This window comes from Coregonus lavaretus, assembly GCF_964263955.1.
Source record: "Coregonus lavaretus genome assembly, chromosome: 20".
Lineage (NCBI taxonomy): Eukaryota > Metazoa > Chordata > Actinopteri > Salmoniformes > Salmonidae > Coregonus > Coregonus lavaretus.
This window is the reverse complement of record NC_140007.1, coordinates 1,322,264-1,466,442: the sequence shown is the minus strand read 5'-3', so window position 1 is coordinate 1,466,442 and position 144,179 is coordinate 1,322,264. Positions and strand designations below refer to the sequence as shown.

The 144,179-nt window shown below is 42.7% G+C and overlaps 1 protein-coding gene and 1 pseudogene across 4 annotated transcripts in view; both read right to left on the bottom strand.

Annotated features, from left to right (window-relative positions):
• Positions 1 to 24,447: 24,447 nt before the first annotated feature.
• LOC311147906 (OTU domain-containing protein 5-A) lies at positions 24,448 to 140,609 on the bottom strand. 3 transcript variants are annotated; one of them, XM_084184743.1, is made up of 9 exons: positions 139,809 to 140,609; positions 111,349 to 111,442; positions 71,284 to 71,348; positions 71,044 to 71,200; positions 70,729 to 70,877; positions 26,635 to 26,823; positions 26,262 to 26,469; positions 26,046 to 26,162; positions 24,448 to 25,286 (listed from the first exon to the last, which is right to left on the bottom strand). In XM_084184743.1, the coding sequence occupies exons 1-9, from the start codon at positions 140,361 to 140,363 to the stop codon at positions 25,168 to 25,170; spliced, it is 1,653 nt and encodes a 550-aa protein (XP_084040869.1). In that variant the 5' UTR covers positions 140,364 to 140,609; the 3' UTR covers positions 24,448 to 25,167. The 3 variants fall into 3 exon arrangements, with proteins under 3 accessions (XP_084040869.1, XP_084040870.1, XP_084040871.1); XM_084184744.1 differs by having other exon boundaries at positions 26,635 to 26,820; XM_084184745.1 differs by having other exon boundaries at positions 111,349 to 111,439; positions 139,809 to 140,601.
• Positions 140,610 to 143,935: 3,326 nt separating this feature from the next.
• The window catches only part of LOC311147576 (leucine-rich repeat neuronal protein 1-like), a 4,089-nt pseudogene continuing 3,845 nt past the window's right edge, over positions 143,936 to 144,179 (bottom strand). The window contains exon 3 of the transcript in view: positions 143,936 to 144,013. The product of the transcript in view is annotated as a leucine-rich repeat neuronal protein 1-like (transcript). The remainder of the gene's footprint in view (positions 144,014 to 144,179) is intronic.

Genomic DNA, 144,179 nt, shown 5'->3' with positions numbered 1-144,179 from the left:
ATCCGAGTATCTCAAGTACACCGGTAAAACACTGGAGTTGCAGTAATGAACATTTACCAACAGATGGCATCATTGTGCCATCTTCCACCCATAACACCCCCCGCCCCCCCTAGCGCCACGGCTACTTCTATGAGCACAAGCACTGTTCATGACAAACTGTTCACACCCCTCTTTTTGGTGGAGAGAAAATGTTGCAGGTTTAAAGCTTATTTCCTGCAATTCTATACATTTTGCCATGCCTAATGTCTATTCGTGTCATATGAGTGACTCAAACATTACAACAAAATCTAGGGCTAAAAAACCTAGCTTAAAAACGTTAGCTGACATGGGCTAGTTGATCTGGACATTTCTGACCAGTTATAAATAGACTTCTCAAAGGAGAATAAACCCTCCTTCTCAAAGCCGCCCATGTCCCTTAATGTTGATGATGTGGTTTTTACTGACAAAGAACACATGGCTGAGATCTTTAATCACCACTTCATTAAGTCAGGATTCCTATTTGACTCAGCCATGCCTCCTTGCCCGTCCAACATTTCCTCATCTCCCAGTCCTTCTAATGCGACTAGCCCCGATGCTCCTCCCATTGCTTGGAAGGCAGCCACAGTGTGTCCTTTATTTAAAGGGGGAGATCAAGCTGATCCTAACTGTTATAGGCCAATTTCTATTTTGCCCTGTTTATCAAAAACGTGTCAATATTCAGCTGACTGGCTTTCTTGATGTCTATAGTATTCTCTCTGGTATGCAATCTGGTTTCTGCTCAGGTTATGGATGTGTCACTGTAACCTTAAAGGTCCTAAATGATGTCACCATTGCCCTTGATTCTAAGCAATGTTGTGCTGCTATTTCTATTGACTTGGCCAAAGCTTTTGATACAGTAGACTATTCCATCCTTGTCGGCCAGCTAAGGAGTATTGGTGTGTCTGAGGGGTCTTTGGCCTGGTTTGCTAACTACCTCTCTCAAAGAGTGCAGTGTATAAAGTCAGAACATCTGCTATCTCAGCCACTGCCTGTCACCAAGGGAGTACCCAAAGGCTCGATCCTAGGCCCCACGCTCTTCTCAATTTACATCAACAATATAGCTCAGGCAGTAGGACGCTTTCTCATCCATTTATATGTAGATGATACAGTCTTATACTCAGCTGGCCCCTCCCCGGATTTTGTGTTAAAGGCTCTACAACAAAGATTTCTTAGTGTCCAACAAGCTTTCTCTGCCCTTAACCTTGTTCTGAACACCTCCAAAACAAAGGTAATGTGGTTTGGTAAGAAGAATGCCCCTCTCCCCACCGGTGTGATTACTACCTCTGAGGGTTTAGAGCTTGATGTAGTCACCTCATACAAGTACTTGGGAGTATGGCTAGATGGTACACTGTCCTTCTCTCAGCATATATCAAAGCTGCAGGCTAAGGTTAAATCTAGACTTGGTTTCCTCTGTCGTAATCGCTCCTCTTTCACACCAGCTGACAAACTAACCCTGATTCAGATTATTCAGATAACCATCCGACCCATGCTATTTAGATTACAGAGATTACGGAGACGTAATTTATAGATTGGCAGGTAAGGGTGCTCTCGAGCAACTAATGTTCTTTACCATTCGGCCATCAGATTTGCCACCAATGCTCCTTATAGGACACATCACTGCACTCTATACTGCTCTGTAAACTGGTCATCTCTGTATACCTGTTGCAAGACCCACTCGTTGATGCTTATATACAAAACCCTCTAAGGCCTCACTCCCCCCTATCTGAGATACCTACTGCAGCCCTCATCCTCCACATACACCCGTTCTGCCAGGCACATTCTGTTAAAGGTCCCCAAAGCACACACATCCCTGGGTCGCTCCTCTTTCCAGATCGCTGAAACGAGCTGCAAAAAACACTAAAACTGGACAGTCTTATCTCCATCTCCTCATTCAAAGACTATCATGGACACTCTTACAGACAGTTGTGGCTGCTTAGCGTGATGTATTGTTGTCTCTACCTTCTTGCCCTTTGTGCTGTTGTCTGTGCCCTATAATGTTTGTACCATGTCTTGTGCTGCTACCATGTTGTGCTGCTGCCATGTTGTGTTGCTACCATGTTGTTTTCATGTTGGGGTTGCTACCTTGCTGTGTTGTCGTTTGTTGCTGCCATGCTATGTTGTTGTCTTAGGTCTCTCTTTATGTAGTGTTGTCTCTCTTGTTGTGATGTGTGTTTGGTCCTTTATTTACACACACACACACACACACACACACACACACATATATATATATATATACACACACATATATATATACATATACATATACATATATATATATATATATATATATATATATACACATATATACACATACATATATATATACACATACACATTATATATATACACACATATACACATACATATACATACATACACACATATATATATATATATATATATATATATCCCTCAACTTCTTGGCGCTGACGGAAACATGGATTACCACATGGACATTCTCTCTTTTTCCCCTGACCCATCTGTCTATCTCCTCATTTGAATTCCATGCTGTCACAGTCACTAGCCCATTCAAGCTTAACATCCTTGTCATTTATCGCCCTCCAGGTTCCCTTGGAGAGTTCATCAATGAGCTTGACACCTTGATACGTTCCTTTCCTGAGGATGGCTCACCACTCACAGTTCTGGGTGACTTTAACCTCCCTACGTCTGCCTTTGACTCATTTCTCTCTGCCTCCTTCTTTCCACTCCTTTCCTCTTTTGACCTCACCCTCTCACCGTCCCCCCCTACTCACAAGGCAGGCAATACATTTTTACATTTACATTTTAGTCATTTAGCAGACGCTCTTATCCAGAGCGACTTACAGGAGCATTTAGGGTTAAGTGCCTTGCTTAAGGGCACATCGACAGATTTTTCACCTAGTCGGCTCGGGGATTAGAACCAGCGACCTTTCGGTTACTGGCACAACGCTCTTACCCACTAAGCTACCTGCCGCCCAATACGCTTGACCTCATCTTTACTAGATGCTGTTCTTCTACTAATCTCACTGCAACTCCCCTCCAAGTCTCCGACCACTACTTTGTATCCTTTTCTCTCTCGCTCTCCTCCAACACTACTCACTCTGCCCCTACTCAGATGGTAATGTGCCGTCGCAACCTTCGCTCTCTCTCTCCCGCTACTCTCTCCTCTTCCATCCTATCATCTCTTCCCTCTGCTAAATCCTTCTCCCTCCGATCTCCTGATTCTGCCTCCTCAACCCTCCTCTCCTCCCTTTCTGCATCTTTTGACTCTCTATGTCCCCTAGCCTCCCGGCCGGCTCGGTCCTCCCCTCCTGCTCCGTGGCTTGACGACTCATTGCGAGCTCACAGAAGAGGGCTCCGGGCAGCCGAGCGGAAATGGAGGAAAAAAAAGACTCCCTGCGGACCTGTCATCTTTTCACTCCCTCCTCTCTACATTCTCTTCCTCTGTTTCCGCTGCTAAAGCCACTTTCTACCTTTCTACCACTCTAAATTTCAAGCCTCTGCCTCTAACCCTAAGAAGCTCTTTGCCACCTCCTCCCTGCTGAATCCTCCTCCTCCTCCTCCTCCCCCTCCCTCCTCCCTCTCTGTGGATGACTTCATCAACCATTTTGAAAAGAAGGTTGATGACATCCGATCATCATTTATTAAGTCAAATGACACCGCTGGTCCTGCTCACACTGCCCTACCCTATGCTTTGACTTCTTTTTCCCCTCTCTCTCCAGATTAAATATTGCAACTTGTGACGGCCGGCCGCCCAACAACCTGCCCGCTTGACCCTATACCCTCCTCTCTTCTCCAGACCATTTCCGGAGACCTTCTCCCTTACCTCACCTCGCTCATCAACTCATCCTTGACCGCTCGCCATGTCCCTTCCGTCTTCAAGAGAGCGAAAGTTGCACCCCTCCTCAAAAAACCTACACTCGATCCCTCCAATGTCAACAACTACAGACCAGTATCCCTTCTTTCTTTTCTCTCCAAAACTCTTGAACGTGCCGTCTCTAGCCAACTCTGCTGTTATCTCTCTCAGAATGATCTTCTTGATCCAAACCAGTCAGGTTTCAAGACTGGTCATTCAACTGAGACTGCTCTTCTCTGTGTCACGGAGGCTCTCCGCACTGCTAAAGCTAACTCTCTGTCCTCTGCTCTTATCCTTCTAGACCTATCCGCTGCCTTTGATACTGTGAACCATCAGATCCTCCTCTTCACCCTCTCCGAGTTGGGCATCTCCGACGCTGCTCACTCTTGGATTGTGTCCTACCTGACAGGTCGCTCCTACCAGGTGGCGTGGCGAGAATCTGTCTCTGCATCACGTAGTCTCACCCCTGGTGTCCCCCAGGGCTCAGTTCTATGCCCTCTTCTATTCTCTCTATACACCAAGTCACTTGGCTCTGTCATATCCTCACATGGTCTCTCCTATCATTGCTACGCAGATGACACACAATTAATTTGAATCGCATCTCTGCATGTCTGGCAGACATATCAGTGTGGATGTCGGATCACCACCTCAAGCTGAACCTCGGCAGTTGGAGCTGCTCTTCCTCCTGGGGAAGGACTGCCCGCTCCATGATCTCGCCATCACGGTTGACAGCTCCATTGTGTCCTCCTCCCAGAGTGCAAAGAACCTTGGCGTGATCCTGGACAACACCCTGTCGTTCTCCGCTAACATCAAAGCGGTGACCCGATCCTGCAGGTTCATGCTTTACAACATTCGCAGAGTACGACCCTACCTTACACAGAAAGCGGCACAGGTCCTAATCCAGGCACTTGTCATCTCCCGTCTGGATTACTGCAACTCGCTGTTGGCTGGGCTCCCTGCCTGTGCCATTAAACCCCTACAACTTAACCAGAATGCCGCAGCCCGTCTGGTGTTCAACCTTCCCAAGTTCTCTCATGTCACCCCGCTCCTCCGCACACTCCACTGGCTTCAAGTTGAGGCTCAGATCTACTACAAGACCATGGTGCTTGCCTACGGAGCTGTGAGGGGAACGGCACCTCCTTACCTTTAGGCTCTGATCAGACCCTACACCCATACGAGGGCACTACGTTCATCCACCTCTGGCCTGCTAGCTCCCCTACCTCTAGAGTTCCCGCTCAGCCCAGTCAAAGCTATTTGCTGCTCTGGCACTCCAATGGTTGAACAAGCTCCCCCACGACGCCAGGACAGCGGAGTCACTGACCACCTTCAAGAGACACTTGAAACCCTACCTCTTTAAGGAATACCTGGAATAGTATAAAGTAATCCTTCTACCCCCCCTACCCCACCCCCGCCATAAAAAGAAAAGTGGTTGTCCCACTGGCTATCATAAGTTGAATGTATCAATTTGTAAGTCGCTCTGGATTAGAGCGTCTGCTAAATGATGTAAACATAAATGTAAATATATACCTATACATATACATATATATACACATATATACATATATATACACAAACATACATATATATACACATACATACATATATACACATACATATATACACACACATGCATACATACAGTGGGGGAAAAAAGTATTTAGTCAGCCACCAATTGTGCAAGTTCTCCCACTTCAAAAGATGAGAGAGGCCTGTAATTTTCATCATAGGTACACGTCAACTACGACAGACAAAATGAGAAAAAAATATCCAGAAAATCACATTGTAGGATTTTTAATGAATTTATTTGCAAATTATGGTGGAAAATAAGTATTTGGTCACCTACAAAAGTTTCTCAATACTTTGTTATATACCCTTTGTTGGCAATGACACAGGTCAAACGTTTTCTGTAAGTCTTCACAAGGTTTTCACACACTGTTGCTGGTATTTTGGCCCATTCCTCCATGCAGATCTCCTCTAGAGCAGTGATGTTTTGGGGCTGTCGCTGGGCAATACAGACTTTCAACTCCCTCCAAAGATTTTCTATGGGGTTGAGATCTGGAGACTGGCTAGGCCACTCCAGGACCTTGAAATGCTTCTTACGAAGCCACTCCTTCGTTGCCCGGGTGGTGTGTTTGGGATCATTGTCATGCTGAAAGACCCAGCCACGTTTCATCTTCAATGCCCTTGCTGATGGAAGGAGGTTTTCACTCAAAATCTCACGATACATGGCCCCATTCATTCTTTCCTTTACATGGATCAGTCGTCCTGGTCCCTTTGCAGAAAAACAGCCCCAAAGCATGATGTTTCCACCCCCATGCTTCACAGTAGGTATGGTGTTCTTTGGATGCAACTCAGCATTCTTTGTCCTCCAAACACGACGAGTTGAGTTTTTACCAAAAAGTTCTATTTTGGTTTCATCTGACCATATGACATTCTCCCAATCCTCTTCTGGATCATCCAAATGCACTCTAGCAAACTTCAGACGGGCCTGGACATGTACTGGCTTAAGCAGCGGGACACGTTTGGCACTGCAGGATTTGAGTCCCTGGCGGCGTAGTGTGTTACTGATGGTAGGCTTTGTTACTTTGGTCCCAGCTCTCTGCAGGTCATTCACTAGGTCCCCCCGTGTGGTTCTGGGATTTTTGCTCACCGTTCTTGTGATCATTTTGACCCCACGGGGTGAGATCTTGCGTGGAGCCCCAGATCGAGGGAGATTATCAGTGGTCTTGTATGTCTTCCATTTCCTAATAATTGCTCCCACAGTTGATTTCTTCAAACCAAGCTGCTTACCTATTGCAGATTCAGTCTTCCCAGCCTGGTGCAGGTCTACAATTTTGTTTCTGGTGTCCTTTGACAGCTCTTTGGTCTTGGCCATAGTGGAGTTTGGAGTGTGACTGTTTGAGGTTGTGGACAGGTGTCCTTTATACTGATAACAAGTTCAAACAGGTGCCATTAATACAGGTAACGAGTGGAGGACAGAGGAGCCTCTTAAAGAAGAAGTTACAGGTCTGTGAGAGCCAGAAATCTTGCTTGTTTGTAGGTGACCAAATACTTATTTTCCACCATAATTTGCAAAAAAATTCATTAAAAATCCTACAATGTGATTTTCTGGAATTTTTTTCTCTCAATTTGTCTGTCATAGTTGACGTGTACCTATGATGAAAATTACAGGCCTCTCTCATCTTTTTAAGTGGGAGAACTTGCACAATTGGTGGCTGACTAAATACTTTTTTTCCCCACTGTACATACATACATACATATCAGTGTGGCTTCTTATATGGTGTTGAGTAAAGCTTAAACCATGTATTTAGATTGTAGGTAGGTATTGTAGTTAGGTATTGTAGGTAGTCTACTTAGGTAGTTATTGTAGGTTATTGTAGGTAATTATTGTAGGTAAGTATTGTATTCGGCGAAGCACGAGGCTAGCTAACCCACTACCTGGACCAACAAAGCTAGCTAGCTAGCGGGTAGCTACTGGTAACTTTTAGCAACTGTGGATAGTTGTTTCCAATGTTATTTCACGCTTAAGAGTACCTGTAATTAAGCCAGCTAGCTACCTACCATTCAGCTGTTTTTCTAACCTCATTATCCGAGGCATTAACGTTAGGTGGTTGGTGGCTGCTATACTTAATTACAGCTACTGATTGCAGGCTGCCACCCAGACAGCTGGCGTCGGGTAAGTTTGGCTTTATACATAGCTTGGGCTTTGTCGAGTAAGGCTTAAACTATGTATTTAGATTGTAGTTAGGTATTATAGGTAGGCATTGTGGGCTGTATATTATTAGGTATTATAGGTTGGCATCGCGGGCTGTTGTGGGTAGTTATTGTAGGTTAGCATTGTATTCGGCGGTGCCGGGTGTAGCACGAAGCTAGCTAGCTAGCTAACTCACCTCCTGGACTAGCTGGCGAGTAGCTATTAGCAACGGTAGCAACTAAATACAATATCCTTTAAGCCAGCTACATTTGTTCGCAGCGCCGCCGTTACTCAAACAAAGTCAACACAGCAGCCATTGCTAGCTAGCCAACACGACAAGCTAGCTGTACTGTAGCAGCTAAATACAATATATTTGTGCTAGCTAGCCAACATTTAATTATTGCTGCGTTATGAAAGGAACTAGACACGGACACGAATTATCTGTTTAGTGTGTTAACACACTATTGGTAGTTTGTTGTAACCAAGTATTGGTGCTAAACTGTGTGTTATTGGATGCTAGCATGCTAGTTAGCTATAGCGTCATAGTTAGCTAGCTGAATAAAGTAAGTTGAGTCTATTCCTTGAAACATTGAACCGCTGTAGTTCACAACAATTCTAATTTCTAAAGTGGAAGTTGGGAGAGTTTTATTCGGGTGGTTCAGTGAAACAATTATAGTTTCTGAGGTGAAGTTGGGAGAGTTATATTTTGGGAGTTTTGGTTTTTACTCTCTCCTTTCCCAGATGTTTAGTTCATTTCATTCCGATCTCCTCTGCATTATTGTAGCCATTTGCTACAGCCTGTCAACTATGCCTCTGCCTATCCCTGTTCTCTCCTCTCCGCACAGGCTACACAAACGCCTCACACCGCGTGGCTGCTGCCTCTCTAACCTGGTGGTCCCTGCACGCACCCCACACCTGGAGGTCCAGGTCTCAGGCAGCCTCTGGAACTGCCGTTCTGCTGCCAATGCTGACTTCATCCCAGCCTATGCTACCCTCCAGTCCCTCGACTTCCTGGCGCTGACGGAAACATGGATTACCACTGAAAACACTGCTACTCCTACTGCTCTCTCCTCGTCTGACCATGTGTTCTCGCATACCCCGAGAGCATCTGGTCAGAGGGGTGGTGGCACAGGAATCCTCATCTCTCCCAAGTGGACATTCTCAATTTTTCCCCTAACCCATCTGTCCATCTCCTCATTTGAATTCCATGCTGTCACAGTCACTAGCCCATTTAAGCTTAATATCCTTGTCATCTATCGCCCTCCAGGTTCCCTTGGAGAGTTCATCAATGAGCTTGACGCCTTGATAAATTCCTTTCCTGAGGATGGCTCACCCCTCACAGTTTTGGGGGATTTCAACCTCCCTACGTCTACATTTGACTCATTTCTCTCTGCCTCCTTCTTTCCACTCCTCTCCTCTTTTGACCTCACCCTCTCACCGCTCCCCCCTACTCACAAGGCAGGCAATACGCTTGACCTCATCTTTACTAGATGCTGCTCTTCTACTAATCTCACTGCAACTCCCCTCCATGTCTCCGACCACTACTTTGTATCCTTTTCTCTCTCGCTCTCCTCCAACACTACTCACTCTGCCCCTACACAGATGGTAATGCGCCGCCGCAACCTTCGCTCTCTCTCTCCCACTACTCTCTCCTCTTCCATCCTATCATCTCTTCCCTCTGCTCAATCCTTCTCCCTCCAATCTCCTGATTCTGCCTCCTCAACCCTCCTCTCCTCCCTTTCTGCATCCTTTGACTCTCTGTGTCCCCTATCCTCCCGGCCGGCTCGGTCCTCCCCTCCAGCTCCGTGGCTTGATGACTCATTGCGAGCTCACAGAACAGAGCTCCGGGCAGCGGAGCGGAAATGGAAGAAAACTAAACTCCCTGCCGACCTGGCATCTTTTCACTCCCTCCTCTCTACATTTTCTTCATCTGTTTCTGCTGCTAAGGCCACTTTCTACCACTCTAAATTCCAAGCATCTGCCTCTAACCCTAGGAAGCTCTTTGCCACATTCTCCTCCCTGCTGAATCCCCCCCCCCCCCCTCCTCTCTCTCTGTGGATGACTTCGTCAACCACTTTGAAAAGAAGGTTGACAACATCCGATCCTCGTTTGTTAAGTCTAATGACAATGCTGGTCCTGCTCACACTGCCCTACCCTATGCTTTGACTTCTTTCTCCCCTCTCTCTCCAGATAAAATCTTGCGACTTGTGACTGCAGGCCGCCCAACAACTTGCCCGCTTGACCCCATCCCCTCCTCTCTTCTCCAGACCATCTCCGGTGACCTTCTCCCCTACCTCACCTCGCTGATCAACTCATCCTTGACCGCTGGCTATGTCCCTTCCGTCTTCAAGAGAGCGAGAGTTGCACCCCTTCTCAAAAAACCAACACTCGATCCCACTGATGTCAACAACTACAGACCAGTATCCCTTCTTTATTTTCTTTCCAAAACTATTGAGCGTGCCGTCTTTAGCCAACTCTCTTGCTATCTCTCTCAGAATGACCTTCTTGATCCAAACAAGTCAGGTTTCAGGACTGGTCATTCAACTGAGACTGCTCTTCTCTGTGTCACGGAGGCTCTCCGCACTGCTAAAGCTAACTCTCTCTCCTCTGCTCTTGTCCTTCTAGACCTGTCTGCTGCCTTTGATACTGTGAACCATCAGATCCTCCTCTCCACCCTCTCCGAGCTGGGCATCTCCGGCGCGGCTCACTCCTGGATCGCGTCCTAACTGACCGGTCGCTCCTACCAAGTGGCGTGGCGAGAAGCTGTCTCTGCACCACGTGCTCTCACCACTGGTGTCCCCCAGGGCTCAGTTCTAGGCCCTCTCCTATTCTCCCTATACACCAAGTCACTTGGCTCTGTCATATCCTCACATGGCCTCTCCTATCATTGCTACGCTGACGATACACAACTAATCTTCTCCTTTCCCCCTTCTGATAACCAGGTGGCGAATCGCATCTCTGCATGTCTGGCAGACATATCAGTATGGATGACGGATCACCACCTCAAGCTGAACCTTGGCAAGACGGAGCTGCTCTTCCTCCCGGGGAAGGACTGCCCGCTCCATGATCTCGCCATCACGGTTGACAACTCCATTGTGCCCTCCTCCCAGAGTGCAAAGAACCTTGGCGTGATCCTGGACAACACCCTGTCATTCTCCGCTAACATCAAAGCGGTGACCCGATCCTGCAGGTTCATGCTCTACAACATTCGCAGAGTACGACCCTACCTTACACAGAAAGCAGCACAGGTCCTAATCCAGGCACTTGTCATCTCCCGTCTGGATTACTGCAACTCGCTGTTGGCTGGGCTCCCTGCCTGTGCCATTAAACCCCTACAACTTATCCAGAACGCCGCAGCCCGTCTGGTGTTCAACCTTCCCAAGTTCTCTCATGTCACCCCGCTCCTCCGCACACTCCACTGGCTTCCAGTTGAGGCTCGCATCTACTACAAGACCATGGTGCTTGCCTACGGAGCTGTGAGGGGAACGGCACCTCCTTACCTTTAGGCTCTGATCAGACCCTACACCCAAACGAGGGCACTACGTTCATCCACCTCTGGCCTGCTAGCGCCCCTACCTCTAGAGTTCCCGCTCAGCCCAGTCAAAGCTATTTGCTGCTCTGGCACCCTAATGGTGGAACAAGCTCCCCCACGACGCCAGGACAGCGGAGTCACTGACCACCTTCAAGAGACACTTGAAACCCTACCTCTTTAAGGAATACCTGGAATAGTATAAAGTAATCCTTCTACCCCCCCCCTACCCCACCCCACCCCCATAAAAAATAAAAAGTGGTTGTCCCGCTGGCTATCATAAAGTTGAATGTACCAATTTGTAAGTCGCTCTGGATAAGAGCGTCTGCTAAATGATGTAAACATAAATGTAAATATATACCTATACATATACATACATATATATACATATACACATATATACATATATACACATACATACATATATACACATACATATATACATACATTTATACATACATACATATACAGTGAGGAAAAAAGAATTTGATCCATGCTGATTTTGTACGTTTGCCCACTGACAAAGAAATGATCAGTCTATAATTTTAATGGTAGGTTTATTTGAACAGTGAGAGACAGAATAACAACAAAAAAATCCAGAAAAACGCATGTCAAAAATGTTATAAATTGATTTGCATTTTAATGAGGGAAATAAGTATTTGACCCCCTCTCAATCAAAAAGATTTCTGGCTCCCAGGAGTCTTTTATACAGGTAACGAGCTGAGATTAGGAGCACACTCTTAAAGGGAGTGCTCCTAATCTCTGCTTGTTACCTGTATAAAAGACACCTGTCCACAGAAGCAATCAATCAATCAGATTCCAAACTCTCCACCATGGCCAAGACCAAAGAGCTCTCCAAGGATGTCAGGGACAAGATTGTAGACCTACACAAGGCTGGAATGGGCTACAAGACCATCGCCAAGCAGCTTGGTGAGAAGGTGACAACAGATGGTGCGATTATTCGCAAATGGAAGAAACACATAATAACTGTCAATCTCCCTCGGCCTGGGGCTCCTTGCAAGATCTCACCTCGTGGACTTGCAATGATCATGAGAACGGTGAGGAATCAGCCCAGAACTACACGGGAGGATCTTGTCAATGATCTCAAGGCAGCTGGGACCATAGTCACCAAGAAAACAACTGGTAACACACTGCGCCGTGAATGACTGAAATCCTGCAGCGCCCACAAGGTCCCCCTGCTCAAGAAAGCACATATACAGGCCCGTCTAAAGTTTGCCAATGAACATCTGAATGATTCAGAGGAGAACTGGGTGGCAGCTCTGTATGTGCTGCCACTACATAAGGGAGGTGATTGTTGTGATCTGGATATCTATTGTCCCATATCAAGGCTTTCTTGTCTAGCTAAGATTATTGAAACCTTGGTGAATGTGCAACTTTGTTCTTTTTTATCTGTTAACTGTATTTAGAATTTTTTTATTTCCCCTCAGGAGACTGAAAGGGTTTGGCATGGGTCCTCAGATCCTCAAAACGTTCTACAGCTGCACCATCGAGAGCATCCTGACTGGTTGCATCACTGCCTGGTATGGCGACCGCAAGGCACTACAGAGGGTAGTGCGTACGGCCCAGTACATCACTGGGGCCAAGATTCCTGCCATCCAGGACCTCTATACCAGGCACTAAAAATGGTCAAAGACTCCTGCCACCCTAGTCATAGATTGTTCTCTCTGCTAACGCACGGCAAGCGGTACCGGAGTGCCAAGTCTAGGTCCAAAAGGTTTCTTAACAGCTTCTACCCCCAACCATAAGATTCCTGAACAGCTAATCAAATGGCTACCCAGACTATTTGCGATGTCCCCCCCCCCCCACCCCCTATTTTACGCTGCTGCTACTTTCTGTTTATTATCACTTTAACTCTACCTACATCTACATATGACATAAAATTACCTCGACTAACCTGTGCCACAGCACATTGACTCTGTACCGGTACCCCTGTATATAGCCTCGCTACTGTTATTTTACTGCTGCTCTTAAATTATTTTTTTATTTTATGTATTACTTATCTATTTATTACTTAAAACGTATTTTTCTTAAACTGCATTGTTGGTTAAGGGTTTTGTTTCTGGCCATTTTGAGCCTGTAATTGAACAAGCTTGAGATGTTGCTTCAATATATCCACATAATTTTCCTTCCTCATGATGCCATCTATTTTGTGAGGTGCACCAGTCCCTCCTGCAGCAAAGCACCCCCACAGCATGATGCTGCCACCCCCGTGGTTCACGGTTGGGATGGTGTTCTTCGGCTTGCAAGCAACCCCCTTTTCCCCAAACATAATGATGGTCATTATGGGCAAACAGTCCTATCTTTGTTTCATCAGAGGACATTTCTCCAAAAAGTAAAATATTTGTCCCCATGTGCAGTTGCAAACTTTAGCCTGGCTTTTTTATGGCGGTTTTGGAGCAGTGGCTTCTTCTTGCTGAGCGACCTTTCAAGTTATGTCGATATAGGACTTGTTTTACTTTGGATATAGATACTTTTGTACCTGTTTCCTCCAGCATCTTCACAAGGTCATTTGCTGTTGTTCTGGGATTGATTTGCACTTTTCGCACCCAAGTACGTTCATCTCTAGGAGACAGAACGCGTCTCCTTCCTGAGCGGGATGATGGCTGCGTGGTCCCATGGTGTTTATACTTGCGTACTATTGCTTGTACAGATGAACATGCTGGACTGTTCCTTTACACGGTACCCTGTCCTGTTTATTCTGTTTAGCCTCAGCCCAAACTTTATCGCTATTACCAGTTGTTGTCTTAGCTCTCTCTAATAACACCTGTGATTGCTTTATGCCTCTCTCCCTTGTCAATATGCCTTGCCTATTGCTGTTTGGGTTAGTTCTTATTATACAATTTCACTGTAGAACCCCTAGTCCCTCTCAAACTGCCTCAAATAGTTCCTTTGTTCCACCCCCCATACACGCCGAGACCGGCTCAATCGGTGCCTCCAGTGATGCTATCTCTTTCATTGTTACCCAACGCTTAGGTTTACCTCAACTGTACTCATATCCTTCCATATCCTTTTCTGTACATAATGCCCTCAATCTTTTCTACAACGCCCGGAGAACTGCCCCCTTTATTCTATGTACCCAACGCACTAGAAGACCAGTTCTTAAAGCCTTTAGTCATATCCTTATTCTAGTCCTCCTCTGTTCCTCTGGTGATGTAGAGGCTAACCCAGGCCCTGCAGCCCCCAGTATCACTCCTACTCCCCAGGAGCTATCATTTGTTGACTTCTGTAACCGTAAAAGCCTTGGTTTTCTGCACGTAAATATCAGAAGCCTCCTTCCTAAGTTTGAGTTATTCACTGCGTTAGCACACTCCGCCAACCCTGATGTTCTAGCAGTGTCTGAATCCTGGCTTAGGAAGGCCACCAAAAATTCTGAAATTTCCATCCCCAACTATAACATTTTCCGTCTAGATAGAACTGCCAAAGGGGGTGGAGTTGCAATCTACTGTAGAGATAGCCTGCAGAGCTCTATCATACTATCCAGGTCTGTGCCCAAACAGTTTGAGCTTCTACTTCTAAAAATCCACCTTTCCAGAAATAAATCTCTCACTGTTGCCGCTTGCTACAGACCCCCCTCAGCCCCCAGCTGTGCCCTGGACACCATATGTGAATTGATTGCCCCCCATCTATCCTCAGAGTTCGTACTGCTTGGTGACCTAAATTGGGATATGCTTAACACCCCGGCCATCCTACAATCTAAACTAGATGCCCTCAATCTCACACAAATTATCAACGAACCTACCAGGTACAACCCTAAATCCGTAAACATGGGTACCCTCATAGATATCATCCTGACTAACTTACCCTCTAAATACACCTCCGCTGTCTTCAACCAGGATCTCAGAGATCACTGCCTTATTGCCTGCGTCCGTAACGGGTCCGCGGTCAAACGACCACCCCTCATCACTGTCAAACGCTCCCAAAAACACTTCAGCGAGCAGGCTTTCCTAATTGACCTGGCCCAGGTATCCTGGATGGATATAGATCTCATTCCGTCAGTAAAGGATGCCTGGTTGTTCTTTAAAAGTAATTTCCTCTCAATCTTAAATAAACATGCCCAATTCAAAAAATACAGAACTAAGAACAGATATAGCCCCTGGTTCTCCTCAGACTTGACTGCCCTTGACCAGCACAAAAACATCCTGTGGCGTACTGCATTAGCATCAAATAGCCCCCGCGATATGCAACTTTTCAGGGAAGTTAGGAACCAATATACACAAGCAGTTAGGAAAGCAAAGGCTAACTTTTTCAAACAGAAATTTGCATCCTGTAGCACTAACTCCAAAAAGTTTTGGGACACTGTAAAGTCCATGGAGAATAAGAGCACTTCCTCCCAGCTGCCCACTGCACTGAGGCTAGGAAACACTATCACCACCGATAAATCTACAATAATCGAGAATTTCAACAAGCATTTTGCTACGGCTGGCCATGCTTTCCACCTGGCTACCACTACCCCGGCCACCAGCTCTGCACCCTCCGCTGCAACTTGCCCATGCCCCCCCCGCTTCTCCTTCACACAAATCCAGACAGCTGATGTTCTGAAAGAGCTGCAAAATCTGGACCCCTACAAATCATCTGGGCTAGACAATCTGGACCCTTTCTTTCTAAAACTAGCCGCCGAAATTGTCGCAACCCCTATTACTAGCCTGTTCAACCTCTCTTTCGTAACGTCTGAGATCCCCAGAGATTGGAAAGCTGCCGCGGTCATCCCCCTCTTCAAAGGGGGTGACACTCTAGATCCAAACTGTTACAGACCCATATCCATCCTGCCTTGCCTTTCAAAAGTTTTTGAAAGCCAAGTTAACAAACAGATCACCGACCATTTCGAATCCCACCATACCTTCTCCGCTATGCAATCCGGTTTCAGAGCTGGTCATGGGTGCACTTCAGCCACGCTCAAGGTCCTAAACGATATTATAACCGCGATCGATAATAGACAGTACTGTGCAGCCGTTTTTATTGACCTGGCCAAGGCTTTCGACTGTCAACCACCGCATTCTTATTGGCAGACTAAATAGCCTTGGTTTCTCAAATGACTGCCTCGCCTGGTTCACCAACTACTTCTCAGATAGAGTTCAATGTGTCAAATCGGAGGGCCTGTTGTCTGGACCTATGGCAGTCTCTATGGGGGTGCCACAGGGTTCAATTCTTGGGCCGACTCTTTTCTCTGTGTATATCAATGATGTCGCTCTTGCTGCTGGTGACTCTCAGATCCACCTCTACGCAGACGACACCATTTTGTATACATCTGGCCCTTCATTGGACACTGTGTTAACAAACCTCCAAACGAGCTTCAATGCCATACAACACTCCTTCAGTAGCCTCCAACTGCTCTTAAACACTAGTAAAACTAAATGCATGCTCTTCAACCGAACGCTGCTTGCACCCGCCCACCCGACTAGAATCACTACTCTCGACGGGTCTGACCTAGAGTATGTGGACAACTACAAATACCTAGGTGTCTGGTTAGACTGTAAACTCTCCTTCCAGACTCACATTAAGAATCTCCAATCCAAAGTTAAATCTAGAATCAGTGTCCTATTTCGCAACAAAGCCTCCTTCACTCATGCTGCCAAACATGCCCTCGTAAAACTGACTATCCTACCGATCCTTGACTTCGGCGATGTCATTTACAAAATAGCCTCCAACACTCTACTCAGCAAATTGGATGTAGTCTATCACAGTGCCATCCGTTTTGTCTCCAAAGCCCCATATACTACCCACCACTGTGACCTGTACGCTCTTGTTGGCTGGTCCTCACTACATATTCGTCGCCAAACCCACTGGCTCCAGGCCATCTATAAATCACTGCTAGGCAAATCCCCGCCTTATCTTAGCTCATTGGTCACCATAGCAACACCCACCCGTAGTATGCGCTCCAGCAGGTATATCTCACTGGTCATCCCTAAAGCCAACACCTCCTTTGGCCGCCATTCTTTCCAGTTCTCTGCTGCCAATGACTGGAACAAATTGCAAAAATCTCTGAAGCTGGAGACACTTATCTCCCTCACTAACTTTAAGCATCAGTTGTCAGAGCACCTTACCGATCACTGCACCTGTACACAGCCCATCTGAAATTAGCCCGCCCAACTACTTCATCCCTATATTGTTATTTATTTTGCTCATTTGTACCCCAGTATCTCTATTTGCACATCATCTCTTGCACATCTAGCATTCCAGTGTTAATACTAATTGTAATTATTTTGCACTATAGCCTATTTATTGCCTTACCTCCATAACTTGCTACATTTGCACACACTGTATATATATTTTTTCTGTTGTATTTTTGACTTTGTTTTGTTTTACCCCATATGTAACTCTGTGTTGTTGTTTTTATCGCACTGCTTTGCTTTATCTTGGCCAGGTCGCAGTTGTAAATGAGAACTTGTTCTCAACTGGCTTACCTGGTTAAATAAAGGTGAAATAAAAAAATTTAAAAACAAAATATACCTTCAGGCGTTTGGAAATTGCTCCCAAGGATGAACCAGAGTTGTGGATGTCCCAAAAAAAAAAACCGGAGGTTTTGGCTGATTTCTTTGGATTTTCCCATGATGTCAAGCAAATAGGCACTGAGTTTGAAGGTAGGCCTTGAAATACATCCACAGGTACACCTCCAATTGATGCAAATTATGTCAATTAGCCTATCAGAAGCTTCTAAAGCCATGACATCATTTTCTGGAATTTTCCAAGCTGTTTAAAGGCACAGTCAACTTAGTGTATGTAAACGTCTGACCCACTGGAATTGTGATACAGTGAATTATAAGTGAATTCATCTGTCTGTAAACAATGGTTGGAAAAATTACTTGTGTCATGCACAAAGTAGTTGTCCTAACTGATTTGCCAAAACTATAGTTTGTTAAAAATACATTTGTGCAGTGGTTGAAAAACAAGTTTTAATGACTACAACCTAAGTGTACAGTGGGGAAAAAAGTATTTAGTCAGCCACCAATTGTGCAAGTTCTCCCACTTAAAAAGATGAGAGAGGCCTGTAATTTTCATCATAGGTACACGTCAACTATGACAGACAAAATGAGATTTTTATTTCTGAAAATCACATTGTAGGATTTTTTATGAATTTATTTGCAAATTATTTTTAAGTCATTCATTTGCATTTTATTGCATGACATAAGTATTTGATCACCTACTAAACAGTAAGAATTCCAGCTCTCACAGACCTGTTAGTTTTTCTTTAAGAAGCCCTCCTGTTCTCCACTCATTACCTGTATTAACTGCACCTGTTTGAACTCGTTACCTGTATAAAAGACACCTGTCCACACACTCAATCAAACAGACTCCAACCTCTCCACAATGGCCAAGAACAGAGAGCTGTGTAAGGACATCAGGGATAAAATTGTAGACCTGCACAAGGCTGGGATGGGCTACAGGACAATAGGCAAGCAGCTTGGTGAGAAGGCAACAACTGTTGGCGCAATTATTAGAAAATGGAAGAAGTTCAAGATGACGGTCAATCACCCTCGGTCTGGGGCTCCATGCAAGATCTCACCTCGTGGGGCATCAATGATCATGAGGAAGGTGAGGAATCAGCCCAGAACTACACGACAGGACCTGGTCAATGACCTGAAGAGAGTTGGGACCACAGTCTCAAAGAAAACCATTAGTAACACACTACGCCGTCATGGATTAAAAATCCTGCAGTGCACCCAAGGTCCCCCTGCTCAAGCCAGTGCATGTCCAGGCCCGTCTGAAGTTTGCCAATGACCATCTGGATGATCCAGAGGAGGAATGGGAGAAGGTCATGTGGTCTAATGAGACAAAAATAGAGCTTTTTGGTCTAAACTCCACTCACCGTGTTTGGAGGAAGAAGAAGGATGAGTACAACCCCAAGAACACCATCCCAAACATGAAGCATGGAGGTGGAAACATCATTCTTTGGGGATGCTTTTCTGCGAAGGGGACAGGACGACTGCACTAATTGAGGGGAGGATGGATGGGGCCATGTATCACGAGATCTTGGCCAACAATCTCCTTCCCTCAGTAAGAGCATTGAAGATGGGTCGTGGCTGGGTCTTCCAGCATGACAACGACCAGAAACACACAGCCAGGCAACTAAGGAATGGCTCCGTAAGTAGCATCTCAAGGTCCTGGAGTGGCATAGCCAATCTCCAGACCTGAACCCAATAGAAAATCTTTGGAGGGAGCTGAAAGTCCGTATTGCCCAGCGACAGCCCCGAAACCTGAAGGATCTGGAGAAGGTCTGTATGGAGGAGTGGGCCAAAATCTCTGCTGCAATGTGTGCAAACCTGGTCAAGACCTACAGGAAACATATGATCTCTGTAATTGCAAACAAAGGTTTCTGTACCAAATATTAAGTTCTGCTTTTCTGATGTATCAAATACTTATGTCATGCAATAAAATGCAAATTAATTACTGAAAAATCATACAATGTGATTTTCTGGATTTTTTTAGATTCCGTCTCTCACAGTTGAAGTGTACCTATGATAAAAAATTACAGACCTCTACATGCTTTGTAAGTAGGAAAACCTGCAAAATCGGCAGTGTATCAAATACTTGTTCTCCCCACTGTATATATTTTTGTGTTATTGCTTACATTATTAGCCCATAACGTTTTTTTTGTTATTATATACAGCCGGGAATAACTTTTGGATATCAGAGCGGCGGTAACTCACCAGCATTCCGACCAGAAATACAACTTTCCCGAATTGGATCCTTTGTTCGTACCCCCCAAGGCATTTGAACTTATCCCAGAGGCTGCTCCAAGACATCGCCGGTGGAGAAGAGGTATTCGGAGTGGACTTCTAGTCCGACTCAGGAGACGTGCACACCATCCACTGCTTCCGAGTATATTACTCGCAAATGTTCAGTCCTTGGGCAATAAAGTAGATGAGCTCAGGGCGAGGATCTCCTTCCAGAGAGACATCAGGGACTATAACATATTCTGTTTCACAGAATCATGGCTCTCTCCGGATATACTGTCCCCGTCCATAAAGATAGCTGGGTTCTCAGTACATCGCGTAGAGAGGAATAAAGAACTCTCTGGGAAGAAGAAAGGCAATTGTGTATGTTTCATGATTAACTACTCATGGTGTGATTGTGGTAACGTACAGGAACTCAAGTATTTCTGTTCACCTGACTTAGAATACCTCACAAACAAATGCTGACCCAAGATAATTATCTTCGGTTATAGTCACAGCCGTGTATATTCCCCCTCAAGCCGATATCACGATGGCCCTCAAGGAAGTACACTGGACTTTGAGCAAACTGGAAACCACATATCCTGATGCCACATTTATTTTAGCCGGGGACTTTAACTAGGCAAATATGAGGAAAACATTAACGAAATTCTATCAAAACATTGCCTGTAGTACTCGCGCTTCAAAAACTCTGGACCACTATTACTCTCCTTTCCGGGATGGCTACAAGGCCCTCCTCCGCCCTCTCTTCGGCAAATCAGATCACAACTCCATTCTGCTCCTCCCTTCCTATAGGCAGAAAGTCAAATATGAATTACCCTCGTTAAGGTCTATTCAACGCTGGTCTGACCAATCGGAATCCATGCTTCAAGATTGTTTTGATCACGCGGATTGGGATACAGTGGGGAAAAAAAGTATTTAGTCAGCCACCAATTGTGCAAGTTCTCCCACTTAAAAAGATGAGAGAGGCCTGTAATTTTCATCATAGGTACACGTCAACTATGACAGACAAATTGAGAAGAAAAAAATCCAGAAAATCACATTGTAGGATTTTTAATGAATTTATTTGCAAATTATGGTGGAAAATAAGTATTTGGTCACCTACAAACAAGCAAGATTTCTGGCTCTCACAGACCTGTAACTTCTTCTTTAAGAGGCTCCTCTGTCCTCCACTCGTTACCTGTATTAATGGCACCTGTTTGAACTTGTTATCAGTATAAAAGACACCTGTCCACAACCTCAAACAGTCACACTCCAAACTCCACTATGGCCAAGACCAAAGAGCTGTCAAAGGACACCAGAAACAAAATTGTAGACATGCACCAGGCTGGGAAGACTGAATCTGCAATAGGTAAGCAGCTTGGTTTGAAGAAATCAACTGTGGGAGCAATTATTAGGAAATGGAAGACATACAAGACCACTGATTATCTCCCTCGATCTGGGGCTCCACGCAAGATCTCACCCCGTGGGGTCAAAATGATCACAAGAACGGTGAGCAAAAATCCCAGAACCACACGTGCGGACCTAGTGAATGACCTGCAGAGAGCTGGGACCAAAGTAACAAAGCCTACCATCAGTAACACACTACGCCGCCAGGGACCCAAATCCTGCAGTGCCAGACGTGTCCCCCTGCTTAAGCCAGTACATGTCCAGGCCCGTCTGAAGTTTGCTAGAGTGCATTTGGATGATCCAGAAGAGGATTGGGAGAATGTCATATGGTCAGATGAAACCAAAATAGAACTTTTTGGTAAAAACTCAACTCGTCGTGTTTGGAGGACAAAGAATGCTGAGTTGCATCCAAAGAACACCATACCTACTGTGAAGCATGGGGGTGGAAACATCATGCTTTGGGGCTGTTTTTCTGTAAAGGGACCAGGACGACTGATCCGTGTAAAGGAAAGAATGAATGGGGCCACGTATCGTGAGATTTTGAGTGAAAACCTCCTTCCATCAGCAAGGGCATTGAAGATGAAACGTGGCTGGGTCTTTCAGCATGACAATGATCCCAAACACACCGCCCGGGCAACGAAGGAGTGGCTTCGTAAGAAGCATTTCAAGGTCCTGGAGTGGCCTAGCCAGTCTCCAGATCTCAACCCCATAGAAAATCTTTGGAGGGAGTTGAAAGTCCGTGTTGCCCAGCGACAGCCCCAAAACATCACTGCTCTAGAGGAGATCTGCATGGAGGAATGGGCCAATATACCATCAAAAGTGTGTGAAAACCTTGTGAAGACTTACAGAAAACGTTTGACCTGTGTCATTGCCAACAAAGGGTATATAACAAAGTATTGAGAAACTTTTGTTATTGACCACATACTTATTTTCCACCATAATTTGCAAATAAATTCATAAAAAATCCTACAATGTGATTTTCTAGAATTTTTCTTCTCATTTTGTCTGTCATAGTTGACGTGTACCTATGATGAAAATTACAGGCCTCTCATCTTTTTAAGTGGGAGAACTTGCACAATTGGTGGCTGACTAAATACTTTTTTTCCCCACTGTATGTTCCGGGTTGCCTCTGAGAACAACATTGACGTATACACTGACATGTTGACTGAGTTCATCAGGAAGTGTATAGGGGATGTTGTTCAACGGCTCAGACACGAGATGTATGTGGCAGGGACTCCAGACAATCACAGATTACAAAAGGAAAACCAGCCACGTCGTGGACACCGACGTCTTGCTCCCGGACAAGCTAAACACCTTCTTTGCCCACTTTGAGGATAACACACAGTGCCACCGACATGGCCCGCTCCCGAGGATTGTGGGCTCTCGTTCTCCGTGGCCGACGTGAGTAAGACATTTAAGAGTGTCAACCCTCGCAAGGCTGCCGGCCCAGACGGCATCCCTAGTTGCGTCTTCTGAGCATGCGCAGACCAGCTGGCTGGAGTGTTAAAGGACATATTCAACTCTCCCTATCCCAGTCTGCTGTCCCCACTTGCTTCAAGATGTCCACCATTGTTCCTGTACCCAAGAAAGCAAAGGTAACTGAACTAAATGACCATCGCCCCATAGCACTCACTTCTGCCATCATTAAGTGCTTTGAGAGGCTAGTTAAGGATCATATCACCTCCACCTTACCGGCCACCCTAGACCCACTTCAATTTGCATACCGCCCCAGATGATGCAAACGCCATCGCACTGCCTTATCCTATCCGGACAAGAGGAATACCTATGTAAGAATGCTGTTCATTGACTACAGCTCAGCCTTCAACAACATAGTACACTCCAAGCTCGGGGCTCTGGGTCTGAACTCCACCCTGTGCAACTGGGTCCTGGACTTCCTGATGGGCCACCCGCAGGTGATGAAGATATGAAACATCTCCACCACGCTGATCCTCAACACAGGGGCCCCACAAGGGTATGTGCTCAGTCCCCTCCTGTACTCCCTGTTCATCCATGACTGCGTGGCCACACACGCTTCCAACTCAATCATCAAGTTTGCAGACGACACAACAGGAGTAGGCCTGATTACCAACAATGACGAGACAGCTTACAGGGAGGCGGTGAGGGCCCTGGCAGAGTGGTGCCAGGAGAATAACCTCTCCCTCAACATCAACAAAACGAGGGAGCACGCCCCCATCCACATCAAAGGGACCGGAGTGGAGAAGGTGAAAAGCTTCAAGTTCCACGGCGTACACAACATCGACAATCTGAAATGGTCCACCCACACAGCCAATGTGGTGAAGAAGGCGCAACAGCGCCTCTTCAACCTCAGAAGGCTGATGAAAGTTGGCATGGCCTCTAAGACCCTCACAAACTTTTACAGATGTACCATTGAGAGCATCCTGTCGGGCTGTATCACCGCCTGGTACGGCAACTGCACCGTCCGCAACCGCAGGGCTCTCCAGAGGGTGGTGCGGTCTGCCCAACGCATCACCGGTGGCACACTGCCTGCCCTCCAGGACACCTACAGCACCCGATGTCACAGGAAGGCCAAAAAGATCATAAAGGACATCAACCACCCGAGCCACGGCCTGTTCACCCTGCTATCATCCAGAAGGCGAGGTCAGTACAGATGCATCAAAGCTAGGACCGAGAGACTGAAAAACAGCTTCTATCTCAAGGCCATCAGACTGTTAAATAGCCATCGCTAGCCGGCCTCCACCCAGTACCCTGCCCTGAACTTAGTCACTGTCAGTAGCCGGCTACCACCTGGTTACTCAACCCTGCACCTTAGAGGCTGCTGCCATATGTACATACACATGGAACACTGGTCACCATAATAATGTTTACATACTGTATTCTACTGTATTCTAGTCAATGCCACTCCTAAATTGCTCGTCCTAATATTTATATATTTCTTAAATCCATTATTTTACTTTGAGATGTGTGTATTGTTGTGAATTGTTAGATACTACTGCACTGTTGGAGCTAGGAACACAAGCATTTCGCTACGCCTGCAATAACATCTGCTAAATATCTGTACGCGACCAATACAATTAGATTTGATTTTGAGTAAAAGACCATCCCCACAAGTGAAGTAAACAGTGAAGGGTGGTTGCTGGTGGGTGGCAATAACAGAGAGAGCAAAAAACTCCTCACGTAAATGGGAATTCCAAGCATTCAGGTAAAACGCAATTAAATATTTAGAACTGTGTTCCATATGAATGGGTGCAGAAGAGTACACAACATGCAATGAAGTACAGTTATAGCAAAAATAAACAAAAGTGCTGTTTTTCAGAAATATTTCCTCTTTTATTCCAAGAAAAAAGGTATTTCCATCCCAAACAATAAAATAAAACAAACATTTGAATCAATCATTAAGAGGATAAGTAAAACTATTTTTTTAAATTGTTGTTTTGTTTCTATGACGATATTGGTTGTGTTCAATTAAACATGCACTTTAAAAGGGACATTTAAAAAAAATTCAACTTCATATTGATAATCTCCAACACCACCCCAACATCAACATATGTGAAAATAGCAAGTTTCTATGTTTTGTAGTCAAAAAGATATAGGAATATAAGTGTTTCCAATGACATCATTAACCAAATAGTAGGCAATTAGTAGGCAATGCCCACTCATAATTGGTTAAAATCACATGATGCGCATCAATGATGTCATTGGAAACATTTATCTTCCTCTATCTTTATTCCCAAAAAAACATAGAAACATGCCACTTTCACATATGTTGATGTTGGGGTGTTGCTGGAGAACATGAATATGAATTTCATAAACTGTGAAATTTCCCTTTAATAAGTCCAATGATGGTATCAATGGTATTAGAAAGGTAGGGGGTGGAGTCTTATTATGCTGGATCTTTATTGGTAGGTGTGGAAAGGCAGAGATGGAGGGAGAGGGAGAACAGAAGACTGGATGGTTGCATGATGACGTTTGGATTTCTCTCTGTTCTGTCCCCTTCCTTTCAGGGGAAGTTGTGTGTGCTTGATCCCCTTTATCAACTGCTGTCCGGAGAAGGTTCTCTATGCATAGAGTTCTTCATGCTGTCGAGGTACTCTTGTTGTGAAACAGCCAAGACTGAGGCCAGAATCTCATCATCCTCCCAGTCTGTTAAACCTACACCATAAAGAGAGAGAAAATACATTCAAAGGCAACACCTACACTTGTAGTTATTTTAAATTGAAAGGGGTACTGGAATTACTAGTTTATAACATATCTTTAGTTGCTGTATACATTCTGCACATTAAAGTGACAGTGGATAACAAAGGTTTTGTTTGGTTTTTGGGATGATAAAGCTTATTCCCAAATAAAAATGTGTCGGTTATGCACCAAATCACGACCCAGCAATTTGAGAGGGAGGTCATTTCAGGTTAGGTGCATCTGCTCTCTACTATTCTATGTTTATTTTTTGCTTTCTGATACAGTGTAGCTAAGCAATCAAACAATCCATAATGGGAAATGATCACAAAAAATATATGTCCGACCTAGGGTGACCCAAATACTTTGCAAAGCAAAAAAGACTCTCACTCATCTCTACTAGCTGTGTTGTTATTCAAGTGTCTTCACTCTAGCAGCAGCTAAAGAGCCATGCTTTCACAGCAGAGGTGTAATAATATCGGTCTATAACACCGTGATTGATATGATTTATGTTAAGGATTGTAACTAGTGTTGACAACTATCCCCTCTGAAGTATTACATTTCAATCGGACAATACTGCCTATTCTATGCCTTATTTAAAAATTCTGAAATAAAATAACATATATCAGCAACAGTAGTAATTGCCTAAAGGGGACTAATAAAGTTTGAATTTAATTGAATGCATTCATTTGAATACGTTTTTAAGTAAATAAAGAGCTATGGAAGTGATTATTTTACCAAAGGCGGTGGGTGACATTTCTTGCATGATAGCACGGTACTCCAATGCAGGGTACAGAGACTTTAGAGTTGAAGAGGTGGGTCTATCAGGCCTAACACAAGCCTGGTTGCTGGGACCTAGAGTAGGGGGCAGAGAAAGGAAATCCACAATTAATTTGATATGCCACCCTCTAAGTTGATTCAGGACACTTCTTAAGGTTTGTCACAGTGACTTACCTGGGGCACAAGGTGAAGGGGGCTTGGACATGATGAGGGTCGCTCCAGCAGGGGAGGGGGGCTTGGTGCTTGTGTCTGAGTGGGAGGGGTCAGTGTTCTCTGGTGAGGGAGCTGAGCTGCGCTGCCGGGGCGAGCGGGCACTCCACTCTTCTAGACCACTGGACGCTGCTGCAGTTGCCGAGCTGCAGGTGGCACTAGCCTTACGTGGCTGGGAGGAGAGGGAGACAACGACCTCATTAAAACACCAGCTTGTGCAACATTTCAATACCTGATACTAGATTCATTTGAACCAAATGTGGTAGTATTGTTTTTCTAAGAATGATGTCACTGGAATGATCTTCAATCTACCATTTACTTGCATGCTCTCTCTCACCTGCCGCGCCTGCTTTTCCTGGTCCTGGAGCCACTGCAGGTAGGACTCCCTGGCCACCTGCTCCTCGATGGCCTCGTTGGTAGCCTCCCAGTCTGTGGCTCTCTTCTTGTCTTCCAGCATCTGCTGCTCGATCCAGGACTCCTCTGAGGTTTTAATGGCGTTCTTCATAAGTGACTGGTCTGCATACTGCTGGGAGGGAGAGGCAGAGGTCACTAACTGGACATAAAACCAGACATAGCAATCACAAAACAGTGAGATGGATATACAGTTGAAGTCAGAAGTTTACACACACTTAGGTTGGAGTCATAAAAACTCGTTTTTCAACCACTCCACACATTTCTTGTTAACAAACTATAGTTTTGGCATGTCGGTTAGGACATCTACTTTGTGCATGACACAAGTAATTTTTCCAACAATTGTTTACAGACATTATTTCACTTATAATTCACTGTATCACAATTCCAGTGGGTCAGAAGTTTGCATACACTAAGTTGTCTGTGACTTTCAACAGCTTGGAAAATTCCAGAAAATGATGTCATGGCTTTAGAAGCTTCTGATAGGCTAATTGACATCATTTGAGTCAATTGAGGTGTACCTGTGGATGTATTTCAAGGCCTACCTTCAAACTCAGTGCCTCTTTGCTTGAAATCATGGGAAAATCAAAAGAAATCAGCCAAGACCTCAGAAAAAAAATGGTAGACCTCCACATGTCTGGCCGCTCAGCAAGGAAGAAGCCACTGCTCCAAAACCGCCATAAAAAAGCCAGACTACGGTTTGCAACTGCACATGGGGACAAAGACTGTACTTTTTGGAGAAATGTCCTCTGGTCTGATGAAACAAAAATAGGACTGTTTGGCCATAATGACCATCGTTATGTTTGAAGGGAAAAGGGGGTGGCTTGCAAGCCAAAGAACACCATCCCAACCGTGAAGCACGGGGGTGGCAGCATCATTCTGTGGGGGTGCTTTGCTGCAGGAGGGACTGGTGCACTTCACAAAATAAATGGCATCATGAGGAAGGAAAATTATGTGGATATATTGAAGCAACATCTCAAGACATCAGTCAGGAAGTTAAAGCTTGGTCGCAAACGGGTCTCCCAAATGGACAATGACCCCAAGCATACTTCCAAGGATGTGGCAAAATGGCTTAAGGACAACAAAGTCAAGGTATTGGAGTGGCCATCACAAAGCCCTGACCTCAATTCTATAGAACATTTGTGGTTAGAACTGAAAAAGCGTGTGCGAGCAAGGAGGCCTACAAACCTGACTCAGTTAAACCAGCTCTGTCAGGAGGAATGGGCCAAAATTCACCCAACTTATTGTGGGAAGCTTGTGGAAGGCTACCTGAAACGTTTGACCCAAGTTAAACAATTTAAAGGCAATGTTACCAAATACTAATTGAGTGTATGTAAACTTCTGACCCACTGGGAATGTGATGAAAGAAATAAAAGCTGAAATAAATCATTCTCTCTACTATTATTCTGACATTTCACATTCTTAAAATACAGTGGTGATTCTAACTGACCTAAGACAGGGACTTTTTACTAGGATTAAATGTCAGGAATTGTGAAATACTGTTCCATTATTTTACTTTTAGATTTGTATGTATTGTTGTGAATTGTTAGATACTACTGCATTGTTGGAGATAGAAACACAAGATTTTCGCTACACCTGCAATAACTTCTGCTAAATATGTGTATGTGACCAATAAAATGTGTTTTGATAAATCGTACAAGTGACAATTCGTGATGCTAGAAAAAATATGTTTTTTTAAGCACAAAATTATATATTCAGTTGAGGTGAGTTAAGGCGAGTCCGTTAAGGTGGGTTTCGGAGTTCTACATGATTTCTGTGATTTTCTGTATTAAGTTTGTCCATCTGCAATAGCTTAGGTGCATTGTCATATTGGAAATGGACAGTATCCATTGGCAATATATTTAAACAGGGAGTTACCATCACGAAATGGACTGGCTGAAATTAACACTGCGTGAACAGCAAACAAATGGCATCACTATTGTCTCTAGGCTGTTCTGAGTTCAATGAGGTGCCCCACATGACGGTAGCACACTCGGTCTGCCCGCAGTGACCGTGCAAAAAAGTAGTCCCGGAATGAAGCCTGACTAGTATTGATTTCAACATGCTTTTGACATGTTGCGGCCTCTGGATCATGCAGAGACACAACGTTTTCGACAGGGGTCATCGGGGGGAGGGTGGGGTGGACCAGCCACAGAATTAATGTAGTTTGACACATCCAAGTTTCTCCCATAGGATAACATTGGTTTACAGGTTATGCTCTAACTCTGCTTCCGTGTATGCGATTTGAAAAGTTCCTTTTGCCACATGTTTAGGGCCACCGGTACCCCTCCAGATATCGATATGATGAGTATGCGGTCCCCTTGATATCCTAAAAGGGAAGTATGAACTTGCAATACATCATATGGCCAATGCCATTGTACAATATTGCAATTGGACAGCCATCAAGTCAGCCATCTCATGCTCCAAATCATCATAAACAGTCAAAGGACAGCACAATTGAATTGTATTTGCACTTTAACCGCGTGTCCAATTTGTGATGGTGATTGCCTATTGTAATATATTGCAAATGGACAATGATATATTGCAGGTGCCAACATTTCATATTGCAATTGGACAGACTCACACAGCCCCCTGTACAGACAGCACCCATAGAGACCTGCTCTAGCCTGACAAGTGCTCACAATGCCCATCACACCTCCAAGAACCACTCACACACACACAGCCAAGATGGAGTGACACAATGTGGGGCTTACAGACGCACAGAGCCTGCTATAGTTCCCGGCGCTCGAACCATCAAATAACTGTCAGACCTCAAACTTTGCACACCTGTTCTAGAGCTCAAGTCGGTACTGCACCGTGAGTTATGTGACTCTAGAAGGTTCTCAGGCCGAGAAACAGCCTCGTCCAGTTGCAATATATTCAATTCATTTGTAACATCACGAAAAGGACGACATTTAGGAGTCCCAGAAACACAAGACTAGGTGCATTGAAACCGCCTCGGCCCTTAGAAACCAACCCTACAAGTTTCTGGCCGATGGCTCTTTCAGTGACCCCTGATTTTTTTTTTCTCCAGTACTAATTAAGGCCGCTGTTCGGGCTCTGAATGACCTATCAAGCCGAAACTCGGGATTTGGGGTTGCCTCAACTAGGCCTACAAATAATGTCAGAACCCGCAGCTCAAATGTAACTACATGTTTTAAGGTTTTTTAAGGTTTAAACAGAAGGCGCTATGAATTTCGGCCTGGAATTCCGGCCTCTAAACGAGTTAGATGAAGTCAGCTTGGTGTCAGTATGTATCAGTTTGGTGGCAGTATGATATCCTATTGACTGATGGCTGACTTGATGGCTGTCCAATTGCAGTATGATAAATTGGCATAGTCCATATGTTATATTGCGGATGGACAGCGTACATTTGACATATTTTATATTGCCAGTGCCAATATTTGCAGTATGAAATGTTGGCACTGGCAATATATCATATGTCTAATGTACACAGTCAATTTCCAATATATTTAAGCAGGGATTTAACATCACCAAATGGCCAGGCTGAAATCAACACCTACGCTAGGGAGAGGAACAACTAACTCTGCTAGGCCGTTCTGAGTTCAAAGAGCCTGACAATTGGGCATTTCAGCTATTTACTTGCATGTCCAATTTGTGATGGTAAATGCCCATTGTACTATATTGCTAATGGACAGCGTCCATTACATATATATTATATTGTCAGTGTAAAGATGTTATACTAAAATTGGAGCGTGTCCATTACCAATATATATTAATTAAGATTTGCCATCACGAAATGAACATGCTGAAATTAACACCTAAGAGTGAGGGATGGGATAAACTATGACTAAATGCCCATTGCCAATATATTGCTAATGGAAGTTTCCATTACACATATAATATATTGCTAGTGTCAACATGTTATACTGCAATTGGACAGTGTCCATTGCCAATATATTTGAATAGGGATTTACCATCACGAAAAGGACAGGTTGAAACATCCTGAATTGCTAAAAAACAAATACTTACTTACATAAGGATTCAGACCCTTTGCTATGAGACTCGACATTGAGCTCAGGTGCATCCTGTTTCCATTGTTCATCCTTTAGATGTTTCTACAACTTGATTGGAGTCCACCTGTGGTAAATTCAATTGATTGAAGGTCCCCAAGTACACAGTGGCCTCCATCATTCTTAAATGGAAGAAGTTTGTAACCACCAAGACTCTTCCTAGATCTGGCCGCCCGGCCAAACTGAGCAATCGGGGGAGAAGGGCCTTGGTCAGGGAGGTGACCAAGAACCCGATGGTCACTCTGACAGAGCTCCAGAGTTCCTCTGTGGAGATGGGAGAACCTTCCAGAAGGACAACCATCTCTGCAACACTCTAAGCTAAGCTTTATTGTTTTAAGAAGGTCATACGAAGGATAATTTTGCTATTTGATTTGGAATTTTAAGACCCCTAGAAGTATATATAAAAAAATAATAATAATGTGATGAAAATTTGTATTTGGCCTTACTGCTATTAGCCCATACAAACGCATTGAATAACAGATTCACTACATGGAACAATAGATAGTCCCAAGTGTCTATCCTATACTGAAAAAATATATAAACGCAACATTCAACAATTTAAACTATTTTACTGAGTAACAGTTCATATAAAACAAATCAGTCAATTGAAATAAATGAATTAGGCCCTAATCTATGGATTTCACATGACTGGGCAGGGGCGCAGCCATGGGTGGGCCTAGAAGGTTATAGGCCCACCCACTTGGGAGCCAGGCCTAGCCAATCAGAATGAGTTTATCCCAACAAAAGGGCTTTATTACAGACATAAATGTTCCTCCGTTTCATCAGCTGTCCGGTTAGCTGGTCTCAGAAAATCCCTCGGGTGAAGGAGCCAGATGTGGAGGCCCTGGGCTGGCGTGGTTACACGTGGTCTGCGGTTGTGAAGCCGGTTGGACGTAATGCCAATTTCTCTAAAAACTACGTTATGGTATAGAAATTAACATTACATTCTCTGGCAACAGCTTTGGTGGACAGTCCTGCAGTCAGCATGCCAAATGCACGCTCCTTTCAAACTTGAGACATCTGTGGCATTGTGTTGTGTGACAAAACTGCACATTTTAGAGTGACCTTTTATTGTCGCCAGCACAAGGTGCACCTGCTGTTTAATCAGCTTCTTAAAATATGCCACATCTGTCAGGTGGATGGATTATCTTGGCAAAGGAGAAATGCTCACGAGCAGGGATGTAAACAAATTTGTGCACAAAGTTGAAGAGAATTAAGCTTTTTGTGCATATGAAAAATTTCTGGCTCCTTTAATTTCAGCTCATGAAACATGGGACCAACACTTTCCATGTTGTGTTTATGTTTTTGTTCAGTATATATCTGAGAGATATAAGAAAGATCAGGAAACATTTATTTTTTACATGTATTTAACCACTTGTTTTTGTCACTAAACAGTCTCCATATAGAGTACACTTCCATTCATTTTTTCGACTGGTACCGGGGGATCTACAGAAGAGTCTTGTGAGGCCTGTGGGCATCCTAGAGCAAATCTGCTGTGCCGACTTCAGACGAGTCCCAAGACACTTGTGGGGGTCGTAGAGCAAAACGAGAGTCTCATCTTTCCATAGAGGGGTCACAATAGTTTGTAGGCCAAACCGTTCAGACGCTACAGACGGTTTGTGAGTAGACCGATTTTCGGGATCTCATGGTCTGACAAACACCGCTCTAGCTCTGTCACCTTCACCGCAGATGCGGAAGTGTTACAAAGGCGGATGTGGTGGATTGAGACGCATCCAATGCAAAAAAACAGATATCGCTAGCTTAAACTGGCAGATTTGTATGAGGAATTTTTTTAAGTAAAATAGAATATTCCTGCTTCAGTTTAGACATTTTATTTTCTCCTTTACCTATTAATGATTTTTTATGGGCTTTTTCTAAGATAGTGATTTATTTTTCTTTTATTTCTAAATCAGATGTAACGTTTGCAGAGTATAATTATCATTCCACTAACGTACGCCTTAAAGGCATCCCAAATTATATCGGGGGTCGGCTTTTCTCTGTCCTCTGTCTATATTTGTAAAGGTTTAAATTTTTTCGTTTACGTATTTGATAAATTTCGGGTCCAAATTCTGTCGCTAAATGTATTTTCTATTGGTGTAATTAAGCATGATACCAGAGAATCTAGTCCATTGTTGGCCATAAAAATGAGGTAAATTCTTGAAAAGCTTTTCTTACTTTGGGAAAAAAGGAATAGTGTTTTGTAGTTGGGAATAGTAATCTCCAGGTATGCTGTATATTATTTGTAGAGATTAACATTTTCAGCCTATTTGGAGGCTCCCTAAATTTGCCATTTTTATTACTACGTATTATCGAATGTATGATTTAAGTCACCTGCTAAAATAATTCCTGTCGGGATTTGATTTACTATAGCATGAATTCTATCTAAAAACACTAGATTTGCCCCTGGTGGGATATAAATTACAATGAAATCAATGTGTATTTCCTATAGGCAGAAACTCAAACAGTAAGCACCCGTGCTAAGGTCTGTTCAACGCTGGACTGACCAATCGGAATCCATGCTTCAAGATTGTTTTGATCACGCGGACTGGGATATGTTCCAGGTTGCCTCTGAGAATAACATTGACGTTTACACGGACACGGTGACTGAGTTCATCAGGAAGTGTACAGGGGATGTTGTTCCCACACTGTGATTATTAAAACCTACCCAAACCAAAAACCGTGGATAGATGGCAGAATTCATGCAAAACTGAAAGCGCGAATCACCACATTATTCACCTTCACGGCAAGGTGAAGGAGAATATGGTTGAATATAAATAATGCAGTTATGCTCTCTGTAAGGCAATCAAACAGGCAAAACTTCAGTACAGAGAAAGAGTGGAGTCGCAATTCAACGGCTCAGACACAAGACATGTGGCAGGGACTTCAGGAGCAACAACGGCTCAGCCGCGAAGTGGTACCCACACAAATAAAATACAATTAAATGTTATTGGTCGCATACACATATTTAGCAGATGTTACGGGTGTGGCGAAATGCTTGTGTTCGTAGCTCCAACAGTGCAGTAATTTCCAACAATTTACAACAACACACACATCTTCTAAAAGTACAAGAATGGAATTATGAAATACAGTATATAATACGTGACCGACCGGCTCGATTCGGTCTTATGTAGCAGAATTTGAAATTGTGTTTTTTTAAATTGGATAAAAGTAGAGACAGAGCTAGAAAATGGTACAGTGGGGAAAAAAAGTATTTAGTCAGCCACCAATTGTGCAAGGTCTCCCACTTAAAAAGATGAGAGAGGCCTGTAATTTTCATCATAGGTACACGTCAACTATGACAGACAAAATGAGGAAAAAAAATCCAGAAAATCACATTGTCGGATTTTTTATGAATTTATTTGCAAATTATGGTGGAAAATAAGTATTTGGTCAATAACAAAAGTTTCTCAATACTTTGTTATATACCCTTTGTTGGCAATGACACAGGTCAAACGTTTTCTGTAAGTCTTCACAAGGTTTTCACACACTGTTGCTGGTATTTTGGCCCATTCCTCCATGCAGATCTCCTCTAGAGCAGTGATGTTTTGGGGCTGTCGCTGGGCAACACGGACTTTGAACTCCCTCCAAAGATGTTCTATGGTGTTGAGATCACTCCAGGACCTTGAAATGCTTCTTACGAAGCCACTCCTTCGTTGCCCGGGCGGTGTGTTTGGGATCATTGTCATGCTGAAAGACCCAGCCACATTTCATCTTCAATGCCCTTGCTGATGGAAGGAGGTTTTCACTCAAAATCTCACGATACATGGCCCCATTCATTCTTTCCTTTACACGGATCAGTCATCCGGGTCCCTTGGCAGAAAAACAGCCCCAAAGCATGATGTTTCCACCCCCATGCTTCACAGTAGGTATGGTGTTCTTTGGATGCAACTCAGCATTCTTTGTCCTCCAAACACGACGAGTTGAGTTTTTACCAAAAAGTTATATTTTGGTTTCATCTGACCATATGACATTCTCCAAATCCTCTTCTGGATCATCCAAATGCACTCTAGCAAACTTCAGACGGGCCTGGACATGTACTGGCTTAAGCAGGGGGACGCGTCTGGCACTGCAGGATTTGAGTCCCTGGCGGCGTAGTGTGTTACTGATAGTAGGCTTTGTTACTTTGGTCCCAGCTCTCTGCAGGTCATTCACTAGGTCCCCCCGTGTGGTTCTGGGATTTTTGCTCACCGTTCTTGAGATCATTTTGACCCCACGGGGTGAGATCTTGCATGGAGCCCCAGATCGAGGGAGATTATCAGTTGTCTTGTATGTCTTCCATTTCCTAATAATTGCTCCCACAGTTGATTTCTTCAAACCAAGCTGCTTACCTATTGCAGATTCAGTCTTCCCAGTCTGGTGCAGGTCTACAATTTTGTTTCTGGTGTCCTTTGGCAGCTCTTTGGTCTTGGCCATAGTGGAGTTTGGAATGTGACTGTTTGAGGTTGTGGACAGGTGTCTTTTATACTGATAACAAGTTCAAACAGGTGCCATTAATACAGGTAACGAGTGGAGGACAGAGGAGCCTCTTAAAGAAGAAGTTACAGGTCTGTGAGAGCCAGAAATCTTGCTTGTTTGCAGGTGACCAAATACTTATTTTCCACCATAATTTGCAAATAAATTCATTAAAAATCCAAAAATGTGATTTTCTGGAAAAAAAATGCTCAATTTGTCTGTCATAGTTGACGTGTACCTATGATGAAAATTACAGGCCTCTCTCATCTTTTTAAGTGGGAGAACTTGCACAATTGTTGGCTGACTAAATACTTTTTCCCCCCACTGTATATCATACACTACAGTTGAGGAACAATGGCAAAGTAATTGTGCTTTGAAAGTTGATCAACTCATAACCCCACTTTAGAGAAAATGGCCCTTCAATGTTTTGGTACACCTACTGGAGAGCTCTTCTCTGTCTACACCCATTCAGCATCTTTCACACCCTCTTAAGCCTTAGCCCCACCCATCTCTTTAAGGATTCATATGAGAGGCCAGGTGCTAAACAGTGAGGACGGTCATGTACTAAACAATCAAAGATTTCAAGACTAAAGGCTGGTTAATACTACCTCTATCGACATGTCTATATACATTTGTCATTAATAATTACAGGAAAATAAACTCACAACAAGATAATTATTTACAAGCTAATGGCGAGCTTATTACAGAAAATAGCTTACAGTTGTGAGTGTGACAAAATAAAAGCATGGAATTCTACCGGAGAATTTTAAAACTTGGACACTGTCTCATTGGCCTAACGTTACATCCTCATTTGACTTTGGTGCAGTTTATGTTATTCTTCACATTACCGTCTCTGTTAAACACACAATATATTAAATAAAATCAAAGTTTATTTGTCACATGCACAGGACACAGAAGATGTAAACGGTACAGTGAAATGGTTACTTGCATAGTGGAGTCTTTTGTTTAGACATGTAGCTAGCTAGCTAGCTAAACAATGAACCATAATCCTACTCATAATGTTACTACCCTGCATGAATCTACAGGTAGCTAAAGCTAACCAACTAGCTAGGTTCAATGTTAGCTAGCTAGCTAACATTAAGCTAGAACTAGCAATGCAAATGGCTCTGAGATACGAATAATATTACTACACAGATCATACACGTAACGTTAGCTAGTAAGCAAGCCAGCCAACCAACGTTAGCTAGCTAGCTAACAGTACGCTTTAACTTGCAATGAAAACGACTTTGACAAAAGTAATAACTTATAATATCTGAAAGCGTAGCTAGCTAGACACTCTTACACGTATACATTGATGAACGCTTCTCCCTCTCTGTCACGGATGCCAGGGTTGCCCTTAGTTTGAAGACGTACTCCTTCTGTGTTCTCTTTTCGACTCCCTCCGGATTTGCAATCAAACGCCTGAATTTTCCCCATCTCCTTAGCTATCATACTCTGCTTCCACCGGGCATTCCAATGATTTCAAAACTCAGTCCTCCAGAAAGTGGAGAGCTATCTTTAAAAAAATCTGCGTTAAAAAGGATTACCTACACATACTGAGCTGCTCATTATAGACAGAAGCGTGCTACATGGCAGACCAAACTGAACTCAACAATGTATGCACGCATGACTGTAAATTGCTTTGGATAAAAGCGTCTGCTAAATGGCATATTATTATATTATCTATCGGCATGTCCAGCCCATCCATTATCTCAGCCAATTATTGCTAGCGGGAATGCTCCTGTCTTTTTACGTGGCTAAACCTACTAGGCTCGTAATTTAACAATTGTATTCGTATTTAGAGATGACATACAAGTTTGTTACTAAGGGACATGAAAGTTTACATGTTCTAGAAAGCATTTCTGGCAAAAAACGCATTTAGATTTTTTAAAAAAAGTTGACGTTCAAATGCCTCTAATGTGAAGTAGTGTCACGCGACATACGCCTAGTTTCCTGAAACGAGTCAAATATTAGGATGAGCAATGTCGGAGTATACAGTGAGGGAAAAAAGTATTTGATCCCCTGCTGATTTTGTACGTTTGCAAACTGACAAAGAAATGATCAGTCTATAATTTTAATGGTAGGTTTACTTGAACAGTGAGAGATAGAATAACAACAAAAAAATCCTGAAAAACGCATGTCAAAAAAGTTATAAATTGATTAGCATTTTAATGAGGGAAATAAGTATTTGACCCCCTCTCAATCAGAAAGATTTCTGGATCCCAGGTGTCTTTTATAAGGTAACGAGCTGAGATTAGGAACACACTCTTAAAGGGAGTGCTCCTAATCTCAGCTTGTTACCTGTATAAAAGACACTTGTCAACAGAAGCAATCAATCAATCAGATTCCAAACTCTCCACCATGGCCATGACCAAAGAGCTCTCCAAGGATGTCAGGGACAAGATTGTAGACCTACACAAGGCTGGAATGGGCTAAAAGACCATCGCCAAGCAGCTTGGTGAGGTGACAACAGTTGGTGCGATTATTCGCAAATGGAAGAAACACAAAAGAACTGTCAATCTCCCTCGGCCTGGGGCTCCATGCAAGATCTCACCTCGTGGAGTTGCAATGATCATGAGAACGGTGAGGAATCAGCCCAGAACTACACGGGAGGATCTTGTCAATGATCTCAAGGCAGCTGGGAACATAGTCACCAAGAAAACAATTGGTAACACACTACGCCGTGAAGGACTGAAATCCTGCAGCGCCCGCAAGGTCCCCCTGCCCAAGAAAGCACATATACAGGCCCGTATGAAGTTTGCCAATGAACATCTGAATGATTCAGAGGAGAACTGGGTGAAAGTGTTGTGGTCAGATGAGACCAAAATCGAGATCTTTGTGGATGGGTATTCCAGCATGACAATGACCCAAAACACACGGCCAAGGCAACAAAGGCGTGGCTCAAGAAGAAGCACATTAAGGTCCTGGAGTGGCCTAGCCAGTCTCAAGACCTTAATCCCATAGAAAATCTGTAGAGGGAGCTGAAGGTTCGAGTTGCCAAACGTCTGCCTCGAAACCTTAATGACTTGGAGAAGATCTGCAAAGAGGAGTGGGACAAAATCCCTCCTGAGATGTGTGCAAACCTGGTGGCCAACTACAAGAAACGTCTGACCTCTGTGATTGCCAACAAGGGTTTTTCCCTCATTAAAATGCAAATCAATTTATAACATTTTTGACGTGTTTTTCTGGATTTTTTTGTAGACTGAACATGTCTTTGTCAGTGGGCAAACGTAAAAAATCAGCAGGGGATCAAATACATTTTTCCCCTCACTGTAAATACTAAAGCCACTCCTCAGTAAAAGACAAATGACAGCTTGCTTGGAATTGCCAAAAGGCACCTAAAGGACTCTCAGACCATGAGAAACAATATTCTCTGGTCTGATGAAGCCAAGATGTAACTCATTGGCCCAAATGCCAAGCGTCACGTCTGGAGGAAACCCGGCACCATCCCTACGGTGAAGCATGGTGGTGGCAGCATCATGCTGTGGGGATGTTTTTCAGCGGCAGGGACTGGAGACTAGTCAGGATCGAGGGAAAGATGAACGGAGCAAAGTACAGAGAGACAATTGATGAAACATGCTCAGGACCTCAGACTGGGGCGAAGGTTCACCTTCCAACAGGACAACGACCCTAAGCACACAGCCAAGACAACGCAGGAGTGGCTTCGGGACAAGTCTCTGAATGTCCTTGATTGGCCCAGCCAGAGCCAACACTTGAACCCGATCGACATCTCTGGAGGGACCTGAAAATAGCTGTGCAGTGACGCTCCCCATCCAACCTGACAGAGCTTGAGAGGATCTGCAGAGAAAAATGGGTGAAACTCCCCAAATGCAGGTGTGCCAAGTTCGTAGTGTCATACCCAAGAACACTCAACGCTGTAATCGCTGCCAAAGGTGCTTCAACAAAGTACTGAGTAAAGAGTCTGAATACTTATGCAAATGTGATATTTTCTTTTTTTATTATGGGGCAGTGTGTAGATGGATGAGGGGAAAAAACTGTTTAATCCATTTTACAATAAGGCTGAAACGTAACGAAATGTGGAAAAAGTCAAGGGCTCTGAATGCACTCTACATAGGGCAGCATCCTCTAAGGTGCATCGTAGAGTAACCAGGTGGTAGTCGGCTACTGACAGTGACTAAGTTCAGGGTAGGGTACTGGGTGGAGGGCGGCTAGTGATGGCTATTTAACAGTCTGATGGTCTTGAGATAGATGCTGTTTTCAGTCACTCGGTCACAGCTTTGATGCTCCTGTACTGACCTCGCCTTCTGGATGATAGCGGGGTGAACAGGCCGTGGCTCGGGTGGTTGACGTCCTTGATGATCTTTTTGGCCTTCCTGTGAAATCGGGTGCTGTTGGTGTCCTGGAGGGCAGGCAGTGTGCCACCGGTGATACGTTGGGCAGACCGCACCACCATCTGGAGAGCCCTGCGGTTGCGGACGGTGCAGTTGCCATACCAGGCGTAGATACAGCCTGACAGGATGCTCTCCATTGGTGCATCTGTAAAAGTTTGTGAGGGTTATAGGGGCCAAGCTGAATTTCCTCAACCTCCTGAGGTTGATAAGGCACTGTTGCACCTTCTTCACAACACTGTCTGTGTGGGTGGACCATTTCAGATTGTCGATGTTGTGTACGCCGAGGAACTTGAAGCTTTTTACCTTCTCCACTGCAGCCCCGTCAATGTGGATGGGGGCGTGCTCCCTCTGCTGTCTCCTGAAGTCGATGATCAGCTCCTTCATTTGCCATTGAGGGAGAGGTTATTTTCCTGGCACCACTCTGCCAGGGCCCTCCCCTCCTCCCTGTAGGCTGTCTCGTCATTGTTGGTAATCAGGCCTACTACTGTTGTGTTGTCTACAAACTTGATGATCGAGTTGGAGGCGTGCATGGCCATGCAGTCATGGGTAAACAGAGTACAGGAGGGGCCCATGTGTTGAGGATCAGCGAAGTGGAGGTGTTGTTTCCTACCTTCACCACCTGGGGGCGGCCCGTCAGGAAGTCCAGGACCCAGTTGACCAGGGCGAGGTTCAGACCCAGGAACCAAGCTTAATGATGAGCTTGGAGGGTACTATGATTTTGAAGGCTGAGCTGCAGTCAATGAACAGCATTCTTACATAGGTATTCCTCTTGTTCAGATGGCATAGGGCAGAGTGGAGTGCAATGGCGATTGCATCGTCTGTGAATCTATTGGGGCGGTATGCAATTTGCAGAGGGTCTCGGGTGTCAGGTACGGTGGAGGTGATATGATCCTTAACTAGCCTCTCAAAGCACTTCATGATGACAAAGGTGAGTGCTATGAGGCGAAAGTAATTTAATTTCGTTACATTTGCTTTCTTGGGTACAGGAACAATGGTGGACATCTTGAAGAAAGTGGGGACAGCAGACTGGAATAGGGAGATTGAATATGTCCTTAAACACTCCAGCCAGCTGGTCTGCGCATTCCATGAGGACGCGACCCTGGGATGCCGTCTGGGCCTGCAGCTGTGCGAGGGTTAACACGCTTAAATGTCTATCTCCCGTTAGCCACGGAGAACGAGAGCACACAATCCTCGGGAGCGGCCTGCGTCGGTGGCAAAGCGGGCGAAGAAGGTGTTTAGCTTGTCCAGGAGCAAGACGTCGGTGTCCACGACGTGGCTGGTTTTCCCTTGGTAATCCATGATTGTCTGGAGTCCCTGCCAGATACGTCTCGTGTCTGAGCTGTTGAATTGCGACTCCACGTTGTCTCTGTACTGACGTTTTGCCTGTTTGATTGCCTTATGGTGGGCATAACTGCACTATTTGTATTCAACCATATTTATAGTCACCTTGCCATTGTTAAATGCGGTGGTTCGCGCTTTCAGTTTTGCGTGAATGCTGCCATCTATCCAAATTTTTTGGTTTGGGTAGGTTTTAATACTCACAGTGGGAACAATATCTCCGATACACTTCCTGATGAACTCAGTCACTGTTTCACTGTATAACGTCAATGTTATTCTCATTGGCAACCCGGAACATATCCCAGTCCGTTTGATCAAAACAATCTTGAAGCATGGATTTCCGATTGGTCAGACCAGCATGTAATAGACCTTAGCACTGGTACTTCCTGTTTGAGTTTCTGCCTATAGGAAGGGAGGAGCAGAATGGAGTTGTGATCTGATTTGCCGAAGAGAGGGTGTGGGAGGGCCTTATAGCCATCCCAGAAGGGAGAGTAAGAATGGTCCAGAGTTTTTGAAGCGCGAGTACTACAGGGAATGTGTTGATACAACTTCGGTAGCATTCTCCTCAGATTTGCTTTGTTAAAATCCCCTGCTACAATAAATGCGGCCTCAGGAAAGTTCCTTGAGGGTCATCGTGGTATCGGCTTGAGGGGGAATATAAACGGCTGTGATTAAGGTTGGGAGGTAAAGCGGTCGGCATTTGATTGTGAGATATTCTAGGTCGGGTGAACAAAAAGACTTGAGTTCCTGTACGTTACCACAATCACACCATGAGTAGTTAATCATGAAACATACACCTCTGCCTTTCTTCTTCGCGGAGAGTTCTTTATTCCTATCTGCATGACGTACTGAGAACCGGAGCCATGATTCCGTGAAACAGAGTATGTTACAGTCCCTGATGTCTCTCTGGAAGGATATCCTCACCCTGAGCTCGTCTACTTTATTGTCCAGGGACTGAACATTAGTGAGTAATCTACTCGGAAGCTGCTGATGGTGTGCACGCATCCTGAGTCGGACTAGAAGTCCACTCCGAATAACTCTTCTCCGCCGGCGGGGTCTTGGAGCAGCCTCAGGGATAAGTTCAAAATTGCCTTGGGGGGTACAAACAAAGGATCCAATTTGGGAAAGTTGTATTTCTGGTCGAAATGCTGGTGCGTTACCGCCGCTCTGATATCCCAAAATTATTTCCGGCTGTATGTGAAAACACAAAAAACATTCTGGGCTAATAATTTGAGAAATAACACCTTTAAAAATATATATATACTGCAAAGTTACTTATGAGCTAGAAACAGAGCTGCCATGTCTATCAGTGCCTAATTATGTATTTCGTTTTGCCCGTATTAAGCACAAGTTTTAAATCAGCAAGGGATTCCTGCATAGCTATAAAATCTGACTGTAGTTTTGACACAGCCAGATCAACAGTCGCCGGGGCAATAGCATACATATTAGTATCATCCGCATATAGATGAAGCTTACAATTTTGAACAGATTGACCAATGGTGTTTATATAAATAGCGATGAGACAGTTATAATGTGGATTTTGCTGTAACATAAAAATATGGATTTTATCATGGTCACGTTTGCACTCCCCAGACTACGTACTTCATCCTAGAGATTGTTTTCTTATTCAAAACACCTCTTTATATTATTTGAAAGACTTATGAGTAAGTTTCATGTTTATATCATATTTCTATGCTGAATCCTTACAATCAACAGGGATGTCCCAATGACGCCGGCCATTAGAACCCGCCTTCTGTGAGTCTCCCTTAGGGTTGACCCCATTTCTTCGATTCTTTGGTCGATAGGCTGTTGGTCGACCAAGATCATATTATTGGAGCAGTCACAAATAGAAAGAAATGGCAAGGCACATGAGACACCTGTCTGATTCATGCCTGTCTCAGTGGACTAATTGAAGAGGCTGCAGGGATGCCACCGTCCAAGAAGAAGGGGAGTGTATCTAAGATGCACAAGGAATGCGCTCTCTCCCGCCATTTACGGTAACTTCTGTTAATGCATTCAATATATTATTATCACAGTCGTGTACCGTTCTCATTGTCGGAATGGACATGTTGTTTGCAGAGCTCACAACCTATGCTACAGTTGTGAGAAACAAATTTAGGTTTATTTCATTCCATTTATGAGTTTTTTCAATTTATTCATTGTCTTTTGTTTGAAGCGCATCTGTCAATGTTGAGTACCTGATTATGCATATAAAAGTAGGCCTAGGCTACCTGGCCTATGCGCAAATGTAGGCCTATAAATGTGCCCATTTGGGGATGTCTGGTAGAATTTCTGATTGTCTTAACTCACCACCGCTGTGGAGCTTCTCAAATAAAATGTTCACCTCAAACAGCAAGTAAACAAAGTCTGTTTTTTGTATATATTGAGAATGACAATAGTTACTTATTGTATTTGACAAATATTTCCAGCCCTCTCCCTTTCGATAACCACTCGGTATGAAAGGTAAAAATGTAACGCTCTGATCCAGTGGAAACATCATAAAATACCTGATTACTTCTTATCCTTTGCACAAATAGCCTAAAGCTGTGTCAGTCCCGAGCTCACTGGCGCGGGAAACTCTGAGGGCCCAGAATATTTTATACAATGTTGCACGTTTGCTAGCGCGAGCTTCGGGCCATACAGTTGATACAATCTTTCAAGTTGGATGAAGACTTATAGGATATCAATTTTTAAATCAGGATATTTTCTATCTGCAGGCTGCAATGTTTTGGCTTATGTAGGCTATTTTTTTAGTTGGCAATGGCAATAGAAGTTACTTTAAAATGTGTATCATTTTAATTTAGAATGACCACATTACAGTGATTATTATGACAAAGACTATTATAAATGAAATGAAACTGTTCCACAGAAATGTGCATATGAAAATCATAACTGGTACGCAGATCGGTAGAAATGGTAAGATAAAAAAGAAGGTGTAGATAAGGTGTAGATAGTAAGTATAGGCTGGAAGTAGAGGCCTGGGCATTGTTGTTCACTAATTTACCCCAAGTAGGGAAAGGATGGCGGGGTTGAAAAGGAATAAAGGGGAGTATATATATATAAAAAACATGGGGGATTGGATGTGATGCAGACAATTACATTGATGGAAGTTACAATCAGCAATATTAAGCTGATCTACCCCCCCCCCCCCCCCCCCTCAAAAAAAATTAAAGATAAATTGGCACTCCAAATGGAAAAGGTTGCCGACCACTGGAGTAGCCTATTACTGGCAACTTCAGGAGCGTAATGGCAGAATTGGCGAAAGCTGATAGCCTAAACACTGGCGACTCCTGGTGGATGAACCTATAATTTCACGTTTGTGCAGTTTTGGTGGAGCCTCATATTTTCCCTCTCAGTTGATAAGACCATCTCATCATCAAAAGTCTGGTGAATGCAAGTTCAAGTACGGAAGTTCATGTATGTTCACCTGTGGAGACTCTCACCTCAATAACTGTGTTGTATTCCGTTAGCATATACCCTGCCTTACTCCGTTAACTACCTCATTTTCCAACTTACTTAGTCTAGTAAATAAAACCTTAAAGATTTATTATCTGTGGCCTTCAGTTAATTTACAAGTTATTGGGACCTTAAAGATTCCAAGCTCGACAACTTTCATAATGAGAATATAGTAACTAACTGTTGATTGACAAATGACGGAGTCACCTTTAATTCAACAAACGATACTTTGAACGAGGAAGCAAGGTACTTTAAGCATATGTTTTCGTTTCAGTCTCCTCCATCTCCACTGACCAAAGTTAATTGTATGGATTTTTTTTCTATTAATAATGTTAATAAATTAACAGCTGTACAGAAAGACTCATGTGCAGGCCAAATTACAGAGGAGGAACTTCTTGATGCAATTAAAGCATTTAAGTCCGGGAAAACTCCTGGGCTGGATGGCATACCAGTGGAGGTACACTAAACCTTTTTTGATGTACTCAGAGGACCGTTATTAGCATGTTTCAACCACTCCTATAAAAATAGTAGATTATCAGATACTCAACAAGGTCTGATATAATTATTTTTGAAACAGGATCCAAGTGGTAAATATAAAGATCCAGTCCATTAAAGAAATTGGAGCCCCTTACACTTCAGTGTTGTGATGCAAATATTATAGCAAAATGCATAGCGCATGGAATTAAAAAGTTATTGTCGGATATTATTCATCCTAATCAGACAGGTTGTTTAATATAGACGATACATTGGAGATAATATAAGACAAGTACCCAAACAATAGAACACTATGAGAACTCTGGGAAACCAGGCCTGGTATTCACAGCTGACTTTGAAAAGGCTTTTGATAAAGTGCGACAGGGATTTATACAGTGGGGAGAACAAGTATTTGATACACTGTCGATTTTGCAGGTTTTCCTACTTACAAAGCATGTAGAGGTCTGTAATTCAGAAAATCACATTGTATGATTTTTAAGAAATTAATTTGCATTTTATTGCATGACATAAGTATTTGATCACCTACGAACCAGTAAGAATTGTCTCTCACAGACCTGTTAGTTTTTCTTTAAGAAGCCCTCCTGTTATCCACTCATTACCTGTATTAACTGCACCTGTTTGAACTTGTTACCTGTATAAAAGACACCTGTCCACACACTCAATCAAACAGACTCCAACCTCTCCACAATGGCCAAGACCAGAGAGCTGTGTAAGGACATCAGGGATAAAATTGTAGACCTGCACAAGGCTGGGATGGGCTACAGGACAACAGGCAAGCAGCTTGGTGAGAAGGCAACAACTGTTGGCGCAATTATTAGAAAATTGAAGAAGTTCAAGATGACGGTCAATCACTCTCTGTCTGGGGCTCCATGCAAGATCTCACCTTGTGGGGCATCAATGATCATGAGGAAGGTGAGGGATCAGCCCAGAACTACACGGCAGGACCTGGTCAATGACCTGAAGAGAGCTGGGACCACAGTCTCAAAGAAAACCATTAGTAACACACTACGCCGTCATGGATTAAAATCCTGCAGCGCACGCAAGGTCCCCCTGCTCAAGCCAGCGCATGTCCAGGCCCGTCTGAAGTTTGCCAATGACCATCTGGATGATCCAGAGGAGGAATGGGAGAAGGTCATGTGGTCTGATGAGACAAAAATAGAGCTTTTTGGTCTAAACTCCACTCGCCGTGTTTGGAGGAAGAAGAAGGATGAGTACAACCCCAAGAACACCATCCCAACCGTGAAGCATAGAGGTGGAAACATCATTCTTTGGGGATGCTTTTCTGCAAAGGGGACAGGACGACTGCACCGTATTGAGGGGAGGATGGATGGGGCCATGTATCGCGAGATCTTGGCCAACAACCTCCTTCCCTCAGTAAGAGCATTGAAGATGGGTCGTGGCTGGGTCTTCCAGCATGACAACGACCCGAAACACACAGCCAGGGCAACTAAGGAGTGGCTCCGTAAGAAGCATCTCAAGGTCCTGGAGTGGCCTAGCCAGTCTCCAGACCTGAACCCAATAGAAAATCTTTGGAGGGAGCTGAAAGTCCGTATTGCCCAGCGACAGCCCCGAAACCTGAAGGATCTGGTGAAGGTCTGTATGGAGGAGTGGGCCAAAATCCCTGGTGCAGTGTGTGCAAACCTGGTCAAGACCTACAGGAAACGTATGATCTCTGTAATTGCAAACAGGTTTCTGTATCAAATATTAAGTTCTGCTTTTCTGATGTATCAAATACTTATGTCATGCAATAAAATGCAAATTAATTACTTAAAAATCATACAATGTGATTTTCTGGATTTTTGTTTTAGATTCCGTCTCTCACAGTTTAAGTGTACCTATGATAAAAAATTACAGACCTCTACATGCTTTGTAAGTAGGAAAACCTGCAAAATCGGCAGTGTATCAAATACTTGTTCTCCTCACTGTATATAAATACCTGGAATATTTCAATTTTGGAGAAACTTTTATAAAAATGGGTTAAAGTTATGTATAGTAACCCTAGGTGTAAAATAGTAAATAATGGCTACTTTTCAGAAAGTATTAAACTGTCAAGAGGATTAAAACAAGGTTGTCCACTATCAGCATATCTAATGATTATTATTATTATTATTATTATTATTATTATTATTATTATTATTATGTTAGCTATTAAAATCAGATCCAACAATAATATCAAGGGGTTAGAAATACAGGGCTTAAAAACAAAGGTGTCATTGTACACTGATGATTCATGGTTTCTTTAAATCTACAATTTGGATCCCTCCAAAGCCTTATAGAGGATCTAGATAATTTTTCTAACCTCTATGGATTACAACCAAATTATGATAAGTGTACTATATTAAGCATTGAATCACTAAAAAATTCAACTTTTACATTACTGTGTAGTTTACCAATAAAATGGTATGACGGTGATCTGGACATACTCGGCATACAGTATTATAGCTTGTTTATGGTCGCAGGTTCAGGAAGAGCTGAAGATTTGCAACATTAACCTGGAGCTAACTCTGCAAATAGTGCTGCTGGGTGATTTTAAAAGTTACAGCCAATCGACCAATAATATAATAATACTCTTAGCAAAACATTATTTGTATTAAATTTACAATATATACAGTGGGGAAAAAAAGTATTTAGTCAGCCACCAATTGTGCAAGTTCTCCCACTTAAAAAGATGAGAGGTCTGTAATTTTCATCATAGGTACACGTCAACTATGACAGACAAATTGAGAAAAAATAAATCCAGAAAATCACATTGAAGGATTTTTTATGAATTTATTTGCAAATTATGGTGGAAAATAAGTATTTGGTCATCTACAAACAAGCAAGATTTCTGGCTCTCACAGACCTGTAACTTCTTCTTTAAGAGGCTCCTCTGTCCCCCACTCGTTACCTGTATTAATGGTACCTGTTTGAACTTGTTATCAGTATAAAAGACACCTGTCCACAACCTCAAACAGTCACACTCCAAACTCCACTATGGCCAAGACCAAAGAGCTGTCAAAGGACACCAGAAACAAAATTGTAGACCTGCACCAGGCTGGGAAGACTGAATCTGCAATAGGTAAGCAGCTTGGTTTGAAGAAATCAACTGTGGGATCAATTATTAGGAAATGGAAGACATACAAGACCACTGATAATCTCCCTCGATCTGGGGCTCCACGCAAGATCTCACCCCGTGGGGTCAAAATGATCACAAGAATGGTGAGCAAAAATCCCAGAACCACACAGGGGGACCTAGTGAATGACCTGCAGAGAGCTGGGACCAAAGTAACAAAGCCTACCATCAGTAACACACTACGCCGCCAGGGACTCAAATCCTGCAGTGCCAGACGTGTCCCCCTGCTTAAGCCAGTACATGTCCAGGCCCGTCTGAAGTTTGCTAGAGTGCATTTGGATGATCCAGAAGAGGATTGGGAGAATGTCAGATGAAACCAAAATATAACTTTTTGGTAAAAACTCAACTCGTCGTGTTTGGAGGACAAAGAATGCTGAGTTGCATTCAAAGAACACCATACCTACTGTGAAGCATGGTGGTGGAAACATCATGCTTTGGGGCTGTTTTTCTGCAAAGGGACCAGGACGACTGATCCGTGTAAAGGAAAGAATGAATGGGGCCATGTATCGTGAGATTTTGAGTGAAAACCTCCTTCCATCAGCAAGGGCTTTGAAGATGAAACGTGGCTGGGTCTTTCAGCATGACAATGATCCCAAACACACCGCCCGGGCAACGAAGGAGTGGCTTCGTAAGAAGCATTTCAAGGTCCTGGAGTGGCCTAGCCAGTCTCCAGATCTCAACCCCATAGAAAATCTTTGGAGGGAGTTGAAAGTCCGTGTTGCCCAGCGACAGCCCCAAAACATCACTGCTCTAGAGGAGATCTGCATGGAGGAATGGGCCAAAATACCAGCAACAGTGTACAGAAAACATTTGACCTGTGTCATTGCCAACAAAGGGTATATAACAAAGTATTGAGAAACTTTTGTTATTGACCAAATACTTATTTTCCAACATAATTTGCAAATAAATTCATATAAAATCCTACAATGTGATTTTCTGGATTTTATTTCTCATTTTGTCTGTCATAGTTGACGTGTACCTATGATGAAAATTACAGGCCTCTCTCATCTTTTTAAGTGGGAGAACTTGCACAATTGGTGGCTGACTAAATATTTTTTTTCCCCACTGTAGAATCTATGAGAATAGAAAGGTTCAGAACTTTTGTGAAACATCACAGCACAGTTGAAAAATACATGGCAAATAGAAATCAAAACTGGATGGTGTTCAGAGATAGATGGGAGGGGTTGAGTGGAGATGAAGGATGGGACTAAAAACAAACAAAAGATAACTATTGTAAAATATACTGTGTCCATAAAATGTATATAATATGTATATGCTGGAAGTAGAAGCCTAAGTGTTGTTGTCCATTAGTTTACTCGAATTAGGGGAGGGATGGTAGGGTTAGGGGAAAAGAATAAAGGAACATTAAACAATTTAAAAAAGTAGAATTTATATATTCACAACCAAAATATGGGGGATTAGAAATGATGCAGACATTTACATTGATGGAAACGACAATCTACAGTGAGGGAATAAAGTATTTGAGCCCCTGCTGATTTTGTAAGTTTGCCCACTGACAAAGACATGATCAGTCTATAATTTTAATGGTAGGTTTATTTGAACAGTGAGAGACAGAATAACAGCAACAAAAAATCTAGAAAAACGCATGTAAAAAATGTTAGAAATTGATTTGCATTTTAATGAGGGAAATAAGTATTTGACCCCTCTGCAAAACATGACTTAGTACTTGGTGGCAAAACCCTTGTTGGCAATCACAGAGGTCAGACGTTTCTTGTAGTTGGCCACCAGGTTTGCACACATCTCAGAAGGGATTTTGTTCCACCCCTCTTTGCAGATCTTCTCAAAGTCATTAAGGTTTTGAGGCAGACGTTTGGCAACTCGAACCTTCAGCTCCCTCCACATATTTTCTATGGGATTAAGGTCTGGAGACTGGCTAGGCCACTCCAGGATATTAATGTGCTTCTTCTTGAGCCACTCCTTTGTTGCCTTGGCCGTGTGTTTTGGGTCATTGTCATGCTGGAATACCCATCACTGACCCATTATCAATGCCCGGGCTGAGGGTAGGAGGTTCTCACTCAAGATTTGACGGTACATGGCCCCGTCCATTGTCCATTTGATGAAGTGAAGTTGTCCTGTCCCCTTAGAAGAAAAACACCCCCAAAGCATAGTGTTTCCACCTCCATGTTTGAAGGTGGGGATGGTGTTCTTGGGGTCATAGGCAGCATTCCTCCTCCTCCAAACACGGCGAGTTGAGTTGATGCCAAAAAGCTCGATTTTGGTCTCATCTGACCATAACACTTTCACCCAGTTCTCCTCTGAATCATTCAGATGTTCATTGGCAAACTTCAGACAGCCCTGTATATGTGCTTTCTTGAACAGGGGGATCTTGCGGGCGCTGCAGGATTTCAGTCCTTCACGGTGTAGTGTGTTTCCAATTGTTTTCTTGGTGACTATGGTCCCAGCTGCATTGAGATCATTGATCATCCTCCTGTGTAGTTCTGGGCTGATTCCTCACCGTTCTCATGATCATTGCAACTCCACGAGGTGAGATCTTGCATGGAGCCCCAGGCCGAGGGAGATTGACAGTTCTTTTGTGTTTCTTCCATTTGCGAATAATTGCACCAACTATTGTCACCTTCTCACCAAGCTGCTTGGCGATGGTTTTGTAGCCCATTCCAGCCTTGTGTAGGTCTACAATCTTGTCCCTGACATCCTTGGAGAGCTCTTTGGTCTTGGCCATGGTGGAATGTTTGAAATCTGATGGTTTGCTTCTGTGGACAGGTGTCTTTTATACAGGTAACAAGCTGAGATTAGGAGCACTCCCTTTAAGAGTGTGCTCCTAATCTCAGCTCGTTACCTGAATAAAAGACACCTGGGAGCCAGAAATCTTTCTGATTGAGAGGGGGTCAAATACCTATTTCCCTCATTAAAATGCAAATCAATTTATAACATTATTGACATGTGTTTTTCTGGATTTTTTTATGTTGTTCTGTCTCTCACTGTTTAAATAAACCTACCATTAAAATGATAGACTGATCATTTCTTTGTCAGTGTGCAAACGTTCAAAATCAGCAGGGGATCAAATACTTTTTTCACTCATTGTATCTGCAATATTAAAGCTGATCTACCCCCTAGAAACATTACTGCTGTTGTTGTTTACGCAATCCAAATACAGTCCATTATAAATCACAATCTAGGTCTGATGGGCATAATTTGAAAGATTGTTTTATTGCCACCATGACTAGCTAAATAATAAAATAAGATCTTACAGTGTTAGCCTTTCGTAATTTTGGTGCCATAGAATGGAGTTATAAATACAATCAGATGTGTGGTCCCCAGAAATGTTTCTTCACAAATCAAATGAAATCAAATCCAATCAAATTTTATTTGTCAAATGCGCTGAATACAACAGGACCGTGAAATGCTAACTTACAAGCCGTTAACCAACAATGCAGTTCAAGAAATAGAGTTTAGAAAATATTAACTAAATAAACTAAAGTTACAAATAAATAAAAAAGTAACACAACAAAATAACAATACCGATGCTATATACAGGGGATACCGGTACAAAGTCAACGTGCAGGAGTACAGGTTAGTCGAGGTAATTTGTACATGTAGGCAGTGGTGTAAAGTACTTAAGTACAAATACTTTAAAGTACTACTTAAGTAGTTTTTGTGGGTATCTGTACTTTACTTTACTATTTATATTTTTGACAACTTTTACTTCACTACATTCCTAAAGAAAATAATGTAATTTCTACTCCATACATTTTCCCTGACACGGAAAAGTACTCTTTACATTTTGAATGCTTAGCACGACAGGAAAATGGTCCAATTCACACACTTATCAAGACAACATACCTGGTCATCTACTGCCTTTGATCTGGCGGACACACTAAAGACAATGCTTAGTTTGTAAATTATGTCTGGGTGTTGGAGTGTGCCCCTGGCTATCCGTAAATTAAAAATTCAAGAAAATGGTGCCGTCTGATTTGCTTAAAATAAGGAATTAAAATTATTTGCACTTTTACTTTTGATACTTAAGTATATTTTAGCAACTACATTTACTTTTGATACTTAAGTATATTTAAAACCAAATACTTTTAGACTGTTACTCAAGTAGTTACTCAGTCACTTTTCACATTTTCTATTAAGGAAAAGTAAGAGATTTGAGTACTTGTTCCACCACTGCATGTAGGTAGGGGTAAAGTGACTATGCATAGATAATAAACAGCAAGTAGCAGCAGTGTCAAATCAAGGGGGGGGTGGGGGGTGGGGGTCAAAGTAAATAGTTCAGCAGTCTTATGGCTAGGGGGTAGAAGATGTTAAGGAGCCTTTTGGACCTAGACTTGGCACTCCGGTACCGCTTGCCATGTGGTAGCAGAGAGTAGAGTCTATGACTTCGGTGACTGGAGTCTTTGACAATTTTTTGGGCCTTCCTCTGACACCGCCTAGTATATAGGTCCTGGATAGCAGGATGCTTGGCCACAGTGATGTACTGGGCCGTACGCACTACGCTCTGTAGCGCCTTATGGTCGGATGCCGAGCAGTTGCCATACCAGGCGGTGCTGCAACCGGTCAGAACTTTTTGAGGATCTGGGGACCCCATGCCAAATCTTTTCAGTCTCCTGAGGGAGAAAAGGTGTTGTTGTGCCCTCTTCACGACTGTCTTGGTCTGTTTGGACCATGATAGTTTGTTGGTGATGTGGACACCAAGGAACTTGAAACTCTCAACCCACTACAGCCCCGTTGATGTGAATGGAGGCATGTCGGCCCTCCTTTTCCTGTAGTCCACGATCATCTCATTTGTCTTACTCACGTTGAGGGAGAGGTTGTGGTCCTGGCACCACACTGCAAGCTGTCTGACCTCCTCCCTATAGGCTGTCTCATTGTTGTCTGTGATCAGGCCTACCACTGTTGTGTCGTCAGCAAACTTAATGATGGTGTTGGAGTAGTGCTTGGCTACACAGTCGTGGGTGAACAGGGAGTACAGGAGGGGACTAAACACTTACACCTGAGGGACCCCCGTGTTGAGGATCAGCGTGGCAGATGTGCTGTTGCCTACCCTTACCACCGGGGGTGGCGCATCAAGAAGTCCAGGATCCAGTTGCAGACGGAGGTGTTTAGTCCAAGGGTCCTTAGCCTAGTGATGAGCTTTGTGGGCACTATGGTGTTGAACGCTGAGCTGAAGTCAATGAACAGCATTCTCATATAGGTGTTCCTTTTGTCCAGACGGGAAAGAGCAGTGTGGAGTGCGATTGAGATTGCGTCACTGTGGATCTGTTGGGGCGGTATGCGAATTGGAGTGGGTCTACGGTTTCCGGGATGATGGTGTTGATGTGAGCCATGACCAGATATTCAAAGCACTCCACGTGAGTGCTACGGGGCGGTTTAGGCCGGTTACATTCGCTTTCTTGGGCACAGGGTGGTCTGCATGAAACGTAGGTATTACAGACTCGGTCAGGGAGAAGTTGAAAATGTCAGTGAAGACACTTGCCAGTTGGTCCGCGCATGCTCTGAGTAAACGTCCTGGTAATCCGTCTGGCCCCGCGGCCTTTTGAATGTTGACCTGTTTAAAGGTCTTGCTCACATCGGTTAAGGAGAGCGTGATCACAGTAATCCGGAACAGCTGGTGCTCTCATGCATGCTTCAGTGTTGCTTGCCTCGAAGTGAGCATTAAATGCATTTAACTTGTCTGGTAGGCTCGCGTCACTGGGCAGCTCGCGGCTGGGTTTCCCTTTGTAGTCCGTAATAGTTTGCAAGCCCTGCCACATCCTGCCACGTCAGAGCCGGTGTGGTAGGATTCAATCTTAGTCCTGTATTGACGCTTTGCCTGTTTGATGGTTCGTCTGAGGGCATAGCGGGATTTCTTATAAGAGTCCGGATTAGTGTCCCGCTCCTTGAAAGCGGCTGCTCTTTATTTCGGTGTGGATGTTGCCTGTAATCCATGGTTGGGATATGTATATACGGTCACTGTGGGGACGACATCGTTGATGCACTTATTGATGAAGCCGGTGACAGGTGGTATACTCGTCAATGCCATTGGATGAATCCTGGAACATATTCCAGTCTGTGCTAGCAAAACAGTCCTGTAGCGTAGCATCCGCGTTATCTGACCACTACCGTATTGAGTGAGTCACTGGTACTTCCTGCTTTAGTTTTTGCTTGTAAGCAGGAATCAGGAGGATAGCAGTATATCATTCGCGTCTGACTCAAAAAATAAAACATCTTTGTCCAGTACAAGCTGTAATCACTGTTCTGATACCCAGAAGCTATTTTCGGTCATAAGAGACGGTAGCAGCAACATTATCTACAAAAGAAGTTACAAACAATGCGAAAAAACACACAAAATAGCAGTTGGTTAGGAGCCAGTAAAACGGCAGCCATCCCCTCCGGCTCCATTATCTAGTTCTACAACAAACATTGGCTCATTCTGTTCAGGACAACCCAGGTTATAATGCCATGTCATCTTGTAAGTGTACATCAAACATAGTGATCATAAACATTCACACTGTATATTACATTCGTTTTATGATATGGAAATATGAAGTGCACATTTGGACTCATGGGTGTTTGCCCAATTAGCGGGAGGGATGGAGGCAACTTCTTGTCACACGCGGTCCTCAACTTCAGAAAGGCTATCAGTCAAAACCCAGACAGAGCTGTGAAGCGCAGACCCTGAGCTCTGACGTCATGTATAGCATGTTACTGTACAGCCACTCTGTTCCAATTCAAGCGCTTATCAGTGTCCAAATCTGCCATTTTCAACCCGTATGTAAAGGGCTATCAATCGGGCTGTTACGGTGACCGTAGTCATGAAGGCAGTCAAATTACATGTGACCGTTTAGTCACGGTAATTAGTCTTCTCCAAGCTCTGAGGATGCTGATGGTCATTTGTATTTTACCAAACTTGCTAACTGCCTGGTAGTCAGCACTCTATTGTCCGTCCCTCTAATCACTCTGACATCAATGCAAATGTAATCAAAAATCAAACACTTCATGAGAGCCCATGAGCTCATGTTGTGCAACATTTCTATAGGCTATGCAATTGCATGAGAAAACAGAGTGGTGGCCTCTATTAAAAAGAGGAGGATCCCATCAGCTTTCTATAGGCTAGGCCTACTACTTTCCTGATATTAAGCACATTGCTTCTCTTTACAACAGGAGAATAGCCTACCTGTCTGGTATTAAAAAATGAACCACAGGAAAAGCATCCTCCATTCCGCTATTTAAGTGTATAGATTACATGCATTTTTTCCCCTGCTTCGAGAGAGGTGCATGATAATGGTCCATTCTAAATTAAAACAAATTTCAAACATATATTATTTAGTATATGTAAAGATAACATTTAATCAAGAATAGTCTGATGGGTGACAATATTAGCCTATCATTTGTTAATTATATATTATCACTTGTGAATAATGCCCAGCATTAGGCAATACATTATTTTATTTTTTTGACTTCTTCTAATCATAGTCACACACCTCATGGCCCATAGGCCTATATGTTTTGATAAGGTTTGTATCACAACTAAAGTGGCCAAATAACTTCTTAAAATTAAGCACATGAATCAGCTTAACAAGTGGTGTAGAGCCTAACATACAGTGGGGGAAAAAATTATTTAGTCAGCCACCAATTGTGCAAGTTCTCCCACTTAAAAAGATGAGAGAGGCCTGTAATTTTCATCATAGGTGCACGTCAACTATGACAGACAAAATGAGGAAAAAATTAGCAGAAAATCACATTGTAGGATTTTTAATGAATTTATTTGCAAATTATGGTGGAAAATAAGTCTTGGTCAATAACAAAAGTTTCTCAATACTTTGTTATATACCCTTTGTTGGCAATGACACAGGTCAAACGTTTTCTGTAACTCTTCACAAGGTTTTCACACACTGTTGCTGGTATTTTGGCCCATTCCTCCATGCAGATCTCCTCTAGAGCAGTGATGTTTTGGGGCTGTCGCTGGGCAACACGGACTTTCAACTCCCTCCAAAGATTTTCTATGGGGTTGAGATCTGGAGACTGCCTAGGCCACTCCAGGACCTTGAAATGCTTCTTACGAAGCCACTCCTTCGTTGCCCGGGCGGTGTGTTTGGGATCATTGTCATGCTGAAAGACCCAGCCACGTTTCATCTTCAATGCCCTTGCTGATGGAAGGAGGTTTTCACTCAAAATCTCACGATACATGGCCCCATTCATTCTTTCCTTTACACGGATCAGTCGTCCTGGTCCCTTTGCAGAAAAACAGCCCCAAAGCATGATGTTTCCACCCCCATGCTTCACAGTAGGTATAGTGTTCTTTGGATGCAACTCAGCATTCTTTGTCCTCCAAACACGACGAGTTGAGTTTTTACCAAAAAGTTATATTTTGGTTTCATCTGACCATATGACATTCTCCCAATCCTCTTCTGGATCATCCAAATGCACTCTAGCAAACTTCAGACGGGCCTGGACATGTACTGGCTTAAGCAGGGGGACACGTCTGGCACTGCAGGATTTGAGTCCCTGGCGGCGTAGTGTGTTACTGATGGTAGGCTTTGTTACTTTGGTCCCAGCTCTCTGCAGGTCATTCACTAGGTCCCCCCGTGTGGTTCTGGGATTTTTGCTCACCGTTCTTGTGATCATTTTGACCCCACGGGGTTAGATCTTGCGTGGAGCCCCAGATCGAGGGAGATTATCAGTGGTCTTGTATGTCTTCCATTTCCTAATAATTGCTCCCACAGTTGATTTCTTCAAACCAAGCTGCTTACCTATTGCAGATTCAGTCTTCCCAGCCTGGTGCAGGTCTACAATTTTGTTTCTGGTGTCCTTTCACAGCTCTTTGGTCTTGGCCATAGTGGAGTTTGGAGTGTGACTGTTTGAGGTTGTGGACAGGTGTCTTTTATACTGATAACAAGTTCAAACAGGTGCCATTAATACAGGTAACGAGTGGAGGACAGAGGAGCCTCTTAAAGAAGAAGTTACAGGTCTGTGAGAGCCAGAAATCTTGCTTGTTTGTAGGTGACCAAATACTTATTTTCCACCATAATTGGCAAATAAATTCATAAAAAATCCTACAATGTGATTTTCTGGAAAGAAAATTCTCAATTTGTCTGTCATAGTTGACGTGTACCTATGATGAAAATGACAGGCCTCTCTCATCTTTTTAAGTGGGAGAACATGCACAATTGGTGGCTGACTAAATACTTTTTTCCCCCACTGTACATAAGCAGCGTGTGAGTTTCAAGTTTGGGGAAGATAATTTTCACCTTTATAATAAAAGCATCACATGAATAATCACTTTTGCGGTCACTTTTGATAATGGTGTTTTCCTGCCAATGGAACATTCACGCTTATAACCTACTGCCGTGTGCGCATTGCTGCGCTAATAACGTGAAGAAATAGCCTAATAGTTTATAAACATTTTAAGCTAAATGTTCTGATCTGTTGCTCAGTTGGTAGAGCATGGCGCTTGCAACGCTAGGGTTGTGGGTTCGATTCCCACGGGGGGGCCAGTATGAAAAAAAAATATGTATGCACTCACTAACTGTAAGTCGCTCTGGATAAGAGCGTCTGCTAAATGACTAAAATGTAAATATAAAATGTCAACCTCATTGCGTAAAACATATTTTTTGATCTAGTGGTTGTATTAATTTGGGATCTATCGCATCCCACAACTGACTATGTTTTGAATATTTATGTCTCGCACAGAATAGGTCAACTTTTGAACTATGGGGGATAGTAGATTGACATAGGATAGTGCTTTTTCTGTTCGTTAGGCCTACTCATCTTGTTGGCTATCGAAAAGTAAATGTGGACAGTTCTTCCAATATCTTCAATATGCACCTTGGAATTGGATAAGGACGCACTCAGTGTCGTCCCCGATGTGTCTGTCTTCACTTGAAGCCTGTGAGAAAGACCTGATCACGTGATGGAGAGCCATGAGAGGTGCTTCGGAGCAAGCAGCACCCAGGGAGAATGGAATTATCATGATTATATTCAGCCCAAGGGCCAATATCACATTTACATAAGTATTCAGACCCTTTACTCAATACTTTGTTGAAGCACCTTTGGCAGCGATTACAGCCTTGAGTCTTCTTGAGTATGACGCTAAAAGCTTGGCACACATGTTTATGAGGAGCTTCTCCCATTATTCTCTGCAGATCCTCTCAAGTTCTGTCAGATTGGATGGGGAGCGTCGCTGCACAGCTATTTTTAGGTCTCTCCAGATATGATAGATCGGGTTGAAGTCAGGGCTCTGGCTGGGCCACTCAAGGACATTCAGAGACTGGTCCCGAAGCCACTCTTGCGTTGTCTTGGCTGTGTTCTTGGGGTAATTGTCCTGTTGGAAGGTGAACCTTTGCCCCAGTCTGAGGTCCTGAGCGCTCTGGAGCAGGTTTTCATCAAGGATCTCTCTGTACTTTGCTCTGTTCATCTTTCCCTCGATCCTGACTAGTCTCCTTGCTCTGAAAAACATCCCCACAGCATGATGCTGACACCACCATGCTTCACCGTAGGGATGGTGGCAGGCTACCTCCAGGCCAAATAGTTCAATCTTGGTTTCATCAGACCAGAGAATGTTGTTTCTCATGGTCTGAGAGTCCTTTAGGTGCCTTTTGGCAAACTCTAAGCAGGCTGTTATGTGCATTTTACTGAGGAGTGGCTTCCGGCTGGCCACTCTACCATAAAGGCCTGATTGGTGGAGTGCTGCAGAGATGATTGTCCTTCTGGAAGGTTCTCCCATCTCCACAGAGGAACTCTGGAGCTCTGTCAGAGTGACCATCGGGTTCTTGGTCACCTCCCTGACCAAGGCCCTTCTCCCCCATTGCTCAGTTTGGCTGGGCGGCCAGCTCTAGGAAGAGTATTGGTGGTTCCAAACTTCTTCCATTTAAGAATGATGGAGGACACTGTCTTCTTGGGGACCTTCAACGCCGCAGAAATGTTTTGGTACCCTTCCCCAGATCTTTGCCTTGACACAATCCTCTCTTGGAGCTCTATGGACAATTCCTTCGACCTCATTACATTTACATTTTAGTCATTTAGCAGACACTCTTATACAGAGTGACTTACAGTTAAGTGAGTGCATACATTTTCATACTGGCCCTCCGTGGGAAATGAACCCACAACCCTGGCGTTGCAAGCGCCATGCTCTACCAACTGAGCTACAGGCTTGGTTTTTGCTCTGACATGCACTGTCAACTGTGGGACCTTATATAGACAGGTGTGCGCCTTTCCAAATCATGTCCAATCAAGTTGTAGAAACATCAAGGATGATCAATGGAAATAGTATGCACCTGAGCTCAATTTCAAGTCTCATAGCAAAGGGTCTGAAACTTACGTAAATAAGGTATTTCTGGTTATGGGGTATTGTGTGTAGATTGATGACGAAATAGAATAAGACTAATGTAACAAAATGTGGAAAAAGTCAAGGGGTCTGAATACTTTCCGAATGCACTGTAGGAGTATCTATTTATTTGTTAACCGCTCAACACAGAATAGCCACGTGTGCCCATTTCCTCAAATCGTTTGGAGAAAATATCCTTTGTATTTTGTTCAATTGTATTCTTCATACTATAAAATAATATAAAATAATGCCACGGTGTTCTAAGCAAATCTTGTCTGCTAAATGAACTAGTGTAGCCCACAGCCATATGGCATAGCCAGATGAGGACCTAACATAACTCAGAGTATGCTATTCTGTTCTTCTGAAATAGACAACATTTTCTTCATATCATGTTTCTTTAGACCTGTCTAAAATAAATAATGGATTTATTGTGAAGGTGTAGGCAATATTACATGGATTTATTAGACTTTTTTAAATGTAGATGTTCGAAAGGTCTGCATCAGTGGCTTGTAGGCTATGTGTGGAAGGCAGGAGCTGCTAAATGTGTTTATGTTAATTAACTGTCAATTACCGTGAGACCGGCAGTTATTTGCTTAACAATCACCGGCTGATGAAATTTCGTGACCGCCACAGCCCTAGCTACCACCATGTGTTTTCCCTTACAAATGAGAAAGTTCAAGAAAAATGAAGCAGATAACAAATTACCCATCCACATTTATGTCTTGTAATCAAAATCAATGCTGCTTCTGACTGGCTTAAACTGGCACTGATATCTGCCAACACCTGACATCTTGCCAACATTCAACCAATAACAATTCCAAATCTAAATCAGGAATCTCCAATACATACAATATATCAACAAACACTTATGCTGATGAGTGCTACAGTTGTTTTCGTGGCCAAGGAGCCCAGGCTAGTCTTTTCTAATGAATGTGGGTTAATTCACCATGGATGCTGTGCTGCTTGTTGACCATGGTAGTATTATCATTAGGCATCTCAACTAGGGCTGTGGCGGTCATAAAATTTTATCAGCCGGTGATTGTGAAGCAAATAACTGCCGGTCTCACAGTAATTGACCGTTAATTAACAAACACATTTAGCATCTTCTGGCTTCCACGCATAACCTACCAGCAACTGATGCAGACCTTTGGAACAACTACATTTTAGTCTAATAAATCCATCTAATATAGCCTACACCATCATAATAAATCCAATATTTATTTTGGACAGGTCTAAAGAAACATGATATGAAGAAAATGTAGTCTAGAAGAACAGAATAGCATACTCTGAGTTGTCCTTATGTTAGGCCCTGATCTGGCTACACCATATGGCTGGGCAACACTAGTTAATTTAGCAGACAAGATTTGCTTAGAATTCCATGGGATTATTTTATAATATTTTATAGTATGAAGAATACAATTGAACATAGCTGAATAAAATAGAATATATATTTTCTCGAAAGGAATTGAGGGAGTGTCCACATTTCGACTATTCTGTGTTGAGCGGTTAACAAAGAAACAGGTACTCCAAACTTTAGTTGTGATACAAATGTGGGCTATATGTTTTAATTTTTAATACATTCTAAGGCTGCATGATGCGACTAATGATGATTTGAAAAAAGTTGCATTTGTATTGATCCCCATTAGCTAATGCCAAGGCAGCAGCTACTCTTCCTGGGGTCCAGCAAAATTAAGGCAGTTCATACAATTTTAAAAACATTACAATACATTCACAGATTTCACAACACACTGTGTGCCCTCAGGCCCCTACTCCACCACTACCACATATCTACAGTACAAAATCCATGTGTACGTGTGTGTACAGTGTGTATGTTATCTTGTGTGTGTGTATGCATGTGTCTGTGCCTATGTTTGTGTTGCTTCACAGTCCCCACTCTTCCATAAAGTGTTTTTTTAATCTGTTTTTTTAAATCTAATTTTACTGCTTGCATCAGTTACTTGATGTGGAATAGAGTTCCATGTAGTCATTGCTCTATGTAGCACTGTGCGCCTCCCATAGTCTGTTCTGGACTTGGGGACTGTGAAGAGACCTCTTGTGGCATATCTTGTGGGGTATGCATGGGTGTCCGAGCTGTGCGCCAGTAGTTCAAACAGACAGCTCGGTGCATTCAACATGTCAATACCTCTCATAAATACAAGTAGTGATGAAGTCAATCTCTCCTCCACTTTGAGCCAGGAGAGATTGACATGCATATTATGAATATTAGATCTCTGTGTACATCCAAGGGCCAGCCGTGCTGCCCTGTTCTGAGCCAATTGCAATTTTCCTAAGTACTTTTTTGTGGCACCTGACCACACGACTGAACAGTAGTCCAGGTGCGACAAAACTAGGCCCTGTAGGACCTGCCTTGTTGATAGTGCTGTTAAGAAGGTAGAGCAGCGCTTTATTATGGACATACTCCTCTCCATCTAAGCTACTGTTGTATCAATATGTTTTGACCATGACAGTTTACAATCCAGGGTTACTCCAAGCAGTTTTAGTCACCTCAACTTGCTCAATTTACACATTATTATTACAAGATTTAGTTGAGGTTTAGGGTTTAGTGAATGATTTGTCCCAAATACAATGCTTTTAGTTTTAGAAATATTTAGGACTAACTTATTCCTTGCCACCCACTCTGAAACTAACACTTTGTTAAGTTTGGCAGTCATTTCAGTCGCCATAGTAGCTGACATGTATATTGTTGAGTCATCCGCATACATAGAGTTGTAGCATGGCTACACAAGGAGATTGGGTAGTTAAACCTACGCCCCAGTTTGTTATTATTTAAAGGAACAAACATAACATGGTGTCAGATTGGTAGTCACTATGACGAGACAGAGAAAAGAAAGGAGTAACTCTGCAAATTTCCGCAACGAAAATTGAACATTCTACCACAAGTCAAGTAACGTGAGTAGTCGAAGATGCTAGCTTGTAAGAGCGATGCCAACGAGCCGCAGCAGCGAGAGTGACAGCAGCGAGAGCGAGGCTGCATTGGAATTTGTTGACGAGCAAGTTGATGAGCAACCTACCGAAGTAAGAGAAATTGAAACTGTACCTGTTTCCTGAGTGTTTCCCGTCATTGATAGGCTTAGTCCTCCTACTCCCATGCAGTTAACAGGCAATTTAGCTGACAATTGGAAACATTTCAAGCAGATATCTACCTAGCAGCCAGTGGAGCAGGGGGAGATGACAAATTGAAAGCTTCCATTTTTCAGCATTTTATTGGAGAGGATGCATTGGACATTTACAATAGCTTTCAGCTAGACGAGGCAAACTTGACATTGACTGTGCTCATGGTTAAATTTGAGGAGTACTTTGTACCAAGCCAGAACGTCACATTTGAGAGATACAAGTTTTTCTCTCATGATCAGAAACAGGGAGTCAGTTTTAACCAGTACTTGGCTGAGCTGAACACACTGAGCAAAACGTGTGAATTTGAAAATCTGAAAGACTCACTAGTGAAAGACAGGATAGTCTGTGGCATACTTGATAATGGACTCAAGGAGAGATTGCTGCGTGAGCAAGATTTAACTTTAGATAAAGTAGTGAATATGTGTCGAGCAGCTGAAACCACCAGAGCACAAGCTAAAGAGCTGGGCTGGGATGAGACGTCAGTGCATGCAATAAAAATAAAGGAGCAACACACACAACGCTTTACAAAACAAAAACAAGCAAAATAAAAAAATCTAAACACTACATGTGGATAATGTGGAGTTATCCACAAGCCAAAAAATGGCCCTGCATATGGCAAATCGTGTAACAACTGTGGGAAAAATAATAATTTCTTAAAATGCTGCAAAGCTGAGGCTACAAAGAAAAAGGTTCACACAGTCAAAGAGGAGACTGAAGAATTCTCTGTTGATTCTGTGGAAATATGCAATGCAGTAAAAGCTGAATGGATTGTGCCATTGACTGTGAATGAAACTATAATACCATTCAAGTTTGATACTGGAGCTCAGGTAAACCTGTTGTCGCTGGATGACTACAAAACACTGAAAGTGAAGAGCAGAATACACCCTGTGAAAATCAAGGTTACTGGTTATACTGGGGAGAACGTACCAGTTAAAGGAAGCTGCATAGTAACTTTACAGCACAAAGGAAAACAGTTCAAAGCTGATCGTGGAAAAGAGTATACAGCCTATTCTCGGAATCAGTGCATGTGAAAAGCTCAATTTGGTGAAAAGAGTGTATGTAGTGACATCACAGACTGACCAAGAATCGCTACTGGCTGAGTATGAGGACGTGTTTGAGGGTCTTGGATGTTTACCTGGAGAACACAAAATATGTACGGATGACAAAATTACTCCAGTTGTGCATGCGTGCAGAAAAGTTCCATTTGCACTGAGGAAAAAGCTCAAGGAGGAACTCGGACACATGGAAAAGATGGACGTGATCACAAAAATGGATGAACCTACAGATTGGGTAAACTCACTGGTTATTGTGGTGAAAAAGAACGGTGATCTCAGGATATGTCTAGACCCGAGAGATCTCAACAAAGCTATCAAGCGAGAGCATTTTAAGTTGCCAACCAAAGAAGAGATAATGTTGCAGTTTTCTGGAGCAAAGTGGTTCAGTAAGCTTGATGTCTAATCAGGATTCTGGAAAATGAAGCTAGATGATGCAAGCTCAAGGCTATGCACATTCAACACACCTGAGGGCAGGTACAGATTTGTCTACCATATGGGATTCTCTCAGCACCACAAGACAATTCACATGATCGTCGAGCACATTCCAGGAGTAGAGACCATGATGGACGACATCATCGTCTGGGGGTCCACAAAAGAAGAACACGACGTGCGAGTGAGACAAGTGCTGGACCTGACACGGAAAGTCAACCTGAAGCTAAACAAGGACAAATGCAAGTTTGGTGTGAAAACACTTACCTTCGTGGGAGATGTACTTTCAGAGGATGGAGTCAAACCAGACCTGAGGAAAACATCAGCTATCAACAACATGGAGCGCCCGAAGAACAAGGACGACGTGAGACGCTTCATGGGCATGATCACCTACCTTGCAAAGTTCATACCTCAACTGTCAGCACATTCTGCTTCACTCAGATGTCTTCTGGAACAGAAAAACGAATGGGAATGGTCCCATGAGCAGGAAAACTGCTTCAAAAACCTAAAGGTGGCAATCACGGAAGAGTCAGTGCTCAGGTTCTATGATCCAGAGAAAAGCACAAGGATTTCTGCAGATGCGTCACAGTTTGGCCTGGGAGCAGTTCTTCTGCAACAGAATGCAAAAGACGAGCACGAGAAGTAATGTACTGGCCAAGAATGAACCAGGAAATCAGCCAGACCACAGCTTCATGTGAACTGTGTTTGACCTACAGGCCAAAGCAGCAAGCAGAACCGCTAATGCCTCATCCAGTACCCAACCGACCCTACTACAAAGTTGGAGTTGACCTTTTTGACTGCAATGGCAAAAGTCACATTGTTGTTTCCGACTACTACTCAAACTACCCTGAAGTAGCAACACACCAACTACCTCCAATACTGCCAACTACCTGAAATCAGTCTTCGCAAGACATGGGGTTGCGTCTGAAGTGTACACGGACAATGGCCCGCAGTTCTCAAGTTCTGAATTCCGATCGTTTGCTAACGACTGGGGATTCCGACACAACACTTCCAGCCCCAACTACCCAAGGTCCAACGGCTTAGCAGAAAATTCAGTCAAAATTGTCAAAGGTCTGATGAAAAAGGCACATGATGGAAAGGAGGACTTCCTAAAAAGTCTGATGATCTACCGCAGCACACCACTGCAGAATGGACTTTCACCTGCACAAATGTGGATGGGACGTCGCATCAGAACCAACCTACCCATCCATGAGGACATGCTAACACCCAGAGGTGCTCACAACGTCAAACTCGCAAAGGAAAAACAGAAAGACAAACAAAAACAGCGACACGACAAAAGTGCAAGACACTTACCTGAACTGAAACCTGGAGATCATGTACGACTCCGAGACATCACTACAGGAACCTGGATGCAGCAAGGGTGCGTGCAGAGAGAAGTTGCACCGCGATCCTATGAGATCCAAACGGAGCATGGATCACAACTGAGACGAAACAGAGTGGATCTAAGGCTTCAGCCATTTACTCAAGGGACTGAGGATCATCAAGAGGATACTGCTGATGTGTCAAATGCCTTTACCAATGGACAATTCAGTCAGAACACCCTGACTGACAATGAACGCTGCCCAAATGCTTCAGGAAGCACTTCAGCAGAACAACCAAAAAGGACTGTCAGAGCCCCTGAAAGGCTTGAGAATTGCTAATATATATATATATATATATATATATATATATATATATATATATATATATATATATATATATAGTGGGGAGAACACGTATTTGATACACTGCCGATTTTGCAGGTTTTCCTACTTTCAAAGCATGTAGAGGTCTGTAATTTTTATCATAGGTACACTTCAACTGTGAGAGACATAATCTAAAACAAAAATCCAGAAAATCACATTGTATGATTTTTAAGTAATTAATTTACATTTTATTGCATGACATAAGTATTTGATCACCTACCAACCAGTAAGAATTCCGGCTCTCACAGACCTGTTAGTTTTTCTTTAAGAAGCCCTCCTGTTCTCCACTCATTACCTGTATTAACTGCACCTGTTTGAACTTGTTACCTGTATAAAAGACACCTGTCCACACACTCAATCAAACAGACTCCAACCTCTCCACAATGGCCAAGACCAGAGAGCTGTGTAAGGACATCAGGGATAAAATTGTAGACCTGCACAAGGCTGGGATGGGCTACAGGACAATGGGCAAGCAGCTTGGTGAGAAGGCAACAACTGTTGGCGCTATTATTAGAAAATGGATGAAGTTCAAGATGACGGTCTTTCACAGTTGAAGTGTACCTATGATAAAAATGACAGACCTCTACATGCTTTGTAAGTAGGAAAACCTGCAAAATCCGCAGTGTATCAAATACTTGTTCTCCCCACTGTGTGTGTATATATATATATAAAAAACGGGCACCTGGATTGGATGTTTTTGTTTCTGTGAAAAGAAATAGAGCCACAATAGAGTATTGTTGGACAGAGACTGCATCTGGTTGAGAAAAAAAAAGGGGAAAGTAATGTGTGTTATTGAAAATTGCATGTTATGCAGGTTGTGTAAACAAATGTGATGTGACATGTTTAGTTACAAAGAAAAAGTAGTTTTCTTTTAAAGGAAGGAAGATGTGTTATGTGTTAATAACATGAAGACTACGTTACCCAGCAGGCTATGCGAGGGGGGGAAGTTGAAGTATGCCTTGCATGGCTACAAAAGGAGATTGCTAGCTAAAGTATCAGTTTATTAAAAGTAGTTCAACCTACGCCCCCGGTTTGTCATTATTTAAAGGAACAAACATAACATCTGGGACAGTTGTGGGATGTGATCGATCCCAAATTGATACAACCACTAGCATCAAAAAACCTGTTTTAAGCAATGAGCCTGACACAACAGATGAGAATGTTTAGCTTAAAATGTGGATAAACTATTAGGCTATTTCTTCACATTATAAGCGCAGCAATGCGCACACGGCAGTAGGCTAAACGCGTGAATGTACCATTAGCATGAAAACACAATTCTCAAAAGTGACCAGAAATGAGATTATACATGTAATGCTTTGATTATAACGGCGAATTCTTATGGTGAAATTTATCTTCCCCAAACTTGAAACTCACGCGCTGCATATGTATGCCAGTTAGGCTCTACCCCTGTTGTAAAGCGGATTAATGTGCTTCATTTTAAGAAGTTATTTGGCCACTTTAGTTGTGATACAAACCTTATCAAAACTGGGCTAGGCTATATGAGGTGTGCAACAATGATTTGGAAAAAGTAGTTTAAAAAAGCATGCGCAACAGCTGGGCATAATTCACAAGTGGTAGGCTAATATTGTCACCCATCACACTATTATTGATTTAATCTTGTCTTTACATATACTAAATAATATGTGTGAAATTAGTTTTGATTTAGAATGGACCATTATTATGCACCTGTCTCGAAACAGGGGCAGCGGGAAAAAATACATGTAATCTATAAACTTAAATATCGGAATGGAAGATGCTTTTCCTGTGGTTCAGATTCATGCCAGCCAGGTAAGCTATACTCCTGTTGTAAAGAGAAGCAATGCGCTTAATATTACGAAAGTTGAGATTTTTAAGATTGAGATATAGCATACATTGGACCTATATGAATTCTAGCTGAAGCTCAACTCCTGAAAAAGTGCTCCATTTTCCTTCATTTTTGTGCCACCAAATGTTTGCATACTACTGGTAAAGTTACCACAAAGATTATGATAACTTTAATCTGTGGTTACCAGGTTGTTAGCTAGCTAGCTAATGCTGTAACATGACTGAACAAGGTTAGCGGCTCGTGAGTAGTTTTAGAACGGCCCACAAGATGGTTTGTGAATGTAAAATTCGGTCGTGCCAATACGCTAGAAAGAAACAAACGGTGCGCCGGTAATATAGGTCAAAACATTTGAACAGTTTGGGCTAGAAACAAGCTGTTTTCACTGTAGTAATGGTGCAAGCATAGTCACGAATCTAAGTATATTCTCTATGGCACTCAGAGGTTGCGGTAAAGCTAAGTAATCATTACAACAATTATTCTCTGGGTGATTGTTTTTCCCCCAAAAAAAATCCAGGTAGCCCAGCAAAATATTTAGGAGCATATGCTACCTACATGGTAGCACTGTAGAGCCCTGTGTGTGTGTGTTCTGGAAATGGGTCATTTCAGGCCACACCCTCTGTCTCACTGGGATCTTAAAACCTGTTAAACTCTGAGAGGTTGTTTTGGGCCCTGTACGGTGGGGGGGGTTCTCCTCAGAAGGTATTCAGACAACCTAGACTTTTTCCACATTTTGTTACATTACAGCCTTATTCTAAAATGGATTACATAAAAAACACACAATACCCCATAATGACAAAGAGAAAAACAGGTTTTTATACATTTTTGCAAATGTATTACAAATAAGTAACAGAAATAACTTATATACATAAGTATTCAGACCCTTTGCTGAGACTCAAAATTGAGCTCAGGTGCATCCTGTTTCCATTGATCATCCTTGAGATGTTTCTACAACTTGATTGGAATCCACCAGTGGTAAATTCAATTGATTGGACATGATTTGGAAAGGCACACACCTGTCTATATAAGGTCCCACAGTTGACAGTGCATGTCAGAGCAAAAACCAAGCCATGAGGTTGAAGAAATTGTCCGTAGAGCTCCGAGACAGGATTGTGTCGAGGCACAGATCTGTGGGGAAGGGTACCAAAACATTTCTGCAGCATTGAAGGTCCCCAAGAACACAGTGACCTCCATCATTCTTAAATGGAAGAAGTTTGGAACCACCAAGACTCTTCCTACAGCTGGCCGTCCAGGCCAAACTGAGCAATCGAGGGAGAAGGGCCTTGGTCAGGGAGGTGACCAAGAACCCGATGGTCACTCTTACAGAGCTCCAGAGTTCCTCTTCCAGAAAGACAACCATCTCTGTAGCACTCCACCAATCAGGCCTTTATGGTAGAGAGAACAGACGGAAGCCACTCCTCAGTAAAAGGCACATGACAGCCCGCTTGGAGTTTGCCAAAAGGCACCGAAAGGACTCAGACCATGAGAAACAATATTCTCCGGTCTGATGAAACCAAGATTGAACTCTTTGGCCTGAATGTCAAGTGTCACGTCTGGAGGAAACCAGGCACCGCTCATCACCTGGCCAATACCATCCCTACGGTGAAGCATAGTCGTGGCAGCATCATGCTGTGGGGATATTTTTCAGCGGCAGGGAGACTAGTAAGGATTGAAAGAAAGATCCTTGACGCTCAGGACCTCAGACTGGGGTGAAGGTTCACCTTCCAACAGGACAACGACCTTAAGCACACAGCCAAGACAACACAGGAGTGGCTTCGGGACAATTCTCGGAATGTTCTTGAGTGGCCCAGCCAGAGCCCGGACTTGAACCCGATCTAACAACTCTGGAGAGACATGAAAATAGCTGTGCAGCGACGCTCCCCATCCAACCTGACAGAGCTTGAGAGGATCTGCAGAGAAGAATGGGAGAAACTCCCCAAATACAGGTGTGCCAAGCTTGTAGCGTCATACCCAAGAAGACTCAAGGCTGTTATCACTAGCAAAGGTGCTTCAACAAAGTCCTGAGTAAAGGGTCTGAATACTTATGTAAATGTGATATTTCAGTTTTTATTTTTAATACATCTGCAAACATTTCTAAAAACCAGTTTTTGCTTTGTCATTATTGGGTATTGTGTGTAGATTGATGAGGGAAAAAAACTATGTAATCAATTTTAGAATAAGGCTGTAACGTAACAAAATGTGGAAAAAGGGAAGGGGTCTGAATACTTTCCAAATGCACTGCATATCATTCCTGTAAGACGATAAAGGCATGGCATGCTGCACAAGCCCTGCGCTTTTAAAATGGCTGTGTTCCAAAGGGAATTTGTGCATGTTTAGAGCGCCAATTCGGTAAAAGATTAGACCAATTATTTTTTCCCCCAAAAAAAGAAAAACATTTTGGAACAGTAATTGGCAACATACTTTATTTAAACCTAGTCTTTTAAATGTCTTATTCCCAACATGGGGACAAATTGAGGTGCCCCCCCAAAGAAAAAAAAACTAACAAAAAATGGTACATTTCAGGGGGTTTTGGCCTGTAGTAGTCACGTTGTTTCATAGTTTTTACCTTTCTAACAGTACTAAGCATGTGTTTGTAGGACATAGTTTTGAATCCTAAATGTACTTTATGAGGGTAGTACACAATTTTATGCATTATTTAGAAGATGCCACCAGAGGGCACCAGCGTTTAAGAGGTTATTAAGCCATGATAACACAATGACTGTCACCTTTATAACACTTTCCCACTCCGACCCATGGACATCATCCATTTCGTCCAGACCTCAGAATGATTTGGTTATTAAAGACTTCAATTGCACTATTACACAACCAATCCAGCATCCAAAAAGTCTGTATAACTTCATGCAGCTAATCAACTCAGTAAGATTTGATGTAATCTTCAAGACAGGAGAAGACAATGGAAGTGATGACAACGCTAACAACAACGCTAGCTAACTGCTAATGTTTCTGAAATGACACAGCAATGCAAGATGCGTCTGTGCCTCAGTGGCAACACAGGCTGCAAAGCGTAACATGTCAATGTACTGAAAGCCAACAATTTAGGCAACAGCGCTTAGAGAGAGAGGGGTCAACTGAGTCACACAGAGGAAGAAGAGAGCCATACCGTCATAAACAGGGTCATTATCACTACCAACATTGGAAGAGAATAAAGGTGAACCTAATGACTCTCTCCAGCAGGCACATAACTCTTATGCTACCATTTGTCAATCACTTTGTCACCAAAATAAATAAAAAAAATATGTATTTTCTAATAATATAACAGCTAAATTGATATATTGCTCAACTTAAGTGTTAGTGTTAGGTCCTACAGATAAAATGTAGGTACCCACCCCTGGTTTGAAAGCAGGAAGTCCAAGACCTACTCCAATTGTGGCTTTGTTGGGGTTTACCACAGAGTTGTAGTGAATGTTACGATGGTAGCTGACTCTGATTGGTTCGTCATTGTTTTGATGAATACCATGGAACGTGTTGATTGGTTCTGGAAGAGGAGGGGAAAAAAAGAGTTCACAGAACTACTTGATCAATGTAGTGCACTACTGTGTCCACACATTCAGAAGTCAAAGGTCAAGAATTACAAACTGTGCAAAGTACCAGGCAGCTCTGCTGATCATGCAACTGGCATGGCCCACTACTGAAAAACACACCTGTGCCCTCCTGGTAAACTTCCACTGGCCGATTGTACATCTCCGCCATAGCCTGCATCTCAATGTGGTTCCCGTGGCAGTTGTTTTTCCTCTTCCTGTTGATGTATGTGTTGAAGTCTTCTGTCACGTAGTTCGAGAAGTAGTCTGCATTTTTCATCTGAAATTAGAGTACATATTTTCATTAACAAAAAGCCCAACAGGTGAAATCTGACTGGAAACCAAAGAAAGAAAACAACTTACCAAGTAGTCCATACAGTGTTTACGAACAACTTCATGCATATCTTGGTCTCCATATACTTGATCAGCTGCAAACAAGAGGGAATCAGGTGTTACAACATAACAACATGCATACCAGTTCAACAACATTCTTATCTATTCAGTCTAATTTTCCATAGTGTTTCTGATGAAGCCTAGATTAAATTAATAAGTATGAAGTAGCCTATGATTGACCAAGTATGATTAATGCAATTGTGTGTAGTTTAATCAATATGGATCTATAGGACCATTTTATTTTAAGCAGGTGCAATGCCGCACGTTTGAATGCTTATATGGTAGATTTAATCTAAACAGGGATTTTGATGGGCTTTATCTTTGGTTGCATCCTCAGCTATATGTGTAGATCTGAGAAGAGTCACTGATATGATCAATAGATCATGTAGGACAGCCCCAGAAGTAACTCTTCTTCTCAACTGTATGCAATAATTTGCTATGTGTTGTCTAAGAAATTCAACATTCTCTGTATTGGTCTTGCCAACCCCCATTGTCACACCTTTGAGAAACAGAGGTTACATCATGCAAGTCTAATATCTGATTAGAGGTTAACTTTACAGTAATACTATTGGTCAACAACTCAGGTTTTGAAACCAAACAACTCAGATGCTTATAAAAGGGTCAAAGATGAATTGTTCTTTCTCTTATTTGTTCCTGACCTGCTGTGGTGAGATACTCTTTCTTTCCTTCTCTCTCCACCCCATGAACTTTTGGGGCATTGCCTTTGAGGCTATGATTTCTCTCTCTCTCTGACCATGCTTAGAAATATACCTTGTAATGCTTGCTAATGCCTTGTAACTTAAGCTTTATGCCTTGTATGTGAATACATTAGTTTTACAAAGTATTTAGAATTCTATTCTCAGACATTTCTTCATTGCCTATTACTGTAACCATCTCCTTGCATATTCCTATTTATCCTATGGAGTCAGATAAAGACAACTAATTTAACGGGCTAATTGCTTAGTCTTATTAGGTGTCACGTGAGGTATTTATAATATCATACATTATAAATATTATGCCCACTACAAACAAAGCTAAAAGGGTTTCTCTCCACAGCCTCCAAATAGCCCCCTTTTTCCTCTATGAGCACTGAATATGCAAATGAGCATCAGCTTCATTCCGCCAAGTCACATGCTAAAGCCGCAAAGACTGAGAAATTCTTGATCAATTTACTCTTGGTCAGTCTCAACCTAATCTAGAAGGGTGGGGACAGACATTTGTGAAATTTGTTTGTCAATTATTCATTATTTTTGAACAACTCTTTTTACTGACTAGAGTCATGAGTTGTTTTTCTGAGTGACTCGTTTATTTTATACATTGGTTTGACTTGCTGGCTGCAATGAGTCCTACAGCAAGTTTGATATACGCTCCTCGGGCTCAGCGGCTCCAGAGACATGCTCCGACCAACAACTGTCTGTCATGCAGGTACTGTACAGGAGTATGTGCGCAGGAAAACAGATCATGCTGCAGGCAGCATAGAGAAGAAAAATACATGTTTAGAACTGATAATTGATCGCATGGTGCAAGAATGAATGCAATTAATTGATTATTGAATGTTATGGACACAGCTTTGTAGAACCAAACATACTGTCACGTCTCCTCCTGTTGCTCCCCTCCAGTGCTCTGATTCACCGGTCTCCTGAGCCACCGGTCTGAGCGCACCACCTCGGCAACACCGGAATGGAAACGAGTCGGACGCAAAGGATTTACTCCAGATACCGGACCAGGCCCAAATCCCCGTCATTCGCATGAAGAGAAGAGGCCGATACAGGGGACGTAGGTCTGGGTGCCTTGTGAGAATTAGTCGGAGAGTGGGTAACCCGCTTCTACCATCCGTCCTATTGGCCAACGTGAAATCATTGGAGAATAAACTGGATGAGCTCCGTTCAAGACTATCCTACCAACGGGACATTAACAAATAATATCTTATGCCTCCGGTAAGACAATAACAGCTGGTACACAAAATCAAATATTAAAGAAGTCTTGAGGTTTTGCTCGCCCGAGGTAGAGTATCTCATGATAAGCCATAGACCACACTATTTACCAAGAGAGTTTTCATCTATATTTTTCGTAGCTGTCTATTTACCACCACAAACCGATGCTAGCACTAAGACCACACTCAACAAGCTGTATAATGCCATAAGCAAACAAGAAAATGCTCATCCAGTGGCGGCGCTCCTAGTGGCCGGGTACTTAAATGCAGGGAAACTTAAATCAGTTTTACCTCATTTCTACCAGCATGTTATATGTGCAACAAGAGGGGGGAAAAAAACTCTAGACCACCTTTACTCCACACAGAGATGCGTACAAAGCTCTCCCTCGCCCTCCATTTAGCAAATCTGACCATAATTCTATCCTCCTGATTCCTGCTTACAAGCAAAAACTAAAGCTGGAAGTACCAGTGAATATGTTCGGGGACTCATCCGATGGCATTGTGGAGTATACCACATCAGTCACCGGCTTCATCAATAAGTGCATCGATGACGTTGTCCCCACAGTGACAGTACGTACCCCAACCAGAAGTAGGATTAAGATTGAATCCTACTACATCGGCTCCGACGCTTGTTGGATGTTGCAGGGCTTGCAAACTATTACGGACAACAAAAGGGAAGCCCAGCCGCGAGCTGCCCAGTGACACAAGCCTACCAGATGATCTAAATTACTTCTATATACACTTTGAGGCAAGCAACACTGAAGCATGCATGAGAGCACCAGCTGTTCCGGACGACTGTGTGATCACGCTCGCTAGAGGCGAAGTGAGTAAAATAACTATTATTTTTTAGTTTTTTTGGAGGGGGGTAAATCAGCTTAATATTGCAGATAGATTGTAACTTCTATCAGTGTAATTGTCTGCATCACTACCAATCCCCCATGTTTAAAAAAAATATATATATACAGTGGGGAGAACAAGTATTTGATACACTGCCGATTTTGCAGGTTTTCCTACTTACAAAGCATGTAGAGGTCTGTAATTTTTATCATAGGTACACTTCAACTGTGAGAGACTCCCTTTAAGAGTGTGCTCCTAATCTCAGCTTGTTACCTGTATAAAAGACACCTGGGAGCCAGAAATCTTTCTGATTGAGAGGGGGTCAAATACTTATTTCCCTCATTAAAATGCAAATCAATTTATAACATTTTGACATTGGATTTTTGTTGCTGTTATTCTGTCTCTCACTGTTCAAATAAACCTACCATTAAAAGTATAGACTGATCATTTCTTTGTCAGTGGGCAAACGTACAAAATCAGCAGGGGATCAAATACTTTTTTCTCTCACTGTATGTATTTATGTATGTATGTATGTACGTACAGTGGGGAGAACAAGTATTTGATACACTGCCGATTTTGCAGGTTTTCCTACTTACAAAGCATGTAGAGGTCTGTAGTTTTTATCATAGGTACACTTCAACTGTGAGAGACGGAATCTAAAAAATCCAGAAAATAAAATCCAGAAAATCACATTGTATGATTTTTAAGTAATTAATTAGCATTTTATTGCATGACTTAAGTATTTGATACATTAGAAAAGCAGAACTTAATATTTGGTACAGAAACCTTTGTTTGCAATTACAGAGATCATACGTTTCCTGTAGGTCTTGACCAGGTTTGCACACACTGCAGCAGGGATTTTGGCCCAATCCTCCATACAGACCTTCTCCAGATCCTTCAGGTTTCGGGGCTGTCGCTGGGTAATACGGACTTTCAACTCCCTCCAATGATTTTCTATTGGGTTCAGGTCTGGAGACTGGCTAGGCCACTCCAGGACCTTGAGATGCTTCTTACGGAGCCACTCCTTAGTTGCCCTGGCTGTGTGTTTCGGGTCGTTGTCATACTGGAAGACCCAGCCACGACCCATCTTCAATGCTCTTACTGAGGGAAGGAAGTTGTTGGCCAAGATCTCGCGATACATGGCCCCATCCATTCTCCCCTCAATACGGTGCAGTCGTCCTGTCCCCTTTGCAGAAAAGCATCCCAAAAGAATGATGTTTCCACCTCCATGCTTCACAGTTGGGATGGTGTTCTTGGGGTTGTACTCATCCTTCTTCTTCCTCCAAACATGGCGAATGGAGTTTAGACCAAAAAGCTCTATTTTTGTCTCATCAGACCACATGACCTTCTCCCATTCCTCCTCTGGATCCTCCAGATGGTCATTGGCAAACTTCAGACGGGCCTGGACATGCGCTGGCTTGAGCAGGGGGACCTTGCGTGCGCTGCAGGATTTTAATCCATGACGGCGTAGTGTGTTACTAATGGTTTTCTTTGAGACTGTGGTCCCAGCTCTCTTCAGGTCATTGACCAGGTCCTGCCGTGTAATTCTGGGCTGATCCCTCACCTTCCTCATGATCATTGATGCCCCACGAGGTGAGATCTTGCATGGAGCCCCAGACCGAGGGTGATTGACCGTCATCTTGAACTTCTTCCATTTTCTAATAATAGCGCCAACAGTTGTTGCCTTCTCACCAAGCTGCTTGCCCATTGTCCTGTAGCCCATCCCAGCCTTGTGCAGGACTACAATTTTATCCCTGATGTCCTTACACAGCTCTCTGGTCTTGGCCATTGTGGAGAGGTTGGAGTCTGTTTGATTGAGTGTGTGGACAGGTGTATTTTATACAGGTAACGAGTTCAAACAGGTGCAGTTAATACAGGTATAGAGTGGAGAACAGGAGGGCTTCTTAAAGAAAAACTAACAGGTATGTGAGAGCCGGAATACTTACTGGTTGGTAGGTGATCAAATACTTATGTCATGCAATAAAATGCAAATTAATTACTTTAAAATGATACAATGTGATTTTCTGGATTTTTGTTTTAGATTCCGTCTCTCACAGTTTAAGTGTACCTATGATAAAAATTACAGACCTCTACATGCTTTGTAAGTAGGAAAACCTGCAAAATCGGCAGTGTATCAAATACTTGTTCTCCCCACTGTACGTACATACATACATACATACATACATACATACATACATACATACATACATACATACATACATACATACATACATACATACATACATACATACAGTGAGAGAAAAAAGTATTTGATCCCCTGCTGATTTTGTACGTTTGCCCACTGACAAAGAAATTATTAGTCTATACTTTTAATGGTAGGTTTATTTGAACAGTGAGAGACAGAATAACAACAACAAAAATCCAATGTCAAAATGTTATAAATTGATTTGCATTTTAATGAGGGAAATAAGTATTTGACCCCCTCTCAATCAGAAAGATTTTTCTGGCTCCCAGGTGTCTTTTATTCAGGTAACAAGATGAGATTAGGAGCACACTCTTAAAGGGAGTGCTCCTAATCTCAGCTTTTTACCTGTATAAAAGACACCTGTCCACAGAAGCAATAAATCAATCAGATTCCAAACTCTCCACCATCGCCAAGACCAAAGAGCTCTCCAAGAATGTCAGGGACAAGATTGTAGACCTACACAAGGCTGGAATGGGCTACAAGACCATCGCCAAGCAGCTTGGTGAGAAGGTGACAACAGTTGGTGTGATTATTCGCAAATGGAAGAAACAAAATAACTGTCAATCTCCCTCGGCCTGGGGCTCCATGCAAGATCTCACCTCGTGGAGTTGCAATGATCATGAGAACGGTGAGGAATCAGCCCAGAACTACATGGGAGGATCTTATCAATGATCTCAAGGCAGCTGGGACCATAGTCACCAAGAAAACAATTGGTAACACACTACGCCGTGAAGGACTGAAATCCTGCAGCGCCCGCAAGGTCCCCCTGCTCAAGAAAGCACATATACAGGGCCGTCTGAAGTTTGCCAATGAACATCTGAATGATTCAGAGGAGAACTGGGTGAAAGTGTTGTGGTCAAATGAGACCAAAATCGAGCTCTTTGGCATCAACTCAACTCGCCATGTTTGGAGGAGGAGGAATGCTGCTTATGACCCCAAGAACACCATCCCCACCGTCAAACATGGAGGTGGAAACATTATGCTTTGGGGGTGTTTTTCTGCTAAGGGGACAGGACAACTTCTCTGCATCAAAGGGACGATGGATGGGGCCATGTACCATCAAATCTTGGGTGAGAACCTCCTTCCCTCAGCCAGGGCATTGAAAATGGGTCGTGGATGGGTATTCCAGCATGACAATGACCCAAAACACACGGTCAAGGCAACAAAGGAGTGGCTCAAGAAGAAGCACATTAAGGTCCTGGAGTTGCCTAGCCAGTCTCCAGACCTTAATCCCATAGAAAATCTGTGGAGGGAGCTGAAGGTTCGAGTTGCCAAACGTCAGCCTCGAAACCTTAATGACTTGGAGAAGATCTGCAAAGAGGAGTAGGACAAAATCCCTCCTGAGATGTGTGCAAACCTGGTGGCCAACTCCAAGAAACGTCTGACCTTTGAGATTGCCAACAAGGGTTTTGCCACCAAGTACTAAGTCATGTTTTGCAGAGGGGTCAAATACTTATTTCCCTCATTAAAATCCAAATCAATTTGTAACATTTTTGACATGCGTGTTTCTGGATTTTTTTGTTATTATTCTGTCTCTCACTGTTCACATAAACCTACCATTAAAATTATAGACTGATCATTTCTTTGTCAGTAGGCAAATGTACAAAATCAGCAGGGGATCAAATACTTTTTTCCCCTCACTGTATGCCATCCAACCCTGGAGTTTTCCCAGACTTAAAGTCTTTAATTGCATCCAGAAGTTCCTCCTCTGTAATTTCACCTTCACATGAGTCTTTCTGTTTGGCTGTTAATTTTACAATATAAAAGCGTCTGCTAAATGGCATATTATTATTATATTATTAATATCAATAGAAAAAAAAATCTCTACAATTAGCTTCAGTTAGAGGAGATGGAGGTGACTGAAACGAAAACATATGCTTAAAGTACCTTGTTTCCTCCTTCAAAATATAATTTGGTGAATCATGGGTTACTCCGTCAATTGTAACCAATTTCATTAACTTATTTTTGGTAGCATTCCTATGTTGAAGATGAAAAAATAATTTGGTGCATTTTTCCCCATATTCCATCCAGTTTGCTTTATTTTTATAATATATTACACTTGATCTTTCTTGAATAAGTTTCTCCATTTCTTTTTCTTTTTCCTCTAATTTAGTCTATGTTACAGTTTTTATTGCCATCTATCTGTTCTGTTAGACTTTCTATTTCCTTTGTTAGTATAAACTCTTTTGACCTAAATTGCCTTTGTTTTCGAGATGAGTACTGAATTGCATGGCCTCTAAAGGCACATTTAAAGGTGTCCCATACAATAAGGGGATTTGCTGTACCTATGTTATGTCGCCAAAAAGTCAGTTATAAATTCCTTTGTCCTAGTTAAAAATAAATTATCATCCAATAGGCTTTAATTAAATTTCCAATATCCTCGCCAACGTGGAAATTCAGTAAGAGTAATGTACATGCCAATTATATGATGGTCCGACCGCATTCTGTCCCCTATCAACACTTTTTAAACTTTTGGTGCCAACAAGAATGAGATAAGAAAGAGGTCAAGACGACTAGCTTGATTGAGTCTCCGCCATGTATATCTCACTAGATCAGGATATTTAAGCCTCCATATATCTACTAGTTCTAATGTATCCATGACATTCACGATTTCCTTAAGAGCATGTGGGTGATTGTTTGTGGTGTGATTTCCTTTACGGTCCATTGAGCTATTTAAAACAGTATTATAATACCCCACCATAATAATATTGTCTTGAATTGCTTGCAGGGTTGATAATTTATTATATATATTGTCAAAGAAGTGTGGATCATCATTATTTGGTCCGTAAATGTTAATGAGCCATATCTGTTTATTGTCCAATAACATATTTAAAATAATCCATCTACCTTGCGTATCTATTTGGACAATTTGCACATTCGGATCGAAATTACTATTAATTAATATCATCACCCCTTTTGAATTTCTTTGCCAATGGGAGAAATATATTTCCCCCCCCCCCCCCCCATTTTCCTTTTTCCACGCAACTTCATCTAGAATTGTTGAATGAGTTTCCTGTAAACAATAGATATTATATTCCTTCTCTTTGAGCCATGTAAATATTGTTCTTCTTTTGTTATTATCAGCTAAGCCATTACAATTATAACTGGCTATACTTATTTCACCATACACCATAATGAGATACAAGTTTCAAGTCCATTTATCATTATATATGTTTGTAAATTTACCATAAAAAAATACCGTAATGATTGAGTGTCCATATAGCTGTACCATGATATTTGTATTGATACTAAGTATCCCTTCAATTGTTCTCCACTAATTCCCCCGCTAAAGCCCCTCCCCATCCCAAGTTGAGCCGTCATCCCAGTGATCGGCATCCCACCCACATCCCTCCGGATCCCTAGGGCCCCGAGAGGCCAGGACCCATCCATCGAAAACAGCACACAGTGCCACGCACCAAACAGAAGCAGATTAACCGCCAAAAGCATTTCCAATGCTGTCACCTCTATATATAACTATTTAAAAATATATATCTATTCAAATATCTTGCATATCTTATTTTCCATCATTAAAATGTGTAATAATGTCGGCAGTTTATACGTAGGATTTTAACATATAACCCGGATTGCCATTGTATTACATTTAATTTATTGACAAGCAATTATTATCCTAGCAAATAATTACCGTGGTCCATCCCATACAATAGGACCAACCCTGCCAGGCAGGCTCAGAATCTTGAGGGGGTGGTGCTGCTCAAGTAGGTCTCTGACCGCATTTATTTCTCTGTTTAGGCTGCATACTCACAGCAGGTCCATAAAAGAGATGGGAACTTGTCTTTGGTATATGGGTCACTCAGGCGGGTGTCCAGGATATAGGGTTGGGGATCTTTCCATCATGATAGGACAATAAAAAATTAGATTAGATGTATACTATATTTAAAAATGTATATCCCTCATCTACACAAAATTGAAAGCTCTCTCTCACTACCCCTGCTCATAGACACCCATCGGCTCTAGGCTATGCAACCATTTCCCCTCTCACTCAATTAACACCGCACCTTTCCAAAAACAAAAATGCACACCACATGGTTGACTGCGGAGGAAATGGGCAGAGCGTGCAAACGCACCCACATCCCACACCTGCCGCAAGGGGGAAAGGACGCCAGGGAGAACACAGGACCAAGCCCAACAACCGTCCGCCAAAACAACAATTGCCTGCCAAAAAAGCCATGTTCTAATTACCGTAATTTTTTTCCCCATTTTTCGACCCTGCGGCTTATATAACGGTGCGGCTAATCTATGGATTTTTACAGGTTACAGTCCACCAACTTTAACTCTATGGGCTCTATGACCGGTCCGCGCCCCCCACCTTTAAGCGGCGGGCTCCAGCAGGAAAAGCTGGAGGCCGGAAAAGAGTGAGACAGGTAGCGCGCAAAAGTAAAAGTGGAACCGAGAGTGGTACGAGAGACAGAACGAGAGACAGAACGAGAGCAAGACAGACAGACATTACGAGAGCGAGACAGTTTGTCTCTTTCCCGACAATCCCCTCTGTGCACGAACGCTTATATATGGTAATTAAACATTAAAACACCTGCGGCTTATAGTCCAGTGCGGCTTATATATGTACACATCATTCAATATCATTCAATTTAGCTGCTGCGGCTGGTCTAAGGCACTGCATCGCAGTGCTAGCTGTGCCACTAGAGATCCTGGTTCGAATCCAGGCTCTGTCGTAGCCGGCCGCGACCGGGAGACCCATGGGGCGGCGCACAATTGGCTCAGCGTCGTCCAGGGTAGGGGAGGGAATGGCTGGCAGGGAGGTAGCTCAGTTGGTAGAGCATGGCGTTTGCAACGCCAGGGTTGTGGGTTCGATTCCCACGTGGGGCCAGTATAAAAAAATACAAATAAAAAAACAATTCTAAAAAATTATAATGTATGCACTCACTAACTGTAATTCGCTCTGGATAAGAGCGTCTGCTAAATGACTAAAATGTAAATGTAAATGTTATACTCCGGTGCGCCTTATAGTGCGGAAAATACGGTAGTTGTATTTGAAGATGCATTATTCTGCTTGTTATCTTTTCTTGTTATATCATTTTAACCTTTTTTAAATACTATACTTACTATAAATTTTATTTAATATTCCAATCCCTATCATTGCTAGTGTGAGTAAGACCTTTAAACAGTTCAACATTGACAAGGCCGCAGGGCCAGACGGATTACCAGGACGTGTACTCTGAGCATGCTCTGACCAACTCGCAAGTGTCTTCACTGACATGTTCAACCTGGCCGAGTCTGTAATACCTTCATGTTTCAAGCAGACCACAAGAGTCCCTGTGCCCAAGAACACCAAGGTAACCTGCCTAAATGGCTACCGACCCGTAGTACTCACGTCTGTAGCCATGAAGTGCTTTGAAAGGCTGGTCATGGCTCACATCAACACCATCATCCCAGAAACCCTAGAACCACTCCAATTTGCATACCAACCCAACAGATCCACAAATGACGCAATCTCTATTCCACTCAACACTGCCCTTTCCTACCCGGACAAAAGGAACACCTATGTGAGAATGCTGTTCATTGACTACAGCTCAGCGTTCAACACCATAGTGCCCTCAAAGCTCATCACTAAGCTAAGGACCCTGGGACTAAACACCTCCCTCTGCAACTGGATCCTGGACTTCCTGACGGGCCGCCCCCAGGTGGTGAGGGTAGGCAACAACACCTCAGCCACGCTGACCCTCTACACCGGGGCCCCCCCGACGACATGATGGTGGTAGGCCTGATTACCGACGGCGATGAGAGCCTACCGGGAGGTCAGAGAATAACAGAGTGGTGCCAGGACAACAACTATCCCTCAACTTCAGTAAAACCAAGGAGCTTATCGTGGAATATAGGATAAAGAAGGGAGAGCCCACCCCCATCCACATCAACAAGGCTGTTGTAGAGCGGGTCAAGAGCTCAAGTTCCTTGGCGTCCACATCACTAAGAACTTAACATGGTCCAGACACACCCATACAGTCGTGAAGAGGACATGGCAGTGCCTCTTCCCCTTCAGAAAGCTGAAAAGATTTGACATGGGCCCTCGGATCTTTGGCTGAGGGAGAGAAACGTGAGGGAGACGATTAAGTGAATGAATAAAGTTTTTGGTGGAAATCAGCTTTGAAATCAGCATATTTTGTAATATGGTTTGTATATTATCACAAAGTACTAGGGTAGTGAATGGATGTTAATTTCAGCTGTATGATAGCAAGGAAAGTTATTCTACACAGCTGGAAGCTACCTGTATCTTCTTCCATTGTAAAGTGGTCTAGCCTGTATGGACATTGTTTTGCGAACAGTAATTAACAGTTTCAAAGATTCTACATGCCGTGTCGCATTATTCAAGTGTTTTAACTTCTGTTCAGCAGGAGTGGTGAGCTAAACATTGCAGCCCAGTCTCCCAGTGCAGGCTAGCAATGAATATGAGGCGCAGGCACGGTGCGCTCCGCGGGAGACATCGGCTGCACTGATAGACAGACCTTATCTGTGAGACACATTTGACAGAAGTATTCTAGTAATGAAATGTTTTTTATGTTCTAGTATCGAAAAAGTATCGAAGTATTGGTATACCGTGCAATACTAATGATGAGTGTAAAAGTGTGTGTATATGTGTGTTTGTGTTGTGTCGGAATGCGTGTGCGTACGTGTGTGAGTTTTTTGTGAGTGTGTCAGTGTAGTGTGTTTGAGTGAGAGTGTATATAATGTGTATACAGTATATAGTCTAGTGAGTGTGCATTGAGTCAGTGCAAGATAATGTCAGTGCAGATAGTCTGGGTAATAGGGTTGGGAGGTATCCACATTTTCATATCATCATACCATCCTTCTCTAAATCCCAGGATTTACGGTATTACCGGCTTAGTACACAAGTGGGCGCCCAAAAACGTAACAAAAGCCCATTGGGTGTCTATTACCAGAATGCTAACAAAATTAGCACAAGTAATAGCGAATTTTCATGGAGGCTGCTAGCTAAATATGCTAATGAGCACAAACGAAAATAAATTCATTGCAAAGACAGGCAATCCAGCTCATAAAGTTATACATATATAGGTAGGCGCTACCGAATGTAATTTTTGGTGAGTTTGGACATTTACAAGCAAATGTGAAAGAGAGACATTGTGCAAATGAACAAAGTTTTGACGCATGCTTGTTTGAAGGAAGAACAGTACTGGCTCTGGAGCAGCATCTGTACACACTGTGTCTGTGTGGAGTCTGGAGTCGCTAGGGCAACAGGCCTGCCTGCTTGGCTCGGAAAAGATTGGGGTGGAGCAGATGAACCGAGAACAGAGAGAATAAATCGAAAGATAGCAGTGGCAGCTGTAAAGGTAACTTATCCAAAGGGCTTTGACTTCTCAAACACAACAAAAAGTGAACAATATGATGCCCCATCACCTTATTAATTCAGCCACCCACTTAGAAAACTAGCAAGTTAAACTTAGGTGTCGCGTTAACGCAGAATTCTTCATTTCTTCACGCAGGAAAAAAAGACAAAACGCATAAGAAATATCTTCCTTTGTTTTGTAAACGCAGATCTAAAATGCTTCTTATTGTCATTTCTGCTCGGCATCAGACTAATTTTGTGCCTCAGTTGCACTTCTCCACTGCGATGAGAATTCACGAACGGGCATTCTATCAGCAGACAGTGCTCTGACTGATGAGTAGCTACTTTTCTCTGGTACTTTTCTAGGTGTAGCCAGACTACTTTTCTCTGGTAAAATGCAAGATTAACTTTAAGCAAAATATTAGGAAATGTAGCTGGCTACATTCATTCTATGATAAACATTAGAAATATGATGGCCATGCATCATTTTTGTAAAAAAGACCTTGCTTTTTCATTGTAAGCTCATTTACTTGTGTGGCTGCCAGACAAATAGCGTTGCACTTCTGTTGTCATCTGATGAAAATGAAGCCATTTTCTGCCGAATGTGTTGCACTAATGTATTTTTCTGTGAAGGAAAACTATAGATGCACGTCCCTGATCACTATCTTGAAGCAAAAAAACAAGGGCTGTCAAACGATTAAAATAATGAATCGTGATTAATCACATTAAATTCTGTAGTTAATTGCCATTAATCGCTAATTTTGTATTTGCTCACATTTGGTGCTAAATAAAAGAAAAAGAAACAGTGTATTGAGTTATAGGCATGTAGGGTCTGAAGTACAAAAAATATTCTGTATCAGAATGTTTTTAATAGCATATTCACCATAAAAAAGTTAAGCAATTCAAAAGTCCTGTAATTTACTAATGCTCCCAGTAGGCCTAGTAATGCTTCCTCATAAATTATCGCACACACACACACACACACACACACACACACACACACACACACACACACACACACACACACACACACACACACACACACACACACACACACACACACACACACACACACACACACACACACACACACACACACACAGTTAAAGATTCAGTCATTCCAAATGATTGTTCTCCCAATTACTGATTGGAGGGTTGGCTATAAGAAAAAAAGAACTGGCTCTATGGATACAAAGAAAAGAAACCTGTCGAACAATGTCATGAATTCCACAGAGCATAAACCTGTGACCATTCACTTAAGCTGTCCTCCTATTTATTTTCCCTGAGCCAGTTGCAAAGACAAACAAGCCTGTTGACATTTTCAGATAAAGCTTATTTTGTACGATATGCCCAGAGAGTGAAAACAACCTCTCACAAGGTACTGATCTGGCAGGCTTGCCAGGTACCTTCGTGCAATGCAGGCCAGCCTGGTGTCTGCCCCTGTATGCTGTGACCACCACTGTAGTTAACAGTCCTCCATGTTGATGCTGGGCTCTGCTTTGTAACGCTCCACACATTCCTCAATGGACTCCTCCTCTTCATCAGAGTCACACTAAGAAGAACTCAACAAAAGGGCAGCTTTATTCTTTGGTGGCTTGGATTCTGTTGCTTTATCAGGTTGCTGTGCAGGCCTCTCTTAATTCAGCAAGTTGCTGACCAAAGCCCACACCTCACCCCTCTCAGGTCTGGGAAGGCACTTCAGGTCCTTAAACCTTGGGTCGAGTGCCATGGCGATCTTCAGCCATGTGAGGTTGGTGTTTTCCTTCCGTTTCTCCAGGTCTGTTGTGAATGTCAGCTTGAATCTTACTATGTAGGAAGGGTCATCATTGGAGCTCTCCATCACCAGAAGGAGATGACACAAAGCAGGCAACACCACTGAGCAGGAAATGTACTTCTCTCCTCCCAGAAGTTCAGTCAAGTACCTGCAGTGAAAGATAATTCAAAATCACTTCAGTCAATGGTGAGTCTCTCTCACACACACACACACACACACACACACACACAAAACAATTCTTATTATAACACTAATAGTGAGATAAAGAAGATTACCTGCATGACTCCAGTAGTGCCTTCAGCATCTGCAGTGTCTCCAGTTCAGCTGTGGTTTGCATGATGATGTTTGTTTTCTGTTGGGCCAGAGCATCTCTGTGGTTGTTGGTTTCTGTGGACACGCTCTACCATTTCCAGAGTAGAATTCCATCTTGTTGTGACATCTTGTGCGAGTGACACCTTTAGCACATTTGCAACTTGCTGTTGTTCTAGCTCTGCAGCGTTTGGTGGGCTGTGTTTGAAATGCCAACAATTTTTCAGCATTTGGCTAGGGCATTGTCAAACCCACTGTTCTGTAGGGACACTGTAATGGACCTTTGGAGACTGCGCGGTGCAGGGCAGGCGTTCAAAAGGCAGATGTCTCGCAGCTGCAATCATGTCTGTGCAATGTGTGATAACTTTGTTTTCAATGTTCCACTGCTTTGCTAGATCCATGAAATGCTCTGCGCCCGTTTCAGCATAGTACCTCTTCTGTCTTCATTACAGCCAGAGCGTGTGAATGCAGTTTCCAGTTTTCATCTCTTGTGGTGCGCAATAACCCCAAGGTAGTTGTGCTTACTGACCGAAGTCCAGTGATCTCCCATGTTAGCAACATTACTTTGGTTTTATCCAAAGAGCCATCTGGGATGGATTTGAAATTGAATTTGCCATTTAAAAGCCCCTTAATAGCATTCTCTATCATTCAGTCATACAAGTAGCTAGCTAGTAAAGTGGTTGTCAAACTAATACATCGGCTGCTGGGTGTCATGTAAAAATCTTCCCAGTGTGAAATAGTTCCCAATCGTTCTGATTGTGGCGTCATGCTGTAAAAATTGTCCCAGCGTGAAAATGTTCCCAGTTCAATAATTGCATCTGCATCTCTTTATGTAGATGGCTGAGCTCATGCAGCTGTTTTCTCACACCCTCCCTCGAACCTGAAAAACTGTTCTGTGGGCATGCGCATTTGGTTCCCAGATCTGCCAATCAATGGTGGCCAGGAGTATTGACACTGACCAATCAGAAGCTTGTTGAGGCGTGATGTCAGCATATAAACACCCGGACTCGCATTTCAAAGTGCTGAGGTTTGATGTGAGGAGAGACTTTTGCGATTGCAAAGACTTGGGTACTATGGGAGGATGTGAGAAAAACATCCACACGATCTCAGCCATCCACAAAGAGACGCACGTGCAATTATTGAACTGGGAAAATGTTCACGCTGTGAGAAATTTTAAAACATGACGTCACAATCAGAACGATTGGGAACTATTTTACGCTGGGAAGATTTTACATGACACCGGGGCTTGAATTTGAACTATGGATGGTTCAGGGGGTCAAACTACGGCATTTTACGGCATTAAAAATATAAGCATTACGCGTTATTAACGCGTTAACTTTGACAGCCCTAAAAAATATATTTGACTTTCAATATAAAACGAGACCCCTGTCAATACACAGCTGGACTCACCTGCTTACGCTTTTCTCCCATTGTGCAATTTACAAACAAATACGTGACTGTCTCAACTGTTCTGGAGAACTACGGTAATCTGCTTTACGGTAATCTGCTTTATCTCCCTACCTATTGCACAAATTGACTGCAGGTAAACTACATGGCCAAAAGTATGTGGACACCTGCTCGTTGAACTTCACATTCTACAATCATGGGCATTAATATGGAGTTGGTCCCCCCTTTGCTGCTTTAACAGCCTCCACTCTTCTGGGAAGGCTTTCCACTAGATTTTGGAACATTGCTGCAGGGACTTGCTTCTATTCAGCCACAAGAGCATTAGTAAGGTCAGGCACTGATGTTGGGCGATTAGGCCTGGCTCGGAGTCGGCCTTCCAATTCATCCTAAAGGTGTTTGATGGCTCTGTGCAGGCCAGTAAAGTTCTTCCACACCGATCCCGAAAACCATTTCCGTATGGACGTTGCTTTGTGCACAGGGGCATTGTCATGCTTAAACAGGAAAGGGCCTTCCGCAAACTGTTGCCACAAAGTTGGAAGCACAGAATAATCTAGAAAGTCAACAGAATCGTCCAGAATGTCATTGTATGCTGTAGCATTAAGATTCCCCTTCACTGGAACTAAGTGCCCTAGCCCAAACCATGAAAAACAGCCCCAGATCATTATTCCTCCTCCACCAAACTTTACAGTTGCCACTATGCATTCGGGCAGGTAGAGTCCTCCTGGCATCCGCCGGACTGCCAGATGGTGAAGCTTGATTCATCACTCCAGAGAACGCGTTTCCACTGCTCCAGAATGCAATAGCTGACGTTGCTTCCAGAGGCAGTTTGGAACTCGGTAGTCTGTGTTGCAACCGAAGACAGACGATTTTTACGTGCTACACACTTCAGCACTTGGCAGTCTCATTCTGTGGGCTTGGGTGGCCTACCACTTCGTGGCTGAGCTGTTCTTGATCCTAGACATTTCCAATTCACAATAACAGCATTTACAGTTGACTGGGGCAGCTCTAGCAGGGCAGAAATTTAACAAACTGACTTGTTGGAGAGTTGGCATCCTATGATGGTGCCACGTTGAAAGTCACTGAGCTCTTCAGTACGGGCCATTCTACTGCCAATGTTTGTCTATGGAGATTGCATGGCTGTGTGCTCAATTTTATACACCTGTCAGCAACGGGTGTCACTGAAATAGCAAAAACCAGTAATTTGATGGGATGTCCACATACTTTTGTATGTACATTTTACATTTACATTTTAGTCATTTAGCAGACGCTCTTATCCAGAGCGACTTACAGTTAAGTGAGTGCATAAATTTTCATACTGGCCCCCCGTGGGAAACGAACCCACAACCCTGGCGTTGCAAGCGCCATACTCTACCAACTGAGCTACATAAAAAGTAGCTACAAATATTAAAATGTATTGAAAAACTTCAGAGAAATTGTTTCAATGGTATTTTTCAAATACGGTACATATGGCATTTTTCAGGCCCTCTAACACCGCCTGATGGAGAGGTCCTGGATGGCAGGGAGCTCGGTCCCAGTGATGTACTGGCTGTCTGCACCAACCTCTGTAGGCTTTGCAGTCCAGGGCGGTGCATTTGCCATAGCAAGAGGTGATGCAGCCAGTCAAGATGCTCTCGATGGTGCAGCTGTAGAACTTTGAGGATCTGAGGGCCCCTGCCAAATCTTTTCAGCCTGCTGAGAGGCAAGATGCGTGCCCTCTTCCACTGTGCAGGTGTGTGTGGCCCATGTTAAGTCCTTAGTGATGTGGACACCACGGAACTTGAAGCTCTCGACCTGCTCCACTACAGCCCTGTCGATGTGGATGGGGACGTGTCTCCGCTCTTTCTCCTGTAGTCCACGATCAGCTCATTATTGTTACTGATGTTGAGGGAGAGGTTGTTGTGCTGGCACCACACTGCTAAGTCTCTAGACATCCTTCCTGTAGGCTAACATTGCCTTTGGTGATCAGGCCTACCACTGTCGTGTCATCAGCAAACTTTATGATGGTGTTGGAGTCGTGCGTGGCCACGCAGTTGTGGGTGAACGGGGAGCACAGGAGGGGACTAAGCACACACACCTGAGAGGCCGCCGTGTTGATGGTCAGCTTGGAGGTGCTGTTGCCTACCCTCACCACCTGGGGCAGGCCCATCAGGAAGTCCAGGATCAAGTTGCAGAGGGAAGTGTTCAGTCCCAGGGTCCCCAGCTTGGTGATGAGCTTGGAGGGGACTATGGTGTTGAACACTGAGCTGTAGTCTATGAACAGCATTCTCACATAGTTGTTTCCCCCTCTTGACCAGCTGGGAGAGGGCAGTGTGAAGTGCAATTAAGATTGTGTAATCTGTGGATCTGTTGGTGTGGTATGTGAATTGGTGTGGGTCCAGGGTGCCTGGGATGATGATGTTGTTGTGTCATAACCAGCCTTTCAAAGCACCTCATGACTACAGATGTGAGTGCTACAGGGCTATAGCAATTTAGGCAGGTTACCTTGGAGTTCTTGGGAACAGGTACAATGGTGGTCACCTTGAAACATGTTGGGATTACAGACTGGGACAAGGAGAGATTGAAAATGTCAGTGAAGACACTTGCCAGCTAGTCTGTGCATGCTTTGACAACACACCCTGGTATTCCGTCTGGCCTGGCAAACTTGTGAATGTTAACCTGTTTAAAAGTTTTACCCACAGTCATCCGGAGGAACAGGAGCTTTCACATAAGATTCAGTGTTGTATTCATTGAAGCAAACATAAAAGAGCTTGTTTGAGAGTTCTGCATCACTGGGCATCTCACGGCTGGGATTCCCTTCGTAATCCGTTACCGTCTGCAAGCCCTGCCACATACGAAGAGCGTCGGAGCCGGTGTAATAGGATTCCACCTTCTTCCTATATTGTATTTTTGCAGCTTTGATGTCTTGTTGGAAGTTGTAGCTGGCTTTTTTTGTATGCGTCCATGTCCATGTCCTGTTCTGTTCCTTGTTAGCAGTAGCTCTAGCCTTTAGCCCAGCGCAGATGCTGCCTTTAATCCATGGTTATTGGTTAGGATACATTCGTATAGTCACTGTTGAGAAGTCGTCGTCCATGCACTTATTGATAAAGCCCCTGACTGATGTGGTACACTCCTCAATGCCATCGGATGAATCACTGAACATATATCAGTCTGTACTAGCAAAACAGTCCTTGCGACTGCTTCATCGGACCACTTTTGTATTTAGCGAGTCACTGGTACAGTAAGGGAAAAAAGTTTTTGATCCCCTGCTGATTTTGTACGTTTGCCCACTGAAAAATACATGATCAGTCTATAATTTTAAATGGTAGGTTTATTTGAACAGTGAGAGACAGAATAACAACAAAAAAATCCAGAAAAACGCATGTCAAAAATGGTTATAAATTGATTTGCATTTTAATGAGGGAAATAAGTATTTGACCCCTCTGCAAAACATGACTTAGTACTTGGTGGCAAAACCCTTGTTGGCAATCACAGAGGTCAGACGTTTCTTGTAGTTGGCCACCAGGTTTGCACACATCTCCGGAGGGATTTTGTCCCACTCCTCTTTCCAGATCTTCTCCAAGTCATTAAGGTTTCGAGGCTGACGTTTGGCAACTCGAACCTTCAGCTCCCTCCACAGATTTTCTATGGGATTAAGGTCTGGAGACTGGCTAGGCCACTCCAGGACCTTAATGTGCTTCCTCTTGAGCCACTTCTTTGTTGCCTTGGCCGTCATTATCATGCTGGAATACCCATCCACGACCCATTTTCAATGCCCTGGCTGAGGAAAGGAGGTTCTCACCCAAGATTTGACGGTACATGGCCCCGTCCACCATCCCTTTGATGCAGTGAAGTTGTCCTGTCCCAAAGCATAATGTTTCCACCTCCATGTTTGACAGTGGGGATGGTGTTCTTGGGGTCCTAGGCAGCATTCCTCCTCCTCCAAACACGGCGAGTTGAGTTGATGTCAAAGAGCTCGATTTTGGTCTCATCTGACCACAACACTTTCACCCAGTTCTCATCTGAATCATTCAGATGTTCATTGGCAAACTTCAGACGGGCATGTATATGTGCTTTCTTAAGCAGGGGGACCTTGCGGCAGCTGCAGGATTTCAGTCCTTTACGGCATAGTGTGTTACCAATTGTTTTCTTGGTGACTATGGTCCCAGCTGCCGTGAGATCATTGACAAGATCCTCGCGTGTAGTTCTGGGCTGATTCCTCACCGTTCTCATGATCATTGCAACTCCACGAGGTGAGATCTTGCATGGAGCCGCAGGCCGAGGGAGATTGACAGTTATTTTGCGTTTCTTCTATTTGCGAATAATCGCACCAACTGTTGTCACCTTCTCACCAAGCTGCTTGGTGATGGTCTTGTAGCCCATTCCAGCCTTGTGTAGGTCTACAATCTTGTCCCTTACATCCTTGGAGAGCTCTTTGGTCTTGGCCATGGTGGAGAGTTTGGAATCTGATTGACTGATTGCTTCTGTGGACAGGTGTCTTTTATACAGGTAACAAACTGAGATTAGGAGCACTCCCTTTAAGAGTGTGCTCCTAATCTCAGCTCGTTACCTGTATAAAAGACACATGGGAGCCAGAAATCTTTCTGATTGAGAGGGGGTCAAATACTTATTTCCCTCATTAAAATGCAAATCAATTTATAACATTTTTGACATGTGTTTTTCTGGATTATTTTGTTGTTATTCTGTCTCTCACTGTTCAAATAAACCTACCATTAAAATTATAGACTGATCATTTCTCTGTCAGTGGGCAAACGTACAACATCAGCAGGGGATCAAGTACTTTTTTCCATCACTGTACGTCCTGTTTGAGCTTCTGTTTGTAAACAGGAAGCAGGAGAATAGAGTCATGGTCAGATTTGCCGAATGTAGGACTAGGGAAGGATTGTACTATGTGTGAGTCCTCTGTATGTGTGCAGAGTCATCCAGCCACGTCACTGTAAGGCATATAATATTGCAGCTTTTCAAGTCTCTGTGTATGTACTCTGTGCACTCTGTGTGTGTGTGCACTCTGTGTGTGTGTGTGTACTCATTGTGTGTGTGTGTGTACTCTGTGTTTACTGTGTGTGCGAGTGTACTCTATATTTTATTAATTATGGATCCCCATTAGCTGCTGCCAAGGCAGCAGCTACTCTTCCTTTGTCTGTGCTATGTGAATGTACTCCGAGTGTGGCCAAAGGCCTAGTGACCACATGGACCAACCTGCAGGGAGAGGAAACGTGTACTACATCACTGAGAGGAACAAACGTGTACTACATCACTGAGAGGAAGAAACGTGTACTAGTGTACTGGCTGAAATCAAAGTGATTAAGAACCATCTCCATTAGGTACTGCAGATATTTACAAATCACGTGTTACTTGATAAGCTACTGTCAGACCTTTATTTCATTTTCTTCCTTTCAGACCATACTATATTTTCAGATTGTGGTTCTGTTTTTGTTCTCATGCTTCTTGGATATAAGAGCAGTGTTTGTGGAGCTTGATGAAGAATTTTCAGAACAATAAGAATCGTCACTAAGAATAAAGTATGGAGTTCCCTTGTCCTGTGGACATTATTTTTCTCACTATACTAACTGATACACAAACACAGTACTGGCTTGAACCCTATACACCCGGTCAGACCAGACCAGACCAGACACTCATACCCCCTTGACTTGATTTACACCAAGCAGACAGGCAGGCAGCTTAAAGAGCACATGGCAGGGTGACAGAGCAGACAGGCACTTTCTGAAACATGGAGTGAGAGACAGGAATTCCCAGGGAGAGTTTGAGAGAGGTGCTGCCTGGCAGGATGGTGCGTGTGTATGTCTGTCCTGTAGTGTGTGTGTGTGTGTGTGTGTGTGTGTGTGCGTGCGTGCGTGCGTCAGGACCATGCCAGACAGGGGTAAGTCTATTCATCTGTTTGTCCATGGACAGTGTGTGGTATAATTCATTAGTGCTGGTCTGTAGCAGGGGCTATCCCAGGGTGCGTCTCAAATTGCACCCTATTCCACATATTGTGCACTACTTTTGACCAGGGGGCATAACAGCTGGCATGGTAGCCTGGCTCTCAGAGGCAGGTTTTTGTCATTTCCTTTCAATATATATCAAATTAAGACCTAGACAACCAGGTAAGGGGGGTTCGTAACACACCTCTAAGACACTCCATTTGACACACACCACTCTGACACTCCGTTTGACACACACCACTCAGACACTCCGTTTGACATCCCCCACCATAGAGACTCTAGTATCTGTTTAGAAAGCACGGAGACAATAACCCAATACGCTGTACAGAGAGAAGTTTAGGCGAAAAACAACACAGTATGTAATATAATGCATACCAAGGAATCACCCATAACCAACCATGGCCCACGCTACTTCAAAGAGCCCACTACAATATGAATGTGTAGAAGGACACTCGGACACAGAGGCATTGACAGCAACAGATGAATATACTACCCACGTACATAACAACCATATGTTAGCATAAATACTAACAGATTGGCTTTAAACAGCCACAACTGGAACGGATAAGTGAAGTATTTTATAATACTCGCCAATTAAAAATTATACATGCTTAACTGAAATAAAGAGAGAAACCACATTCCAGTCATTCTGTAAGAGCCGGCTGGACATTTATTGATGTGATTATGATATGCTATAGGTCAGGCCCTATTGTGCCCTATTCGGACTGGAATAGTTTTACTGGAGGAGGTCGGGTAATGTAATTATGTGCACGAGCAAAAAACACCATAGTTTTTGTGCTGTCCGAATCTGCCATGTCAGTAATTTTTACATGGCAGGAGAGTAACAACTTCAGCCATAATAACCTACTGTTTTTTGGCGAACTCTTAGGTCCTCTGATAATACTAGTCCCGTGCGAATCGACATCCCTGTGTTTTGAGAGAAATGTCTGAGTTTGACAGGAGTTGCTTGCACTTTGCGCAAGAAAAAAATAACTGATTCAATAAATTGAACTAAGTGCTGCGCATAAGCTATATATGAACGGCCTAAATGTAGCCTATCAACTTTCACAGTGAATGATTTTGTTTATATATTTTGTGCGTATGAATTGAATATTGCCAAATGCATCAGTAAAAAATATTGAGACTATTTAATGCAACCATTGCTGTTAATAGATCTCAAAGCAGCAGCATATAACTGTGCTTTCTCATCCACAGCCTTAACATGCATCTCAAGTGCAATTGCACTGTTTACCTCGCATCTGAAGGCTGGGGGGCATTTAGGACGTACTGCGGATCGCCAAAATATCCTAATGATTAAGATCACACTTCCTCAATTCAAAAATTATGGCAACACTATAGGAAAGATGGTTTGGTATGGTTTAGACTCTGAGTTATCAGTGTGGCCCTATCACCTGGACACGTTGAAATACTTTATCTTCACGCCTAGAATAAAAACCTCCAGGCTTCCGTCATACAGTGGGGAAAAAAGTATTTAGTCAGCCACCAATTGTGCAAGTTCTCCCACTTAAAAAGATGAGAGAGGCCTACATTTTCATCATAGGTACACGTCAACTATGACAGACAAATTGAGAAAAAAAAATCCAGAAAATCACAGTGTAGGATTTTTTATGATTTTATTTGCAAATTATGGTGGAAAATAAGTATTTGGTCACCTACAAACAAGCAACCTTTATTAATGGCACCTGTTTGAACTTGTTATCAGTATAAAAAACACCTGTCCAGAACCTCAAACAGTCACACTCCAAACTCCACTATGGCCAAGACCAAAGAGCTGTCAAAGGACACCAGAAACAAAATTGTAGACCTGCACCAGGCTGGGAAGACTGAATCTGCAATAGGTAAGCAGCTTGGTTTGAAGAAATCAACTGTGGGAGCAATTATTAGGAAATGGAAGACATACAAGACCACTGATAATCTCCCTCGATCTGGGGCTCCACGCAAGATCTCACCCCGTGGGGGCAAAATGATCACAAGAACGGTGAGCAAAAATCCCAAAACCACACGGGGGGACCTAGTGAATGACCTGCAGAGAGCTGGGACCAAAGTAACAAAGCCTACCATCAGTAACACACTACGCCGCCAGGGACTCAAATCCTGCAGTGCCAGACGTGACCCCCTGCTTAAGCCAGTACATGTCCAGGCCCGTCTGAAGTTTGCTAGAGTGCATTTATATGATCCAGAAGAGGATTGGGAGAATGTCATATGGTCAGATGAAACCAAAATAGAACTTTTTGGTAAAAACTCAACTCGTCGTGTTTGGAGGACAAAGAATGCTGAGTTGCATCCAAAGAACACCATACCTACTGTGAAGCATAGGGGTGGAAACATCATGCTTTGGGGCTGTTTTTCTGCAAAGGGACCAGGACGACTGATCCGTGTAAAGGAAAGAATGAATGGGGCCATGTATCGTGAGATTTTGAGTGAAAAAAAAACCTCCTTCCATCAGCAAGGGCATTGAAGATGAAACGTTGCTGGGTCTTTCAGCATGACAATGATCCCAAACACACCGCCCGGGCAACGGAGTGGCTTCGTAAGAAGCATTTCAAGGTCCTGGAGTGGCCTAGCCAGTCTCCAGATCTCAACCCCATAGAAAAAATTTGGAGGGAGTTGAAAGTCCGTGTTGCCCAGCGACAGCCCCAAAACATCACTGCTCTAGAGGAGATCTGCATGGAGGAATGGGCCAAAATACCAGCAACAGTGTGTGAAAACCTTGTGAAGACTTACAGATAACGTTTGACCTGTGTCATTGCCAACAAAGGGTATATAACAAAGTATTGAGAAACTTTTGTTATTGACCAAATACTTATTTTCCACCATAATTTGCAAATAAATTCATTAAAAATCCTACAATGTGATTTTCTGGATTTTTTTTCTCATTTTGTCTGTCATAGTTGACGTGTACCTATGATGAAAATTATAGGCCTCTCTCATCTTTTTAAGTGGGAGAACTTGCACAATTGGTGGCTGACTAAATACCTTTTTTCCCCACTGTAACTGTCAATTTATGGGAAAAAATAGAATTACAGGGGGCAGTTTGGAAAAATACGATCCCATCTGAATCGTTCTGTGGAATAATAGCCATTCTGGCGTAATAATTACATAACCAATGTTCTCTAGTGATACTAGTCCCGTTCGAGATAGGTCTTTGGTCACTTGCATGCCATGCATAAATGTGTCAAGTAAAGAGAGCAAGGGTTGATTGAGGGAATAGGAAATGTTTTTCCTAAACAAATTAGGGATTTCGGTAACGTAACTTTTCAGTCAGAAATGGCTGTAATTATGTTGCAGATTCAGCAACACGGACAGCGCAATAAGCAATTTGATGTTGTGTGGTGGTCGCTGCAGAAGGGACGAGAGATTGACAACAGGTGCTAGTCACAGTCACTCGCCGTCTTTTTTTTGTGCAGCAAGTTTGAGCCCAGCCCGGCAGCAATCAAATCAATTGCTGGTCGGACCCCCTTTAGTCATTTGTGTGTCTTAATTATTTAATCAAACCGTGTGCTTAAAGCATCAGACAAGCTCAGTGAAAATGATTTCATTAAAACACATAGGATGTGTCAATATATGGAGAAATTCATGTAAAAAAAATGTTGACCAATCAATTGGTCGAACGAACAAGTTGACCAAGATTTGCAATTGGTCAACCAAGATTTTTTTGTTGTTGGGGACAGCCCTAAAGTCCATTATTATTTAATTTTGGCAGGTCTAAAGAAACATTGTGGAAATAGAAAAATGTGTTTAAAAGAAAACAGAATAAAATAATTTAAGTATATTATGTTACTAGTCTTTGCGTAGTAGCTAGAGCAACTGCAGAATATGCTCTTTCAAATACTATATAGAAATCAAAAAGTTTTACCTGAACGTGACTCTGAAGGAGGATTTGATGAAGTGATGCGCCCATCTCTTCATGTACACAAGATGCACAGGCTGACTGGCATCGTTTGTTTCCCCTCGCTTAACAACTTGGATAGAGTCAAGGATATGTTTTGCATTATTCTAATGGCCTACTAGGATGTTTTCGGTTCACTTACAATACATGTGATAGAGGTATAATAAATCAAACCGTCCCGTAACAACTTATTTTTACAAAGTAAAACGTAAAAGAGAATGGCATCAATCCACAAGGCACGGTCAAATTAAATGTTTTATTTGTATTTATTATGGATCCCCATTAGCTGCTGCCAAGGCAGCATCTACTCTTCCTGGGGTCCAGCAAAATTAAGGAAGTTACACAATTTTTAAAACATTACAATACATTCACAGATTTCACAACACACTGTGTGCCCCTACTCCACCACTACCAGATATCTACAGTACATAATCCATGTGTACGTGTGTGTACAGTGCGTATGTTATCGTGTGTGTGTGTATGCATGTGTCTGTGCCTATGTTTGTGTTGCTTCACAGTCTCCCGCTGTTCCATAAGGTGTATTTATCTGTTTTTTACATCTAATTGTATTGCTTGCATCAGTTACTTGATGTGGATAGAGTTCCATATAGTCATGGCTCTATGTATTACTGTGCGCCTCCCATAGTCTGTTCTGGACTTGGGGACCGTGAAGAGACCTCTTGTGGCATGTCTTGTGGGGTATGCCTGGGTGTCCGAGCTGTGCGCCAGAAGTTCAAACAGACAGCTCGCTGCATTCAACATGTCAATACCTCTCATAAATACAAGTAGTGATGAAGTCAATCTCTCCTCCACTTTGAGCAAGGAGAGATTGACATGTTAGCTCTCTGTGTACATCCAAGGGCCAGACGTGCTGGCCTGTTCTGAGCCAATTGCAATTTTCATGAGTCCTTTTTTGAGGCACCTGACCACACGACTGAACAGGACCTGCCTTGTTGATAGTGCTGTTAAGAAGGTAGAGCTGTGCTTTATTATGGACAGACTTCTCCCCATTTTAGCTACTGTTGCATCAATATGTTTTGACCATGACAGTTTACAATCCATAGTCACCTCAACTTGCTCAATTTCCAAATGATTTATTACAAGATTTAGTTGAGGTTTAAGGTTTAGTGATTGATTTGTCCCAAATACAATGCTTTCAGTTTTTGAAAAATGTAGGTGTAATTTATTCCTTGCCACCCATTCTGAAACTAACTGCAACTCTTTGTTAAGTGTTGCAGTCATTTCAGTCACTGTGGTAGCGGACGTGTATAGTGTTAAGTCATCCGCATACATAGACACCAGTGGCATGTCGTTAGTAAAGATTGAAAAAAGTAAGGGGCCTAGACAGCTGCCCTGGGGAATTCATGATTCTACCTGGTTTATGTTGGAGAGGCTTCCATTAAAGAACACTATCTGTGTTCTGTTAGACAGGTAACTCTTTATCCACAATATAGCAGGGAGTGTAAAGCTAAAACACATACTTTTTTCCAGAAGCAGACTATGATCGATAATGTCAAAAGCCGCACTGAAGTCTAACAAAACAGCCCACACAATCTTTTTATCATCAATTTCTCTCAGCCAATCATCAGTCATTTGTATAAGTGCTGTGTTTGTTGAATGTCCTTCCATAGAAGTGTGCTGAAAGTCGGTTGCCAATTTGTTTGCTATAATAGAGCATTGTATCTGGTCAAACACCATTTTTTACAAAAGTTTACTAAGGGTTGGTAACAGGCTGATTGGTCGGCTATTTGTGCCAGTAAAGGCGGCATTACTATTCTTAGGTAGCGTAATTACTTTTGCTTCCATCCAGGCCTGGGGGCAAACACTTTCTTGTAGGCTTCAAATTGAAAATATGGCAAATAGGAGTGGCAATGTCGTCCGCTATTATCCTCATTAATTTTCCATCCAAGTTGTCAGACCCCGGTGGCTTGTCATTGTTGATTGACAACAATAATTTTTTCACCTCTTCCACACTCACTTTACGAAATTCAAAATTACAATGCTTGTCTTTCATAATTTGGTCAGATATACTTCAATGTGGTGTCAGCGTTTGTTGCTGCCATGCCATACCAACATTTGCTAATCTTGCAAATGAAAAGATCATTAAAGTAGTTGGCAATATCAGTCGGTTTTGTGATGAAAGGGCCATCTGATTCAATTAATGAAAGAGCTGAGTTTGCCTTTTTTTCCCAAAGTTTCATTTAAGGTGCTCCAAAGCTTTTTACGATCATTCTTTATGTCATTAATCCTTGTTTCATAGTGTAGTTTCTTATTTTTTTTATTCAGTTTAGTCACATGATTTCTCAATTTGCAATATGTTTGCCAATCGGTTGTGCAGCCAGACTGATTTGCCATTTCTTTTGCCTCATACCTCACAACCATACCATTTTCAAATTCCTCATCAATCCACGAGGATTTAACCGTTTTTACAGACATTGTCTTAATGGGTGCATGCTTATTAGTAACTGGAATAAGCTATTTCATAAATGAGTTAAGTGCAGCGTCTGTTTGCTCCTCATTACACACCACGGATCAACAAATATTCTTTACATCAACAACATAGGAATCACTACAAAATTTATTGTATGACCTCTTATACACCATATTAGGCCCATCCTTTGGAACTTTGTGTCACCACTTCCTCCGAAGCTGCCTCCTCTCCTTGTTTGGGCAGGCGTCGGCATTCATCGTCACCGGCCTTCTAGCCACTGCTGCTCCTCATCTAATCTCATCATTTCATTTGTTTTGTCTTGTTTATTACACACACCTGGTTCATATTCCCTCATCAGTACCTGTAGAAGTGTTCCCTCTGCCCCCTTGTCTTTGTGTGTGATTGTTTATTGCGGAGGAGAGAGAAGCTCGGTATAGCTCCGTGTATTTTTGTATCGCCGGGAATATTCCCTGTGTGCCTTGTATTTTCCAGTGCGCCTGTTTTGCGCACTGGAGTGTTTTTACGCATTACTGCGTAACTCTGTGGTTCAGAATAAATCCTGTTATTCTGTGATTTACCCTCCTGCCCCTGACTCCTTCAATATCACCTCATCACAGAATCACACACCCTAACATGGAGTCAGCAGGAGAGGAGCACCTGCCTGGAGTCGTGGCACGGGTCTGGGAGCATTTGACTATGCTAACCAGCTTGGGAGAAGCGATGGATAGGGTTCTCCAGGTCGTCCAACGCCTGGAGAGGAGAGGACCCGATCTTTCAGGACCAGCTGAGCGATCGGATCCAGCCACCCACACCCCAGCACCCAGAGGGATTCATATATCTAGACAATGGGATTTTGACGGGACAGCTGCCCTCTGCCAGGGATTCCTCCAACAAATTGATTTATACTTCTCGACCATCAGCCCGGCTCCATCGGAGCGGGAGAATTTGTCTGCCCTCATCTCCTGCCTCTCGGGGAAAGCCCTGGAGTGAAGGAGGAGCCGCGTTGGACAACTTCGGGGAGTTCGCTCGTCTCTTTCGGGCCGTCTTCATTCACCCGCACAAAGGTTGAGAGGCGGGCGAGCAGCTGGTCCACCTGAGGCAGGGGACATGGACCAAGCAGGACTTCACCCTGGAGTTTCGTACTCTAGCGGCTGGGTCCGGGTCGAATGAGCGGGCCCTCATCCCAACCCGGATCACAAGGTGATGGAGCGGCGATCCGGAAGAGCGGTGGACGAGAGCGCCAGTGTCACTCTTGTGGCACGGGAGGACATTCTGCTGAACGCTGTCGTCTGCACTCTCGCGTCACCCCAGGTATCGAACACCCACACTCATTCAGAGCCCTCTGCTGCGCACTATACCCTACACATCCACTTTCCTGATTACATTGTAGTTCCCCAGTGTAAGGCGCTGGTCGATTCAGGCGCTGCTGGGAACTTTATGGACAGGTCATTTGCACATAGTCTAGGTATTACATTGGTTCCCCTATCCATTCCACTCCCCATCAGAGCACTTGACAGTCGACCATTAAGATCTGGGTTAGTTAGGGAAGCTACAGCACCAGTCACTATGGTCACGCACGAGACACATCGAGAGCAGGTCATTTATTTATTTATTATTGAGTCTCCTGATTTCCCTGTTGTGTTAGATCTTCCCTGGTTAGCACTACACAACCCCATCTTTTCATGGCCGCAGAGGGTTCTCACGGGGTGGTCGCGAGAGTGTCAGGGTAGGTGTCTAGGTGTTTCCGTTGGTGCAACCACGGTGGAATGTCCAGACACTTCGCCCGCCTCCGAGTTTCTTTTTTGTGAAGAAGAAAGACAGAGGTCTGCGCCCTTGCATTGATTACCGCGCACTGAACAAGGGGACAATACGTTATAGTTATCCTCTACCCCTTATTACATCTGTGATCGAGTCAATGCATGGGGCACGCTTATTAGATCTCCAGAGTGTGTACAACCTGGTGCGTGTCCGAGAGAGGGACGAGAGGAAGACAGCATTCAGCACAACCACGGTGCATTACGAATACCTGGTGATGCCGTACAGTTTGATGAATGCTCCATCCGTCTTCCAGTCCTTTGTGAACGAGGTGTTTCGGGACATTATTGGTTCCGGTGTAGTGGTCTACATCGATGACATTCTGGTGTATTCCGCTATGTGCGCCGAGCATGTGTCCCTGGTTCGCAAAGTGCTGGCCCGACTGTTGAAACATGACCTTTATGCCGAGGCAAAAAAGTGTCTGTTTTTCCAACTGTCTGTCTCCTTCCTCAGATACCACATTACCACCTCAGGGTGGAGATGAAGGGAGATCGCATTTCAGCCGTGCTTAATTGGCCGACTCCAACCACGGTAAAGTAGGTGCAGCGCTTTCTTGGCTTTGCCAACTACTATCGGAGGTTTATCCGGGGCTTTGGCAAGGTCGCAGTTCCCATCACATCTCTGTTGAAGGGTGGGCCATCCCGGCTCTGCTGGTCTGCTGAGGCTGACAGGGCCTTCAGTAACCTGAGGGTCCTGTTCACCCTAGCCCCGGTACTGGCCCATCCCAATCCATCACTACCGTTCGTAGAGGAGGTGGATGCGTCCGAGGTAGGGATAGGCGCAGTCCTATCTCAACGCTCGGACACGCCACCCAAGCTCCGCCCCGTGCCTTCTTCTCCAAGAAGCTCAGCCCGGCGGAACAGAACTACGACGTTGGTGATCGGGAGCTGTTGGCTGTTGTCCGAGCCCTGACCGTGTGGAGGCACTGGCTCAAGGGGGCAGGGAAACACCCTTTCCTTGTCTGGACGGACCACCATAACCTGGAGTACATCCGGGCAGCGAGGAGGCTGAACCCTCGCCAGGCCAGGTGGGCCCTATTCTTCACCCGGTTTGATTTTACACTATCTTACATCCCGGGTACACTACACGATTTAGCTCAGAAACGTTTGAGATCAGAGACAAAATCCCCATGTCGTTGCCTACTTGGGGCGCGCGGCCGTCATCAACGCTTGTTTAATGTGAGCGGGTCAGAGATGCAATTTGAGGGCTACCGATCTCATCTTTGAGCATCCCAGACATCCCGATATTTTCAAACATGTCTGCAATGCTCTTGTAGTGTGTGATGCGCAATGACAAGTTTGGAGAACGCAATAGCAAATGAGAGCTCACCAGAGAAGAAGCCAGTGAGATGATGACGTTGTAACGCATCACACAGAATGTGTAGACTCTCGAACAGGAGCGATGACTACTACTAGTATGCGTTTGTACATTCCTTTAAACAAAGCATCAAATCGTTACAGTGCTGAAGTACACAAGCAATGTTATTCAATTCAAAATGTTGGCTAGATAGAGAATTTCAACTTCGTATGGCAAGTGTGAATGTCTGACAGAAAACGTTTATGAGGCTGCTTTGAGACACAGCTCGTTGCAGATACGTTAAATCTAATCACATCATTGTTTTCGCGATATCGAGAATCCTCACAACCAAGTGAAGAATCTTACAGTGTGACCCCTGTCTGTGCCACATCGTTAATTTTGCGCACCACTAGGTTGGCAAGACAAAAAAAAAACTACAGGAAAGACAGACGTTTAATGTGAGAGGCTCAGCGATGTTAGGATTTTGAATGTTGTGTAGAAGATATAGATATATATATATGTATAGAAGAACATGCTAGAAATTCCGGTTGTAACTGCATTTGTAAAATGATGCCATGCGTGCAATTTTAGGAGTAGAGAAATAAATGTGCTACTAATAGAAAGCTCACTCTTTTTTAACAAAGGCCAAAAGGCTCTTGCAACTTGAATGCGCCTCGAGAGGAATATTTATCTTTCATAGAACACACAATACCAAGCCAAGTAGGTAAATAGGTAAACTATTCTACCATGGGGTTGTCTGATTTTGTTTTAATAACAACATTACATGGCCAACATAGTAGCACTGGAAAGTTAGATCCTGAGTGATAAAGTAGAGGCTTTGAATTACTTTGCCATCAGCTACAGTAGGCTACACGCCACTGTTTGAGTTGAGCGCCGCGGTGGTGGGCATTATTTAGACTGTTTCATTCCCCTGCATCTGAACATCGAAGTGTCAGCAACAATCATGCATGTCAGTTGAGTGCACACTGTTTAAGAGAAAATTAAATATACATTTATTTGAGAATATATTTAGTAAAACAGACATTAGGCCATGCCATCTCCAAACCATGCGGATCTACACTGATCTCAAAAACGACCCATCCAGAATCTATATGACAGAAATTCTTTGGAGTAACGGAGAACTTTATCCCTTGGGGACATCCCCTTAAGTTTAGTTGCACCATAGAAAAACAAGTGACAGATAAACAATACAGATAACAATGCCCCCCCCCCCCCTTGATTCTTGATTCCTTTTGAAAGGAAACACTTTGAAGTTTGTGGAACTGTGAAATTAATGTAGGACAATATAACACATAAAATCAGGTAAAATATCATACAAACAAAAAGAACATCTGTAAAAAAAAAAAAAAAATTTAAGCATCTTTGAAATGCAAGAGAAAGGCCACAATATAATATTGCAGTTTAGGCGCAATTTAGATTCTGGCCACTAGATGGCAGCAGTGTGTGTGCAAAGTTTCTGATTGATCCAGTGAAGCGTTGCAATACTGGACTATTTTGTATCAAGTCAAATGTGCCGAATTGGTCAATTGATACATTTTCAAGCCGATAACTATATAGAACATACAAAAATGATATGGTAATACAAAATGTAAGTTTACACACTCCCAGGAATGTCATACATGATGGATCATTATCTTATAAACTAACTTTCACACATCTAGATGGCCGGGCGGGGTGGGTGTGGAGCCAGAGACAGCAAGGGTTCAAACTGTAGAACCCAGTTCCTACATTTTAATATAAAATGGATTTTATCAAACAAAACTATGCTACATTTTATCTCTGGGACCCTCAGGATGACAAATCAGATCAAGATTACTGAATGTAAGTACATTATTAACTTCAGGGGTATCAAACCAGTTGCCGTGATACGTTTTTTGTTGTTGTGCACTCTCCTCAAAAAATAGCATGATATTTTTTCAATAGCTACCGTAAATTGGAGAGTGTAGTTAGATTAACAAGAATTTAAGCTTTCTGCCCATATAATACATGTCTATGTCCTGGAAAGTTTGCTGTTACTTACAACAGTCATGCTAATCACATTAGTGCACGTTAGCTCAACCGTCCCGTATACGAGACACCAATCCAGGTGGAGCCAGGTAATTAGAAGAGGTTGCTAGTCTTGAAATTAATGTTGTATGATGAGTAATTTGAGTAGGTAGGGGGCATATGTACTGGCCCAGACAATAGTACAGTAAATTAGATATGGATAAATTAAGCTATAGTATAGAGTTAGGAAGCAAGCCTGATGAACCAAACCACTAATCTTTCTGATGATACCAACAGATTTCATCACTTTGCTGCAAACAAATTTAATATAATCTTTCCAAAATAACTTTTCATCAATAAGAACTCAGAAGAATATAGTGGATGTGACTTGTTCCATTTCATTCCCACCAATAGGAGATTCTGGCTCTTTCTTTTACAATATTTCTTATTCTTACTAGTGAATACAATAAAGTTGGATTATTACTATTTTTTTCAATTAAAGAATATTTGGTTATTTGGAACCATTCAGAAAATGTAGCCATGCCCGAGTTGGCTTCATTAATTAGTGAATCAAAATTATTGCGTGATCAAATCAAATTGGTATCATCAGCAAGGAGAATGGGAAGTATGGTAGAAGAAACAGCAGCAAGGTCATTGCTAAATCACATTTTACTTGTCACTGCGCTGAATACAACAGGTGTAGACCTTACCGTGAAATGCTCATTTACAAGCCCTTAACCAACAATGCAGTTAAGAAAATTATTTTCTAAATAAATTAAAGTAAAAAATTAAAGAGCAACAATAAAATAACAATAATGAGGCTATATACAGGGGGTACCGGTACCGAGTCAATGTGCGGGGGTACAGGTTAGTCGATTTAATTGAGGTAATTACTGTTTAAAAGTTTGGGGTCACTGTTTTCGAAAGAAAAGCAATTTTTTTGTCCATTAAAATAACATAAAATTGATCAGAAATACAGTGTAGACATTGTTAGCTGGAAACGGCTGATTTCTAATGGAATATCTACATAGGCGTACAGAGGCCCATTATCAGCAACCATCAGTCCTGTGTTCCAATGGCACGTTGTGTTTGCTAATCCAAGTTGATCATTTTAAAAGGCTAACTGACCATTAGAAAACCCTTTTGCAATTATGTTAGCACAGCTGAAAACTGTTGTACTGATTAAAGAAGCAATAAAACAGGCCTTCTTGAGACAATGTCAATGTCTACACTGTATAGCTAATAAACAGCGAGTAGCAGTACCCTCTGTATAGATTAGGGATAACAAAGGTCCAATTATTGAACCCTGTGGCATGCCATAGGATATTTTGGCCCTGGTAGATGCACAGCATTTGCATAAAAAAATGGTTCTCTATCATAAACATAACTATAGAGCCAATTATATGTATAATCATGAAACCGTCATAATGCAATTTAGAAAGTAATATTTCATGATCAACCGTTTCAAACACTTTGGATAAATCTAAAAAGATGCCAAGAGCGTATCCATTGTTGTTCAGGGCTGTGAAGATTTTATCCACAAGTTGCAAAGAGCCATATCTGTGGAGTATCTTTTACAAAAAACATATTGGTGCTTATAGAAAATACAGTGTTGATTTAAATGTGTAAACATTCTCTGATAAACTCAGCAAAAAAAGAAACGTCCCTTTTTCAGGACCCTGTCTTTCAAAGACAATTCGTAAAAATCCAAATAACTTCACAGATCTTCATTGTAAAGGGTTTAAATACTGTTTCCCGTGCTTGTTCAATGAACCATAAACAATTAATGAACATGCACCTGTGGAACGGTCGTTAAGACACGAACAGCTTACAGACGGTAGGCAATTAAGGTCACAGTTATGAAAACATAGGACACTAAAGAGGCCTTTCTACTGACTCTGAAAAACACCAAAAGGAAAGATGCTCACGGTCCCTGCTCATCTGCGTGAACGTGCCTTAGGCATGCTGCAAGGAGGCATGAGGACTGCAGATGTGGCCAGGGCAATAAATTGCAATGTCCGTACTGTGAGACGCCTAAGACGGCGCTACAGGGAGACAGGACGGACAGCTGATCATCCTCGCAGTGGCAGACCACGTGTAATAACACATGCACAGGATCGGTACATCCGAACATCACACCTGCGGGACAGGTACAGGATGGCAACAACAACTGCCCAAGTTACACCAGGAACGCACAATCCTTCCATCAGTGCTCAGACTGTCCACAATAGGCTGGAGAGAGGCTGGACTCAGGGCTTGTAGGCCTGTTGTAAAGCAGGTCCTCACCAAACATCACCGGCAACAACGTCGCCTATGCGCACAAACCCACCATTGCTGGACCAGACAGGACTGGCTCTTCACCAGACAGGACTGGCTCTTCACTGACAGGGGTGATGGTCGGATTCGCGTTTATCGTCGAAGGAATGAGCATTACACCGAGGCTTGTACTCTGGAGCGGAATCGATTTGGATGTGGAGGGTCCATCATGGTCTGGGGCGGTGTGTCACAGCATCATCGGACTGAGCTTGTTGTCATTGCAGGCAATCTCAACGCTGTGCGCTACAGGGAAAACATCCTCCTCCCTCACGTGGTACCCTTCCTGCAGGCTCATCCTGACATGAGGAGGAGATGCACTGCAGTACTTAATGTAGCTGGTGGCCACACCAGCTACTGACTGTTACTTTTGGTTTTGACTCCCCCTTTGTTCAGGGAGACATTATTCCATTTCTGTTAGTCACATGTCTGTGGAACTTGTTCAGTTTATGTCTCAGCTGTTGAATCTTGTTATGTTCATACAAATATTTACACATGTTAAGTCTGCTGAAAATAAACGCAGTTGACAGTGAGAGGACGTTTCTTTTTTTCAATAAATTGAGATGGGATAGTTGTAGATACCTTTTTCTTATTCAACAGTTAAGGATTCTTGGAATTTGTTAGTAAAATATAGGTGAGTAAATTTGTTCTTATACTTTTTGTAATTTGCAGAATTCAAGGGAGAGGGATTTGTGAGAAACTTTTTATACAACTTGTATTTTTTTTAAAGATTATTTTAGACTGGTTGTAAACCAAGGTTTCCAGAACCCATCTGCTGCTCTCTTACGTGATTTAACTAAGGGAAAGCAGAGGTAAAATACAGAATTGAAAGATGTGAGAAAAGTCTGGTAAGCAGTCTCCACATCGGCCTGATTATTAAAAAATTCCCATGAAATATCATCAATCAACATCTTAAAGCGCTTACAATTACTTTAGTTAAATATTCTACATTTAATGCGACTAATCATTACCATCTGTTAATTTCCAGCTGCCGAAGAGAAGTGGAAAATTGGAAAGTGGTCAGAAATGTCAGTACAACGTACACCTGTATTAGCCACATTATTCAAAGAATTTGTTAAATTTTTTATCAATAAAGGTGGCAGATGAACTGGTCACTCTTGTGGGCTTACTTTTTAATAAGTTTATGTTGTAATCACCAAATAGAGAAAAAAAAAATGTATCTTCATTATTAATCAAATCCCAGGTTGATGCAAGGATATCAATGAAATTACCAATGTCAGAATCGGGTGACCGATAGATGCATCCAATTACCACTTTTTAACCACCAAAAAATGAACAGGAGGGAATTTCTATGAAAATAGAGTCAACATCAACGTTATCAGATGTACATTACATGACCAAAAGTATGTGGACACATGCTCTTCGAACATCTCATTCCAAAATCATGGGCATTAATATGGAGTTGGTCCCCCCTTTGCTGCTATAACAGCCTCCACTCTTCTGGGAAGGCTTCCCACTAGATGTTGGAACATTGCTGCGGGGACTTGCTTCCATTCAGCCACAAGAACATTCGTGAGGTCGGGCACTGATGTTGGCCGATTAGGCCTGGCTCGCAGTCGGCTTTCCAATTCATACCAAAGGTGTTCGATGGGATTGAGGTCAGGACTCTGTGCAGGCCAGTCAAGTTCTTCCACACCAATCTAGACAAACCATTTCTGTATGGACCTCGTTTTGTGCACGGGGGCATTGTCATGATGAAACAGGAAAGGGCCTTCCCCAAACTGTTGCCATGAAGTTGGAAGCGCAGAATCGTCTAGAATGTCATTGTATGCTGTAGCGTTAAGATTTCCCTTCACTGGAACTAAGGGGCCTAACAAGAACCATGAAAAACAGCCCCAGACCATTATTCCTCCTCCACCAAACTTTACAGTTGGCACTCTGCATTGGGGCAGGTAGCGCTCTCCTGGCATCCGCCAAACCCATTCGTCCGTCGGACTGCCAGATGGTGAAGTGTGATTCATCACTCCAGAAAACACGTTTCCACTGCTCCAGAGTCCAATGGCGGCGAGCTTTACACCACTCCAGCCGACGCTTGGCATTGCGCATGGTGATCTTAGGCTTGTGTGCACCTGCTCATGAAGCTTTCATGAAGATCCCGACGAACAGTTCTTGTGCTGACGTTGCTTCCAGAGGCAGTTTGGAACTTGATAGTGAGTGTTGCAACCAAGGACAGACGATTTTTACGCGCTATGCGTTTCAGCACTCGGCGGTCCCGTTCTCTGAGCCGTTGTTGCTCCTAGACGTTTCCACTTCACAATAACAGCACTTACAGTTGACAGGGGCATCTCTAGCATGGCAGAAATTTCACAAACTGACTTGTTGGAAAGGTGGCATCCTATGACAGTGTCACGTTGAAAGTCACTGAGCTCTTCAGTAAGGCCATTCTACTGCCAATGTTTGTCTATGGAGATTGCATGGTCGTGTGCTTTATTTTGTACACCTGTCAGCAACGGGTGAGGCTGAAATAGCCGAATCCACAAATTTGAAGGGGTGTCCACATACTTTTGAATATATCGTGTAAGTTCGAGTTCCTCTCGTACAAAGAAAATGTTTATGAACAAAATAGGACACTCCTCCGCCCACTCTTGACATTCTACAGTGGTGAACAGCATTATAAGGAGACATGTCATAAAGCACGGGTGTCTCTTCAGTCAACCAAGTTTCTGAAAGGGCAACAATGGAAAATTCATGATTGAGAGAAGACAGATAATGGACAAGGTGGTCATGATTTTTAGGAAGACTGAAGGTTCAAAAGAAAAGTAGAAAATAAGATTAAGCATCTTGGAATTAGATAAACTGATATACAGGTTGTTAAATTGCTAAACATTATAGTAATTACAAGTGATAGACTAATCTCTGTTAAATTTCAGGAAATTTGAATCAGGATCAAATTAATAATTAACGGCAGCTGTCCCTTACTTTTTTCAATCTTTACTTGAGTGAAGCCAGTGTAGCTATTATGCATGTTGATGACTCAACACTATACAAATCAGCTACTACCGCGAGTGAAATCACTGCAACACTTAACAAAGAGCTGCAGTTAGTTTCAGAATGAGTGGCAAGGAATACATTTTTCCTAAATATTTCAAAAACTAAGAGCAGAAATCGGCTGATCGTCCTTTAGTGGCAAAATAAATGCCAAAAAGGCACAATCAAAGAGGAGAATAATTATTCTGTCGAGGATTATTTATTATTATTATTTTTAAACATATGCCTATACTATGGCAAAAATAACGTGACACAATTTGAAAATTATAACAGCATGATATGAAGAAATTGATTAAAATGCTCGAAGTAAATGCTGGAATTAAACAATTAACTATGCTAATTAACAAAAGCTGTGTGCATTAAGGAATTAGATACCTGTTTCAAATCTAAGCTTGTCTCTAATAACTGCCTGTTGTGTTTTACGGTATTTAAATATGTATAGTGTAATTGTTGTTTATTGATGCCTTCATGCAGGGCTCATCTGCACAAGAGACCATGGTCTCAGCATGACTCCCTGCTTGAATAAAAGTTAAATAAAAATGGTTTCCTCCATCAGGTAACAAAACATTTAGTGGAATGTTTTCCCATTGAGTGAGAAGGAAGTAGCCAGGTTTTAAGAGCACCTGGCTGAAAGGGAAGTGGTAGCGTCATTTCAGGCCTGTTCTTCTATAACTCCATTCTTGTTGGACTTTCCCAATTGTTTGGGAATGGATTGATTTCACAACTGAAGTACTGGGACTGTGAAGGGAAATGTTCCTTGTGGGAACTCATACATGTAGGTCAATATGAATGTGGTTTCCATCCACATAAGGGGCAAAACCAAGCTATGAGACCCTGATATGAGGTGTTCTCACACCTGCAGATGCAGGTGGGCAGGTCATGGCTACTCTCAATGGATAGAACACATTTTTTCACAACAACGCCTAAAACAAATGCACCAAAACCCTTGCAATGTAAGCCTGAACAAAGTTGTTTGGGCCAGGAAAATTCACAGATTGATAAATTATTGTTTTCTATTTAAGTTAGAAGATATTTACGCAAGGATGAAATTCAATAATTGTTTTGAAATATTTATATCGTAAAAACATATTTTTTGTATAAATATTATCCACTTACTTCACTCATGATTTTATTTTTAAAACACACATTTCTCAAAGCATAATCATTTCCATGTGCTCTTTGTGTTTACAGTCACTCCACAAAGAATTCACTATGAATTGCCATGGTAGCGTTGTGCCATCTAGTATCATAAATTGAAATGACCAAATGTTACCTTGATACGTTCAATGTCTGGAAGACAAAATGTAGACAAACAACACTAATATGAAGAATTTGTACATCATAGTCAAGCTTCTCCATGGAATCCATTATTGAGATCTACCATCAAAATTATTTCAGCATTCATTGGAGCATTTCAAAGCAAGGTGATCAGCACATCTTTGCTGCAGGTTTTGTGTTAATAGACTGAATGAGTTTAAAGACAAGGCCTGGGTCTATTGGAGTTGAAATGAGAAGAATGTCTACTTACCGACAGCTCTGAAGAGACATGCTCCATCCTCTTTCATTTTTTTAATGACGAATCCTTTCTTTTCCCCAAGCGCTTTTTCAAACCAGTGCTCCTGCTAAGAGAAATAGAAAACCTGTCATTTCATGCAGTGGGTTATACAGGCAAGCCTATGGGAGGCAACATTACATTACTGTCTCAAGTGAGCCGTGACCTTCCAGGAGAGCAGAATTAGGCAATTTCAATTTTGTTCGTTTTAGCTACACATTTGTTTACAAAGTCTCCAATAAAATTTTACGTGCCCATTAAAGTGGACCTGAGCGCCAGCAAGGTGTGAGGTTGTCCCCGGTTGTAGCGAACATCCCCCTAGCCATCTACGCCCTCTACAGAAGTAACAACCTAAACCAGGGATCATCAACTAGATTCAGCCGGGGGCTGATTTGTTCTTGAGAGGATGGACAGGAGGCCTGGAACATAATTACAAATAATTATGTCATTGCAAATTGACCGCAAGAAGTCCAAACAGATATAATACTGTATTTGACTAAAACATAATAATTTCAAACCTTGCATATATTTGTATACGACCACATACAGTGCATTCGGAAAGTATTCAGACCCCTTGACTTGTTCCACATTTTGTTACGTTACAGCCTTATTCTGAAATGGATTAACTAAAAAATTGTCCTCACCAATTTAAACACAATGATGACAAAGCGAAAACAGGTTTTTAGAAATGTAATACCTTATTTATATAAGTATTCAGACCCATTGCTATGAGACTCGAAATTGAGCTCAGGTGCATCCTGTTTCCATTGATCATCCTTGAGATGTTTCTAAAACTTGAATTCCATTGATCATCCTTGAGAGTCCACCTGTGGTAAATTCAATTGATTGGACATGATTTGGAAAGGCACACTCCTGTCTATATAAGGTCCCACAGTTGACAGTGCATGTCAGAGCAAAAACCAAGCCACGAGGTCAAAGGAATTGTCCGTAGAGCTCCGGGATAGGATTGTGTTGAGGCACAGATCTGGGGAAGGGTACTAAAACACTTCTGCAGCATTGAAGGTCTCCAAGAACACAGTTGCCTCCATCATTCTTAAATGGAAGAAGTTTGGAACCACCAAGACTCTTGCTAGAGCTGGCCGCCCGGCCAAACTGAGTAACCGGTGGAGAAGGGAGGTGACCAAGAACCCGAACTCTGACATCTTCCAAATGGAAAAGGTTGCCGACTGTTGGTGTAGCCTAAAATGTAAAAAAAAAAGCCTTTTCATTAAAAAAAGCTGAAATGTCTTGAGTCAATAAGTATTCAACCTCTTTGTATGGCAAGCCTAAATAACCTCTGGAGTAAAAATGTGTTTAACAATTCACATAATAAGTTGCATGCTCTCACTGTGTGCAATAATGTTGTTTAACATGAATTTTGAATGACTACCCCATCTCTGTACCCCACACATACAATTATCTGTAAGGTCCCTCAGTCCAGCAGTGAATTTCAAGCACAGATTCAACGACAGTCCAGGGTAAATGGGTTAAAAAAAAGCTGACATTGAATTAGGCAACTCAAGTGCCTATACTTCAACAGCAAAGTAAGATGGAAGATTATAAAGTAGGGCCTTGTAAACAGAAAGGGAGTAATGTAGATATCTATGGGGTTTTAGCTAAATCCAGCCAACCTTTTGGTACAGGATGCAGTTACAAGTATCAAAACTGTCGCCTCTTACAAAAGGAAGGGCACTACGATAGATGACATCCAAAGGGTTAAGAGTAGTAGCAGCTGCACTTTGATGAACAACATCACCATAATCAAGAACAGATAAAAAGTTTACTGAATAATCTGCTTCCTACTGATTAGAGAAAGGCACAGCTTTTTCTACAGATACAGATTAACTTTAAATCTTAGTTTATTAGCCATTTCATATACACTACCGTTCAAAAGTTTGGGGTCACTTAGAAATGTCCTTGTTTTCGAAAGAAAAGCAATTTTTTTGTCCATTAAAATAACATCAAATTTATCAGAAATACAGTGTAGACATTTTTAATGTTGTAAATGGCTATGGTAGCTGGAAACGGCTGATTTATAATGGAATATCTATGGTTGAAGTCGGAAGTTTACATACACCTTAGCCAAATACATTTAAACTCAGTTTTTCACAATTCCTGACATTTAATCCTAGTACAAATTCCCTGTTTTAGGTCAGTTAGGATCACCACTTTATTTTAAGAATGTGAAATGTCAGAATAATTGTAGAGAGAATTATTTATTTCAGCTTTTATTTATTTCATCACATTCCCAGTGGGTCAGAAGTTTACATACAGTGGGGAAAAAAAGTATTTAGTCAGCCACCAATTGTGCAAGTTCTCCCACTTAAAAAGATGAGAGAGGCCTGTAATTTTCATCATAGGTACACGTCAACTATGACAGACAAAATGAGAAAAATAAATCCAGAAAATCACATTGTAGGATTTTTAATGAATTTATTTGCAAATTATGGTGGAAAATAAGTATTTGGTCAATAACAAAAGTTTCTCAATACTTTGTTATATACCCTTTGTTGGCAATGACACAGGTCAAACGTTTTCTGTAAGTCTTCACAAGGTTTTCACACACTGTTGCTGGTATTTTGACCCATTCCTCCCATTCCAGATCTCCTCTAGAGCAGTGATGTTTTGGGGCTGTCGCTGGGCAACACGGACTTTCAACTCCCTCCAAAGATTTTCTATGGGGTTGAGATCTGGAGACTGGCTAGGCCACTCCAGGACCTTGAAATGCTTCTTACGAAGCCACTCCTTCGTTGCCTGGGCGGTGTGTTTGGGATCATTGTCATGATGAAAGACCCAGCCATGTTTCATCTTCAATGCCCTTGCTGATGGAAGGAGGGTTTCACTCAAAATCTCACGATACATGGCCCCATTCATTCTTTCCTTTACACGGATCAATCGTCCTGGTCCCTTGGCAAGAAAAACAGCCCCAAAGCATGGTGTTTCCACCCCCATGCTTCACAGTAGGTATGGTGTTCTTTGGATGCAACTCAGCATTCTTTGTCCTCCAAACACGACGAGTTGAGTTTTTACCAAAAAGTAATATTTTGGTTTCATCTGACCATATGACATTCTCCCAATCCTCTTCTGGATCATCCAAATGCACTCTAGCAAACTTCAGACGGGCCTGGACATGTACTGGCTTAAGCAGGGGGTCACGTCTGGCACTGCAGGATTTGAGTCCCTGGCGGCGTAGTGTGTTACTGATGGTAGGCTTTGTTACTTTGGTCCCAGCTCTCTGCAGGTCATTCACTAGGTCCCCCCGTGTGGTTCTGGGATTTTTGCTCACCATTCTTGTGATAATTTTGACCCCACGGGGTGAGATCTTGCGTGGAGCCCCAGATCGAGTGAGATTATCAGTGGTCTTGTATGTCTTCCATTTCCTAATAATTGCTCCCACAGTTGATTTCTTCAAACCAAGCTGCTTACCTATTGCAGATTCAGTCTTCCCAGCCTGGTGCAGGTCTACAATTTTGTTTCTGGTGTCCTTTGACAGCTCTTTGGTCTTGGCCATAGTGGAGTTTGGAGTGTGACTGTTTGAGGTTGTGGACAGGTGTCTTTTATACTGATAACAAGTTCAAATAGGTGCCATTAATACAGGTAACGAGTGGAGGACAGAGGAGCCTCTTAAAGAAGAAGTTACAGGTCTGTGAGAGCCAGAAATCTTGCTTGTTTGTAGGTGACCAAATACTTATTTTCCACCATAATTTGCAAATAAATTCATAAAAAATCCTACAATGTGATTTTCTGGATTTTTTTCTTCTCAATTTGTCTGTCATAGTTGACGTGTACATATGATGAAAATTACAGGCCTCTCTCATCTTTTTAAGTGGGAGAACTTGCACAATTGGTGGCTGACTAAATACTTTTTTCCCCCACTGTACACTCAATTAGTATTTGGTAGCATTGCCTTTAAATTGTTTAACTTGGGTCAAACGTTTCGGGTAGCCTTACACAAGCTTCCCACAATAAGTTGGGTGAATTTTGGCCGATTCCTCCTGAACGAGCTGGTGTAACTGAGTCAGGTTTGTAGGCCTCCTTGCTCGCACACTCTTTTTCAGTTCTGCCCACACATTTTCTATAGGATTGAGGTCAGGGCTTTGTGATGGCCACTCCAATACCTTGACTTTGTTGTCCTTAAGCCATTTTGCCACAACTTTGGAAAAATGCATGGGGTCATTGTCCATTTGGAAGACCCATTTGCGACCAAGCTTTAACTTCCTGACTGATGTCTTGAGATGTTGCTTCAATATATCCACATAATTTTCCTTCCTCATGATGCCATCTATTTTGTGAAGTGCACCAGTCCCACATGCAGCAAAGCACCCCCACAGCATGGTGCTGCCACCCCCGTGCTTCACGGTTAGGATGGTGTTCTTCGGCTTGCAAGCTTCACCTTTTTCCTCCAAACATAACGATGGTCATTAACGCCAAACAGTTCTATTTTTGTTTCACCAGACCAGAGGACATTTCTCCAAAAAGTACGATCTTTCTAACCATGTGCAGTTGCAAACCGTAGTCTGGCTTTTTTATGGCTGTTTTTGGAGCAGTGGCTTCTTCCTTGCTGAGCGGCCTTTCATGTTATGTCGATATAGGACTTATTTTACTGTGGATATAGATACTTTTGTACCCGTTTCCTCCAGCATCTTCACAAGGTTGTTTGCTGTTGATCTGGGATTGATTTTTTGTGTATGTCCACTCGCACCAAAGTACGTTCATCTCTAGGAGACAGAAAGCGTCTCCTTCCTGAGAGGTATGACGGCTGTGTGGTCCCATGGTGTTTATACTTGCATACTATTGTTTGTACAGATGAACGTGGTACCTTCAGGCGGTCTTGGCTGATTTCTTTTGATTTTCTCATGATGTCAAGCAAAGAGGCACTGAGAAGGTAGGCCTTGAAATACATCCACAGGTACACCTTCAATTGACTGAAATTATGTCAATTAGCCTATCAGAAGCTTTTAAAGCCATGACATCATTTTCTGGAATTTTCCAAGCTGTTTAAAGGCACAGTCAACTTAGTGTATGTAAACTTCTGACCCACTGGAATTGTGATACAGTGAATTATAAGTATTCATCCCCCTTGGCGTTTTTCCTATTTTGTTGCATTACAACCTGTACTTTAAATGGATTTTTATTTGGTTTTCATGTAATGGACATACACAAAATAGTCAAAATTTGTGAAGTGAAATGAAAAAAATAATACAAAAATAAATAATGGAAAAGAGGTGCATGCATATGTATTCACCCCCTTTGCTAAGAAGCCCCTAAATAAGATATGGTGCAACCAATTACCTTCAGAAGTCATATAATTAGTTAAATAAAGTCCACCTGTGTGCAATCTAAGTGTCACATGACCTCATATATATATATATATACACAGTGGGGGAAAAAAGTATTTAGTCAGCCACCAATTGTGCAAGTTCTCCCACTTAAAAAGATGAGAGAGGCCTGTAATTTTCATCATAGGTACACGTCAACTATGACAGACAAAATGAGAAAAAAATTTCCAGAAAATCACATTGTAGGATTTTTAATGAATTTATTGGCATATGATGGTGGAAAATAAGTATTTGGTCAATAACAAAAGTTTCTCAATAATTTGTTATATACCCTTTGTTGGCAATGACACAGGTCAAACGTTTTCTGTAAGTCTTCACAAGGTTTTCACACACTGTTGCTGGTATTTTGGCCCATTCCTCCATGCAGATCTCCTCTAGAGCAGTGATGTTTTGGGGCTGTCGCTGGGCAACACAGACTTTCAACTCCCTCCAAAGATTTTCTATGGGGTTGAGATCTGGAGACTGGCTAGGCCACTCCAGGACCTTGAAATGCTTCTTACGAAGCCACTCCTTCGTTGCCCGGGCGGTGTGTTTGGGATCATTGTCATGCTGAAAGACCCAGCCACGTTTCATCTTCAATGCCCTTGCTGATGGAAGGAGGGTTTCACTCAAAATCTCACGATACATGGCCCCATTCATTCTTTCCTTTACACGGATCAGTCGTCCTGGTCCCTTTGCAGAAAAACAGCCCCAAAGCATGATGTTTCCAACCCCATGCTTCACAGTAGGTATGGTGTTCTTTGGATGCAACTCAGCATTCTTTGTCCTCCAAACATGACGAGTTGAGTTTTTACCAAAAAGTTATATTTTGGTTTCATCTGACCATATGACATTCTCCCAATCCTCTTCTGGATCATCCAAATGCACTTCAGACGGGCCTGGACATGTACTGGCTTAAGCAGGGGGACACGTCTCGCACTGCAGGATTTGAGTCCCTGGCGGCGTAGTGTGTTACTGATGGTTGGCTTTGTTACTTTGGTCCCAGCTCTCTGCAGGTCATTCACTAGGTCCCCCTGTGTGGTTCTGGGATTTTTGCTCACCGTTCTTGTGATCATTTTGACCCCACGGGGTGAGATCTTGCGTGGAGCCCCAGATCGAGGGAGATTATCAGTGGTCTTGTATGTCTTCCATTTCCTAATAATTGCTCCCACAGTTGATTTCAAACCAAGCTGCTTACCTATTGCAGATTCAGTCTTCCCAGCCTGGTGCAGGTCTACAATTTTGTTTTTGGTGTCCTTTGACAGCTCTTTGGTCTTGGCCATTGTGAAGTTTGGAGTGTGACTGTTTGAGGTTGTGGACAGGTGTCTTTTATACTGATAATAAGTTCAAACAGGTGCCATTAATACAGGTAATGAGTGGAGGACAGAGGAGCCTCTTAAAGAAGAAGTTACAGGTCTGTGAGAGCCAGAAATCTTGCTTGTTTGTAGGTGACCAAATACTTATTTTCCACCATAATTTGCAAATAAATTCATTAAAAATCCTACAATGGGATTTTCTGGAATTCTTTTTCTCAATTTGTCTGTCATAGTTGACGTGTACCTATGATGAAAATTACAGGCCTCTCTCATCTTTTTAAGTGGGAGAACTTGCACAATTGGTGGCTGACTAAATACTTTTTATCCCCACTGTATATATATATATATATATATATATATATACACATACACACATACACACCTGTTCTGAAAGGCCCCAGAGTCTGCAACACCACTAAGCAAGGGGCACCACCAAGCAAGCGGCACCATGAAGACCAAGGAGCTCTCCAAACAGGTCAGGGACAAAGTTGTGGAGAATAACAGATCAGGGTTGGGTTATAAAAAAATATTTGAAACATTGAACATCCCACGGAGCACCATTAAATCCATTATTAAAAAATTGAAAGAATATGGCACCACAACAAACCTGCCAAGAGAGGGCCGCCCACCAAAACTCACAGACCAGGCAAGGAGGGCATTAATCAGAGAGGCAACAAAGAGACCAAAGATAACCCTGAAGGAGCTGCAAAGCGCCACAGCGGAGATTGGAGTATCTGTCCATAGGACCACTTTAAGCCATACACTCCACAGAGCTGGGCTTTACGGAAGAGTGGCCAGAAAAAAGCCATTGCTTATGAAAAAAATAAGCAAACACGTTTGGTGTGGGAGGCATGTGGGAGACTCCCCAAACATATGGAAGAAGTTACTCTAGTCAGATGAGACTAAATTGAGATTTTTGGCCATCAAGGAAAACGCTATGTCTGGTGCAAACCCAACACCTCTCATCACCCCAAGAACACCATCCCGATCCCAGCATGATGCTGCCATCACCATGCTTCACTGTGGGGATGTTTTTCATCGGCAGGGACTGGGAAACCGGTCAGAATTGAAGGAATGATGGATGGCGCTAAATACAGGGAAATTCTTGAGGGAAACCTGTTTCAGTCTTCCAGTGATTTGAGCCTGGGACGGAGGTTCACCTTCAAGTAGGACAATTACCCTAAGCATACTGCTAAAGCAACACTTGAGTGGTTTAAGGGGAAACATGTAAATGTCTTGGAATGGCCTAGTCAAAGCCCAGACCTCAATCCAATTGAGAATCTGTGGTATGACTTAAAGATTGCTGTACACCAGCGGAACCCATCCAACTTGAAGGAGCTGGATCAGTTTTGCCTTGAAGAATGGGCAAGAATCCCAGTGGCTAGATGTGCCAAGCTTATAGAGACATACCCAAAGAGACTTGCAGCAGTAATGCTGCAAAAGGTGGCTCTACAAAGTATTGACTTTGGCGGGGGGGGGGGGGGGGGGGTGCGAACAGTTATGCACGCTCAAGTTCTGTTTTTTTGTCTTATTTCTTGTTTGTTTCACGGCAACAAATATATTGCATCTTCAAAGTGATAGGCATGTTGTGTAAATGAAATGATACAAACCCCCCAAAAATCAATTTTAATTTTGGGTTGTAAGGCAACGAAATAGGAAAAATGCCAAGGGGGGGGGGGGGGGGGGGGGTGAAAACTTTTGCAAGCCACTGTAGGCCTACAGAGGCCCATTATCAGCAACCATCAGTCCTGTGTTCCAATGGCACATTGTGTTTGCTAATCCAAGTTTATCATTTTAAAAGGCTAATTGATCATTAGAAAACCCTTTTGCAATTATGTTAGCAGAGCTGAAAACTGTTGTGCTGATTAAAGAAGCAATAAAACTGGCCTTCTTGAGACTAGTTGAGTGTCTGGAGCATCAGCTATTGTGGGTTCGATTACAGGCTCAAAATGGTCAGAAACAAATAACTTTCTTCTGAAACTCGTCAGTTTATTCTTGTTCTGAGAAATTAAGGCTATTCCATGCGAGAAATTGCCAAGAAACTGAAGATCTCGTACAATGCTGTGTACTACTCCCTTAACAGAACAGCGCAAACTGGCTCTAACCAGAATAGAAAGAGTGGGAGGCCCTTGTGCACAACTGAGCAAGAGGAAAAATACATTAGTGTCAAGTTTGACAAACAGATGCCTCACAGGTCCTCAACTGGCAGCTTCATTAAATAGTACCTGCAAAACACCAGTCTCAACGTTAACATTGATGAGGCGACTCCGGGATGCTGACCTTCTAGGCAGAGTTGCAAACAAAAAGCCATATCACAGACTGCCCATCTTAATCTTTTATTTTTATTGGCCAGTCTGAGATATGGCTTTTTCTTTGCAACTCTGCCTAGAAGGTCAGCATCCCGGAGTCGCCTCTTCACTGTTGACATTGAGACTGGTGTTTTGCGGGTACTATTTAATGAAACAGTTACAGTTTTGACTTAAATCTACTTGAAGATCTATGGCAAGACCTGAAAATGGTTGTCTGCAAGAAATTTGATATTAAGGAAGTCTGAAGGTTTTGCTCGCCTAAGGTATCTCATGATAAGCTTTAGACCACACCATTTACCTAGACAGTTTTCATCTATATTTCTCGTAGCTGTCTATTTACCACCACAAACCGATGCTGGCACTAAGACCGCACTGACTGAGCTGTATAAGGCCATAAGCAAACAAGAAAATAGTCATCCAGAAGCGGCGCTCCTAGTGGCCGGGGACTTTAATGCAGGCAAACTTAAATCCGTTTCACCTCATTTCTACCAGCATGTTAAATGTACAAACAGAGAAAAAAAAGACCACCTTACTCCACACACAGAGACGTGTACAAAGCTCTCCCTCGCCCTCCATTTGGCAAATCTGACCATAATTCTATCCTCCTGATTCCTGCTTACAAGCAAAAACTAAATCAGGAAGCACCAGTGACTCGGTCAATAAAGAAGAGGTCAGATGAAGCAGATGCTAAACTACAGGACTGTTTTGCTAGCACAGACTCAAATATGTTCCGGGATTCTTCCGATGGCATTGAGGAGTACACCACATCAGTCACTGGCTTCATAAATAAGTGCATCGATGACGTCGTCTCCACAGTGACCGTACATACATACCCCAACCAGAAGCCATGGATTACAGGCAACATCCGCACTGAGCTAAAGGGGAGAGCTGCCGCTTTGAAGGAGCGGAAATCTAACCCGGACGCTTATAAGAAATCCCACTATGCCCTCCGACGAACCTTCCAATAGGCAAAGCATCAACACAGGACGCATGTGTGGTTCCCACCGTCAAGCATGGAGGTGGTGATGTGATGGTGTTGGTGTTCTTTGTTGGTGACACTGTTGGTGATTTATGTAGAATTCAAGGCACAATTAACCAGCATGGCTACCACAGCATTCTGCAGCGATACGCCATCCCATCTGGTTTGCGCTTAGTGGGACTATTATTTGTTTTTCAACAGGACAATGACGCAAAACACACCTCCAGGCTGTGTAAGGGCTATTTGACCAAGAAGGAGAGTGATGCAGTGCTGCATCAGATGACATGGCCTCCACAATCACCAGACATCAACCCAATTGAGATGGTTTGGGATGAGTTGGACAGCAGAGTGAAGGAAAAGCAGGCAACAAGTGCTCAACATGTGGGAACTCCTTCAAAACTGTTGGAGAAGCATTCCTCATGAAGCTGTGTGAAAAGATGTCATAAAGGCAAAGGGTGGCTACTTTAAGAATCTCAAATATAACATACATTTTGATTTGTTTAACACTTTTTTGGTTACTACATGATTCCATGTGTTATTTCATAGTTTTGAAGTCTTCACTAATATTCTACAATGTACAAAATAGTAAAAATAAAGAAAAACCCTGGAATGAGTAGGTAGTGTCCAAACTTTTGACTGGTGAGAATGCTATTCATTGACTACAGCTCAGTGTTCAACACCATAGTGCCCTCAAAGCTCATCACTAAGCTAAGGATCCTGGGACTAAACACCTCCCTCTGCAACTGGATCCTGGACTTCAAGACGGGCCGCCGCCAGGTGGTAAGGGTAGGTCACAACACATCAACCACGCTGATCCTCAACACGGGGGTCCTTCAGGGGTGCATGCTCAGTCCCCTCCTGTACTCCCTGTTCACTCATGACTGCATGGCCAATGTACGACTCCAACACCATCATTAGGTTTGCCGACAACACAACAGTGGTAGGCCTGATAACCGACAACGATGAGACAGCCTATAGGGAGGAGGTCAGAGACCAGGTTGTGTGATGCCAGGATAACAACCTCTCACTCAACGTGATCAAGACAAAGGAGATGATTGTGGACTACAGGAAAAGGATGACCGAGCATGCCCCCATTCTCATCGATGGCGCTGTAGTGGAGCTGGTTGAGAGCTTCAAGTTCCTTGGTGTCCACATCTCCAACAAACTATCATGATCCAAACACACCAAGACAGTTGTGAAGAGGGCACAACAAAGCCTATTCCCCCTCAGGAGACTGAAAAGATTTGGCATGGGTCCTCAGATCCTCAAAAAGTTCTACAGCTGCACCATCGAGACCATCCTGACTGATTGCATCATCGCCTGGTATGGCAACTGCTCGGCCTACGACCGCAAGGCACTACAGAGTGTAGTGCGAACGGCCCAGAACATCACTGGGGCCAACCTTCCTGCCATCCAGGACGTCTATACCAGGTGGTACCAGAGGAAGGCCCTAAGAATTGTCAAAGACTCCAGCCACCCTAGTCATAGACTGTTCTCTCTGCTACCGCATGGCAAGCGGTACAGGAGCGCCAAGTCTAGGTCTAAATGGCTTCTTAACATCTTCTACATGTACATATTACCTCAATTACCTTGACTAACCTGTGCCCACACACATTGACTCTGTACTGGTACCCCCTGTATATAGCCTCACTACTGTTATTTTACTCCTGCTCTTTAATTATTTGTTATTTCTTTAATTTTTTAATTTAAATTTTTTCCATTTTTTTTGTTAACACTTATTTTTCGTAAAACTGCATTGTTGGTTAACGGCTTTGTAAGAAAGCATTTCATGTGACAAATACAATTTAATTTGATTAGAATTTTAAAGAGCTTGAATATTTTTTTTCAATAATAGTGGTCAAATGTGGCACAATACAAGTGTGAAAAGCTCTTAAGAGACTTAAAAAGAAAAACTCACAGCTGTAATCACTGCCAAAGTTGCTTCTACAAAGTAATGACTCAGGGGTCTGAATACTTATCTAAATGAGATACTTATATTTCCTTCTAAAAAAACAGGTTTTCACTTTGTCATTAAGGGGTATTGTGCGTAGAGAAAAAAAATTGGTGAGAGAAAAAAATATATTTAATACATTTAGAAATCATGCTATAACAACAAAATGTGGAATAAGTCAAGGGGTATGAATACTTTCTGAAGGCACTGTAAAACTCCTGATTTAATAAATAGCATTCGGGTTGTTCCTTCAAAATGCAAAAGAAAGACGAATTCGACACCCACCATCTCAGATTATACTGAAATCATTGCTGTAGTTAGAAACAGGTTAGCATTTCTGAAACATTATTTTATTGACATTTTATTTGATCTGAGAAATTAAGTTAATTGAGTGCAAAATAAATTGCCTTTTTAATTTATAGGATTCATATAGGAATAATCTTCAATAAATATAGTACCTACAGTAACATCCGATTTGGACCATATTTCTTGAGACAGCCTATAGAGAGGAAGTCAGACAAATCAATACCATTTGGATACCATTTGATTAGATGTTCAGGAGTCTTATGGCTTGGGGGTAGAAGCTGTTTAGAAGCCTCATGGACCTAGACTTGGCGCTCCGGTACCGCTTGCCGTTCGGTAGCAGAGAGAACAGTCTATGACTAGGGTGGCTAGAGTCTTTGACAATTCTTAGGGCCTTCCTCTGGCACCACCTGGTATAGAGGTCCTGGATGGCAGGAAGCTTGGCCCCAGTGATGTACTGGTCCGTACACACTACTCTCTGTACTGGCTTGCGGTCGGAGGCTGAGCAGTTGCCATACCAGGCAGTGATGCAACCAGTCAGGATGCTCTCGATGGTGCAGCTGTAGAACCTTTTGAGGATCTGAGGACCCATGCCAAATCTTTTCAGTCTCCTTAGGGGGAATAGGTTTTGTCGTGCCCTCTTCACGACTGTCTTGGTGTGCATGGAACATTATAGTTTGTTGGTGATGTGGACACCAAGGAACTTGAAGCTCTCAACCAGCTCCAATACAGCACCGTCGATGAGAATGGGGGTGTGCTCGGTCCTCTTCATTTTTCCTGTAGTCCACAATCATCTCCTTTGTCTTGATCACGTTGAGGGAGAGGTTGTTGTCCTGGCATCACACGGCCAGGTCTCTGACCTCCTCCCTATAGGCTGTCTCGTCGTTGTCGGTGATCAGGCCTACCACTGTTGTGTCATCGGCAAACGTAATGATGGTGTTGGAGTCGTGCCTGGCCATGCAATCATGAGTGAACAGGGAGTACAGGAGGGGACTGAGCATGCACCCCTGAGGGACCCCCGTGTTGAGGATCAGCGTGGTTGATGTGTTGTGAACTACCCTTACCACCTGGGGGTCGGCCAGTCAGGAAGTCCAGGATCCAGTTGCAGAGGGAGGTGTTTAGTCACAGGGTCCTTAGATTAGTGATGAGCTTTGAGGGCACTATGGTGTTGAACGCTGAGCTGCAGTCAATGAATAGCATTCTCACATAGTTGTTCCTTTTGTCCAGGTGTGAAAGGGCAGTGTGGAGCGCAATAGAGATCGCATCATCTGTGGATCTGTTGGGGTGGTAAGCAAATTAGAGTGGGTCTAGGGTTTCTGGGATAATGGTGTTGATGTGAGCCATGACCAGCCTTTCAAAGCACTTCATGGCTACAGACGTGAGTGCTACGGGTCTGTAGTCATTTAGGCAGGTTACCTTAGTGTTCTTTGGCACAGGGACTATTGTGGTCTGCTTGAAACATGTTGGAATTACAGACTCAGTCAGGGACAGGTTGAAAAATGTCAGTGAAGACACTTGCCAGTTGGTCAGCACATGCTGGTAATCTGTCTAGCCCTGCGGCCTTGTGAATGTTGACCAGTTTAAAGGTCTTACTCACATCGGCTCCGGAGAGCGTGATCACACAGTCGTCCGGAACAGCTGATGCTCTCATGCATGTTTCAGTGTTACTTGCCTCGAAGCGAGCATAGAAGTAATTTAGCTCATCTGGTAGGCTCGTGTCACTGGGCAGCTTGCGGCTGTGCTTCCCTTTGTAGTCTGTAATAGTTTGCAAGCCCTGCCACATCCGAAGAGCGTCGGAGCCGGTGTAATTCGATTCGATCTGAGTCCTGTATTGACGCGTTGCCTGTTTGTTGGTTAGTCGGAGGGCATAGTGGGATTTCTTATAAGCTTCCAGGTTAGAGTACAGCTCCTTGAAAGGGGCAGCTCTACCCTTTAGCTCAGTGTGGATGTTGCCTGTAATCCATGGCTTCTGGTTGGGGGTACGTACAGTCACTGTGGGGATACGTACAGTCACTGTGGGGATGACGACATCGATGCACTTATTGATGAAGCCAGTGACGGATGTGGGGTACTCCTCAATGCCATCGGAAGAATCCCGGAACATATTCCAGTCTGTGCTAGCAAAACAGTCCTGTAGCTTAGCATCTGCTTCATCTGACCACTTTTTTATTGACCGAGTAACTGGTGCTTCCTGCTTCAGTTTTTGCTTGTAAGCAGGAATCAGGAGGATATAATTATGGTCAGATTTGCCAAATGGAGGGCGAGGGAGAGCTTTGTACGTGTCTGTGTATGGAGTAAAGGTGGTCTATAGTTTTTTTCCCTCTGGTTGCACATTTATTAACATGCTGGTAGAAATTTGGTAAAACAGATTTAAGTTTCCCTGCATTAAAGTCCCCGGCCACTAGGAGCGCCACCTCTGGATGAGAGTTTTCCTGTTTGCTTATGGCCGTATACAGTTCATTGAGTGTGGTCTTAGTGCCAGCATCGGTTTGTGGTGGTAAATAGACAGCTACGAAGAATATTGATGAAAACTATCTTGGAAGATAGTGTGGTCTACAGCTTATCATGAGATACTCTACCTCAGGCGAGCAAAACCTCGAGACTTCCTTAGATATCGTGCACCAGCTGTTGTTTACAAATAGACACAGACCTCCACCCCTTGTCTTACCAGAAGCTGCTGTTCTATCTTGCCGATACAGTGTATAACCCGCCAGCTGTATGTTATTCATGTCGTCAGTCAGCCACGACTCAGTGAAACATAAGATATTTCAGTTTTTAATGTCCCGTTGGTAGGATATACGTGGTTGTAGTTCATCCACTTTATTATCAAGTGATTGTAAATTGGCCAATAGTATCGATGGTAAAGGCAGATTAGCCACTCGTCGCCGGCTCCTTACCAGCACCCCGATATCTCCTTTTCTTTCTACTGCGAATGACGGGGATGAGGGCCCTGTCGGATGTCTGGAGCAAATCCTTCTCGTCCGACTCATTAAATAATTTTTTCTGGTCCTGTTCAAGGTGAGTAATAGCTGTTCTGATGTCCAGAAGCTCTTTCCGGTCATAAGAGACGGTAGCAGCAACATTATGTAGAATATAAGTTATAAACAATGTGAAAAAACACACAAAATAGCACGGTTGGTTAAGAGTCCATAAAACGGCAGCCATCCCCTCCGGCAGTGTGGTGCCAGGACAACATCTCTCCCTCAACGTGAGCAAGACAAAGGAGCTGACCATGGTCTACAGCAAAAGGAAGGGCCGAACAGGCCCCCATTAACATCGACGGGGCTGCAGTGGAGCAGGCCGTGAGTTAAGTTTCTCTGTGTCCACATCAACAAGCTATCATGGTCCAAACACTCCAAAACAGTCGTGAAGAGGGCACGACAAAACCTTTTCTCACTCAGGAGACTGAAAAGATTTGGCATGGGTCCCCAAGATCCTCAAAACGTTCTACAGCTGCACCATCGAGACCATCCTGACAGGTTGCATCACCGCCTGGTATGGCAACTGCTCGGCATCTGACCTTAAGACGCTACAGAGGGTAGTGCGTACGGACCAGTACATCATTGGGGCCAAGCTTCCTGCCATCCAGGATCTATATACTACGCGGTGTCAGAGGAAGGCCCAACAAATTGTCAAAGACTCCAGTCACCAAAGTCATAGACTGTTCTCTCTGCTACCGCACGGCAAGCGGTACCGGAGTGCCAAGTCTAGGTCCAAAAGGCTCCTTAACATCTTCTACCCCCAAGCCATAAGACTGTTGAACAATTCATTAAATGGCCACCCGGACTATTTACATTGACCCTCCCCCCATTTTTTTTTTTACACTGCTGCTACTCGCTGTGTATTATCTATGAATAGTCACTTTACCCCTACCTACATGTACAAATTACCTCAACTATCCTGTACCCCCGCACATATATACATACACTGCTCAAAAAAATAAAGGGAACACTTAAACAACACAATGTAACTCCAAGTCAATCACACTTCTGTGAAAGCAAACTGTCCACTTAGGAAGCAACACTGATTGACAATAAATGTCACATGCTGTTGTGCAAATGGAATAGACAACAGGTGGAAATTATAGGCAATTAGCAAGACACCCCCAATAAAGGACTGGTTTTGCAAGTGGTGACCACAGACAACTTATCAGTTCCTATGCTTCCTGGCTGATGTTTTGGTCACTTTTGAATGCTGGCGGTGCTTTCACTCTAGTGGTAGCATGAGACGGAGTCTACAACCCACACAAGTGGCTCAGGTAGTGCAGCTCATCCAGGATGGCACATCAATGCGAGCTGTGGCAAGAAGGTTTGCTGTGTCTGTCAGCGTAGTGTCCAGAGCATGGAGGCGCTACCAGGAGACAGGCCAGTACATCAGGAGACGTGGAGGAGGCACTAGGAGGGCAACAACCCAGCAGCAGGACTGCTACCTCCGCCTTTGTGCAAGGAGGAGCAGGAGGAGCACTGCCAGAGCCCTGCAAAATGATCTCCAGCAGGCCACAAACGTGCATGTGTCTGCTCAAACGGTCAGAAACAGACTCCATGAGGGTGGTATGAGGGCCCGACGTCCACAGGTGGGGGTTGGGCTTACAGCCCAACACCGTGCAGGACATTTGGAATTTGCCAGAGAACACCAAGATTGGCAAATTCGCCACTGGTGCCTTGTGCTCTTCACAGATGAAAGCAGGTTCACACTGAGCACGTGACAGAGTCTGGAGACGCCGTGGAGAACGTTCTGCTGCCTGCAACATCCTCCAGCATGACCGGTTTGGCAGTGGGTCAGTCATGGTGTGGGGTGGCATTTCTTTGGGGGGCCGCACAGCCCTCCATGTGCTCGCCAGAGGTAGCCTGACTGCCATTAGGTACCGAGATGAGATCCTCAGACCCCTTGTGAGACCATATGCTGGTGCGGTTGGCCCTGGGTTCCTCCTAATACAAGACAATGCTAGACCTCATGTGGCTGGAGGGTGTCAGCAGTTCCTGCAAGAGGAAGGCATTGATGCTATGGACTGGCCCGCCCGTTCCCCAGACCTGAATCCAATTGAGCACATCTGGGACATCATGTCTCGCTCCATCCACCAACACCACGTTGGCGGATGCTTTAGTCCAGGTCTGTGGAGGAGATCCCTCAGGAGACCACCCGCCACCTCATCAGGAGCATGCCCAGGCGTTGTAGGGAGGTCATACAGGCACGTGGAGGCCACACACACTACTGAGCCTCATTTTGACTTGTTTTAAGGACATTACATCAAAGTTGGATCAGCCTGTAGTGTGGTTTTCCACATTCATTTTGAGGGTGACTCCAAATCCAGACCTCCATGGGTTGATACATTTGATTTCCATTGATCATTTTTGTGTGATATTGATGTCAGCACATTCAACTATGTAAAGAAAAAAGTATTTAATGAGATTATTTCATTTATTCAGATCTAGGGTGTGTTATTTTAGTGTTCCCTTTATTTTTTTGAGCAGTGTATATATATATACACAGTGGGGAGGACAAGTATTTTATACACTGCTGATTTTGCAGGTTTTCCTACTTACTAAGCATGTAGAGGTCTGTAATTTTTATCATAGGTACATTTCAACTGTGAGACGGAATCTAAAACAAAAATCCAGAAATCATATTGTATGATTTTTAAGTAATTAATTTGCATTTTATTACATGACATAAGTATTTGATACATCAGAAAAGCAGAACTTAATACTTGGTACAGAAACTTTTGTTTGCAATTACAGAGATCATACGTTTCCTGTAGGTCTTGACCAGGTTTGCACACACTGCAGCAGGGATTTTGGCCACCTCCTCCATACAGACCTTCTCCAGATCCTTCAGGTTTTGGGGCTGTCGCTGGGCAATACGGACTTTCAGCTCCCTCCAAATTTTTTCTATTGGGTTCAGGTCTGGAAACTGGCTAGGCCACTCCAGGACCTTGAGATGCTTCTTACGGAGCCACTCCTTAGTTGCCCTGGCTGTGTGTTTCGGGTCGTTGTCATGCTGGAAGACCCAGCCACGACCCATCTTCAATGCTCTTACTGAGGGAAGGAGGATGTTGGCCAAGATCTCGCGATACATGGCCCCATCCATCCACCCCTCAATACGGTGCAGTCGTCCTGTCCCCTTCGCAGAAAAGCATCCCCAAAGAATGATGTTTCCACCTCCATGCTTCACGGTTGGGATGGTGTTCTTGGGGTTATCATTCTTCTTCCTCCAAACACGGCGAGTGGAGTTTAGACCAAAAAGCTCTATTTTTGTCTCATCAGACAACATGACCTTCTCCCATTCCTCCTCTGGATCATCCAGATGGTCATTGGCAAACTTCAGACGGGCCTGGACATGCGCTGGCTTGAGCAGGGGGACCTTGCGTGCGCTGCAGGATTTTAATCCATGACGGCGTAGTGTGTTACTAATGGTTTTCTTTGAGACTGTGGTCTCAGCTCTCTTCAGGTCATTGACCAGGTCCTGCCGTGTAGTTCTGGTTTGATCCCTCACCTTCCTCATGATCATTGATGCCCCACGAGGTGAGATCTTGCATGGAGCCCCAGACCGAGGGTGATTGACCGTCATCTTGAACTTCTTCCATTTTCTAATAATTGCGCCAACAGTTGTTGCCTTCTCACCAAGCTGCTCGCCCATTGTCCTGTAGCCCATCCCAGACTTGTGCAGGTCTACAATTTTATCCCTGATGTCCTTACACAGCTCTCTGGTCTTAGTCATTGTGGAGAGGTTGGAGTCTGTTTGATTGAGTGTGTGGACAGGTGTCTTTTATACAGGTAACGAGTTCAAACAGGTGCAGTTAATACAGGTAATAAGTGGAGAACAGGAGGGCTTCTTAAAGAAAAACTAACAGTTCTGTGAGAGACGGAATTCTTACTGGTTGGTAGGTGATCAAATACTTATGTCATGCAATAAAATGCAAATTAATTACTTAAATCATACAATGTGATTTTCTGGATTTTTGTTTTAGATTCCGTCTCTCACAGTTGAAGTGTACCTATGATAAAAATTACAGACCTCTACATGCTTTGTAAGTAGGAAAACCTGCAAAATCGGCAGTGTATCAAATACTTGTTCTCCCCACTGTATATATATATTTTACTTTAGTTTATTTAGTTAATATTTTCGTAACTATTTATTGAACTGCATTGTTGGTTAAGGGCTTATAAGTTAGCATTTCAGCGCATGTGACAAATACAATTGTATTTTATTTGAGTAAGAAATGAGGAATCCAATAAAATTATAAAAAGCCACCCACGGACCCCAACGTCATGAGTTGGGATTATGGTTAATTGTTTAGCTAGCTAGCTAACATTAGCTCGCTGGCTCGCTAGCTAACGTTACGTGTATGATCTTATTATTCGTATCTCAGAGCCATTTGCTTGGCTAGTTATAGCCTACTGTTAGCAAGCTAATATTGAACCTGGTTGGTTAGCTACCTGCAGATTCATACAGGGTAGTAACGTCATGAGTTGGGATTATGGTTAATTGTTTACCTAGCTAGCTAGCTACATGTCTTAACAAAATACTGCAAGTAACCATTTCGGGTGCGTTCGTAAATTCAATCTGAGAATGCCAGAGCGCAGAATAACTGATGAATTTACGAACGTACAACACCTGTTGTATATGGCCGGTGTCAGTAAACGTCGGCAAAAAAGCGTAATTTAATTGTTGCTAGCAGCACAGTTACAGTCGCCAACACTCTAGATAACTTGAAAACAGCCTAACCAGCTCTGCTAGGGCAAGTAAAATGGTAAGTGGGGCTGGTTAGGCTGTTTTCATGTCATCCAGAGGTAAACAATTAACCATAATCCCAATTTTGTGTCTGGAAGTAGCTAGCAAGCTAGCCAATGTTAGCCAGTTAGCTTGGGTGCTTTACTGCCATTGTGAGGTCAGAACACTCAGATCAACCCTATTCATCGGCCAGAGCGTCAAGTGTGCGCTCTAAACGCTCCAACAGCGAAACGAGATGGATGGGGCTAAAGCTTAAGAGGGTGTGAACAATGCTGAATGGGTGTAGACAAAGAAGAGCTCTTCAGTAGGTACCAAAAACATTCAAAGGCCATTTTCTCAAAAGTGAGTTTACAAGTTTATCAACTTTCAAAGCAGAATTACTTTCCCATTGTTCCCTTAAATGCAGTGTATGATATACAATTTTGTAGCTCTGTGTCTCTGCTTTTATCCAATGTAAAAAACACAATGTCAAATGTTGCTACATAAGACAGAAATCAAGGCGGTCGGTCACAAATGTTAAGGGCACTATGGTGAATTAAGACAATCAGAAATAGTATCAGATCCACAAATGGGCACATTAATAGGTCTACATTTCCACACAGGCCAGGTTGACTAGTTCTACTTCTATATGCTTCATCCGGTGCTTGTCCTTACTCAAGATTTTGACATGAGCACTGATTTCATAAATCAAAAATGGAATTAAATAAACCAACACTTTTTTTTCTTCACAAGTGTAGCCTAGGTTGTGTGCTCTGCAAACAACGTGTTCACTCCTACAATGACAAGGGTAAGACTGTAATAAGAATATATTGAATGCATTAACAGCAACTACCGTAACCAAACAAACATTATAGATTAGAAATTATTACATTTTAGTCATTTATGGGAAATAACGGCCTCCACAATGGATTAGTGGCATAATTTAAAAAATATATATTTGCCACTGTTTGACTAAAATAATCTCGGTCAACCAACAGCCTATCGACCAAATAATCGACCAGACGACTAAATGGTGGTCAGCATAATATATATATATATATATATATATATATATATATATATATATATATATATATATATATATATATATATATATATATATATATATATATATATATATATATATATATATATATATATATATATATATATATATATATATATATATATATATATATATATATATATATATATATATACACACAGTGCATTCGGAAAATATTCAGACCCCTTGACTTTTTCCACATTTTGATAAATTACAACCTTATTCTAAAATTGATTAAATTGTTTTTTCCCCTCATCAATCTACACATAATACCCCATAATGACAAAGCAAAAGCATTTATTTATTGTTTAATCACAAAAACAAATGGAAATGTACGTACAGTTGAAGTCGGAAGTTTACATACACTTACGTTGGAGTCATTAAAACCCGTTTTTCAACCACACATTTCTTGTTAACAAACTATAGTTTTGGCAAGTCAGTTAGGACATCTACTTTGTGCATGACACAAGTAATTTTTCCAACAATTGTTTACAGACAGATTATTTCACTTATAATTCACTGTATCACAATTCCAGTGGGTCAGAAGTTGACTGTGCCATTAAACAGCTTGGAAAATTCCAGAAAATTATGTCATGGCTTTAGAAGCTACTGATAGGCTAATTTACATAATTTGAGTCAATTGGAGGTGTACCTGTGGATGTATTTCAAGGCCTACCTTCAAACTCAGTGCCTCTTTGCTTGACATCATGGGAAAATCAAAAGAAATCAGCCAAGACCTCAGAAAAAAGCTTGTAGACCTCCATAAGTCTGGTTCATCCTTGGGAGCAATTTCCAAACGCCTGAAGGTACCACGTTCATCTGTACAAACAATAGTACGCAAGTATAAACACCATGGGACCAAGCAGCCGTCATACCTCTCAGGAAGGAGACGCTTTCTGTCTCCTAGAGATGAACGTACTTTGGTGCGAAAAGTGCAACTCAATCCCAGAACAGCAGCAAAAGACCTTGTAAAGATGCTGGAGGAAAATGGTACAAAAGTATCTATATCCACAGTAAAACGAGTCCTATATCGACATAACCTGAAAGGCCGCTCAGCAAAGAAGAAGCCACTACTCCAAAACCGCCATAAAATAGCCAGACTACGGTTTGTAACTGCACATGGGGACATAGATCATACTTTTGGGAGAAATGTCCTCAAGTCTGATGAAACAAAAATAGGACTGTTTGGCCATAATGACCATCGTTATGTTTGGAGAAAAAAGGGGAAGGCTTGCAAGCCGAAGAACACCATCCCAACCGTGAAGCACGGGGGTGGCAGCATCATGCTGTACAAGTGCTTTGCTGCAGGAGGGACTGGTGCACTTCACAAAATAGATGGCATCATGAGGAAGGAAAATTATGTGGATATATTGAAGCAACATCTCAAGACATCAGTCAGGAAGTTAAAGCTTGGTCGTAAATGGGTCTTCCAAATGGACAATGACCCCAAGCATACTTCCAACGTTGTCACAAAATGGCTTAAGGACAACAAAGTCAAGGTATTGGAGTGGCCATCACAAAGCTTTGACCTCAATCCTATAGAAAATGTGTGGGCAGAACTGAAAAAGCGTGTGCGAGCAAGGAGGCCTACAAACCTGACTCAGTTATACCAGCTCGGTCAGGAGGAATGGGCAAAAATCCACCCAACTTATTGTGGTACCCGAAACGTTTGACCAAAGTTAAACAATTTAAAGGCAATGCTATCAAATACTAATTGAGTGTACAGTGAGGGAAAAAAGTATTTGATCCCCTGCTGATTTTGTACCTTTGCCCACTGACAAAGACATGATCAGTCTATAATTTTAATGGTAGGTTTATTTGAACAGTGAGAGACAGAATAACAAAAAAATCCAGAAAAACGCATGTAAGAAATGTTATAAATATATTAGCATTTTAATGAGGGAAGTAAGTATTTAACCCCTCTGCAAAACATGACAGACATTTCTTGAAGTTGGCCACCAGGTTTGCACACATCTCAGGAGGGATTTTGTTCCACTCCTCTTTGCAGATCTTCTCCAAGTCATTAAGGTTTCGAGGCTCACGTTTGGCAACTCGAATCTTCAGCTCCCTCCACAGATTTTCTATGGGATTAAGGTCTGGAGACTGGCTAGGCCACTCCAGGACCTTAATCTACTTCTTCTTGAGCCACTCCTTTGTTGTCTTGGCCATGTGTTTTTGGTCATTGTCATGCTGGAATACCCATCCACTATCCATTTTCAATGCCCTGGCTGAGGGAAGGAGGTTCTCACCCTGGCCACGTCCATCATCCCTTTGATGCGGTGAAGTTGTCCTGTCCCCTTAGCAGAACACCCCCAAAGCATAATGTTTCCACCTCCATGTTTGACGGTGGGGATGGTGTTCTTGGAGTCATAGGCAGCATTCCTCCTCCTCCTCCAAATACGGCGAGTTGAGATGATGCCAAAGAGCTCAATTTTGGTCTCATCTGACCACAACACTTTCACCCAGTTCTCCTCTGAATCATTCAGATGTTCATTGGCAAACTTCAGACGGCCCTGTATATGTGCTTTCTTGAGCAGGGGGACCTAGCGGGCGCTGCAGAATTTCAGTCCTTCACGGCGTAGTGTGTTACCAGTTGTTTTCTTGGTGACTATGGTCCCAGCTGCCTTGAGATCATTGACAAGATCCTTCCGTGTAGTTCTGGGCTGATTCCTCACCGTTCTCATGATCATTGCAACTCCACGAGGGCAGATCTTGCATGGAGCCCCAGGCCGAGGGAGATTGACAGTTCTTTTGCGTTTCTTCCATTTGCGAATAATCGCACCAACTGTTGTCACCTTCTCACCAAGCTGCTTGGTGAGAAGGTGGGTCTTGTAGCCCATTCCAGCCTTGTGTAGGTCTACAATCTTGTCCCTGACATCCTAGGAGAGCTCTTTGGTCTTGGCCATGGTGGAGAGTTTGGAATCTGACTGATTGATTGCTTCTGTGGACAGGTGTCTTTTATACAGGTAACAAACTGAGATTAGGAGCACTCCCTTAAAGAGTGTGCTCCTAATCTCAGCTCGTTACCTGTATAAAAGACACCTGGGAGCCAGAAATCTTTCTGATTGAGAGGGGGTCAAATACTTATTTCCCTCATTAAAATGCAAATCAATTTAATAACATTTTTTAATGTGTTTTTCTGGATTTTTTGGTTGTTATTCTGTCTCTCACTGTTCATATAAACCTACCATTAAAATTATAGACTGATCATTTCTTTGTCAGTGGGCAAACGTACAAAATCAGCAGGGGATCAAATACTTTTTTTCCCCTCACAGTATGTAAACTTCTGACCCACTGGGAATGTGATGAAAGAAATAAAAGCTGAAATAAATCATTCTCTCTACTATTATTCTAACATTTCACATTCTTAAAATAAAGTGGTGATCCTAACTGACCTAAGACAGGGAATTTTTGCTAGGAATAAATGTCAGGAATTGTGAAAAACTGAGTTTAAATGTATTTGGCTATGGTGTATGTAAACTTCCGACTTCAACTGTAAGTATTGAAATATAGTTATGGTATTAAGACAAACCGGATGCGCTCTTAGGCCTCCAGCTCAATGGTGGTGATACAAGGCTGCTAAACTAAGCCTATTAATGATAATGAAATTACTTATTATTATTATAAAGATCATAATAATAATAATAATAATAATAATAATAGTAATAATAACAATAAGAAGGAGATCAAGCAAAAGGGAGGGTTATTATTATAATAAATATAATTTCTGACAAATTGGTAAACAACACTAAATAAATTATAAATAATACCTGAGGCTGTTCTAACGAAAAAAAAAGTGTAAAGCCTTTTTCACAGCATAGCAAAGATTAAAAACTGCCGAATTTGTGAAATTGTTTATCCGACATGTGGTTTCGTGAGGCTTCGTGCTCACGGAATCAGTAGGCTATTAAACAAACACTCAAGCAGGCAACAGACGCAGGATCCTTCTTATTTCTGTAGCTATATATGGATGATTTACAAAGCCAGGCACATGTAACACTTAGGCTATTGATTATAGACTTAATTAAGTTGGGGCTTCCTCTATCTTTACTAATGACATGCCTGGCTTTGAGTAAAGCCAGTGTGTCTATGTATGCGGATGGCTCAACACTATACATGTCAGCTACTACAGCGACTGAAATGACTTCAACACTTAACAAAGAGTTGCAGTTAGTTTCAGAGTGGGTGGCAAGGAGTAAATTAGTCCTAAATATTTATAAATCTAAAAGCATTGTATTTGGGACAAATCATTCACTAAACCCTAAACCTCAACTAACTCTTGTAATAAATAATGTGGAAATTTAGCAAGTTGAGATGACTAAATTGCTTGGAGTAACCCTGGATTGTAAACTGTCATGGTCAAAACGCTGCTCTACCTTCTTAACAGCACTATCAACAAGGCAGGTCCTACAGGCCCTAGTTGTCACACCTGGACTACTGTTCAGTCGTGTGGTCAGGTGCCACAAAAAAGGACTTAGGAAAATTGCAATTGGCTCAGAACTGGCCCTTGGATGTACACAGAGAGCTAATATTAATAATACGCATGTTAATCTCTGCTTGCTCAAAGTGGAGGAGAGATTGACTTCATCACTACTTGTATTTATGAGAGGTATTGACATGTTGAATGCAGCGAGCTGTCTGTTTGAACTACTGGTGCACAGCTCGGACACCCATGCATACCCCAGAAGACATGCCACCAGAAGTCTCTTCACAGTCCCCAAATTCAGAACAGACTATGGGAGGCGCACAGTACTACATAGAGCCATGACTACAAGGAACTCTATTCCACATCAAGTAAATGATGCAAGTAGTAACATTTTATTTTGAAAAAAAACAACATAAAAAACACCTGATGGAACAGCGGGGGACTGTGAAGCAACACAAACATAGGCACATGGATTTTGTACTGTAGATATGTGGCAGTGGTGGACTTATCCTGAATGTTGCAGCCCGTCTAGTGTTCGACCTTCCCAAGTTCTCTCATGTCACCCCGCTCCTCCGCACACTCCACTGGCTTCCAATTGACACTCGCATCTACTACAAGACCATGGTGCTTGCCTACGGAGCTGTGAGGGGAACGGCACCTCCTTACCTTCAGGCTCTGATCAGACCCTATATCCAAACGAGGGCACTACATTCATCCACCTCTGGCCTGCTAGCACCCCTACCTCTACGGAAGCACAGTTCCCGCTCAGCCCAGTCAAAGCCATTTGCTGCTCTGGCACCCCAATGGTGGAACAAGCTCCCCCATGACGCCAGGACAGCAGAGTCACTGACCACCTTCCGGAGACACTTGAAACCCTACCTCTTTAAGGAATACCTGGAATAGTATAAAGTAATCCTTCTACCCCCCACATAAAAAAAAAGTGGTTGTCCCACTGGCTATCATAAGTTGAATGCACCAATTTTTAAGTCGCTCTGGATAAGAGCATCTGCTTAATGATGTAAATGTAAATGTAAATGAGTAGGGGCCTGAGGGCACACAGTGTGTTGTGAAATCTGTGAATGTATTGTAATGTTTTAAAAATTGTATGAACTGCCTTAATTTTGCTGGACCCCAGGAAGAGTAGCTGCTGCCTTGGCAGCAGCTAACGGGGATCCATAATAAATAAAAATACAAATACTCACTTTTCTTCGACAATTAAGGCAAGGGCTGATTTCTCATCTCCTAACTACGCTGTTGCCTCTGCCACATTGTTCTCAAAACCAATATGCTGGTTAACTTTGCTATTAAGCACATAGCATCATGGTCTAAGAAAAGTAGCCAACTCAACAGCGCACTGATGTGTTTCAGAACTGCGGACATCGACCACTCTCCAACATGGGAGAATGCACATTTGATATATAATAATAGTATTTTTATTTGTATTGCACCATGGTTCTTACATAATATAACCATATACCATTTCAGTAGCACGTCTTAGACTGATAGACTGATACTACTGCTCGACTAAAGAAATCTCAGTCGACCAATATGCGTATCGACCAAACAATCGACCAGTCGACTAAATGGGGTCAGCCCTACTCTCAAGCAAACGTTCATATTGATAAATCTCACATTTCGCGTGGAAATGATCCCATGCATGGTTAAAGCACAGATTTTTGACTACGCATGATTGATAAATGAGGCCCCAGAAACATTGAATCCTGTTTATGGTTAACAGAGACCTGGGTGGAGAAAGCAAAGAACTAGTGACATTCAACACAAGTACCTTTACCCACTACTCCCAAACTGGTAATTTCTGGAATACCCATTTAAAACAAAAAGCTACAGTACCAGTCAAAAGTTTGGACACACCTACTCATTCCAGGGTTTTTCTTTATTTTTACTATTTTCTACATTGTAGCATGGAAGCTAGTGACGACCAGTAGCAAACGGTTCAAAGACTAAATGTTCTCCCACATGATTTGACCCACATGTATCACCATATATTGTCCATGAAAATATTGTTTTTTAAGCAAAAGAAAGCAATACCAGCAGCACATACAGTACCAGTCAAGTTTGGACACACCTACTCATTCCAGGGTTTTTCTTTATTTTTACTATTTTCTACATTGTAGAATAATATTGAAGACATCAAAACTATGAAATAACAGATATGGAATCATGTAGTAACCAAAAAAAGTGTTCAACAAATCAAAATAGGTGAAGCTGGTTGAGAGAATGCCAAGAGTGTGCAAAGCTGTCATCAAGGCAAAGGGTGCCTACTTTGAAGAATCTCAAATATAAAATATATTTTGATTTGTTTAATACTTTTTTGGTTACTACATGATTCCATATCTGTTATTTCATAGTTTTGATGTCTTCAGTATTATTCTACAATGTAGAAAATAGTAAAAAAATAAAGAAAAACCCTGGAATGAGTAGGTGTGTCCAAACTTGACTGGTACTGTATGTGCTGCTGGTATTGCTTTCTTTTGCTTAAAAAACTATATTTTCATGGACCATATATGGTGATACATGTGGGTCAAATCATGTGGGAGAACATTTTGTCTTTGAACCGTTTGCTACTGGTCATCACTAGCTTCCACAGACACAAAGTCATAATTATGGATAAACCCCGCCCATTTATAAAAAAAATCAAATTAATCTTAACATTTTAAACACCTTAACCACACCGCTAAACTTATGCATAACCCTAACCTTAAATTAAGAACAAAATGCTCATGTTTTACTTTCTGTTTGTGGAACCTTTAAATTAAGAACAAAATGTTCCTTTTTTACTTCGTGGCTGTGGAATCTGACTTTGTGGATGTGGAACCTGACTTTGTGGATGTGGAATCTGACTTTGTGGATGTGGAATCTGACTGTGGCTATAGAAGCTGGTGGAAACCTTTGCTACTCACCTGAAAAATATAAATAATGACGACTCGTAATTACATTCTGACTTGTAAAGGGATGTTCAGGCATGCTGAGCCTACTTGTTAGAGAGGAGTCTTTCACTCTAGGATTCTAAAAGAGGCTACATTTTACAAAGGTTTACCTGCTCCACTGTGGCTGGGTCCTCAGACTGCAGTCTCGAAGCATTCTCGTACTCATCTTCACTGTTGTAACCTGCACCTTCCTCCGAATCAGCACTGGGACCTCCGCCGCCACCTCCACCTCCGCCGGGTGTTCCACCACCAGCCACACCAGAGCAGGTTGCTTGTCGTCGCCTTTTACTCAGACCAGGCCCCGAACAGCAACTTCCAATTCCTCCACCACAGCCAACGCTGCCTGACAGTTCTCCGCGTGTCCCAGCAACGCATTGTATTCCTCCAGTCCCATTCCCATCCCCAGGTCCAACAGGAGAGCCTGAACCCACGGGAGGAGGAGAGGCCTGCTGCGGCCGAGAGCTAGCCTCGTTCCGTCTATCTTCCCTTGCCGAAGTTGGCGCGGCTTGATACGACCATGGCGGCGGCGAGGCCCTTGGTCTTGTACCTGTACGACCTCCGTGAGGATGTTGATGTGTGTCAGAGCCACTTCTTCTGTCAGTTTCGTCCGGGTGGTCCGAAACACCGACACTGGCGTTTGGCTTCTTTTTTGGAAGAATCGTCATGGTTGTCTGTTAGGGAGGGGGTAAAAGGGGTGACGATTCTTCCTTTCCAGAATGTAGTACGCCTACTTTGCCGTTTGGGACGTCCGTTTTTGTGCAATATTCGACCTTAAACACGTACGTGACAAAATATATCAATATAATCTGTTATTGGCTTTGTTTTCTGGGGATACGCGAACAAAAACAAACCTTCTCCCTCTTCCCGTCCTCCAAGCTCTCCAGTCCCCCACAAAAAATCAACACAGACCTGACGACACAGGAACGTCACTTCCCCATTGCGACAGCTTTTTTCACGTTGGACGCTTTCCGTCCTCAATGGTCTTTCTGCCTAGCAACCATAAAATCGCCCTTTGATGAGAACAAAGAATTAGCTATGTAAAATAGAAATATTAATTTAATTTGTTTTCTTTATTGATCCAGGTATAATTGAGTAAGTGTTTTTTTGTCCTGCAAGAGACCACAGTAAATGTTTCCCTTTATGATTATTGGACAGACATAATTGTTATTTGATTTTCATTCATAAAGCATACTACTTTATTTGAGTGATTGGGCATAGGGGCCCCATGGGATCTAGTCAATTGCGTCAGTATTCACCGCTGAAATAGTAGGTCTAGCTAACCCACGGGGGGCCAGTATAAAAAAAAAAAATATGTATTCACTAACTGTAAGTCGCTCTGGATAAGAGCGTCTGCTAAATTACTAAAATGTAAATGTAAAAAAACTTTTTGCAAAGATGTTTAGATATGCTCCAAGTCCCAATGCACAAACCTTACTGTATATACTCTTCTTGATCATGTTAACGAACGTGCATAGGCTATATTTCCTATGTTAGGCTTACAGAATGGATGAGCTGGGTCATCACATCTCATATCAACTTAAGTTCTTTCTGGATAAATAAAGTAATTATATTCTATAGGCCTACCTCACACATAATGTTATGCACATTTTCTTATAATATAATAATATGCCATTTAGCAGACGCTTTTATCCAAAGCGACTTACAATCATGCGTGCATACATTTTTTGTGTATGGGTGGTCCCGGGGATCGAACCCACTACCTTGGCGTTACAAGCGCCGTGCTCTACCAGCTGAGCTACAGAGGACCACAAATTCTTTATGCTATTCATTGTGGAAAGAACATTTAGAACATTGACAAAGGACCTGTAGTTCCTAAAATAATCAAATGGTTATTATGCGGCCCTGCCTTACCTTCACAATTTATTAATAATTTCACTCTGAAAAAATATGAAATATAGTGTTTATTGAGGTAGAGTTACTTGCTATTTTATCATATCCACAATTACAAAGAATCGCTTGGTCTTCTCTCTTCTTATCTCATCTCCACAGGTAGCATATACACATCATTCTTGTGTTGCAGCTTTATAAAATGTGCATTTCGAGAGTTTGGGACTATATGGGTTCTATCTGCAAAAATATGATTCTGAGATAATTGGCTTTAAAGTTCCGAACCCGTCATTAGTTTGAATGGTGTCTGCCATTTTTATATTGTATTCTTTTGAACTTAACATAAGTACTACTGTATATAGGTAGAGGACATTGAACAGAACAAGGCAATGTCAATAACTCAATTTTGACAAAAATGCAGATAGAACCTTATAGTCCCAAGCTCTCAATTTACTAAGCCTTGAAATGTTTTCTCTTTCATATTACAATAAAAGAGTGTACCATTATTTGTCCAACAATAGAACAATTAATACAGGAAATAAAAAATAAATGGGATACTGATTTTTTTCACGTCAAGAAATACATTTCTTCAGAAAGTGACCTTCCATTAACTATTGATCACAGACCAATATGTCTAAAGTGTTGAGAAATAGTAATGGTTTAATTCAAATATAACAAAATGCTTTATAATATATGTCAAGTTTAATAAAATGATATGCTTCAGCATTTGAAACATTGCACTGTACTTTTTTTCATGAACTGATGCCACTAGAGAGCACGTTTTAGTCCATAACATTTCATTTAGTGATTCAGTCTATTGCTACAGCATTTTGATAGATCAAATATATTTTCAGCCTCTTTATGTAACTATACACACAAAGAATGTGTCTGAAATTGTATTTTCTTGGCTTTATGATTTTGAATAGCTCAATATATTCATTTAAAACTGATTTGTGATTCATATGTATCATATTCATAATCAATCATGAAATAAACAAATATGTAAACACATAAATAACATGTTGAGATGTTTCATCAGGTTATAAAATAAATACGCAGTTTCTTACATCTAATGCAAAACCATGTAATGTGTTAAAATCTTGTGTTTCATCTTTGAGTTAAAAACCAGTATTACCTGAAAACGTTTTCCAGATATTTAATGCTCAAGCTGTCGATTCTTGTTTGAAATATTTTGGTACAGGGAAGATATTTGGATGTGCATAGTCCAACAACTAAGTGCATTGGATTTTGAATACATATTAAATTTTTAATAGGTTCACTTGTACTGTATGACATGGTTTAATACGTTTAAAAAAACGTTCAAACAAAAATAGTGCAATCTTATGCAGTAACTGGCCATACCGTGTGACCTTAAATTGCTATATTCTAGAAATGTATTTCTAAAGAAAATAAATATATAACGTGTATGCCGTAATTACCCACCATAATATACAGTAGATAGCATTAAATGTTGCATTGTGTGTGAAGGAAAATGCATGGTGTCATTGACACTTAACTGTCCATGCAGTGAATCTCAAAAAGGGTTAAACTCTGCATGACTTCATCATGATCTAGGTCTTATAATGAACAAGTTTAAAAAACATGAGGTTAATATTCATGCATAGGCTTACTATAATGCAACTCTTTCAATTCTAAAATAAAATGAGAAACTAAATAGATATTGAACAAATGAGCAAATTAATAAATAAACATACATTCAAATGCAGTTTTTTTCTTCATGTGTAATCTTACAGTAATAAATGCATAATACATGCAATGCCAGACATCTATCATTGCATTTATTTCCTTATTTTATATTCATGGGCTGTTAAAGCTATGAAATAGGGTAAGTTCTGTTATGAGTAACCCTCTAAAGAAGAAAGAACAACAGGATATGACCCCAAGTAGAAGAAACATGTTTGTTGTCAGCGTATACACCTGCATATTTTTAGTAGTGAAAGGAGAGAAGGGGTGCCTGATTAAATACTCAGAGCACAGGAAGAACATGCAGGTAGACATGCAAGAAATCCTAAGCAGTGATTTGGAATTAGTAAGCAGCAGTGAACAGGTCTTGACCTAAGCACTCTTGCAAAAAATTGTTATGGTTTCTGTTCATATTTAATGAAACATCATCTAGAAAGTTAATTATATAAACAATTAGGTATATTACATGCTTGATGTTACAATGTACTACTGTGGAGGTGTGTTTGGCTGTGGACACTTCAAACCTGGCCCACTCTGCATATTTCCTTATGTAACATAACTGCATTACAATTGGATCATTATTCAACAGGACAACTAAGTGTGCTTCAGCTAGAGATCTGCAGTCTAAAAATACAGTATGTTTTCACAATTACATATTTTTTCCATCTATGTACTTTGACCTTCATTACCACATGTTAGTCTTTGAGGTGTCTATCTGAGAGTTCTGGGGATCTACTGGACCCCCTTTCTCAGTCTCATTCTCCTACAGGTTGATCAGGGGAGGATAGAGCTCGTTTAGGGGGATGTAGGAGGCATACTGCATCTATTTCTTCAGGGAGTGGTGGCAGGATTTCTGCTTCATAATGTCTACCTGCCCATGTAGAAGACCAGCAGGGCCATGATGCAGATAGCAAATATGGAGCCCATGA

Excerpts from the sequence above, each read along its gene's own strand:
- LOC311147906 (XM_084184743.1), bottom strand. The coding sequence starts at position 140,363 with ATGACGATTCTTCCAAAAAAGAAGCCAAACGCCAGTGTCGGTGTTTCG. Across the intron at positions 111,443-139,808 it reads ACCCAGCCACAGTGGAGCAG|CAGGAGCACTGGTTTGAAAA; the intron begins GTAAACCTTTGT and ends TATTTCTCTTAG. Across the intron at positions 26,163-26,261 it reads CCCTTCACCTTGTGCCCCAG|GTCCCAGCAACCAGGCTTGT; the intron begins GTAAGTCACTGT and ends CCCCTACTCTAG.